The sequence below is a fragment of the Mchenga conophoros genome, linkage group LG1, assembly GCF_057382185.1.
Source record: "Mchenga conophoros isolate Kocher_MC1m ecotype Shallow Benthic linkage group LG1, M_conophoros_male_GT1.1, whole genome shotgun sequence".
NCBI classification, from domain to species: Eukaryota; Metazoa; Chordata; class Actinopteri; order Cichliformes; family Cichlidae; genus Mchenga; species Mchenga conophoros.
The window spans coordinates 16,079,257-16,185,440 of record NC_140526.1 but is presented as its reverse complement, the minus strand read 5'-3'; the positions used below and the strand labels follow the sequence as shown (position 1 = coordinate 16,185,440).

At 39.6% G+C, this 106,184-nt stretch overlaps 8 protein-coding genes and 1 long non-coding RNA gene across 12 annotated transcripts; 3 read left to right on the top strand and 6 right to left on the bottom strand.

Moving 5' to 3' along the window:
- Window positions 1–25,538: 25,538 nt before the first annotated feature.
- Window positions 25,539–28,087, bottom strand: mis12 (MIS12 kinetochore complex component). The gene is made up of 2 exons (XM_085280442.1): window positions 27,574–28,087; window positions 25,539–26,814 (listed from the first exon to the last, which is right to left on the bottom strand). Exons 1-2 carry the CDS (start codon window positions 27,991–27,993, stop codon window positions 26,539–26,541), a joined length of 696 nt encoding a protein of 231 aa, XP_085136568.1. The 5' UTR covers window positions 27,994–28,087; the 3' UTR covers window positions 25,539–26,538.
- Window positions 28,088–28,936: 849 nt separating this feature from the next.
- On the top strand, window positions 28,937–39,303 carry ppm1g (protein phosphatase, Mg2+/Mn2+ dependent, 1G). The gene is made up of 14 exons (XM_085267809.1): window positions 28,937–29,107; window positions 29,363–29,499; window positions 30,402–30,471; window positions 30,568–30,653; window positions 30,831–30,960; window positions 32,501–32,612; window positions 32,887–33,086; window positions 33,844–34,019; window positions 34,106–34,237; window positions 34,720–34,822; window positions 35,183–35,314; window positions 35,472–35,601; window positions 35,786–35,885; window positions 37,556–39,303. Exons 2-14 carry the CDS (start codon window positions 29,389–29,391, stop codon window positions 37,751–37,753), a joined length of 1,680 nt encoding a protein of 559 aa, XP_085123935.1. The 5' UTR covers window positions 28,937–29,107; window positions 29,363–29,388; the 3' UTR covers window positions 37,754–39,303.
- LOC146583149 (uncharacterized) lies at window positions 39,295–56,057 on the bottom strand. 2 transcript variants are annotated; one of them, XR_014891331.1, is made up of 3 exons: window positions 55,961–56,057; window positions 47,477–47,586; window positions 39,295–39,706 (listed from the first exon to the last, which is right to left on the bottom strand). It is a non-coding gene; the product is annotated as an uncharacterized LOC146583149 (long non-coding RNA). The 2 variants fall into 2 exon arrangements; XR_014891332.1 differs by lacking the exon at window positions 55,961–56,057 and adding an exon at window positions 50,087–50,186.
- Window positions 56,058–59,724: 3,667 nt separating this feature from the next.
- rhoua (ras homolog family member Ua) lies at window positions 59,725–69,686 on the bottom strand. The gene is made up of 4 exons (XM_085267818.1): window positions 69,074–69,686; window positions 68,597–68,655; window positions 65,962–66,150; window positions 59,725–64,463 (listed from the first exon to the last, which is right to left on the bottom strand). The coding sequence occupies exons 1-4, from the start codon at window positions 69,363–69,365 to the stop codon at window positions 64,179–64,181; spliced, it is 825 nt and encodes a 274-aa protein (XP_085123944.1). The 5' UTR covers window positions 69,366–69,686; the 3' UTR covers window positions 59,725–64,178.
- A 2,411-nt stretch (window positions 69,687–72,097) lies between these two features.
- pdcd2 (programmed cell death 2) lies at window positions 72,098–77,547 on the top strand. Of its 2 annotated transcripts, none has more exons than XM_085280431.1 (8): window positions 72,098–72,366; window positions 73,049–73,157; window positions 73,286–73,342; window positions 73,736–73,924; window positions 74,437–74,601; window positions 76,349–76,449; window positions 76,527–76,640; window positions 77,002–77,547. In XM_085280431.1, the coding sequence occupies exons 1-8, from the start codon at window positions 72,187–72,189 to the stop codon at window positions 77,179–77,181; spliced, it is 1,095 nt and encodes a 364-aa protein (XP_085136557.1). In that variant the 5' UTR covers window positions 72,098–72,186; the 3' UTR covers window positions 77,182–77,547. The 2 variants fall into 2 exon arrangements, with proteins under 2 accessions (XP_085136557.1, XP_085136547.1); XM_085280421.1 differs by having other exon boundaries at window positions 74,434–74,601; window positions 77,002–77,546.
- A 1,069-nt stretch (window positions 77,548–78,616) lies between these two features.
- tbp (TATA box binding protein) lies at window positions 78,617–86,105 on the bottom strand. The gene is made up of 9 exons (XM_085267802.1): window positions 85,978–86,105; window positions 85,352–85,562; window positions 83,227–83,404; window positions 82,923–83,091; window positions 82,664–82,751; window positions 81,361–81,452; window positions 81,069–81,236; window positions 80,854–80,948; window positions 78,617–80,127 (listed from the first exon to the last, which is right to left on the bottom strand). Exons 2-9 carry the CDS (start codon window positions 85,403–85,405, stop codon window positions 80,048–80,050), a joined length of 924 nt encoding a protein of 307 aa, XP_085123928.1. The 5' UTR covers window positions 85,406–85,562; window positions 85,978–86,105; the 3' UTR covers window positions 78,617–80,047.
- Window positions 86,098–87,784, top strand: psmc3 (proteasome 26S subunit, ATPase 3). The gene is made up of 2 exons (XM_085267795.1): window positions 86,098–87,076; window positions 87,327–87,784. Exons 1-2 carry the CDS (start codon window positions 86,132–86,134, stop codon window positions 87,663–87,665), a joined length of 1,284 nt encoding a protein of 427 aa, XP_085123921.1. The 5' UTR covers window positions 86,098–86,131; the 3' UTR covers window positions 87,666–87,784.
- A 1,457-nt stretch (window positions 87,785–89,241) lies between these two features.
- psmb1 (proteasome 20S subunit beta 1) lies at window positions 89,242–92,594 on the bottom strand. Its single transcript, XM_085267787.1, has 6 exons — window positions 92,407–92,594; window positions 91,942–92,049; window positions 91,673–91,754; window positions 91,410–91,539; window positions 90,278–90,384; window positions 89,242–89,794 (listed from the first exon to the last, which is right to left on the bottom strand). The coding sequence occupies exons 1-6, from the start codon at window positions 92,505–92,507 to the stop codon at window positions 89,609–89,611; spliced, it is 714 nt and encodes a 237-aa protein (XP_085123913.1). The 5' UTR covers window positions 92,508–92,594; the 3' UTR covers window positions 89,242–89,608.
- Window positions 92,595–93,883: 1,289 nt separating this feature from the next.
- phf10 (PHD finger protein 10) lies at window positions 93,884–105,248 on the bottom strand. 2 transcript variants are annotated; one of them, XM_085267778.1, is made up of 12 exons: window positions 105,228–105,248; window positions 103,371–103,480; window positions 102,949–103,079; window positions 102,762–102,845; window positions 102,546–102,670; window positions 102,270–102,419; window positions 101,637–101,746; window positions 101,388–101,535; window positions 100,616–100,768; window positions 96,163–96,271; window positions 95,452–95,640; window positions 93,884–95,257 (listed from the first exon to the last, which is right to left on the bottom strand). In XM_085267778.1, the coding sequence occupies exons 2-12, from the start codon at window positions 103,421–103,423 to the stop codon at window positions 95,160–95,162; spliced, it is 1,350 nt and encodes a 449-aa protein (XP_085123904.1). In that variant the 5' UTR covers window positions 103,424–103,480; window positions 105,228–105,248; the 3' UTR covers window positions 93,884–95,159. The 2 variants fall into 2 exon arrangements, with proteins under 2 accessions (XP_085123904.1, XP_085123898.1); XM_085267772.1 differs by lacking the exon at window positions 105,228–105,248 and adding an exon at window positions 104,793–104,931 and having other exon boundaries at window positions 93,887–95,257.
- Between the last annotated feature and the right edge of the window lie 936 nt (window positions 105,249–106,184).

The following is a 106,184-nucleotide window of genomic DNA, read 5'->3' as shown; positions in this document are numbered from 1 at the left end:
ACTTTGTCTTCATCTTTTATTAGTTTCACCTGTTTCTTGTTCCCCAGTTATTTCCACTCCCCTTGTTAACCCTCTGTGTGTTTCTGTGTGTATACACAGCCTTGTCTTCCAGTTAAACTTTGTGTCGTACTGTTTACGTGCCTGCCTTCTTCCCTGTGTATTTCTCTGTGCTGTCCAGGTTTTGTTACTTTGTATCCTGGAACATTTTTACTTTGAACTTTCATCAGACAAATAAATGTTTCACTTTTTGTTTTTGAACTTCTGTATTTGGGTCCTCACTTTTTGCACTCCATTACGTGACACATATCTGTATTTCCCTTTAATTACGGTCATTATTACCATATTTTACAAAAATCTGTGTGGTCTTTGACTTTGTGATGATGAAGTGAAAGTCATTTTTCCACATTGTAGCACAGGCAGCAAAAGATGTGGCACATAAACAGACTGGTTCTTATATAGCGCTTTTCTACTCTAGCTGAGCACTAAAAGCAGTTTATACAACTTGCCTCATTGACACAAGCACATTTTTTCTATGGAAGTACTTTCTATGTAACATTCACACACATTAATACTCCAATGGATGCATCAGAGAGCAACTTTGCCCAAGGATATTTGGCATAAAGACTGAGAGCAGCCAAGGATTGAACCACCAACCTTCCAATTAGCAGATGCCCTGCTCTACCTCCCGAGCTACTGATAATGATCAATAAAAACCAGGTTTTAGAACAGTCTATAATTAAAACAAACGAACTATTAGACATTAGAACCTGTCAAAATGTTGTCTTTGGTCCCCCTGAATATGTGCGACAGAGGGACAATGGATAAAAATGTTATGCTGTCCCACAGAGATGTCAAACTCTACATGAAAAATGTGTAAAATTTCAGAACATGTTCTGGTATTTCATTGCCAAGACTGTCCTTCAATCCTAAAGTATAAAGGTCTTGGTAATTCATAGAAAATGTCCTTTTTTTTCTGTGAACCATCTGTAAAAATGTAAATTCCTATAGTAGATGGTGAAAAAAACAGGAACTTTCGGCCATTACTTAATTACTTCGGTGTAGCATGAATGACAGTTGGTGGTGATGTTTTGGGGTCTTTATAAACAGGAAAAGCGGTAAAGCCTACGGAAATACAGTTTAAACTTCAAAATCTATGCACTCCTTTACATTTTCCAGAGCTGTCCAATGGGCTAGACTGGGGTCTTTGCTGGGCTGATTCTGGCCCACACACCTTATGTTTGACACCCCTAGTCTAGTACAGCGGTCCCCAACATTTTTTGCGCCACGGACCGGTTTATGCCCGACAATATTTTCACAGACATTTGTTGATAATAAGATAATAATTAAGTATAAAATACTAAAACACATATGAAGTAAATACAGTTTCAAAGTTTTGGGAATCCTGGGAGAACTAACTGACAGCCTGTTCCAGATGACCTAAGAGCTTTAGCAGGTTTATAATATGTCATATTATCATTATTATTATACTGAGACCAGACCCTCTAGAACCAATGACCATGCCATGTTCAAAGTCACTTAATCAGCCTTCTGATGCTTGGTTTGAACTTCAGCTACTGTGACGATGGCTTTTGTGTCCTCTTGGGACAAAACATTCAGATGTTTTTTTTCATATTGTGAAATGTGATTTAAAAAAATAAATTGAATGATAATGTGTGTTATTTAGTACAATTCAGAGCAGGCTGAACTGACCGTAGTTTCAGTATTGTGGGGAAGTTTGCAGTAATGCTGGAGTGGTGCAAAGCAGGCTGTGGTGTTCAGGGTCAATGCTAGGCTACATCAAAGACAGGAGACATCAATTTAAACTGAAGCTCATGATGCCAGTTAGACTATTGCTACATTTGATCCTGACTCTTACCTTATTGAATTCACTTAACTAATATAACAGAAAAAGTCAGCTCATCATGGCCTGTATACAAAGAAAAATGTAACAGCTAACAATGCAAATTATTATGTGACTTATTTTGAGCCTAAGTAAATATGAGGAAGAACTGGCCCAGGCAATAAGTCGTTTGGCTTGTTTGATTATTATTATTGTTATGTGTATATAATGAGAATGTAGACAGCCTGTATGTAGTTTAGGTCTATTTTTGAGTATATTTACCACTTTTAAATACCACCTGATCACTTGTTGCACTAATTTTACTGCACACAAAGTAAACACAGAGCCTTTTCTCTCAACATCTCCAGACTTTTTTGCTGATTCGCAGCCTCAGAGAGCAGCATCATAACAGTGTCCCGCTGATTTTACATCCCTCTCCACTCTGTCTGTTATTAGCATTTCAATTTGTCACAAATCCCCATGCTCACAGAGCATCTCTGACTAGAGATTTTTGGGGCTAAATCTTGTGGGAAAACAGAGATTTCTCTCTCAGTCATCCTCCATTGTTGAGTCTGAACAAACGAAGTGACCACAGCAGCCTGAGTCACACAATGACAGACAGCTTATTCAGCTACTTCATCTGTTGCAGCTCCCCAGGGACCAGGCTCTGATCTTTTCCCAGAGCTCTACCTCTCTCTTTCACTCAGTTCACCCCCTCTTTCCTCTTTTTTTCCTGATTATCAATCTCTAACTCTATTTGCACAACATGCCTTTAATATACTTTTGTTTCCCCTTTCATGTGTTGCCTTTTTAAATCATAATTTTAGGGTATAGTTGCAAGTCAACGCAATTAAAGCCAACCACATTTCTCGGTTCTCTTTGAGAGCACTGTTTTTGTTTGTATTTTGTTTATTGTCATCTCTCCCTGGGGGTTAAACCGGTTGTAAAGACAGAGTCATTCCTTCAGAGACACCAGCTCCCATCAGCACCTTCTGGTCATTACTGGTGCATCGTGGGAACAGCTTGGCGAGTACAATGATTGGCTAGAACAATGAAGTTGGGGGGCAACACAAAGGACACGCCCACCGCATGATGGGAAAGAGCAGCAGAGGAAGCAGATGTTGCCACAGAGGACCCACAGGAGGGGAGGGAGAGAGAGATAGAGATATGGCAGATGTCTCTCTATCTCTCTCTCTGAAGGCTTTGCTTTATTTTTTTGCATCAGGTGAGAAAAAACAGAAGTTTTACCTGCTTTTTTTGACAGAATAACGATTTTTAAAGCCCAGAACACGCAAGGGTGGTCAAAGTCTCCTCGGATTTCTTCCAAAATTGGCTTTGTTTGCCCTATAAGACATCTTGTGACTGCTCCTTACTTCAAAGGCAAACCCTAAAATGCATGGATGGAGAAACAAGAAGTGCAGATAGCGCAAAAGAAGGCACGCAAAATCACTAAACGGTGTGTAACAGTGTTTGAGAGTATAGAAATCATAAAAATCGCGCTCTGGGCACAATTACAACCATGACTGATGTGTTCCTACTCTTCGGCACAGTGATAAACACCGAATGAGGGCTATGTGAACTGGTTGGAAAGTGAAAGTTGAAAGTTGGCAGGTTTGCAAAATCTACTGGAAAAACCCCCCAGAATGTTGTAAAAGTATATTAAAAATCTAGCTTCGACCCTGCTAGAAGACGAGTCAGATAAAAAGAAGTGGACCAATGGCTTAATTTAACTCATGTCACATAGGTAACATGAGTTAAATAAAGTTTACTCAAGACACACTTTTCAAGTTTTCTTCAGTGAATCAGCAGAAAACATGAATGAAACATCCATGATGTTACTTCTTTCTGTTACTCTATGCCATATACCTTAAACTGGTATTTAAAATATGATGTAATCTGTGATGTTCATGCTCAAAGTTGCTTTTAGAGGAAAAATCAAAATGTTGGCTTTGGATTGTTATAAAGCCAAAATCTTGTTCCTGTAAACTTGATTTTACCATTTTGAGCAGATATTACATGTGTTTTTCAGTGCAGGGATGAAGACTGCAATATGTAATCCATGTGTAATTGTTATTAGAGAGTTGGTTGCAAATTGGATTTCTGAGCAGATTACTTGGAAAGAAGAAACACTAAGTGTAGGTTAAGCAAAAGTATTGAAAATTAGGATATAATAAAAATAATTAATATCAATAACTATTTGCTCGATACTTTGAGAAATGAAAGTCGTTTAAAGAAGGTATAAGCAGGCAGGAGTGGGGTGTTATTGGTGTCAGTTAGAAGACTGTTAACTTTGTGTTTTCATTATTTTCTTTTGCTACTTGCTGGTGCTTTGTGTACGTACAAAAACAGCCTGTTTAGGTTTAAGAAAAGATTGTGTTTTGGATTAAAATACAATGAACTGGAATAAGAGACGTGTCTCATTATTTCCACGACTCATGACTCACTCACTCATGTATATAAATGAGACGACTGCGACTTTGACACCCTATGAATGAGGACGAGTTCACTGAACAAATGTTAAATAGAATGTTAAATACAGATTTAATAAAGTGACTTTTATTCATTTTATTTTAATTACACAAAGTAGTTGCTTTCAGAAAGTTCAACATTACATACCTAAATAGCAGTCGTAACTAATTATGAAATGTTCTCAGTTAACACTTCAATCTCTAATTTCTCTTTTAATGTCCTATATTATTCCCATATTGATGCTGTAAATAATAACAATCACTATTTAGGTTCATCTACAAGAACCTAAATAGAGACTGTTTTTGTGTCTTTGTGCCTTTTCCTGATGCTCCCATGATCTCATTTCTAAGGATCTCTGTGCTTTCAAAACTTTTACAATTCTTGTTTTTTATGTCCTTGGACTAAATCTACATTTGGTCAGTTACATTCATGGTCCTGACACGTTTTTATATCCCAACATAGTCGACATTTACGTCAGCCATGGAGTTAGCCTTTACGCACCACTCAGACTTACATTGTCAGTTCATGGGAATACACTCTTCCTTTCAATGCGGCCATTCATGATGGCCAGACAAATTAGATAGCAAATTCACACAATAATACTTGCCAATTCATCCCTTCAAGACAAAAGGGAGAACAGCTGATGGGAACAAATCTTCTCGTGTTCGCTCACAGAGCCACGAGGGAGCAGTCATCACTTAAATATAAAGCAATTGAGACGTCACTATGTTGGCAGATTTGAGAGAAAAGAAAATTGGGTTGCCAGGTCTGATCCTCTGAGACATGAGGAGTGGTTGAAATCTAGTAAAGTGTGCTCTGGGATATTTCTGTGATTAGGCGCTGTGTCTGTATGGTCTTTGTTTTCATGTGTGTGGTGTGTATGTGTGGGAATGGACCCTGGCCTGACTTGTTGATTAATGGCCAATGTGTGTATGTGTGAAAAAGCTCCTGGTCCTGTTTCCATGCTAATGAGTAGCGGCAGATGGGAGAGAGGAGGCCGGACCAACAATGAACAAACGCACCAGCAGCCGTACAACTAAAAAAAGACCAAACAGACCCTCCTGTATGGTGTGTTTCCTCCCAGACGAACACTCTGATATTATGACCTTTCTTTTTGTTGGCTGGAGAATCTAAACACTGAATCCCGTCAACTCTGTCTTCATTTTAATCATCGCATGTTGGGATGCTAATATCAGCAAACAAGACACTACAGCTTATGGCTAAAACTGATGGATTCTTTGGAGTGTAACACAGGCACTAGAGTGATTGAAACATGTTTATTTTTCAATATTTACTGGAGCTACACACCATGTACTCCCTGTAAGAACATACTGTGAAAAAGTTTTTACCCCCTTAGGTTTTTTTGGGTATATGTCACATTTGTTCAGATCATCAACAAACTTTAATATTAGACAAATACAGCATGTAGTTTTCAAAAGAAATTTCACTACAGGGAGTGCAGAATTATTAGGCAAATGAGTATTTTGTCCACATCATCCTCTTCATGCATGTTGTCTTACTCCAAGCTGTATAGGCCCGAAAGCCTACTACCAATTAAGCATATTAGGTGATGTGCATCTCTGTAATGAGAAGGGGTGTGGTCTAATGACATCAACACCCTATATCAGGTGTGCATAATTATTAGGCAACGTCCTTTCCTTTGGCAAAATGGGTCAAAAGAAGGACTTGACAGGCTCAGAAAAGTCAAAAATAGTGAGATATCTTGCAGAGGGATGCAGCAGTCTCAAAATTGCAAAGCTTCTGAAGCGTGATCATCGAACAATCAAGCGTTTCATTCAAAATAGTCAACAGGGTCGCAAGAAGCGTGTGGAAAAACCAAGGCGCAAAATAACTACCCATGAACTGAGAAAAGTCAAGCGTGCAGCTGCCAAGATGCCACTTGCCACCAGTTTGGCCATATTTCAGAGCTGCAACATCACTGGAGTGCCCAAAAGCACAAGGTGTGCAATACTCAGAGACATGGCCAAGGTAAGAAAGGCTGAAAGACGAGCACCACTGCACAAGACACGCAAGCTGAAACGTCAAGACTGGGCCAAGAAATATCTCAAGACTGGTTTTTCTAAGGTTTTATGGACTGATGAAATGAGAGTGAGTCTTGATGGGCCAGATGGATGGGCCCGTGGCTGGATTGGTAAAGGGCAGAGAGCTCCAGTCCGACTCAGACGCCAGCAAGGTGGAGGTGGAGTACTGGTTTGGGTTGGTATCATCAAAGATGAGCTTGTGGGGCCTTTTCAGGTTGAGGATGGAGTCAAGCTCAACTCCCAGTCCTACTGCCAGTTTCTGGAAGACACCTTCTTCAAGCAGTGGTACAGGAAGAAGTCTGCATCCTTCAAGAAAAACATGATTTTCATGCAGGACAATGCTCCATCACACGTGTCCAAGTACTCCACAGCGTGGCTGGCAAGAAAGGGTATAAAAGAAGAAAAACTAATGACATGGCCACCTTGTTCACCTGATCTGAACCCCATTGAGAACCTGTGGTCCATCATCAAATGTGAGATTTACAAGGAGGGAAAACAGTACACCTCTCTGAACAGTGTCTGGGAGGCTGTGGTTGCTGCTGCACACAATGTTGATGGTGAACAGATCAAAACACTGACAGAATCCATGGATGGCAGGCTTTTGAGTGTCCTTGCAAAGAAAGGTGGCTATATTGGTCGCTGATTTGTTTTTGTTTTGTTTTTGAATGTCAGAAATGTATATTTGTGAATGTGGAGATGTTATATTGGTTTCACTGGTAAAAATAAATAATTGAAATGGGTATATATTTGTTTTTTGCTAAGTTGCCTAATAATTATGCACAGTAATAGTCACCTGCACACACAGATATCCCCCTAAAATAGCTAAAACTAAAAACAAACTACAAACTACTTCCAAAAACATTCAGCTTTGATATTAATGAGTTTTTTTGGGTTCATTGAGAACATGATTGTTGTTCAATAATAAAATTATTCCTCAAAAATACAACTTGCCTAATAATTCTGCACTCCCTGTATTAAGGGGAAAAAAGCAAACAAGCAACAACCAAGAGTGCAATGACGACCCATCCAGGAGGTCATAAAAGAACCCAGAACAACATCTAAAGAAATGCAGGTCAAAGTTGCCTCAGTCACTGCTGAACAAAAAGAACAAAAAGACTCATCTCATGTTTGCCAAAAGACATCTTGATGATCTCTCAAAAATATTCTGTGGACTGATGAGACAAAAACAGGGATTTTTTAGAAGGCTTGAGTCCTGTTAAATCATAAAGCTAACACACCGTTTAATAAAAAGAACATCAAACCAACAGTAACAGTATTAATATTAAAATTTGTTTGATGATCTGAAACATTTAAGTGTGATATATATGTAAAAAAAAAAATAGGAAAAGAACATCACTGTATTCATGATTTTGGGTTTACATTCTGTTTACATTGGTAAAAACTGTTTTATTTACATATGTGCATTTAAGCACTATGATTATCTCAGAAAACAGGGCTTCTATATTTCTGTACACATATTCTAGTGACTAATTATAACAAATTTGACCCGTACTGGTTAATGTTTTGACATATTTTTAAGTATGCTTATTTTTCCAGGGTAAAAAAGATATGCATGTACAGTATGTGTTTCCAGTCAGTTAAAAGTACATGCACAAGTCCAAAGGTTATTCAGGTATTTTTCTTTTACCCATTATTTTAAGGTTTTCCAGTTTCCTCTAAGTCAAATATAAAGCATTTAATACACTGACAGGATTCAGTGGTACTAATGGGGTTTCTCATAATTCAAAGACACACATCTCAGCTTAACTGATCATTCTAGGTTGTATGTAGGAGCAAATATGATTTAAAAAAAAGATAAATCTCTAGATAACAGTTATACAAATGCCAGTACATTCACAAGTCTATGAATTAATAAAAATATACATTTAAGATATACATTAATTTTGCTCCATTTCCAAAAGTCAATAAATACCCACAAGCCTCAATTTACTAAAGCAATGTTGCAAACAGGAGTCAGACAAAATTCCTCTTCAACAATGTGAGTTTGATAAAGTTATAAAGAAAATAATTATGTCACATTACTGCTGCTAAATGTGGTTCTACAAGCTTCTCGGTCATGGGGTGCACTTACTTTTCAACAGGACTTTGCAGAGTCCTGGGATTTTTCTTTTTCACATAGCTGTGTGCTTGTTGTGTCTTTGTGTGTGTGAACAGTTATGTACATGAGATACATAAACGTCTGCATAATATGAAATACTGAGGATTTGTGTATTTATGGTACATGTGCAAAGATATAGGTGTAAAGAGGCAAGTTGGTCCCACTAACAATACATCTGGCTACACATCTAATTTTATTATTGACACACATGGTGATCCTGTTATTTTCACCATTTTTAACTGAAACCAAATTCACGGCCACTCACGGAAAAAGCCACAACAAAAGGTTCAGGTGTTCTGGTCCAGTCTGAAATTTTAAATTTAACCTCCTAGGACCTGGCGTCCATATATGTGGACATCACATTTTGGGTTATTTAGACGAAAATACTCAATTTTGCTCTGCAAAGGCCTGATATCGACTTACAAGGACATTATACTACTACTGTTCTATCAAAACTTTAAACGAATATCCTCATATGTGGCTCTTATTTTTCTTAAAAATAAAATTAAGGTAAAAAAAAAAAATCTTTTAATTTTTTGCTTTTACATTCATCGGGCCCCAATATGCCCAAATATCAAAGAGAAATTAAAAATGCATGCCGTGGAAGATTCCGCCTGTGGCCCCAAACTTATAGAGCTGTGAAGTAAAATGATAAAAATGATTGAATGAGATAATTAATGACATTAGAACACTTCTATTAGAAGTATTAAAGCAGGGCTGCCCAATCCCAGTCCTCGAGAGCTACTATCCTGCAGCTTTTAGATGCATCCCTACTCCAACACAGCTGAATCAAATGAATGGCTTGTTATCAGGCCTTTGCCAAACACGATGGCATGCTGAAGAGGTAATCAAACCATTTGATTCAGCTGTGTTGGAGTAGGGATGCATCTAAAAGCTGCAGGACGGTAGCTCTCGAGGACCGGGATTGGGCACCCCTGTATTAAAGTAACCAGCATGTTTATGATAAACATTCAAACAATATAATGGTGGCATTAATATGAAACTACCCTAAAGTGATTTAAGTTTAATAAAGGTAAGCTCGCCCAAGGTCGTATATGTTAAAACATTTTGTTTGGCTGTAGTGACTTAACTTAAGACATGTTGCTGAACTCACACCTCGCTCCCAAACACAACAGAAAGTCGGAGCAATAAATCCTGCAGCAGTTTCCTGTGTTTCAGTAGCCTTTAGATTAAGACCATTACATCTAAAGAAAGTACTGAGAGAGGGAATAAAGACATTGGGACATGAGGGTAGCTGTGTGCACGCTCACCGTTTACGTGGTTAGACACAAAATACATTTACAGTATGTTCTGAGTGTTACAGTGTGTGACAGACTGTGGAGGAGGGCGTCTCTGCTGATCAGTTTTGCTTTTGTGTGTCATTTCCAGCTCTGAGTGGAGGTCCAACCTTTTACACAAATACAAACACTTCCTCCTTGTAAGTCTAGATAACGTTGCCACTGATTAGAGACAAAACTGTGCGTATTTGTGTTTGTGTATTAGAGAGCTCCACTGGGCATTAACACCCCAGGAAACTATGCCTGTTTCCTGCCACCTACCGCTTTTTAATTTTTCATTCTTACTTTCATTATTTTTACTGTTATGCTCCATTTAATGACACAAACATCATATTTACTTGCAGTTTTTTTTAGGTCGAATCCCTCTGATAGAACAAAGCAGGTGAAAATTTATCACTTTTGAGCAGTTCTCATTGTCACCTCAAACAGTAGAAGGAGGGGAAAACTTGCTAAGAATACCTGAGCTCTGAGGAAAAACATCTGACAACAGGAGAAGATTGCTGAGCAAACACACACTAATGTCTCCAATTCAAGAAAAACAAGGATACACACAAACACACAGGATGATCTTTAAATCAAACTAGTCTTAAGCACTTCTGGGGCATAAACAGTAGTAGATGTTTTCATTCTAAATATGCAGCACAATATATCAGTATCAATATTATCAGAACATACTGATCATTTCTGACATTTGCACAGTAAGAGCTATACTTATATTGTGTGTGTGTGTGTGTGTGTGTGTGTGTGTGTGTGTGTGTGTGTGTGTGTGCGCGCACGCGCACGCGCACGCGCAAGAGAGAGAGTGAGAGATTCCTGAGGAATGCTCTTAGTGCTGTTGTAGTATCTGCGGGCAGGAAATAGATTCCCAGAGACAGGAAGTAACTTCGTGGAGAGGGGAAGTGTTTGCCAGCATCCGCCCTCTGTCTGCTGGATGTGGAAGGAAGGAGGGAGAGGGGTAGTGAGGGCCAGAGGAAGAGGGAGAATGAAATAAAGTTGTTTTAGGAAGAAGAGAGGCAGAGCGGCAGCGCTGCTAGAGACTGTGAGGGAGATCCAGATGACGTCTGAGCTGCCCTGAAAAACAACTTTTAGCTGCTGTCTTCAGCAGAAGTCCTTCTTTCTGTGTCTCAGATGTTCCACATGCCAATGCAGTTAAAAAAACACAAACACACACACTTTTTTACAAGCTGGGGAATGTTATATGGCATCTGACTGCACCCTCTACAACTGATTCATTCCTGAGTCACCAGATGGGCTAACACTTAAGCAGTGCTGCACAGCAAATAAACCCATTAACAGTTAAAAGGAAAACCACAGTTAATTTTTTAAAACTGGGAAAATTGGGGATCCTTAATTGCTAAAAGTTTCTGAATGAGTGCCATGAGCACAGCATTGTAAGAGATCTGATAAATAACTTGGAGCAAGCACTTATACGTAAGGAACAGTATTTTAAAATGAATGCAGCACGTCACAGAAAGCCAGTATGAAGATTTAAGAAAGGATGTATTCAATCTAGCATTTTGAACCAACTGCAAATGTGATTTTAGTGTTTTCTTGTAACAAACTGTAATAATCTTATCTAGATGCAATGAAAGTATAAATGAACTGGAAGAAATTGTTTAAATTTAGTCAGGTTTTAATTGAAAAAAAGAAAAAGTTTACTGTCTGTAAGTCAAATTTAAGAAAATAGTCGAAGAGAACACCAAAATGTTTTACCCGAGGTTGAGGATAGGATACCAGTGACACAAGATATGATCGAGTATAAAAAGTGTAATTGCCTGCCATTGGGTGGGATGCATCACTAATATTTCTATCATATTTCAAAGATACAGGAACTTTTGTAAGAGCCATGTGTTATCATCAGCTAAACAGTAAGTTACGGAAATTGCAGAAGAGTTGGTGTCTGGGTTGAGCGGTAGGTATATCTGGGTATCGACGACATAGAAGTGGTTTGCAATATGATGTCCGTAAAACATAGACTCAAGTCTATATACAGCGCAAGGAGAATTGGACCAAGAACAAAATATTAGGTACACCACACATCACAGAGGCAGTGTTAGAAGACAGAAAATGACTTTTTAATGAGGTAAGACTTACATCAGTTCAGGTCAGTGTTACATTTCTCAAGGTGTGAAGCTCTTATGGTCCATATACTAGAAATACTCCATCTGGTTTAGATGAGGGAGCTGCCTGAAACATACAGGAGGCAGGGTGACCGCTCGATAACATTAAACTAAACTTACTATTACCTGTGCTACTCTCACATTGATTCAAATCAGCACGGTGTCAGACATTTCCATTCCTACATTCACCTTCAATGTGTAAGCCTATTGCCTAGAAAGGTTCAGGACTGCAACGCATGTGTGAAAGCTGCTTTAATGTTTCCCAAACTATAACTCTGATAACACCAGGAACCTTTGATAAAAGACAAAACATAAATACTCAAACCCACAAAATGGAGATCAAGCACGTTGTTAAGATGGAAATTGTGCTGTTGAGTTTTTAGTTATACAGCCCAACTTTGTCTGCATATTTGTTCTCTTAGTTATGTAAAACTGTGGTTTTAACATTTTGGCAACAACTTTGGGAGGACTCTTTGCTGTCAACTTAGGTAAACGTCAGTTATATAGCAGCTATACAATCTGTACAGCATATGTTATCATCTGTCCTTATACCCCTGAACCAGAGGCAACAAAAATTTTAAAATGTTATTGATCCTTTTACCCCCAGTCCTAAAGTGTATATTTGCTTTCTTACTCTTCTTATATTTATTGTTTGTTTTTTTGCACTGCTGTAACTGGAGCCTCGTCGTCACGTTTGTCTGTACTGTATATAGCGGTGATGAGAATGTAGTTTAGTTTGAATTTGAACAAAGGATTCCCACCCCCCCCTTTTTTTTTTTTAAAGAAAATGAATTAAAGAAAACTCAAGATAAACAACAAAGGAGAGGTCCACTTTCAAGGATGTAGCTGGTGCCACTGGTACAGATCCAACCAAAATACTGTCAGTAAGATTATAGTACAGAAAATGACATGATTGCAAACATAAATGATAATACACCCAAGAGTAAGGTCTTAATTAAGGTCTTAATTTTAAGACCTTAAAATTAAGACCTTACTCTAAGCGCCTTGAGGCGACTGTTGTTGGGATTTGGGGCTATATAAATAAAATTGAATTGAAAATTGAATAAAATGGCCTTACTATGGCGCAGAAGAACTTCACTAGTGCCTCAAAACAGCCGACACCAGTGCAGTCCGACCGTCTTTGCGTTTTGATTGGTGCAACCACAGGACCACAGTTTTCCACTTTTCCTCAATCTTACAAAAGTAGTACTCAAAGTAGACAGCAATTCTGGAACTATTTGACCATGCTCATTCCTTTGTCTGGTAGAGTTTTAATTTGCATTTGTAGATGTAGCATCAAACCATTTTTCTAACAAGAGTTCTGAGAAGTGTTCCTGAGCATATGCAGCGATTTCCATCTGTGTTCTGAATGCAGTGTTGCCTGAGGGCCTAAAGATCATACCCACTCAGCGCCGGGTATTGGCCTTGTGTTTTGCATATAGAGATTTCGCCATATATTGACATTATGCAAATGATCATGTGAGGGTGGATAGATAGAGTCTGGTGGAAGCAGCCATCAGAAGATGGGTACATTGTGGTCACTGTGGCCCGTACTTTCATGTAGTTTACGCCAAATTCTGACCCTAGCAGGCAATGTTGCAGCAGAAATTGAGACATACCAGGCAATGTTTTTCCAATCTTCTATTGTCCAATTTTGGTCCAATTGTGGTTTCCTGCTGCTATAGCCCATCTGCCTCAAGGTTCAACACATTGTTCCTTCAGAGATCTTCTGCATATTTTGGTTATAATGAGTGGTTATGTGAATTACTGTTGTCTTACTATCGGCTCAAAGTCTGACCATTCGCCTCTGACCTCTGGGATCAACAAGACATTTTCGACCAGAGACCTGTCGCTCACTGGATATTTTCCCTTGTTTGGATCATTTTCTGTTAACTCTAAGGATGAGTTCCAGTAGAAATTCCAGTAGATCAGTTTCTGAAATACAAACCTATCTGGCACCTACAACCACTCCATGTTCAAAGTCACTTAAACCACAGTTCGTCACCCTCCAGACACTTGATTTGAACTTGATCTTCACATAATCCTTAGGGATTATTAAATGTTTCTGACTCTGATCTTAATGCTGCCTAAATGCTTAAATGCACTGAGTTGCTGCAACGTAATTGAACAGGTTTTGTTTGTTTGGGGAGTTTTTTGTTTGTTTGTTCTTTACTGTGATTTACTTAAGGATTTACTTAAAGATATAGCCCCATTTATGTTTTTGCTTGTAGCACACATCATTGTCAACTACAAAACAGGTGAAGAGCTGTTCCTATCCTTGAAGCGCCCTCACACCGTCCCTGTGAACTCTGCCTTGAGACAGTAGCCGTTGCATGCATGAAGTTTTTAACATGTGTTCACCCAGCGTTCCTCACACTCTTAAAATCTCCCAAGGGAGAGATCATTTGAGGTGAAAGGTCAGGGGTCAGCACCATGTGTGTGTGTGTGTGTCTATGCCCACATACAAGTCTTTCTTGTAAATAGCTGAGATATTTGAGTTTTCAGTGTTCAGAGAGGCTTTACCACATGTGTGGATACGAAAGGTCCTGTTTTCACTACATTCCCTATTTTGTCATCATGACGCTTCTTTCTCCAAAAACTATACCTACCTACCTATACAAAACTATACAAGACTGGTATTCAAAACGTGCATTTTACTGTAAACATAGACTCAATCATCCAGAGGGCAGGAATTTCTACAAGTTCAATTTTTAAGCTATGATGAAATCCGTCAAGACAAGAAATGAAGAAAAAGCTTTGTTGTTTCAGGTTGTGTGGAGGAAAGTTTAATGCAGTGTGTGTGTGTGTGTGTGTGTGTGTGTGTGTGTGTGTGTGTGTGTGTGTGTGTAGAGATGGTACTCGATGGACAGATGGCCCTTTGTGACTCCTGACACCTGCCAGCTGCTGCTGTGCTCCTCCTCACCTCTTTTCTTTTCCACTCTCCTCTCACCTCACTTCTTCCCTTTTTTCTCCCTCTTTGTTACGTTCACTGCTCCTTTCTTTCTTCCTTTGTGTCCTCTAATTGTAGCCACTTTTCACTGCAAAGACATTTAGATGATCATATAAGAGCAGCAGGAGGAAGGAGGTGTGATCACTATTTCTTTGTTTCTCTGTCCTTTAAAGATCACATAAATAAGAAAGTGGAAGGAATCCAGGACATCTGGAGATCTGTGAGGGTATTTGGGTTTGACAGGCCAAATCTTGAAGTAGGTATTAGGTAATATCATTTGTTTTCATATTTAGCAAAGTTAATGATGTTTTTGCTATATTTTTAAACTGAATCGAGATTATCAGATAATTATTTCAAACAACATCGTCATGTCATTACTAGACATTGATAGCATATAGAAATAAGATTTCAGGTTCAGATTCCTCAAAAAAGATGCTTTTAAGGAAAGTTTTATAAAACTCGAAGGCCACTGTTACTTAAATGGAGTCACTGATCGAGTTTTAGTGCGATCGCACTTACAAACCACCCTCACCCTTCCAAACACATGGGGCTAAATCTGAAATGTTAAAAGCTGATCTTTTTATATGTTCATGTCCTCTTTAAGCCTCTGTTTTTAACCAGCAAGAACACATGTTTCGCCCTCTTCAGAGTGAATGAAATTGGAAACACCCATTCCATTTTGGAAAGGAAAGGTTTATACAAATGCCAAATGAGGTTTGAGGGTTGTGATCGCAGGTGTTTGAGGTGTTTTAAAGAATCTTGGCTCTCTGCTGCAGATATTTTTGTTTGGATTTGGAGCGCAAACAACAAATGCCATGAAAACAACAAAAATCAGCTTCTGCACAAAGCTGTTTTTGTTAAGGAAGCTCTTTCTCAACAATAAACTTTTTTAAAAAAGTTCAGAAAATAAAACCTATAACCTTATTTCCAACTCTGAAATTTTCCTTTTTTTTTCTGTTTTCTTTGCTATGCATAAGTCTTAACTGTTTAGTTTTTGAGACTAAAAAAACCCCCCAAACTTTAACTTAAAAAAAAACAAACTTCCAAAATTGATCCCTGATGAATTTACAAGTTTGTTCACTCCGGTTCACACAGATTAGTTGTTCCCATGTAGTACACAGATTACAATAAGTCAATCAATTTTCCATAGTGGTCCAGCGGGCAGATTGAAGTCTTTGCCAGGCCAATTTTGGCCCCTGTGCCTAATGTTTGACATGTCTGATCTAGAAGAAAATGCTATGGTCAGGTGAAATCAAAATTGAGCTCTTTTGCATCAACTCAAGCCACTGTGTAGGAAGAAGGAGGAAGAGAAATGCTGAGTATGACCCAAAGAACACCTCACAGTCAAGCGCGGGAGTGCAGACATTGTGCTTTGGGCTGTTCTTCTGCTAAGGATGCAGGACAACTTCACCTCATTGAGGTCCACTGTAACACAAAATCTTAGATGAGAGCTTCCTTCCCTTGGCAAGAACATTGAGGCTACGTCCACACTAATGTGTTTTAGTTTGAAAATGCACTGTTTTCTCTCCATTTTGGCCTCCTGTCCACACTGAGACTGCGTTTTCGCTGAAGGAAAATGCAGCGTTTTGAAAACGCTCTTGAAAACACATACATTTGAAAACGGTGCTTTTAGCATCGCAATGTGGACAGTGAAAACGGAGACTTTTTGAAAACGATGACACGCGTTAGTCAGATGCAGTCATGTGACCAATTAAACAAAGATAGCGGAGGGCATTATACAGCAGTTGTTTTGTTTGCTCTCAATTTTGACAGCCCTATTAGAGATTAATATCAATCTGTACATGCTCCAGATAGCGTTTCTTTAATTCTCACTCACTTTTGCAACTTTGTACTTTTGTGTTACTCGCAGCAACAACTCCACCTCATTGTTAGTCCATTTAAAAAACTCGGTGCTTTTCCTCGACATTTTGCCGCAACGTTTCAACGAGCCAGAAAATAAATAAACGGCAGACAGGAATGAGGCAGGCCGAATCTTCTTGCGTTTCACACACGCGCAGTACTAGAACGTAAGCGTTTTCAGCCATTTCAATGTGGACGCACAACTCTGTGCAAACAACTATAAATGCTAGTGTGGACGAAAACGCCGTTTTCAAATCTATCCGGGCTAGTGTGGATGTAGTGTGACCCAAAACATACCACCATGGCAACAAAGGACTGGTTGAAGAAGAAACACATTAAAGTCATGGAGTTGCCTAGCCAGTCTCCAAAGCTCAGTAATTTAGAAAAACTGTGTAGCTGAAGCTTCATATTGCCAGGTTGCAGAAATCTAAATGATTTAGAGAAGTGGACCCAAAGTCCTTCTGAGATATGTAGATATGAGATAACTGGTGAGCAACTACAAGAAACATTGTACCGCTACGCGTGCCAAAAATGTTTTCTCCACCAGGGATCAACTACTTATTATACTCTATGATATGCAAATAAAAATGTATATAGCTGTACACAGAGAAAACATAATCCCATTGTCATAGACCACAACCTCAAGTAACCGAAAAGGGCACCAGAATAACGACGAAAAGATCACAAAAGATCACAAAACAACGAAAAACTAAAGTTTGTTCAGTGTCCAGTAAGCCTCTCTGCCATCATTTCATCTGCATCTCATCCAGTTACAAATTACACTGTCACAGTTTTAAACATTCACACACTGGGCAACTGGCATTGCCGTGCAGTACAACAAGAAAGGAAATTAATAGTTTAACTTAATTTTCCAGTGTTCAACTATATTCATCTTTTCAATATAAGTAAAGTACTTTTTAACAAACAATTCAAGTTCTTAAATGAGGAAAAATAACATTTGACTCAAGTTTATGATACTTGGCAAGACCAAGCAACTGACTAATTGTTAAGTACATTAGTTTCCTTTAGGAAAGGAAGCACTAAAGCTGCACTTGGTCATGTGAAAACATCTCTTTCACATGACTGCAGTTGATAGTTTGCCAAAGAATGTAAAGTAGTTTCCCCACCAACGGTATTCCTTTATATCTATTAGAGATGGCACGATATCACTTTTTAATGTCCGATACCGATATCATAAATTTGGATATCTGCCGATACCGATATGAATCCGATACAGCGCAGTGATTTGTAATCAATAAAACTGTTTTTTATAAATATCTTGCTGCATTTTGTATAAGTTCATACTCAAGTTTTAAAAAACAAGAGACTGAAGCTATTCTGTTGTACCTGTATGCAAAAAATAAAACTCCACCCAAAACATTTTATAGTTCAGCAACACTGATCAATTTAATAAATTTAAACCTACACCATCCTCCCTATTCTGGTATTTTAAAGAGTACTTACCTACCTAACTAATAGGGTTGCCAACTCCCAGCAAAAATATTAGGGAACCACCCCCCACCCTTAATCGATGTAATCAACTTTAATTTAATGCATGTGTAAAACAAATGCACAGAAATTAATTATTTTTCTACAATATTTAAATAGATTCAACATCTTTCTTCAACAGAATTGCAGACTGCACAGATGGTACCTTCCCAAAGGAAAACGTACTACAGCTTACAAGGGTGTATATTAGACTTATTAGTTACTATATACAATAATGGATTTCTATACATTTAATCAGATGACCACTTTTGTTGTAAGATTCAGATAATTATTTATTCAAAGTTTTTAAATGACATAACAAAGAAAAATATTTCTTTGTGCCCCCCTTTCCCTGTTAATGTCCTACCTGGCCCCCGACAAAACTTTGCTAAACCCGCCCCTGCACAGTTACCAGCCGTCAGCAACCTAGAAAAGGATCCTGGTGTTATTTGTCTCTCAGAAACAGTTCATAACTTCCCTTCAACTCATTCATGTTAACTAAAAGGTAAACCTGTTTCTCCATCACCTGTTCAGCTCTGATGATTCAGTAAGGACATCTCCTGGTTTCATCTTCATGTTTCCCTCTCACCACATATCCAAACGGATATAATGACCAGCAGCTTTTACAGGCGTGGCTTCAGCAAACCTCAGCTGATACTAGAAAGTAATATTAAATACATTCTAACAACAGCTTATCAAGCTTAAACGTGCTGCTGTTGTTTATCCGCTGGTCTCCTCTTTCTAGCGTAAAGTGGGCGATAAACAAACAAAAAAGACGGACTTGCGGCAGAAAAGCCGATCAGCTGATCATTGATCAGTTTCATGTTTGAAGTAATAACAGGAGAGGAAGGGGGAGTGAATGAGAGAAGTAGATGCAACTGCGCAGCAAAGACAGAATAGCTCCAGCTTTGTGTCTATTTTTTAATTCTAGCTGAAGTACGGGACAAATCGCTTCCTTTTCACCTCAATATGGATCTCTGATGGCCAGTCCAGCTGTGGCTCAATATATCAGTTGTTAAGCTTAATGTGGAAATACTATGCAAACATTCGGGGATGAACTTACACACTTGCTTTACTTCTCTGGGATAGTTTTCGCCGAGATGAAATACCCAGTTAGGAAGCATGTAGGGAGGCTCCAACAGCTGCTCTATCACGTGACACATACTGCTCCGATGCGCCGAGCTGGGTTATGCCAATTAGCGCGTTTTGTGAGGTGATTTTGTGATACTTCGGATCGATTACATTTTTTATTTCTCTCCGATATCCGATCCAGTCAAGTCAGTATCGGACCGATAACGATACGTAATATCGGATCGGTCCGTCTCTAATATCTATTATATATTAAATATATATAAACTACTGGCAGTCAACACAAAAAGGGGGGAAAAAAAGTGTCACCTTCAAAATTTCACCAAGGTTAATGGGAAGACTTTTGGTTCACCTTAGGCAAATGGCAGCTAGTACATGTGATCGTTTACAGCTGTTTAAGGATATTTACTTTTCTCCAAACTGGTGACATCACAGAGTCCTACAGTTGTGTATAATAGGAAAAGAGGCTCCGCTGATGTATTGGTCTCCCTGCTGTGTGACACGTGGGTTTAAAAAAAATCACAGTCACTCTCTCACAGCCTGAAAAAACAATGGAGTCTGTGGGCCCGACTGTCACTCTCACCTCCTCTCTCCTCCTGCCTCTGTGTGGGACTCCAAAAGTCAATGAGGACAGCTGGCTGGCTGGATGACAGTGGATGTATATCTGCATACGTGTGTGAAGGTATCTGAGTTTGTGTGTGTGTGTCTTTCTTTGTGTGTGATCCTAAAAGGTCAGAGTTCAAGCTGTGGTTCACAGAGAGCCACGTTGTTCCCCTCCCAACAGGAAGGAGGGCACTGTCCATATGCTGTCTTCACTCACACAAACACATGCAGATTCACACACTTGGAAAAAAAAAAAAACAGAGCAGAGATCGGTACAGTCACACGTTCCAGCAGGTACATACATGAGCTCCTGCAAGTATGCAGACACATGCATGAAAAACAGCAGGACTCACATTATACAACGAATGTTCAGATCACCCAGTGTAAACAATTGGTGCACAGTTTTTCCAGCACAAACACACACTTCATGCTTGTCTTTGTGAGGAGATAATAGGGCCAGAATTGGTGTGTATTTTATGTTATTAACATCTAATAACATAAAATGAAACCCTCAGAGCTATGCCAACGGTCAAAATGAAAATATTAACATTAAAAAAAATACCTAAGACCAAGTCCAGTTAGCAGGTCATCTACTAATAGAAAGGTTAGTAGTTTGATTCCTGGCCACCCCAGTCTGCTAGAAAAAGTGCTTGTATGACTGAGTGAATGAGGCATGATATATAAAGCGCTTTGAGTGCTCCGAGGGAGAAGAATCACTCGAGATTATTCAACTTAATGACGATTTCTGAAGATTTGGTTGTTTTCCTCTTTAGGACATTACCGACCAGACTAAGATGGTTGACAGGACCCAGTTCATTTTAAGTTGACCAAAGAACTATACATCATTTCACTGAGAAACACAGTCAGAAGAATCTAAAAGCCCCCAAAAAGGTTAAAAGGTGGACCTTGAGTTAAGATTTCTTTTTCCAGATGAAAGCCTGCTGTGACCTAATGAATTGAACCCTTTTCACGCATTGTGGACACTACAGTGGACAGCTATTCAAAGGCTGTTATCTTGTATTTGTGTCAGTGTTGATGGTATACTTGCGCATAAACCACCACATTGGACACTGATGTGTAACTCCATACCCTGCCACCCACTCCAAAAAGGATGTTGTCCACCTAAGTGTACATGCAAAAAACTATTTGAAAAATACATGTCTAAAAGTTCAAAAATCTTTTTTTCATGCCTACAGATGAATAAAAATACTTAAGAAAAAAATCCTGATTGAGGTTGTCGTAATTCATGCATGAAAGGGTTAAATGCACAAAATCAATGACAACTGATTACTGTTGTGATAAGTCAAAGTTTGTAAATAAATGAATAAATGAGTAGCACTTCAGTATACAACCAGCGGCCCTAATGGTAATGTGTAATAACAATGTAAGAAAGAGAAATATTATTTGCAATCTCCTGTGAAATACCCTGGAGTTCATTATTACATAGATATTACATTAAAAATACCTTAGACTGTAGTTTAAATAAACTTTCTTTCATTAGATAAAAAAAATTCTTGTCATTTAAAAGTCTCTCTCTGAAAGTTCATTGTTATTCCGTAAGTATTTCATAGTAAATGACAACTAGAACACCCTAAATTTAGAAGAACTACATATTGTGATATTTTACCCAAAGTTCAGTTCAATTCACTGTTATTTGTATAGCTCCAAATCACAACTGTTTCCTCAAGCTGCTTTATATTGTAGGATAAAGATAAAACACAGAGAAAACCCCAACAATCAAACAAACCACTGTGAGCAAACACTTGGCAACAGTGGGACAAAAGAACATCCTCTAAACAGGAAGAAAAGGGGATTTAATGGGGATGAGGGGAGGGATACAGGATGAAAGACAGACTGGTCAATTATTAAGATTAATAACTAATGGTTAAATGCAGAGTGGCAGCCAGGTCCCCTGATTTAACCCTAACTGTATGCTTTTATCTAAAATGTAATGTTTTTAGCACAATCTCAAAAGGAAAAGTTGATTGTCTCCCGAATCCAAACTGGGAGCTGGTTCCACAGAAAGCTGAAGGCTCTGCCTCCTGATTTTTTTTATGAAATGTGAAGCGAGAGCAGAAGTCGAACCGCTACATGTTATGCGCCGTTTTCAGATAAAGAGAGGGCGGTATGTTTCTTTTTGCAGATGGACAGAAGCAGCATGTTGATTTATGACATCTTCAGACAGCTGCTACATAGATGCAGTGTGAGTGATAAAACAGTTTAGGACATCAGTGTGAAATCTTGAGACTCTGCTGGACACTTTCCTCCTCGACCTCCTGTCTCTATTTTGTCCCCTCACCCTTCAAATACAAACACATTCACTTTTTAAAACATACTCTCTCAAACTTGTCTGACTCCATGTTGATTAGATTAGAATCTTGCTGTATTGCTTTATTCTCTCTCTGCCTTCAGACAGTGAACATAATTCAGACCCTTGAGACATAAACTCTGTGTGCTGCCAGTTGCATGCAGCTGTGTCCGTATACTGTTTAAAATATAATTTGCAAGATGCAAAAGATGGCCTAGAGGTAATGCTCACCTATAGACACTCCCTCTTCCCTGCACTCTTTCAGTGACTCTCTGGGCAGCTCTGTTACTGCATGCATGTCTTGTTTCTTCATATATACACATGAGCTGCTCATGTTGTCTCTCACCCTCTTTGAGCCTGGCTGTGTCAACACATACACAGTAGAAGGGCAGGGTTTGACTTTTAATATACTGCCACAAACTTTGTTCCCATATGAACCTGTGAGGAAGTCCTGAACAAGAACAAGAACAAGAAGATGCAAAAATGAAGCTAAGTGTTAATCTCCACCCTGTCACTGTTACCTGCTGCAGGGACAGTTCTTCTCTGGTGCCTTTCATAGTATCAGCCGGCATTTGAACAGGTATGAAAACTGATTATATTTGGAGTCATTTCTATGGTAAGGAAATCATTGTGAGGTGAGCTGCATCTGCCGACCACTGATGAATTTCTTACAAAAGCCACTGACATTGGTGCCTCCAACTTTAGACCCAGCAGATTTGTAATGCAGGTGCTGGTGCTGGAATTTTTAGCACCAACTGAGAAGGGTAGTGTAATTTCCTTCTTTTCTGTCCACATCAGATCAGTTCAAAGGTCATCTGCAAGATATCTCAGATTCATGAAATCAATAGTAAACACTATAAACCTACAGCTTTTAATACAGTGGTATTAGACGCTGTAGGTTTGGCCTACAGGCCTGAAAATGTGCAATAAAAGCCTCCATTACAACTAACCAGCAAGTCAGCAATGATGTCCACGATGGAGGCAAAATTTTAATGACTGAGAGAAAAGTTCATGACCCCAAATTAGAGGAACTACCACGAGATGGAAACCAGCTGGTAAGTCTCAAAAAGAAAAACAAGCCAGGAGTTCAAAAACATGTGTAGCAGTGGGTTTTGGAATAATAGCTCAATAAACTGATGAAGAACAGCTTAAGAACCGGCACATCCTCATACAACGTCAAACACAGACATGTATGAATGGAACTGGTGTAAATGTTCAGGGTTAAGGGTGAAGAGGTGAAATACCTTTAGCAGGCCACACCAATGGCCTGAACTTAATCTGAATTCCACCTGCTGAAGAGCAGCCTAAAGGCAGAGACCCCACAGCAAGCAGGAGCTGTGTGTGGCTGTGGTTAAGCCTGTGAGATCATCAGTGGGGACAATACAGAGACGGTGAGGTTTGTGTTTCGAAGAGTTCAAGCAGTGCACGCCTGCAAAGGATGATTTTTGTTATTTTTTTTTACTTTTAATGTTTTTTTTCCACTGTACTGATACAAACATACTCATTAAAACTGAAACTTGGCCCATTCTAAATCTGAATTTCCTTAAAAGTCTTAATAGCAAGAAGAAAAGTCTGTATAGTCTGGGCTGTATGTAAGAGCAGCTCTTGTAGAAATTACTGGAAATATGACTGCCTTTACCCCACCGCTGTTATAATAAATGCATGTAAAGATAAAAAGTAAAGATTAATGGATATTTTTTAAACAAAGTCTTTGAAGTCTGATTCCTACACGAATGTCTTCTGCTTGGTAAAAATCAAGTTACAACGTGTTGGGTTTTCATCATTCCCGCTGCTGGTCTCATTAGCAAAGTAAAACAGAGCAGTTCTCACACCTCTCCATTTGGACCGATCATTTCTCAAGGAGACAGACACACACATTCAAAGAATGCGCAAAACAAATGTTGACTGTTTACACTCAACCTGTTGTTGTTTATGCACTTTCTTTCAGGTCCGCTTGTTATTTTTAGGGCTGTAAATCAGACAACGGCAACACCAATCACAGCTTCTGCCTGCAGCAACACTGCTAATTCTATTAACCATTAGAATATAAGCTTCCACTGACCACATTCATCTGCAGTTACCTTTGATTATAATCACAATAATTATTGATAGTCACCAAATTAAATTGTGTTGTATCTTACTATAATGACAAATATCAAACATCAAACACATGTGTTCAACCTGTTGCAGTGTGGATATTTAAAAAAAAAAAAAAAAAAAAAGTGTTGTGATTCAGGAATAAACTAATTTTTTGTTAATGGACTTGTCTCAGGGCTCTGGCCTTCTAAAAGTTCCTAGAGCCAGAAAAAAGACAATTGGAGAGCGTGCTTTTTCTTTTCGTGCCCCATTTCTGTGGAACAACCTCCCTCAAGATATTCGGCAGGCATGCTCTGTGGAGGTTTTTAAAACTAAGTTGAAGACACATTTGTTCACCCTATCCTACATGTCTTAATTCTATGGCTTTTAATTTTTTAATTTTTATTGTTTTTAACTTGTATTATGTCTTTTACCTGTATTGCTATGTATCGCTTTTATTTTATTTATCTCTTTAGTTGTACAGCACTTTGTTTGAAAGCGCTTTATAAATAAAGTTATTATTATTAATGTGAAAACTGTCAGAAAAACTTGTAGTCATTAAACACAAGTAACCCCACTTTTGCATTAAATCACAGAGAGGTACTGCCCCCTACTGATTAGAAAGTATTAAGTTCTTTTTTTGCAGGGGGTGGGGAGGCTGGTTAGCAGAAAAAAATATTATGAGAAACTTCTGAATTACAATGCTATTGACAATAACCAAGGTGGCCCTTGGGGGGGGTAGGGCGTATTCAAATTACAACACAGTTATGGGGGAAAACAATCATCAATAAAAACTGCTCAAAGACCTTCTCACAGCATAACCCACTCCTCTGTTTCAGTAAACATATTATTTAAAGTGTCCCACTGAATCGTGATTGAGTGACAGAGTCTTTGAAGAGAAAGCCCTTGAATGCAGGAGTTCAGCCATCAGTATACACCAGTTTTACTGCAGGTTTTATCACTGCTGGTGGACGGTCTGCAGAACATTCAATTCAATTTAGTTTTATTTATATAAGGCCAAATCACAACAACAGGTAAAGACACCACAATAAACCAAAACAGAGATAACATATATGTTTATCTCAAGAAATTTTTTTAGAAATGTTGAGATCAATAAATTATTGTGCATATCTTAAATGTGTTAGCATTAATGACACAAACAATTTTGTGTTTCTTTCTGTTGGTAATTTGCTCTGAAAAACTGTCTTAATGTATTTCTTAATCATGCAGTAAAGAGTTATTATGTGAAGAAAAAAAAAAAAACCCAAGAAGCAGCTTTTACTCTGTAAACAAACATTTATTCTTTACAACACAAGGCCAGTAATTTTTATCCTGTGCTTCCCAACACTGAATGAGCGGTTAACAAATGTTTTCATTGCTGGTGAGTAAATTTACTCTAAGTTTCTTTCTCAAAACAGTTTTTAATCTAAAATATCTGAACAATGTGACAATGTCTTATGCAAGACAAAAAGTTATTCAGTTTGCCGTCATACTGTACAGAGAAATACATCAAATAATGACACGTAAGAAGCTCAGACCAGCGTATTTGTTATTTCTGCTTAAGTGAATAGTGATTCCCTGACATTAACATGCAGACAGCGCCATCTGCTGGACAGCGTTAATCTTAATCAACTGGTTAACCTGATAAAAGAGCTAAAGACACATATGATGAAAGAAAAACAAAGCAGTACATCATTAAGGCTGCAGTCTTCATGTTGAGGATGTAGGTATGATTATTGGACAAGCAGGGGGAAAAAAATATGGATTTTTCAATAATATTCGCCTGACAGGCAAAAATGACAATGATATTTGACTCTCCTTCTGGGAGAAAAGAAAAGATATTTGGGTTGTGTCATGAAGGAAATCCAATTTAGAAATCTACAATTTGTGGAAAAAGGAAGCAACTGAATGTAGCTTTACAATTTATTTTTTCTTTTCTGAACTTTTTTTTAGCTTCTGCAGGAGAGCCTGGCAGTAAAACTTTGAGAACTGCTCCCATACAATACAACCCCTTTGAATATTAACTAAAAGGTTATTAAACAGACTCAACTGCATATATGGGCTTTATTATTTACATTACACTTTTATGGGGAAAAGGTGATAAAGCTGTCTGCGCCTTCTCAGAGTTGCAGTGTCTTTTTAAGGATAACAAGTGGGGTTTTATTTGTGTTTTCACAATATTTCCATTTATTTATGACCAGTGGTGACCAAAATGAATTGGCAAACAATTGAAGAACTTATTAATTTGGGCGACAGACTTTAAATATGAGTTCGGTTCATTGAGGAGCTGTGCTGCAGACCAGCACCGCCCTTATGGCCTCCTGCAGTTTCTTTACAGACTCCATCACCAGTCGAAAACTTTCATGGAAGTTGCCGTTACCTTCCCTCACCCAGGCTTCCTGGAGCTCACTGACCCATGTCAGGATCTCGTCCAGCTGTTTCTGCACCTCCCTCTGCTCTTCTAGCTCAGCTAGCAGGGCCTGTCTGGCACAGACTTCTGCTTCATAGGCTCTCTGGAGGTCCACCAGGGAGGACTCCAGCTTCAGTACCTCCTGGACCATGCAAGATCCCATTCAAAGCAAGGGGGAGAAATATCAGTTTTAATCATGCTTTGAACAATCATGATGAATTCAATGTTAAAATGAAGTTAGAACAGGTTTAATGCCATTAAAAAGTTGCTCGTATTCTTGAAATTTCACAGATATTCATAACTCGGTGTCCACTTAGTAAACCTTCCTGATTTTCCTTCCTCTTTTTTCCCCACAAAAGTCTGGGTTTTAGTTTTACTGCATTTAAGTTGATTTTTAACACTTACTGCAATTAAACACAGTTAGGTCCATAGGTTTTTGATCTACACACTTGTATAATTTTGTGCTTGTACATTTCCACTATCAAATGCAGAACTGCAAAACTGATAGGACAGAACTTCAGAGTTTCTTAATTCTTCAGTGGCCAGGTCAATCACCTGATCTCAACCCAAGAGAGCATACTTTTCAATAATTGAAATTATTGGGAAATTAAAGAGAATACGGCATTTAGAAGTTATGCTGTCAATTGCTGAAACCAACTACCCAGATCTTCTCCGATTTTAGCTATTGGTTTTAGCTAGTGTTTGAAACCTGCTATATAAATAAACGTGCTATATAAACAAACATGCGTTGCCTAGGTCAACACCCAGATGTTTAACTTGAGGTTTTCCGACTTAAATAGAGATTAATGGAACGAAAATGTGCCAGGGTTAGGGTTTTAACATTATCTTAGACATACAGAGCCCTAAAAAAATAATCAACTCCATTGGCCTCCCCACCCACCTGGATGTCTTGGGGGTTGTTTTTGTGCGACTGATCCTCGGGTAGCAGGACGTTTGGCGGCACGGAGAAACAGTGGCTAACCAGCAGCCCATCCATCCGCTTTGACAGCTGTTTGAACCGCTCTTCGAGGAACTGCTGCAGCTTTCGGCTGCACTCTCTAGCCCGGGACCGGAGCAGTTCCTCAGTCCCGTCCGGTTCCCCTTTACTCAACTGCCGCACGCAAACCTTCTCCACAACGGGCAAAATTTCGTACAAACAATCCAGAAAAGCACTGTGAACACGGATCATGCAGGTCTGCGGGGTGAAGCCGAAAAACTGCGTCTCATACAGTTTTAGCTGAGCCGGAGAGAGACTGTCCGCCTCTGAGACGTCCTCTCCGTTGACATCCATTACCTCTGCTTCCCGGGTTTCCCGCGCCATGTTCAATCGCTAATTGTCCTTCTTTCTTTCTTACAGTTATATTGGCGGTTGGCAAACAAGTGAAAGGTGCATTACCGCCACCAACTGGTATGGAGTATGGTCTGGAACGAATTGTCCTTCTTCTTCCTGGTCATAGTTGAGATGTTTTCGGGCAGCAAATGTAGAAATGGATCTTTACCGCCACCAACCGATAGAAGTTGTTAATGACAAATAGGAAATTCTTAATTTTAATCTAGGGGTCTTTTTTATTTATAAAAATTTCACACTTTTGGAAATACCACATAAAATACAAACACTTCACTCACAGCCAAAGTATATGTTTTTATTGTAGTAGCAATAAACGTAGGCATTAATCCCTCCTTATGCTAGCTGTGTGGAAAAAGTTTCGGTTGGGGTGAGGGGTATACATCTGCAGATGATGTGATGTTAAAACTGGTCCTTTCTAGAGCCTGTAGACCACATGTGTCGAACTCCAGGCCTGGAGGGCCGGTGTCCTGCAGGTTTTAGATGTTTCCTTGATCCAACACAGCTGGTTCAAATTGCTAAACTACCTCCTCAACATGTCTTGTAGTTCTCCAGAAACCTGCTAATAAACTAATCATGTGATTTGGGTGTGTTGACCCAGGGTGATATCTAAAACCTGCAGGACACTGCCCCTCGAGGCCTGGAGTTCGACACCCCTGCTGTTGACAGTTTCATTTTTGTATTGTTTTTTTATCATCTTAAAAAAATAGAGTATAACGTCTAAAAAAATAAATAATAAATAAAATAATTTCTTTTTAATTTAAATTTATTAAATTTATTTTCAACTTTAGTTTTAGTTAATAACTCCGCTTATTCAAATTTAAAAAACAAACAAACAAACAAAAAGTTGAAAAGATTTTCTGTTGATTAAACAATGCGCATGACCAAAGCGTGTGACGTGGCCCTCTGACACGCCCACCTTGTTCGAGCGAAAGGGGCATGCGCGCGCATTCACTTCCTTCGCGGCTCGTGCTTCTCTCTTCTCTGTGTGTGTTGATAGCGGCTTTTGCTTCCACACGTGCAATCATTCCTATGTGAATCTCTTTCTGTTTGGAGCCGCTTTTAAACTTTTCCTGCGCCGTCACAACAGGTAAATCAGCCGTCGGTGTTAGGCGTTTTATTTTCCCCGCAGCTGCGCAGCCGCTCGCGCGGGGGCAGAGGTTACCGCTGGAAGTTTAGCCGGGTTTAGCATGGTGGTATTAGCTAGCCGCTGCGCCTACTTTTTGTTGTGGTGTTGCTAACGTTAGCCAGCTAGCACCCGCAGCTAGTAGGGACAGGGTAATGTAAAATGTAACGTGAACATAAAAAAATGTGACGCTTCTTTCTCCTGTTGTCTTCCCTCCAGGTGTAAAGCCATAGAAACGGACCACCATGGGGGCATATCTGTCTCAGCCTAGCACCACCAAGACCTCTTCAGATGGCGGCAACAGCAACATGAGCTACGGTTTCTCTGCCATGCAGGGCTGGCGGGTCTCCATGGAGGTGAGGCGGAAAATGAATAAACGCATCAGAGACAGTGGTGTTGCTGCTGTGTTTGCCAAATGAAACGAAGCGAAAAACATTTTACTGGGTTATAAATGAGAACTGCAAGACATTTCTGTTTTGTTTGTTTGCTTGCGCGGAGCTCAAAACCTCTAACCTTCTTGCTGGGTCATCCAAATTAAGCTTATACATATTTTAGCTCCACTCTCCACTTTGATTGCCCAAGAGTCCCATCTCTGCTTTTTGTGGATGATGTGGTTCTGTTAGCTTCATCAGGTGGTCATCTCTAGGAATGGGAAATAGCGCCATTGAGTCTGAGGCCATGGTTCATAGGCAGAAATGTGTGGAGAGTCGGGGACAATTTGCTGCCCCAGGTGGAGGAGTTTAAGTATCTCAGGATTTTGTTCACAAGTTAGAGGACAGGGGACCAGATCATCAACAGATGGATTGGGACAGAGGCTGCAGTGATGAAACCTGAGTTTAAAAGTTAAACTCTTGATTTACTGTTTAATCGGTGTCCCCTCATGACCATTCCCTGGATAGATTGATAGATATTATCTTATCTACCTTTTAATTATTTCATTCTAGTTGGGACTTCCTATGGCGCTGTTAACATATTTGCTTTGCAACAACTCTCAGTTACTTTACTTTCTGTAACCGCTCCACCTCATTATCAGCACGTGCAAATAAATCTGTAATTGCTTCATGGAATTTGCAGATGAAAATGCTCCCTGGACTGAGGTTGTTCTTATTTTAAGTGGGTTTTTTGTTTTGTTTTGGGGGTTTGTTTTTTTTTAAAGAAAAGAAACTTTGTTGCTTAACAAATATAAAATACATTGGTCTCACCTAAATTTCATGTTCACTGTGATTTTGATTTTTATCCCCATCTTTCTTTGTCACAGGATGCTCACAACAGTATCCCAGACTTCGATGAGGATACTGCCATGTTTGCCGTGTATGATGGACACGGAGGTAACGCACTGATTTGAAGTTTGTTTGTTTGTTTGCACATCAGAGTACTATGTGCACACACTTCAGTTCATTTATATTACTTATTTTCCATTTTAGGTGAAGAGGTAGCGCTGTACTGTTCAAAGTACCTTCCTGACATCATCAAGGAGCAGAAAGCCTACAAAGATGGCAAACTTCAAAAGGTGAGCTGCATCAAGAAATGTTTGCAGGACTTAAATGAGTTTGAAGAAAAATGCCCATGACCACATGCTGCTTGGCTGTGGTATACTTAAAGCCATATTAGAAACGGTGTATTATGAGGGCATGGTTGCCTCTTCTCTGCTCTTACAGTATCAACATGTTTGAATTTCGTTTTCCAGGCACTGGAGGATGCCTTCTTGGCCATCGACGGCAGGATAACCACAGAGGAAGTCATTAAAGAGCTTGTCCAGATCGCTGGACGGCCCACCGAGGAGCCACCCACTGAAAAGGTGGCAGAGGAGGACGATTGTGAGTACACCACTGCTTGTGACATTTCATGTGGATTCTAGTGTCAGTGAACACATAATAAATGCTTATCCTTTTTGAATGATAATGCAGAATTGTTAGTATATGACATAAATTACAATATAATAAACCAGGAACAATGTTATTCTTACCATAGATAAAATCTGTCCGAGCCTGAAGTTACACAACAGAAAAATTGATGTCTACACTCACATTTCGCGGTGTGCTCCTGCTAAGTGTATAAGGGCTTACAGCTGTCCCACAGTCACAGTTTCATACTGTAATATTTTATCTTTGACATTTGTTTTGCGCTTCTCCCGTTCCCGGTGAATTCCACTATCACTCACTTCTCTATTCCAGCCCACTTGTGCAATCAATATTCAGCAATCACATACATTATAGGCTTAGTCGGGGTCTTGGAGTACTGCACGGGAGCGCATCTTGAGTGGGTGAAAACCCCTCTCCTCCTTTGCAGGGCTGAAACTTTTAATTAATGGTATGTTCACAACAAACGCAAAGTGAAGTTTTAACTCTCACTACTTAAAACGTGTGCCTCCAGCAGCCAATGTAGTGGGAGGACTGCAGCTGATAGCTAGTTACACTTTAGACTTTGTTTATAATCACACTGAGCAAAAATGTTACATTTGATGTGAACGCATCATAACATATCTATCACATCTTCATAAGTAGTACGTTGCTTTGCTTCAAGTGCTCACTTGCAAGTTGAGACTTGTGTTTCGTGTCATCAGCAGTAACTTTCCACGTCAAGGCCTTAAATCGCTTAATGTCATTATCTCTGGTCACTACTGTTCACATCCTGTTTGGATCCCTCTTTAGACAAAAGCACTTGAAAAAGGAGAAGCAGCAATCTGGAAATTTAGGGAAAAAAGGTTAAATAAAATCAAAGGAATGCAACGTGTGCTTTGCTGCAAGCCAAGATTATTCTGTGTTTTAAAAATAGGTTAATTATTTTTTGGACAGTGATTTATGGTCCCCTCTAAAAAGCACAAGTTTGAAAGACATTTGGTGCTTTAAGTTCCCCGAGTGCAAAGAAAGTTGTTTTTTCTTTGCTTATTTTGTCATTTGTCACAAAATGCTCTCCGGTTTCTGCCATGTTGTGCTTTTTTGAATTCTCACTCATGCCTACAGCTGTGCAGACAGATGACATCATTTAGTGCTTATAGACCTTGAGGTGGTCATTACGATTGGGCCCATATGAAAGATGAAGGTCATGTGCAAGTGTACTTGTGCCTGGATTTGTGTTTATGCGATTATAATTTTATTGTCACTTCAACAACTTAATGTTTTAACCGTAAACTTTTGGCACAACAGCATTCATCTTGTTTTGTTTGCCCTTCTGTATTTATTCAAAGTGCATTGACTGTAACTACTCAAATGATCACCAGCAATAAAAATCAAACCAAAAAATTTGTGGGAATACAGCAAGTAAATTATATGCTTAGAGTGCGTGCACTATTTGTAGCTTGAATCTCTGACGTCAAATGATAATACAAGTAATTCTGTTTTCTTTTCCTTTTCTCAGTGGACACAGAGGAGGCAGCTTTGCTCCACGAGGAGGCCACGATGACTATAGAGGAGCTGCTGGTACGATACGGCCAAAACCGCAATGCTATCAAACATGCGGCCGCCATGAGGTACATCATTAAAGTTGTTATGATTTATGTGTGAAGTTTTCACCTGAAGAAAGTAGAAATTAAAAAAAAATAGAAATGTTACTGCAAGAGGTCATGTCATGCAAGTTAATCGATACTGGTGTCAGATATCTCACAATTGTTCTCCTCTTGCCACCTTTTCAGCGGGTCAGAAATTCATGATATCCAACAGTCTGGATGGTTCAGCTACTTGTTTCATGTTGGTCGGCACAATTAGAAGCTGCAAGAATGAATTTTGTTTTGTTTTAAATCTTAGTGTTTCAGCTAAGAAGGGCTCCAGTTCGCAGCCTGAGTCCTCAGGAGATAAGGGGGACGGTTTGGAGGAGCAGAAGAAAGAGGGGCTAAATGGAGAAGTGGAGGAAAGCAATGAGGAAACAAAGGAAGGCGAAGGAGCAGCGTGCGGGTCTAAGCTACGAGCCTGTCGGCGAAGAGGAGGTGGCGAAGGCAGTGGCTCAGGTACAGAGATGTTCAGTCGGTCTATTGCAGAAATTCTAGAACTGCAGATCCAATTTTAACATGTTAAATGCATATGAGTGTCTGTGTTTTCACTCAGTGTTAAGCACACATGGATTTTGCAGTTGTATCAGCCATATAAGTATATTGGACAACTTAATTGTGTTGGGGTTTTTTTTTAATTGTTTTTTTTTTTTTTCTTTTTTGTTAGCCCTTCTAGCCTTATGACCATTGAGCTTATGTCATAGCAACATGTCCATCCTTTCGTCTACAAATCACAAATATCACTAATTTGAGCAACTTTTTCAGAGTGTTTCTTCTTGCTGCTTTTAGCCTTTTCTGATCTCTTCTTTCACACCCTGAGTCTGACACAGAGCCACAGTGTACCGTCACCTCAGTATCCTCCATTTTTGTTTGTGTTGCATACAAATTACATCACAGGACTTTCGGGCCACCTTGCTGGAACCATCCCACACACATTTAGGTGGTGCTCTTTGTATTCCAAAATGACCGAAACAGAGTAAAGTAGAATATCAAGCTGAGTAGATGCTGGTGGAAAACAGGCATTGGACTGTAGCTGGTGGTGGGCCTCCTTCACCAGAAATCTGCTGAGGTCATTGTAATCAGAACGTGCCGCGTGAACAAAGATGTCGGTTCCCAGCTGCAGTCTAGTCTGCTCAAAAGTAGATGTATCAGTCAGTGCTCTCTCAGTGTATTTATTTTCACTCTCTTATACATTTTTCTTTTCTCGTTCCTACAGCTGACAGTGGAGCTGATTCAGGAAGCTCCAATGGTGAGGAAAAGGCCAGTAAAGCAGAAGGAGATGCAGGCCCTTCCTGCTCCTCTTCATCCTCAAAGGCTTCAGGAGATTCGAAGTCCAGGTTTTTTGATGATAGCGAGTCTGAAGGAGAGGAGGAGGAGGCTAGTGAGGAAGAGGTGAGACTAAGGGAGTAGAATATTGGAATTTTTTGGGCTGTGAAACTTTACTCTGAAACGCCAGTGTAATCACTGTTTTAACTCAGGATGTCAGTGAAGATGAAGATGGTGACAGCAGTGAGCTGGAAGAAGAGGAGGATACAGAAGAGGGAGAAGAAGACTCTGAGGATGAAGAGGAGGAGGAAATGTGTCTACCTGGAATGGATGGCAAAGAAGAGGTGTGTTGTAAAGACTTAAGTTTTATTTTTGCTGTTTGATGTATTTTTTTTATTGGTTTTATTAAACCAAAAATGAGGTTTGTTTTCAACAAATGGTCATTTGTACATCTTGTTAAGTGGAAGAAATTTTGATGACTGCCTCAAGCCTTGGTTATACTCTGTTGCAGACACGGACAGCTAGAGACCCGGCAGCTTATCAGTCATTCTTGTTATACTTGTTTGAAGTCTGCCGCCTGGGGCACGTGGATAGTTGGTGCATTGTAATGTTAATTCTCTTGGTCACAGAAAACAGACCGAAAGCTGGACATCCATGTCTGATGGCAAAAATTACGTATCACATGCCTGAGTGGACATGACACAGACCATTTGATTTGAATCAAATCAAATAGTCTCATTCATATGAAAGACGGTGGTTCGGTTACATCGTTATAAGCCCTCGTAGTTTTGGCAGCGTGTTACAGCTCACGTGTTTGTGTTTACAGCCTGGCTCAGACAGCGGAACCACGGCCGTCGTGGCTCTGATCCGAGGGAAACAGCTGATTGTGGCCAATGCTGGAGACTCTCGCTGCGTGGTGTCTGAACGCGGTAGGTCCAAACTATCTGATTCAAGCACTGAGTTATAAAACAGTTGTCAAAGCTGAGGGTTTCTGGCATAGTAGTGACTCTCCCCACTGCTAATGTGCAGCATACAGTATGTTTATATTGTGTGTTACGTAAGAAATAGGACCCAGGATTTCTCCAGTGCCACGATAAACATTGAAAACCTCTTAGCTGAATCAGTTGTTGTGGTACCTCCTCCAGCAGCAGGAACCTTGACCTTGCTTCTCTTATTTATTCTCTGATGTTTTACTGAACAGTTTGTTGAAGGATCAGACTTGGAGTAAAGGTGGATTTCTGCACAGTCTTTATCTAATTTGTGAGCACTCTGTTTCTGTGTGACTGCAGGCAAAGCTGTTGACATGTCCTACGACCACAAGCCAGAGGACGAGGTGGAGTTAGCTCGCATCAAAAACGCTGGAGGGAAGGTGACGATGGATGGGCGTGTCAATGGTGGACTGAACCTTTCCAGAGCCATTGGTAGGTGACTCTGAAACCTTCAGATTATTAATATTCGGGTTCTTGGAATCACTCCTATTCATTTTCTTTTGAATATAGTAGCAGTTCTTCATTGATGTCCAGTGTTTGCATGTTCTCAACTGCAGTGACCAAACTTAGTCTGAACTCTGACTCTCAGGTGACCACTTCTATAAGAGGAACAAGTCTCTGCCACCAGAGGAGCAGATGATTTCTGCAATGCCCGATGTTAAAGTTCTGACACTTAACGAGGACCACGACTTTATGGTTATTGCGTGCGACGGCATCTGGTGAGTGTAAATGGTTATTTGCCCCATTACCGGTAACTAATTTCAGGCGTGTTAGTAAAATGATGTCCAAAACTGGAGCTAGTCAAATAATTTTGTAATTTGAGACAAAAAAAAAACGGACACCAAAGTTACCATGTTTTGATTCAGCTGTTTAAATCCCGTTTGTGCTTCTGTGTGTTTGCAGGAATGTGTTGAGCAGTCAGGAGGTGGTGGACTTCATCAGCGAGAAGATCAAACCAGACCAGAATGGCAAAACCAGAGCACTTTCCTCGATTGTGGAAGAGGTGAGCATGAAGGAAAAACTCAGATTTTATATTGAAGTACAGTGTAGTCATCAGGGATTAAACAATGCTCTACTCAGCAGCAGGGCAAAAACTAAATGGATAAGCGATAGATATACAGTTTTTGTAAACAATTAGATCTAAGAGTAGAGCATTAGAACTAATCACATAGCATTTGCTCTTAGAACTATTAGTTCTTCTGCCACACAGAGATAAGATTGTGGAAATTTAATCCATGCAGTAGCTTAAAAAACACTTGTGCAGTTCTCAGAAGGCAACATTGTGTACAGTCATGTGAAACAGTTTTCACGGGACTCGGTTCTTCACAGTTCCACAAAGTACATCCCATGATTCAGGAACTGTTACAAACACCTTCAGCAGCAGGAACTTGGAAGTAATTATTTTCTGAACGATTCGTCTCTCACATCATTTTAGAGCAATTTATGCTCGCTCCTCTTTAAAATGCTGCTTCAGTTCATAGAGATTTGTTCATGCACAGCTCTTTTAAGATCCTGCCACAACATTTTAAACAGATTGGGCTCCTTTTTCGATTTGCTGCTGTGATTGGGTTCATTGTCCTGGCCTCACATCTGGCTCTAGAATACTTTGGTATGCAGAAAAGTTCATGGTTGTCTCAGTGACTAGAAGGTGTTCAGGTCCTGTGGCTCCAAAACAGCCCAAATCCTCACCCCTCCACCACCGTGCTTAATAGTTAATGTGAGGTGTTTGTGCTGATATTTTCACCGAATGTGGTGCTGCGCATCCCCTCCAAACATCTCCACTTATCTTGTCTGTCCAATTGATATTGTTCCAGAAATCTTGAGGTTTGTTCAGACGCACCTTTCCAAACCTAAGCCATGCTACCATAGAGAGAAGACGCTTTGTCCTGGCAGCCCAACCAAACCTGTTCCAATTCCAATTGTGCTGTCATGAACTTTAATATTTAACATGCTAAGTGAGGCCTGTAGTGTCTGAGATGTAGCTATTGGGGTTTTTATCCCTCAGCTGTAAAAGGCTGATGGGGTATTGCTGTCACCCCAGTTTGTGAATGAGTTCGAATCTCAGTGACCTTGACCTCAAGGTCAGAGGCCAAGTTTTCTGAAAATCTTGTGAATGCAATAACTTGAGAACAAGGTTATGTATTTTCATATCAGTACCATAGATGTGTCTACTGGGAGGCTGAGGGGTAGCATTGGCCATCGCCAGTATTTCAGGCTCTGTCATCATGTGACAAAGTACTGCGTATCGCCTGCCTGCTACCAACACACCATCATGCCAGCTTAATAAATTTTTTCACATCCATCCATGTTGCGTCAGGGTTCTGTCTCGTCAGTGACAGGGAGTTGGAAATAAGTATGGCCTACGATATTCCTGTGAAAGAGCGCACCTTTCAGGAACAAACCTATAACCGCTCACCCTTGTCATTATCATCCTCATGCATGCAGGGGTTAAACTGATCTATAATGTGGCATTTGTACAATGTTCGATCTCTTCCTTTTAATTGATAATTTATTCTTAGACTAGTCTTTTTCTTCACATTTAAGTGACAAGTAAATTAGTTACCAGGAAAATCACAAGTAATCACTGTTGTCTGTCTTACTGCCTTAATTGCCTAAAAAATATTGTCCAAGGTCTCAGTCTTCAATTTCAAGTTTCACATGTCCTCCTGACAGCTGTTGGACCACTGTTTGGCCCCCGACACATCTGGAGATGGGACAGGATGTGATAACATGACTTGCGTCATAGTCACCTTCCAGGCACACCCGTCTTCCACAGATTCGGACGACACAAAGAAGAGGAAGCATGCAGAGGGAGAAGGGACTGAGCAGGAGGAGAATGGAAATGACAGCAAAAAGGCAAAAAGTGACTAAAGAGGAGACGAGAGAAACTGTCCCAGACGGAGCAGCTGGTCCCACGCTACCCCAGACACAACACAGAGACACATTCTGTTCAAAATTAAATCCTGACCTCACAAACGTCATTTCACCCTGAAGCAGACATTAGAAAAGCTCTGCCGAACTGAGACCATGAGAAGTTCGTTTTTTTTCCTGTGCTCTGTTCTTGGTGGATTTTCAATTAAGACACACCCTGCAGTAGTTTCTTTTGATTGATTCAGCTGGAAAGAGATTCTTAAATTCACAAAAGGCACACACGAAATACCACATCATTTTCCAACCAGTAGGATGCTGCAGGGGGGGAACCAGTCTAAAGAGTCAGATGTGTAGATCCCTGCAGACACTGTTGTTTTTTTGTTTTGTTTTTTAAATCACTTTTCACGTAGCAGGTTGTTTTGGTAAAATTTTGATCAGTTTGTGAAGTTATGAGTCTAATTCATGTTCACGTGTGTGACACATGCACTTCCATTGTGGCTTTGCAGTGTAAATTTTGCCAACCATGAATTCTTGTTTCACATCCTCTTCAGACACACTGAACCCAGAGTGCTGGAATGGATGCTGGTTGCTACGCTGTAACTGTATAAGAATGAATTGAACGAGAGGACTCCCAAAGTGAAGCTTCAGGATGCAGTGAGAATGGATGTGCTGGTTTAGCTCTGTCAGTTTGTGTAGCACTGCCCATCAGGATGAGGACCACACAGACTCTTGTCCAGTTGCTCTAATTTGCCATTTATATTTTTCTCCCTTTAGCACTCTTTCACAAGTAAGGATAAAGATATATATATTTTTTAATTTCAGTCTTGCTGCTGATGCAACAGCCCAACACCTCACCTTATCTTGCCTTTCTTCATTCCTGGTTTTGTGTTTTGGTTCATTTCAATTCTGTTTCCAGCCAGGGTTTTTGAGCTTGTGTGCTTTCCATCAGTAAGATTTGATAGCAGGGGAACCGAGGCCTTTAATGTCCATCCAGAGAGAAGTGGCGATTAGAGCCCGGGACCTATCTTCACCTCAGCTACTCGCACGCCGCCTGTCTCATTCCCACTATAACTAATTTTTAAGGATATCTTTAGGATGCGTTTTAAGTAAAAAGTATTTCCACTCAGCTGTTTGTTTTTCATTTATGATAATCAGTCCTCTGGCAGTTTTTCTAACAATTAAAAAAATTAAAGTCTTTTTGTGAGCACACTCTGAAATCTCCTTGACGCTGGACTGGGGGAAGGATGCACAAGGTTTTTTTTCCTGAGTGGAAATACAAATTGAGGTTAAGAAAACGGTGTAGACTTTTTTTTTTTTTTTTCCCCAGTCTCATTTAAGACATCGTGTGACTGTAAAGTTGTTTCCAGTGTCCTATCTCGTCACCATGCCCTTTTTTTCTGTACATAGTTTTTTTTTTCAATACTTGTAATTGAAGAAATGGAAAATGCTTTTTCTTTGTAATTGTGAGTCGGTGTGACATTTTGGTGCATACTCTTTTGACACCAGTATGTAAGTACATACAAATACATTTTTTTAAATAATCAACCGTATTTGTGTGTGTGCGCCTGTTATTTATTGTTAAAACCAGATTCATGTTTGTTTGGGTTTTTGTTTTTTTGGGGTTTTTTCCAAACATTTAAGGTGGTCAAGCTGAGGTCACTGGAAATATTTGTGGGTTTTTGGTTTTCATTAATTTCAGGTAGTCCTTTTTAATTCAATTCAATTTTATTTATATAGCGCCAAATCACAACAAAAGTCGCCTCAAGGCGCTTCATAGATACAGAGAAAAACCCAACAATCATATGACCCCCTATGACCAAGCACTTTGGCGACAGTGGGAAGGAAAAATTCCCTTTTAACAGGAAGAAACCTCCAGCAGAACCAGGCTCAGGGAGGGGCGGCCATCTGCTGCAACCGGTTGGGGTGAGAGAAGGAAGACAGGATAAAGACATGCTGTGGAAGAGAAACAGAGGTTAATAACAGATATGATTCAATGCAGAGAGGTCTGTTAATACATAGTGAGTGAGAAAGGTGACTGGAAAGGAAAAACTCAATGCATCATGGGAATCCCCGGCAGCCTACGTCTATTGCAGCATAACTAAGGGAGGATTCAGGGTCACCTGGTCCAGCCCTAACTATATGCTTTAGCAAAAAGGAAAGTTTTAAGCCTAATCTTAAAAGTAGAGATAGTGTCTGTCTCCTGAATCCAAACTGGAAGCTGGTTCCACAGAAGAGGGGCCTGAAAACTGAAGGCTCTCCCTCCCATTCTACTTTTAAATACTCTAGGAACAACAAGTAGGCCTGCAGAGCGAGAGCGAAGTGCTCTAATAGGGTGATATGGTACTACAAGGTCCTTAAGATAAGATGGGGCCTGATTATTTAAGACCTTGTATGTGAGGAGCAGGATTTTGAATTCAATTCTGGATTTAACAGGAAGCCAATGAAGGGAAGCCAAAACAGGAGAAATATGCTCTCTCTTTCTAGTCCCTGTCAGGACTCTTGCTGCAGCATTTTGGATTAATTGAAGGCCTTCGGGGAATTTTTAGGACATCCTGATAATAATGAATTACAGTAGTCCAGCCTGGAAGTAATAAATGCATGAACTAGTTTTTCAGCGTCACTCTGAGACAGGATATTTCTAATTTTAGAGATGTTGCGCAAATGGAAGAACGCTGTTCTAATCACTCTAATAGGATATTATGGTCAACAGTATCGAATGCTGCACTAAGGTCTAGCAGGACAAGCACAGAGATGAGTCCACTGTCAGAGGCCATAAGAAGATCATTTGTAACCTTCACTAAAGCTGTTTCTGTGCTTTAATGAACTCTGAAACCAGACTGAAACTCTTCAAATAAGCCATTCCTCTGCAGATGATCTGTTAGCTGTTTGACAACTTCAAGGATTTTTGATATGAAAGGAAGGTTGGAGATTGGCCTATAATTAGCTAAGACTGCTGGGTCTAGAGATGGCTTTTTGAGTAAAGGTTTAACTACAGCCAGCTTGAAGGCCTGTGGTACATAGCCGATCATTAGAGATAGGTTGATCATATTTAAGATCGAAGAATTAATTAATGGCAGGACTTCTTTGAGCAGTTTTGTAGGAATGGGGTCTAAAAGACACGTTGATGGTTTGGAGGAAGTAATTATTGAAGTTAACTCAGAAAGATCAATTGGAGAAAAAGAGTCTAACTTAACATCAACGGTACTAAGAGTAGCTGTAGATAATATTACATCTGTGGGATGATTATTGGTAATTTTTTTTTTGTCTAATGATTAAAATTTTATTTGTGAAGAAGTTCATGAAGTCATTACTAGTTAACGTTAAAGGGATTGTTGGCTCAACAGAGCTCTGACCTTTTGTCAGCCTGGCTACAGTGCTGAAGAGAAACCTGGGGTTGTTCTTATTTTCTTCAATCAGTGATGAATAGTAAGATGTTCTGGCTTTGCGGAGGGCTTTCTTATAAAGCAGCAAACTATTTCTCCAGGCTAAATGATGATCCTCTAAATTTGTGACACGCCATTTCCTCTCCAGATTACGAGTCATCTGCTTTAGGGTACGTGTTTGAGAATTATACCACGGAGTCAGGTACTTCTGATTAGAGACCTTAGTTTTCACAGGACCTACAGTATCCAGAGTCGGTAAAATTATTAACAAGATTTTTAGATTATGAACCCATAGTGCCATGCAGCCATCCTGCACTAAAGTATTTACTGCATACAATGTAAAAATAATTGGACCCATTGCTTCAGCCCCTGCAATCAGCGTTTTAGTAAGTTCTTAAATTCACAAAAGGCACACACTAAATACCCAAATGCTTTAATTCTTAAATTATCCATATAGAAGCTGAACAGAGAAAAATCTTTTTTTGCTACCAGTTAGAAATATCCAGTTGTGGAGGTACCAGTCTTAAAGGTAATTCTCAGAAAGTCCTGCAGATGGCAGCAGACAATAGACTTGATTTGATACAGAGGTACCAGGACACTAATAGGAACACCTTTTTATTATTGGGTTGGCCACTCTTTTGCCTTTAATTCTTTATCACACAGAACTAACAAGGTGCTAGAAACATTCCTCAGATCTATATTGTCCTTATGGTCCATATTGATTTGACAGCATCATACGCGTATCACCTGTCCGTCGTGTGAATTTCCTGTTCCACCACATCCTAGAGGTGCTCTATTGTGATGTTTAAGAAACCAGTTTGAGATGACTGGCACTTTGTGACATCAGTAGTCATCAGAAGATGTTAAAATGATGCTCAGTTGGTATTAAGGAGCTCAAAGTATGCCAAGAAAATATCCCACACGCTGTTAGACCACCAGCAGCCTGAACTGTTGATTAAGGCAGGATGCACGTTGTTTACACCAAATCCTGACCCTCCATGTGAATGTCACAGCAGAAATTGAGACTCATCAGACCAGGCAACATTTTTTTCAACCTTATTGTCCAGTTTTGGTGAAGCTGTGTGAATTGTAGCCTCAGTTGTCAGGAATAGCACCTAGTGTGGGTTATTGTAGACCATCTACTTCAAGGGTCGACGTGTTGTTACAAGTGGTTATTTGAGTTACTGTTGCCTTCCTATCAGCTCGAAGTGGTCTGACCATTCTCTGACCTCTGACATCAACAATACTTTTTCACCCAGAGAACTGCTGCTCACTGGACTTTTCTTCTCTTTTCTTCTAGACCATTCTCTGTAAACCGTAGAGATAGTTGAGTGGAAAAATCCCTGTTAAAAGTCCCTCAGTTTCTCTTTCTTCCCCATTCGGATGTTCGATTTGAACTTTAGCAGGTCGTTTACCACATCTGCACTGTGTTTCTGCCATGTGATAAAGTTAAAAGACAATGTAGTGTATATAAATCTATGTTCCATGAAGGGCAAAGAGGCAGGGGGTTTCATGCCCTGCTGATGTTCGTGGACTTTAACCAGGTGGAACAACTAATCATGTAGATCACATTCTCTGTATTGAATGAAAAACCCTTCATACAGTTTGTCCTTCGTCCATAGTACACAGTTCCAGGCCTTCTATGGAAGACAAAATGTGTTATACTTTAAACCCCCACAGGAACAGCAAAGCAAAGGAGGACAGACTTGACTCCTCGCTAGCCTCGGGGCTTCTCTGTTCCTGCCTCGTCATTGGTCGAAGCCCTTCAGTTCTGGTGGCTGTGCAGCTCCCCGAGGATCATAGTTGCTGCAGGAACAATAGAAAGCAAGAGAGGAAACACACACTGTCCTTGGAATCTAAAAATGTTTTTGCAGACACAAATACACGCGATTTCTCCGGGTCTTTACCAGGCAGGATGTTTTTTGTTCTGGTAGTCCAGATTAGCACTGTGCTGTGTGTACAGAGAGTGCGTGCAAAGTTTATTAGTTTGTGTGTGTGTGTGGGGGGGGGGGGGGGGGGGGGTATCATTATTGGACTAAAGGACAGAAATACAGACCGAAACACACAAGATTTTGTGTCTCTATCAGTGTGAATGTGACTTTTGTTGTTGCTTCTGAAAACCAGTCCCATAATTTCCAGGATTTTCTGCACAAGATTTTATGTTTTGGCAGTTTCTCAAATACTCAGGCCACTGTCCAAAGCTGCTGCTAGTTTTTTCTTCCCTGCTTTAGATGTAAAAAAGTTTCTTTAAAGGCTACGGCCATGGAGCTCAATGGTGGCCTTGTCCAGCTGTGTGCGTGCTGGGGGAGCTGTTTCTGTCTGTAGACTCTTAAACTTGACTGATGACTGTGGAAGAGAACCACAGGAGACCTGCAATTGTACATATAGAACCGTGCGTTCGTGTGTGTGTCTGTGTGTGTGTAGTCTAGCCAACAGGTCCTATATAGAAAGCTAGACCACAATAGCAGGTTGTAGCCAGACACTGTAGGCATTCATCTAGACTTACACAGTCTTTTTCGATCTCATGCTCTAAAACTGCATTGGCCTTGTTGCCCTCACGCTGTAGAGTTTAGCTGTTTCCCAGCAAACACACACACACAGACACACACATTCCAGTGGTCACAGTAGTGCAATTAAAATATGGGCAGCGACCAAAAACGGTTAACTGCAAGGTCTTTTTAAAGGCAGACACTTCTAATCTGCATTCGTGTCCCTGTGCATTGATGCTACACATGATAGAGGATGATTAAAACTACATAATAACAGCCCCATAAGGACCCTTTTTGATGGGTGTTTTAGCAGAGCCTGTGTAGCTCAGATCTTGATTGTCCATTTGTCATTTCACCCTGGTATGTCTACCAGAAGATTGTGGCATGTGTACAGTGTGGGTGCATTGGTGTCTGCGCTTGTAAACTTTCATTCCAGTTTCACCACTGGCTAGCTGTGAACAGGAAGCCAAGTGCATATGTCTTCCATGCCACTTATAGCCTCTCATCCTGTAAAACCCATGTGGCCCAGATACGGGATCCTCCACAAGCTGGTAGATGGTAAATTTCAATTTAATTTATATATCACCAAATCACAACAACTGTCACCTAAAAGCACTTTATACTGCAAGGTAAAGACCCCACAATAATGCAGAGACAACCCCACCAAGCGACAGTGAGGGGAAAAACTCATTTTTAACAGGAAGAAAACTCCTGCAGAACCAAGCTCAGTGAGGGGCGGTCATCTGCTGAGACCGGTTAGGGGTAAGGAGTTCAATCTGTGAACTCTTCAATTTTTAGTTTGACGTCACTCTTTTGTCAGCACCTCTTTTCTGTGAAAAGGTTATTTGAAAAACCTGAACCAACAAAGCCAAAAATTTCCCCAGGAAGACTAAAACCAGAGCTAAACGAGAGGGTGTTACATTCATGTGCATTTTTTTGTTTGTGTAAATTATGTAATAAATAAAGGGCACACAAAAAGTCCACAAATTGACCTCTGAAGACGTATGTCCACCACAAATCACAGGACTGTCCTATCAGCATGAGCGTAGCTGATAACGCAGACACACACATATGTCACAGTCAGCTGTTCTTTTGCAGGAAGTACCAGCGTGTCAGTTCCAGATACATCCTCTGTGAGTGTTTGTGTGTTTTCAGCCTAAGCACATTGAACAAACTGATAGTAAAAAGAACTCCTCACATCCTTTTTTTCCTTTTCTTTTCCTCTTGTCCCTTTCACCTCCCTTTTTTCCATTTTCTCCTCCACCCACTCCTACTTCCTGTCACCTCTTCACTCCACTTCCTCTTTTTTCCCTTCCTCCCTGTCTTCTGATCTTTCCTCTTCACTGTGATAACTTTGTCTCATGTCCCGTTCGCTCCCTTCCTGTTCTCGTGTTCAGTTTTCACAGATTTCAACAGATTTGTAGACTTGTAGCACAGCACGGGTTAATTTGTAGGTTTCATTAACCTCTAACTTATATTCCATATTCTGTATTCCCAAGGCCTTACCACAGTGGACAGCATCAGATGCCCTTACTGAAACAACCCTAGTGTAAAGCTAATTTAAATATACGAAAGATAAGAAAGATGTTTGTACTGCAACCCTCAAATAAAATCACCAAATCACCAACACAATGATTTCACTCTCAGTAATTTCCTTTAAGATACTTTATGTTAGATATTAAATGTTTTAAACTGTTTATCTGTAGATGATTTAAATATTAAAAAATTAGAAGCAAAACATGATCAAGTGACACTCAAATGAAATAAAGTGATTAGAAAGGTCAGTGAGTTTAATTTCACTAGCCACACCAAGGCTAGAAGAAGAAATCACTTAAACAGAACCAGTGTGACAAAAAGAAGCAGGCTAAAAGATCTCAACACGTAACACATCATGTCACGATCTAAAGAAACTCGAAGGACAGATGAGAAACAAAATCAATTATATCTACTAGTCTTACAAAGCCATTTCTGAGGCTTTGGGGCTCCACAGTGAAAGCCATTGTCCAAAAAAAGAAAAAACTTGGAATGAGGGTGAAAATTCCCAGGATTCCCCAACCCACCAAAATTAATCCAAGAATGGATCATCATCTAAAGACCTGTAGGCCTCACTTGCCTCATTTAAGGTCAGAGTTCATGATTCAACAATAAGAAAGAGACTGGGCAAAAATGGCATCCATGAGAGAGCTCAAAGGAGAAAAACACGCTGACCACAAAGAAAAATATGACTTGTCTCACATTTGCCTGAAGACATTTTGATGATCAAAAAAATTTGAAAATAATTCTGTGGCTCTTTTTGAAAGGTTTGAATCCTCTTACATCTGACATATAACTAACACAGCATTTCCTAAAAAGAGAACATCATACCAACAGTTAAAGAATGGTCACGGTAGTGTGATGGTCTGCGGTGTAAATGGTGGAACCATAAATTTTGCTCTCTACCAGAAAATCCTGAAGGAGAATGTCCGGCCATCAGTAGCACAATGATCCAAAACACAGTCCATCGCTGAATGGCTTTAAAAAACAACAACAATAACACAAAGGTTTTGGAGTGGCCTAGTCAAAGTCTGGACTTAAACCAGATTGAGATGCTTTGGCATGACCTCAAACAGGTTGTTATAAGAAAAACCTCCAATGTGGCTGATTTAAAACAATTCTGAAAAGAACATTGGGCCGGTATTTCTCCACAGCGATGTGAAAACCTCACTGCCATCACAAACACTTGACTGCAGTTCTTGCTACCAAAGGTGGCACAGCCAGTTTAAGAGATAATTACTTTTTCACACAGGGTCAGGTAGGTTTCGCTCAATTTTTTTAACCTAAATAAATGAACTCGTTTCAAAATAGTGCATTTTGTATTTACGCAGGTTAGTTTTTGTCTAATCTGATGATCTAAAAGGTGTATGTGCAAAAAAAAAACCTTTTCACAGCACTGTGCATACATGCTAGCAAATGAGTGTACACAGTAAGATACAAGACATGCTAAATATAAATAGAAAGCCCACTATATCAGGGTAGCACATACCACACAGATGATTGTTTGCCTACACAGACACACAAAGAAAAGTGTGCATGCAGGAACTACTACACATATATCAGGACATCAGTATGTACAGTAGGCAAACACTCACACACCAGAGCGGTGAGGTCAGAGATAAGAGGATGAGGAAACAAGCTGCTGTCTGATCAGCGGACATACTGCTGCCCTTACATCACCACGCATTTCTTCACCGTCTCATTTATTCACTCTTTCCCAGCCACAGATTCTCCTCCTTTAACTCCATTTTTAAAAATCAGCATACCCGCCTGTTTTCCTCAAAGATATTTTTCCTTCTCTGGTTTCTTTCCTCCCTTATCTCCCATTTCTTACTCAAACTGTTTATCATCAAACAGAAAAGTAAAACTGAGCATTCCTGTAAATAGATAACTGTAAGGATTATCTCACAGTAGTCAAAGTAAATCAGATATAATAGAAGCAGAACATTTTGTTCTTCTAACCTTGTCATGAGCTTGTCATTTTAATGGCTCTTTAAGCAGGCATGAAGGGCAAAGCTGTGATGAATAAGCAGCCTTTGGCTTTACAGATATTCATTTGGTGTCAATGTCAAGTTTGACTTTTATCTAAATCTTCTGAGCACTGCCAGCCCCCCAACCTCATCATGGTTAAAAATTTGGTAGCACAACTATGAATCTCACAAAAACAGCATTACTGTATTAGCACGGCAAGGTTACAGGAAAAAGAAGACAATGCAAAGGGATCAGCAAAATGCAGCTGAGACACTTCTGAATTTAAAGGTTTAATCCAAAGATGCAAAAGCAGTGAAGTGATAACCTCTAAGCCTCAAATCTCTAACCTTTCTGTGTGGAGGTCTTCTCCGGGTACTCCGGCTTCTTCCCACCTTCCAGAAACTTGTGTGTCTTTCACCCTAGGACAGCTGGGATAGGCTCCAGCCCCACCTTGATCCTGAATTGGATACATGGTTAAGAAAAAGGATGGATGGATTTAGTAACGGGGTGCTGATGGGGAAAAAAAGAGAAAAACATACAAAGATGAAAAAGTCAAAGCTGCACCTTCAGTAAATAATAATTGAATAACTGGTAGTTTAGTGATAACTCAAAGACAGCCAAGGCCACCGTATGTGTGTACATGTTTGTATATGTGATATCACACGTGTGCAAGTCAAACGTTTAGTTTAACCAGACCTAATTCCTTCTATCAATCTGAAGCCCCCATGAGCGAGCGTCCGCAGTGAGGACATTTAATGCCATTACGGAGAGTGTTTAATGGCCAAGAGGTCTCATTATAGTGTGGAGCAGACAACACTTCCTGTCATCTGCGTGTTTACCAGTGAAAGAGAATTTGTTCAGCTGTCATAGACATTACAGCAAAGAAAGGCCGTTCTTCAAGTAAAACATGTTTGTGACACCGATTAAAAATAAACGCTGACATCTTAAAGGAAGAATAGATACATCTGAAGGTGGTTTGAAGATCTCGTGACTGGAGCAATCTTGATTTTCCCCACAGCTGTTTTATCTTGTGACTGGGTTGATAGCCATCTCATTGCTGCATCAGAGGCTCTGCAGTCTATATGCAGCACAACTGGATCATATGAACAATTGTCTGAGCTCATGACTGCTGAGCTGATGAATGCTATGCAGTTCTAGCTCAGAGAGGGGCTTTTTTATGTTATGAGGCTATAACTTTCTAAAATAAAAGGGAGGTTGGTTATTGATCTGTGTCTAAAACACTAGGCTCATGTGCAAGTTTTTAGCACAAGGTTTACAACCTTAAAGCCTCTGCTGCTAACTAAACATCCCCGAGAAATCTAATTCGTAAAGGGTGTTAAAGACACGTCGATGAGTTTCTGAAACAAACAACAAACAAACCGCAAGAGGGTCTGGGCTCTAGTCCTCCACCTTCCTCCCACAGTCCAAAGACATGCATCTGACTTTAACTGGTGATTATACATTGAACATATATGTAAATGTGAGCATTAATGGTTATCTGTATCTGTGTTATCCCTATGATAGACTGGCAAACCATCGAGGGTGTACCCTGGCTCTCGGCCCCTAACAGCTGGGATCAGCTCCAGCACTGTGGCAACCCTGAATTAGGTAGGTATAAGAAGATCGATGGAAGGATACTTCATTTAAGCTCTGTTGTTAAAGGTTGTGTTTAAAGTTTTGGCTGCCGTGATGCAAACATTTCCCAACTCTTGGGATAAATAAAGTATATCTTAGCTTATCTTCAACTATCAGGCTCCTCAGTGTGAAAACAGCTCCCAGTTTTGGGTTGATCCATTCCTTAAATGTGCTGCTGCAGGCCCACGGTGCAGAGGGAGTTCCCATGAAGCACTGAGCACCTCTCCTCCACTTCAGTCTCACGTATTTACTTGCTACTATTGCTTATTTTTTAAAACTGTATCTTCTCTCCCCTGTAGTTTATCCCTTTTCTTCTGATTCTCTCTGTCTCTTTACATCTTTGCTCTGATGCTGGTGGAGCTGACCGTCTCAAATCTACATTTGCTGATCAGAGCAACAGGCTCAGTGTTTACAGTCTGTTGCCTCTCCACGCTCTGCTTTTTCTTTTCTGCTTATCTGCCCTCAACAAACCCTGTCCACTCTGAATCCGGCATTTCTTCCTAATGAAAGGGAGGTTTTTCTCTCCACTGTCACCAAGGGCTTACTCAAGGAATTGTTGAAAGGTTGTATGATTCATGATTCGCTTGGGGATTCACCCAAAACCTTAAGAAATAGTCCCGTTTTGTGTGTGTGTGTGTGTGTGGGGGGGGGGGGGGGGGGGGGGGAGAGAGCATGGGACATTTTTTTCCTTGATAAACTACATACTTGTTATTACAGGACATTAATAAGCTAGTCTTCTGTTGCTTTATGTATACTATTATATTGACAGGTAGGTTTTCAAAGTGGCAACCTGCTATCAATAAATCAGAACAGTGTGTTCCATATACGTTAAGTCCCAAAGGTCTTCAATTATTGACAGAAGAGCTTAAAATAGGTATCATATTCAGGGTTTTCTATTAAAGCTATCTAAATTTAAATAAATAAAAGGTTTGCTATTTATAGAGGTGAGGCTTCTGTGATAATCTAGATTCAGCATAATTTGTCCAGAAAAACACAAACTGTGCAAAATCATCCTCCCTTTGCTTTAAGGATCAGTCTCTCATGACTCATTGTATTGGATTAATCCTACTCCCTTCAGTTACTGCCTCAACACTACACACCCAGTCTCTCCCCTGCTGCCTGTTCTGGGTTAAACAAACAGACATGCAAGTCCTGCAAGGTGCACTTCACACATGCACTTGTGCTTCTTTCCAAAAAAACACACACTTATCCAAGCTCATGTGCAACTTTCACTTGCCCGTGATTTTAATGTGAAGATAAAGATTAAAGCGTTTAATTAAAGCGGCAGCACGGAAAGGTAATAAAGTCCAAGTGTTCCAGACCTTTGAAGAACATTTGTCCTCGATCACAAAGATTCATTTGAAGCAGCGTCTCTGAACTCTGCACAGCTGAAACTAGGCCTCCCTCTCTCCTCATTGTGTGTCAGCTCACACAGTTGAGAAAAGGACAAAAGTTCTGGCCATGAGCCTGTTGGTCACAGTGTGTGTGTGTGTGTGTGTGTGTGTGTGTGTGTGTGTGTGTGTCCCAGCTGGTTACATCTGGTTTCAGAGGCTACACAGGGAGGCTGATTACTCCCACCTCTCAGTATCAGTAACTAATCCCCATTTCCCAGAACAGTGTTTATGTGTGTCTGTATGTGAAAGAGAGAGACTCACAAAATGTGTTCATTTTAAAATGTTAAGATACTGTAAATCCTGAGAACTGTGACAGAGCATGAAATCCAATTACAAACTGTCAAGGTGGCAGACGCTATATTCACCTGTCTCATTCACCTGTCGGTTTCATCAGTGTGATCAATCATTACCTCCCACTGACCGACTCAGAATCATATTTAACAAAGCTCTGTAAATAGTTATTCATACTATGAATATTTTTCAAGTTACAACCACACAAAGTACATAAGGGTGGGTTGAAATCTTGCATTTAAGCCTTTTATTCTTTAGCTTAAAGCCACAATCGGCATATTTTTTTAGTATAACTTGAGCACCAATATCATAGCATATGTTTGCCACAGTTCACTGTGTTTACTGTACAGTTATAATCCAAGCACAATTAATGACAAAAGGCACGCTTTTATTGAGGCTAATGAGAAACTTGAAAATGAACAAAGTCCCAAGAAGTTTAAAGTGACTGCAGGAACACAAAGAGCTAGCATACAAACTAGCACAGACGAAGGAAACACAGAGCTATGTGTGCGTATGTACAGTATAATATCTCTGTGTTAGTGTTGTTCCTACATCTTCATAATAATGTTGGTCCACGATCAACATTGCAGTTAACCAATGACATTTTCTGAGCATTCAGTCAGCATTAGCCAAAAAAGTAGCTAATGCTTTTAGCAAGCTAACATGAGCAACCTAAATTTGGCTAACAGCAAATTTTACTTAAAAATACATTTATTATATTGTATAAATTAATAAAGACAACACTTAAAATGCTAACCATTTGTTCCAGAAGAGACTCTTAAGTAAACAAAGAAAATTTTCCTGCCAAGCTATGAGCATGAGGTCTCAAAAGCTGGAAAAGACAGGAAGTAAAAGTAGAATTTGGAAAACGTATAAACAAAGTTCAAAATAAAACTGGAAAATTTTTAAAATATTCTTCCTGCTAAAAGGGAGCACTGTAATGTTTTTATTCTGCTTGTTTATTTTATTTTGTTATTCATATTATCATCTGTGTGGATATTCTGCTGCAGCAGACAGGAGGTGAAGGCCAGGTTAGTGAAAATAGGCGAAGCGGAAGAATAGAAAAAGAAAAGGAACAGAAAGAAAGAAAAGAAGAGGATGAAGCAAACAGACATGCTGAGTCTCCAACTGCTGCATCTGCAACAAAGCACGACTCTGTTACAAACTGTCAACGTGTAAAGGACTACAGAGTCTTGAATCCTGACCTTAGTCACTGTGTTGTAATTTACTAAAGTGCGTGTGAAAATTCACATGCTTCAGCTCTTAGCACTGACCTTCACCTTTAAAAGTGAGTGGTCAATGCACCTTTTTCACTTATTGCCAAATTATAGCTGGAAAGCCATTCATGTAATTAATAGTTTTAATGATGCTTCCACTTCATTCCTGCTTCCTGCTATTGCAGACTTTCTGTCATGGCTCATTGGGACACTTAATTGAGAAGTGAAGTCGTTAATATTATTAGTCACACCTGGATTTTTCCAACCATAAAAAACATGTGTAGGTGTAGCTGTGTATCACGGTTTCTTGCACTTCTTTTCTTCCACTACAGCTGAAGCCCAACAAACACAAAGCTGTCTTCTAATGTTTCTCAAACTGGGATCCTACACGTTCCTGTACTAAGAAACTGCATCAAACCAGTCAACTTAACAATGTTAAAGAGTGTCACATTAAAAAACACCCATGAGCATTAAATCTCAGTCTTATAATACAGCTCTGCAACAAAGCCTAGTACATCTAATTACATCTAACAGGCTCGGGATCAACTGACATTTGGTTATTCGCTCCACGATAATCCAGAAATTATGAGCCATTTTCCGCTTTGTTCTTGAAGGTCTTATCTACGCCATGAAATGAGCAGTTGGAAAAACCTGTCAGTATGTCCCGTTTACTGATAACATGGAAACACACGACCGATGGAAAGCATCAGCAGACTTTGCCCAGATGTTAGGCATTCTTATAATTATTAGGAATTTCTGACTCTTGCTGAGGCACTGATTTGTGAGCAATTTAAGACTGATCTGCTCTCCTCTAAATGAGATTTGTCAAAGCTCCTACTTCCAGACTTCTCACAGCTCCAGTTTCACTCAATTAATGAATGAAGTGAAACAGAATAGCATCCCTGTATAAACTGTTGCATTTTGCAAATAAACTTCAGCTGAGCGAATCAAACACACGACAGGTTTTCAGAGGTGTGACAGAAAAAAGGTCATTAAATAAGGCTTTGCTCATGAGTCTATGTAAGAAAAAGAGATTATTTTCTACTTAGTTTTATTGCATTTTTAGCTCAAAATTCAAGTCTATTAACTCAACATTATAGCTCGACATCTGCTTTCAGATCAGCATGTCTCCCTCTGGACTGTGTGGATATACTGTATTTAATTGATATCATCTGTGGCATGACAAATGAAAAATTACACCTTTATTGTTCTTAGTGGTGCATGAAGTCCACTGACCCCTGTGGAGCTTCTCAGGTGAAGTAAATTCAGCAAAAACATCATGTACAGTTTGCTATTATATGCTTAAAGTTAATGTGTATCACATGCAAAATACTGAGGCTAGTATTTTTACTTTCATTGACGTAGTGAACCCTGACATTGTTAGAAAAAGTATGTTCTTTAAAACTGAAAAACAAGTGTAATGCTGGGCTGATTCACGCTGTTTGAGTGTCCGATTCAGAGTTTAAAGCTTCCTTGTGAATCAGCTGTGGTGTCAGCTGCAGCTGCTGCAGACTGAAACGCACCCTGCAGACTTCATTACCGAGAGCTTTTATCTTTTCCAGTAAACACACTCGAGCAGCGACTAATTAGATGAGATATATTAAGTCAGAACAAGCAATGATATGAAACCACATGCCTTTGATAACAAGAGGTTTATCTTGACAAACGAGAAGTATGCAAATACCACGTTTTATGCATACGCCAAAAAGAGACTTGGGTAATACTTGTAAGGTCCTTGTAATAGGTGTTACTTAATTGGTGGTAAAAATTGTAAAAGTCCTTATAACATGCTTATTAATAATTAGTATGTGCCAGTATAATGATTATTAATAAAACATTTATAGTTTTATTACAAGGCATTTACATTCATATAACAGATTACTAAAGGACTTTGGATTATAAGGACTTTGAGTATTTTTGTATTTTATTATGGTTTATTGAGTATTAAAACACCAATTGTACCATTTAGTTAAATCTTTCATAAAGAGGACCTGTTGGGCTGCCAGTATAGCTTACTTAGTTGAGCATGTGACCCATATACTGAAAGATTTTTCCAGGCACCCACATTTGAGTCCACCCCTGCCATTTCCTGTGTGTCTATCTGCTCTCATATCCTGTCAAAAATCAAGGCTAAACTGCTGCAAAAAGTTTTTTTGTTTGTTTGTTTGTTTTTTAATTTAAAGAGAACCTGCTGTGCTCATTTCTTTCTTCACAGTTTTATTCTATACTTACACGACTCAAATTTAAAAATAATACTCGTCAATCCTGTATGGAGCATTAATATAGCCCCTCAAAGTCATCGACTCCCTGAAACGAGCTGTTTTATGTCTCAAACAGAAAGTTTGATGGTCAGACAGGTGGAGCTGCTATGAGATGATCATATTAGAGATATCCTGTCCCTGATTAACTGATCATCTAGAAGCAAGAGTTAAAAAACACAAAACAAACATTTTAAAGCTTAAGTCATAGTTATTAACAGCACATACCTCAGTCTTTGAAACTTTGTAATATGAGCATTCATTATTGTTGCAGTCTATATACAGAAAATAAGGAAAATCCTAATCAGTCCCCCTGCAGTACTTTTTGGTTGCGGCTGTTTATGGGAAAATGTAAAACATGAAAATAATAATTTGTTTTCAAAATAGCTGAGTGTCAATTGTGTACAGTCCTGTGAAAAATTAAATACAGCATTAATCTGTCCATGTCCTTAAACGTTTATCCAGTTTAGGTCTACTGTGTCTAATCAAATGTATCTGATTAACTGATCATCAGAGCCTCTATAAAAGCTGAACAAACCACAAGACTTTCAGTAGCAATGTATTTTAGACCAATAAGTGGAGATGTTTGGTCATAATGCATAGAACCCCGCTTGGTTAAAACCAAATACCTGACACCAACTGTGAAATAGAGTGGTGGAGGGAGGGGTGATAATTCGGATGTGTTTCACAGACACAGGATCTGGGAACCTTGAAATCATTGGGTCCTCCATGAACTCCTTTGTATGCCAGAGTATTCATTGTGAGGTCATCTGTCTGACAACTAAAGCCTAGCTGAAACTGGAATAGGACAATGAGTCCAAGTATGCCAACAAATCTAAAACAAAACGGCTAAATTAAAAAAAGACTCAAGGTGTTGCAATGACAGTTCAGACTTCAAGCCGATTAAAATGCGGTGGTGGGACTGAGAGCTATGCATAAACAAATCCCAACAAACCTCAATGACCTACAGCCGTGTTGTAAAGAAGAGCAGGCCAGAGTTCCCCAGCAAGGATGTGAGGGACTGATGAAGTCATGCAGAAAACAATTACTTCAAGCTAAAAGTGTTTCTTCAAGTTTTCACAGTGCTGGTGACCCCTAAGCCTTTATATCATGGAGGCCATGATATAAAGGCTTAGTGGCATTTGAAATAACACATTTATTAAATACACAGCATTTCCAGGGCGGTTACAGGGATTTTATGGCGGTTACAGTCGTCAGCTGTTGTTAGCAGTTCACAGATGAGCTGTATTAATGTGAAGAGTTGGAAAGTGGGAGGAAGGTGTATAAACTGAATGTGTGTCACACTGTTTCTCAACTCAAATGCTATATGGCACCTTCTCCCTCATGGGGTATCCTCATAAACTATGTGAGCAAGAGGGCAGAGAGAGACCAAGAGAGGAGAGAGTGTATTTGACTGGAAAGTGATACGGAAAGGGAGAAAAAAAAAGGAAAGAGCATATTTGTTTGAGAGCAGGTGAATGGCCAGAGATAAAGTCCATTCAGGCAGCAGTTTCACTCGTTCAGTAAAGATTCCAGGAGCGTGTGTCAGCGTGTTTGAACAGTGGGTCTGTGCGGATCATTGTGAGGGGAAAATCCACTCATTGTCACAATGTGTAGATTAAGTTGTTGCTGTGTATTTTGTGATCTCCTCTGGCCTTTTTGTATGACATTTGCATGTTCCCTCTGTGCCTGCAAAGGTTTTCTACCACCGTCCATTGTCAATTGGTGCTGGAGACACCTAAATGATGGATGTGTAAATGGGTGAACAGTATCACAAATAGTGCAGAAGACCAACCTTACTATGGTTATGCTTAGTTTTTCACAGTTTCACAGTAGTGCATGGAGCTCTATGAAAATTTTCATTTTTACATTTCTGTACGTAGATGTCTTACTAATGTCTGACTAACAGCTGCTGGGTATAAGCCATAGTCATAATCTATTTTTTAGTTCCAGTAATCAGTGTAGATGGATACAACATCTGGTTCTTTTTGAGCTGTTTTCCTGTCTGATGCAGATAACAGAAGAGCTTTACTTACAGAAGATATTTTGACTCGCCATGGCAGGAAAAACACAGGTGTAACTAACAATGTCATGAGTCATGGTCATGGTCAGCAGGCCAGCATCCACCCTACCAAGAACCTGAAACAAAAACAGCAACGCTAAATATAAATCAGCCATTCAGCCTCACTCTTGTGCTTTTCTGATTGTGACTGCACTCTGTGGAAAAAGGTCAAAACCCTTCAGTAAAAATGATAGCCTCTCATGATTGTAAACTATTGAGTCAGCTAGTTGCAAGATGTTTTCTTATGGATAACACCTGGATTCAGTATAAAAAATAAGTAACACTAATAATGTTGTCAGCAAGGCAACACTATTAGTGTTACTTAACAAAGACAAGCTGAGCACTCAAAACGAAAGCAGCTGGTTGTTATCAACTTTGCTAGAAATTACATTAAAATAAAAATCATTTACCGCAGCAAGTAAGTTTTAAAGGATTGCTTAATGCAGTCCAGATTATGTCCTGTTTCTTTATTCAGTACAAAAAATGTTATCTTTGAAGATTGCCCTGTCATTACTATTGTCTCCATAATACACAATCCCACTGGATGCTGTGTGAAATGCAACTAAAAACAGAATTCAGTGATTTGCAAATCTCATATACCTATATTGTTTCACAAAAGAATATAGAAAACAAAAACGTTTAAACTGTGACATTTATCATTTCATGTAAATTCTTTTGAATTTGATGACATAAACACTTAAAACAAAGAAAGCTCAGACAGGGCAATTAAAGGGTTGTAAAAGTAAGTGGTACTAAAAAAAGAGACAAGCCGTAGGAACATTTTGCAACTAATGTTATGCTAACTGGCAGTTGATTGGGTTTATATGATTGGGTCTAAAAAGAGCATGTTGGAGAGGACGAGTATCTCAGAGAAAAAGTGTTCAGTAATCAGAAATCATGGACGCCGTGTCCTCCAGACTAAAGAGAAGAGGGACAGTCCAGCTTGTTATCAAGCCTGGATCTCTGGAGATAGTTCAGTGAGTCTGATTAATGTGGCAGGAGGCATCTCTTATTTCTTAATTTTACATAAAGTTTTCTAATGTATTAAAACTGGATTTTAAAGATCTCTAATTCTCACTCTGTCACTAACTGATCAAGTATTTATTTGTGTTTTTCTATCTACTCCTGCCCATCTGTTTTTCCCCTGAACTTCCTGTTCTGTACTTTCTCTTAACACTCTTTAGCACATGCGCGTGCCCACACACACACACACATACATACAGCAGCTGTCAGAACACACATTGATTGGGTTTATAGCTTGTTAGGAAAGTGGAGATCATATTTCAGCTCTGCTCATTAAGAGTCAGCACTGATGTCACTTTGGCTCCTTTTTTGGTTACATAACACACACACGCGCGCGCATGCACGCACGCACGCACACAGAGAGGGCTATAAAATTATAAAATGAATTGGAGCCAACACTTAAACCATTGACTATACTGGCAGCTTTGTGAACATGTGACTGTAACATTTATTAGCATAAATGCACTCTCATGTGTATTACCGATTTCCATTCTTATTGCTTCTTGTGTGAATATCATCATATTGATAAAACATCTGCCTAATACAGTAACATTAATGCAACTGCAGCATGATCTTATTTTGCACCTTATTAAGTTAACCAGCAGTTTTATACTAATTTCACAGTGTACAATTTTAATCATTTTAAGTCTTAAAAACACCAGCTGGACACAGGATGTGGCTATGAATGGTAAACCAAACAAATCTGAAACTTGAGCAATTCGATAAGACTAATGCAACAAAAACACGGAAAGCTTCGGGAACCTCTGAGAACTGGCATCACCAACACTTTTAAGACCTCATCATGAGGTCAGTGGCTTTATAAAACTAGTGATGTGTCAGCCTTCGTGACATGTGTTTTTAGTCAGTTTTATCATAAGCATAGTTAATGGGGGTATTGTATTACATTTTGACTACGATTGCAGAATTACATAATCATTTGTTACTGCTCCTACGAGGTTCGGTTGGCACATAAAAACCATCAAAACAGAACTGACATGAAATAAGGGAATAACATTATTGCATTTTGGAAAACAGGCTGTAATTTGTGTCAGGAGCTGATCATCCAACAGGACCTGGCACTGCTCGAGTCACAGAGCAGCTGACCTAAGGAGAACAAAGTCGGCCGCCTCTTTATTCACTAACTGTGTTGTCATGTGGAGCAAAGCAGTTTGTATCTCAGTAAGATTTACAATCACTTTCTCCTATACACACACACACAGAGTCTCCAAGAGCTGAGACAGACCACTAACCAAATGTCACATGACAGCCTTCAAAATAAAGCTCTTGCATAACCGTAAGGGCCTGGAAGCAGAGAGTCTGTTTACAATGATCCAGTCTGAATTTGGATGACTTTCTGTAGGCTTTCTTTGTGTGTGTGTGTATTTGTCTGTATCTGTGTTTGGTCTCTATGCCCTCAGACGTTGCTCACATCTTTCATCTCACTGTCCTGATGTTCATCAGCTGAGCGTAACATCACAAAGCAAGCTGGAACACGACATCAGCAAAAACAACATGAACAAACATGTTAGTAGGCGCTCGTACTTTCTAACAAAGTAGTTGAGGGTCTGCTTATTTAAAAGTTAACTTAGAAAGTTAACTATAAACCTCCTTTTTGACAAAACACACAAATATAAACCACATGTTGTAAACGAACTATTTCATACTTCAGGGGTGTTAAACTCCCTTCAGTTAATGGGCCATATGAAGCTCAGTTTGATTCCATTAAAAAATTCCATAGCTTAGATTTCCTTTAATGTTAAGAAAGCTTGATATAAAGTTAAAGACACAAAAGATTGACTACACAAGATGCCACCCATCCAGGCAATCAACTCTAGAAATGCTTTTAACTTTCCATGCATTTTCTCACCCATACAAGTGCCCACTAGGAGTAGCAGTGGATTTTATTGAAAAACCCCAAAATATTAATGACTAATGATTAATCAGTGGCAAAGCTATCCAGTGGGCTTGAGTGAATGCACGCTTGACACCACTGGCCTGTTTTCTTGACTGCTTATTTAACTCAGGGTCATAGAGAGGCTGGGATCTAACCCAGCTGGCACAAGGCGAGGGCAGGAGGGTGCCAGTCCATCATTGGGCTAACACAAAGAGACTGACCATCACACACTCTCACCTCCACACACATGTAGACAGTTTGGAATCACCATTTAACCTCAAAAGCATGTATTGGGACTCTGAGAGGAAGCCAAAGAAAGCAATAATAAGTCATGTGCTGTTTTACTTTATGATTCTTAGTCTGTTTACACTGTTGTCAGTTTTATTTCCTGGCCTTGTTAGTTTGCATGTTCCATCCCGCCAAATATCTCAGCCGTGTGGTCCTTCACACATGTTTACAGATAGCCATCAGTCTCCTCAGCATATATACCTGAATTTGTTCTTCTTACCTGCCAGAGTGTGTTGTCTCCTTCAAGCTTTCCAGTATTCCTAAGGTTTTTCATGCCTTTTTGGTGCTCGTAGTTATTTTCTGGACTTCAGGTACTTTCTGTGGAGTTTGGACTTTTGTCAAACTCAAAACCGTTCTGCATTCAAGCAATGGTGCTAAAATGCTGCATGCCCTACTGCCCTCATTTCAAACATGCATGCACCTTAAAATGAAACCTCAGTCTTGTTTACAGCCTGTGGGAGTAGAGTTTATATACACACACATTCTCAGTCTGCCACTAAGCACTCAAACACAACATATTTTTATACCAAATATTCTTTATTTCTCAGGGTATAAAACATCTGTACAAATATATCAAACACAAACCAAAGCCCTCGGTTAAACAGAGAATTGTAGCAGTGTTTTTATATGCAGAGAAAATGAAAACACTGGCGCTTCACACAGGCTCAGTGGACTAGTTTCCTAAGAGAAGCTTTCAGCTGGTGTCTCATGTGAGTGAGCTCAGGTGTCCTCTAGGGGGTATCAACCTCAGTAAAACAATTGAACCTCAAAAATGAGACCTTCTGTTTGGCAATGCTTCTGTTTACACTCACATAACCACGTGGTGCAGTCTTGTGCAATCAGAAATTAGGTCAACATGGGCATTTAGTGCCCAGTTAGGTCTAAATGTGCATGAAGTTGCACATTTAGACCTAAAGTAAACAGAGGATCAGTTCTTGTTGTAGTCTGACTCAAACATTTTCCTATTGGATGACTTTAACTTGCTATCCAATAGCACTACACAAGTTACTTATTGATAAGTGTCCTCAGCAGGGATAATTAGGTCACTCTGGAATCCAGTTCCAGCACCAAATCTACTGCAATAGCTAAACTCAACCACATCTCTGAAAACTCATAGCTCAATAACACCTATAAAACTCCTGACTTTGGACCTGCTCCAAACACAGAACATTTCTGTCTTAGCTTTAGAAGAATACCAGCACACCACATGTCTTCTCTGACTGTCTTTAAACACTGCTCACTTCCCGAGACCGATCTGTTCTACATTGCAATTCCTTACATCCATCATACAGTGCAGGGTGCATGCTGCTGTTGAACACTTGGGGGAAAAGGGGGGAGGGGGCAGCTAAAAGAAGTAAAACTTAATCTATGCTGTTTTCTGGTAGCACAGTCAGTCTTACACATTAAAAGTTGTATCACATGACAGCAGTTTGAATTGTAATATCCTATTAATCAGTCAGTCATGAACAGAGTGGCATAATTTGCATGCTTTATGGAATCAAATTTTAATGTATAAGGAGGAGAAAAAATCATCAAGGAGGATTTATCCTCAAATCCAACTCAGACCTATGTAAGAATATGTTGATTTAATGTATTTCAGTAGGTATACATTTTTTAAAAAAAAAGTATATTTACTGAAAGACTGCAGTGAGCAAACATCCTACTTTCCAGAAAATTTAAACTAGGTAAAAGCTGATAAAGGGAAACACAAGCTATGATAAAGACTCTGCATGACCTTTAGCCTACTTTACTGCACCATCAGCCAAGACTGCACACAAACAGCAAGACAAGTAACCTATTATGCCTTTTCCCCTGCAAGAAACAATGCGTTTGCTATCAAGCCTAAAACACCGTGAAACAGTGAAACCATTCAGTCTCCACTGTAACATCTTCAATAGAAAGCTACCAAGCAGCTCTAGTAAAACCCATTCTAAAGCTGATCTGTTTTGCTTTTTCTTATTTTCTGTTATACATCAACTGTTACACTCATGGATGGTCGTATTAAACACAGGCAAATTTTCAAATAATGACATCAGATATCCCTGTGAGCCCAAAGGCTGAGGCTGTTTTTTTACTCTTGGATCTTTATGATGTCACTGAGAGGTGATGACTTTAATATGGTAATTTCTGAGCACAGAAGCTCCACCCACCTGCCAAACTTTTCAGACCTTCTGTTTACAAGAGGAATCCAAAAAAGGTTGAAAGGGCCTAAAAACAGTTTGTTTCAGACAGAAGATGACAGAAGGCCCAGTGCAAGAAACATAAGGATTATTTTGAACTGTGACTCATGCAAACCTACTCTAGAGTCCAAGAATAAATATGAAGCTGAAAATGAGCACAAGAGTGTAATTTACTAATTGGCTGAAAATATGCAACTCTGACAGAAAACACTACGTGGATTCCAAACTGTGGATATTTTAATCTAAATAAAAGTCTCATTATTAAAATGAATTGAACTTCCCAGGCACAACATGGCTTACTCTGCTTCACACCAGTAAAGAACCCAATGGCCACAGATGTGATGCGGGGTAGTTCTTTGGGGGAAAATGCTTATTTTTGAGAACTGTACAAGGTTTTCACACCACGCTTAAAAGCCAAAATACCTGTCAGTTACATCTTACATGGGCCTGATATCATTGTAACTTCACACATCCACAGCCTCAGTTATTTTTATGTCACTAACAATACAAGAAGGAAAATATGTCATTAAATCAAATCTTTTAAACAATTTTAAGACCCTGAGCTTTAAACCATTTGCCCAGGCCATCCTTTTTGGTGCCTCATTGGTGGATATGTATGCTGGCTCTTGTATATATTTTTACTGTACTCTTTACTCTGTGCTGTTTAGAATCTGGTCTGTGATATGTTTTATGAAGGCCGCAAGCTGAAATGCGTCAGTCAAATAATAAATCTGTTTTTCATAATATAATTATCTTTTTTTTTTCTAATAAATTCTGACATTTAACTGGGAAGTTAGATAAAACTTCCAAATTTTGAAATGCAGCTATGACAGTGTTCATGTCTGATCTCTATGAATAATTGTGTTTTATGCTACAAAATGGCATAACAAACATTGTGCTCTTTCCTGTCTGCTGCAGTGACTTTAATACAACGGGCCTTTTTAGACGGAGACACTGAAGAAAAATAAAACAGACCCTGCTGGTCTGTGCTCTCGGTTTAGTAACTATGGTGTACGAAGGAAGGTGTGGCAGCTGAGTGTGTGACAGCCACATGTTTTCCATCTTCACTTTTGTTTTTATTGCTGCTTTACAACACATAAAGCTACATCTATTTGAGAGAGGACAGCCTGCAAGCACTATCACAGAAAACAGTAAACACAGGGTTGGCTATAACAGTGAGGGCAGAAAAACGGATGGTTAACATTGCTAGTAGAAAATTCAAACTTCACAGTCTTAATTGCATTTAAAAAAAAAAAGGTGAAGTCACTTTCTTTTTTTTCTTTTTTTTTGCAAACTTACAGAAACAAGCACATGCAAAGAGCACTGCGTGGGTTTAATTACATTACGTGCTCATAGTTAAGGTTGTTTAAGTGTCTGCAAAGATAAATCAAACCCACATCAAGCAGAACAAATATCTAACATCAATTGGCTTTTATTTGCCTGCCTTGCAGCTTGTGCCTGTAGATGATTTAGATTCGAATGTCTCAGTTTTAAACTGAATTCTTCATTTCCATGTGAAAAGAGCCACTTGAGTACTGCACTGAGCAACGTTCTCGTTTGTGGAACAATGCGATCATGAATTACAAAATGTCCTCCTGCCCGATTAAGGTCAAGCACCAGTCACCAGCACAGTGCAGAGATTTATATTTAACCACGCCACACTGGTACCACTCTATTTTAACAGATTGTTCAGTCTTTCAGTGATAATGGGGGCTAGATGAAGATGATAAAATACCACAGCTACCAGTGGAAACCCAAAGTGGGTCACTGAGTCCTGGATCCAGGTTGTATCTTCTTGACTAAAGATACAACTTGCTATTAGAGAGCAGTGGATATTCAGACATGCTTTTTAACATATTATGATTTTTTCTTCATTATCTGGCTCCTTATTCTTTGAAATCTCACTTTTGATCAAAGCACAAGAAGAAAGACATGATTGGCACCTATCCAAAGCCTAAGCCTCACCGAACCTTTTTCTGTCAGGACACGCTGAAAACTATGCTTAATTTCATGCCAGATCTAACAGCATAATTGTCCAGATCAGCACTATAATAAAAGGGGAAAACCTGATCCAGGTTATAGACTAAACATGTGTGTCACCAGGAAATACTTAACAGTTTAATAAAGTTTTTTTTTTCATTATGAATAACAATGGCCCCAGTTATAAAAAGCAGCTCTAAAATTAACTGAGGGTTGGACTTGTTCTGACTATAATTATAGCCACTGATCATTGTCTGGGTCAGAAACTCCAAAATGACAACCTTTGGTCTGGTCCGGTCTATTTCAGTTAGCAGTTCTTTCTAATCATGGGCATCTGAAACCAGACTAAATTTAGAAGCAATTTAAAAAAAGGACCAGGAATTGGACGCACAGTTTTTAAGCCACCAATAATAACAATTATATTCTGAAGACAGTCCAGTTCCCCTCCAGGGTTCGTAACCAGGCTGCATAAATCCATTATAGGTTGGATCTAACTCCAGAGAAAACACAGTTCCAAGTTCCTGTTCAAATCTGTACCAGTCTAATCCTGAACAATATTATCACATCTTCTGCTAGTCCCACAATAGAACTGGTTCATGCCAGTTTAATTCCAGGAGACACAGCACCACCTTCTCCTGCAGGGAGGCTCAGTAGTAAATCTCATCCAGAATCCAGAATGGGGGCTAAAAACAAAATATTTTACATCTGTGACACTTCCCAGCCGCAGTCCAGGAGAGGTCCTGTATCCGTCTCCTTTTAAAGAGAAAACCACCTTTCTGTGCTTGTCAACTAAAACCCAGCTGAATCAGACAAGAATAAAGTCTCCTCTAAGCCACACAACAGTACCTTCTCCACCACGACTTTGACAGACTTTTCATCTTGTCCGGTGTCTGTCTTTGCTTTTTTCTGCGTTTCTTTTTCCCCCTTTGGTGCTTATGGGAGCTGTAGTTCTGCAGGCTGGCCAATATGGCTGTGTCAAACACTTCCTTGAGATTTTTTTGGGTCAGCGAAGAGCACTCTAAGTAGGCCACTGCTCCAATCTCCATCGCACAGTCCTGGGCATCCACTGGGTCCACGGGTCTTTCACGGTACTTCGCCAGATCAATGAGGACCTAAAGAAAATTACAAAAATATGAAATAAATATACTTACTAGTTTAAGCAAATAGCATCACATCACCCCAATACTATTTGTCTTAGAATTGCTTTTTACATTTTAATTGAGCCTTTTAAGGTATATCTGGATCTGACTTTAAGTTATATCTCTTTCCCCCTTGGATGCCTATTAGAGTCAAATCTCATCTTTATGGGGGAAAGACATACAGCATAAAAGTAGATCCAGGTGTGGCCCTTGTGGCTGTTTTAAAGTCAAGAGGGTGACTGCATGTTTACATGAGCACCGGCCTGAGGAGATCCTTCTCACAGAGTTAGTTATTGTTTTCCCTTTTCGGTCCTCTTAATCTGTATTGCCTGCTTTTAGTCTTCCTTTTTATAATTTTTTACATTTTTTGCCTGTTTTGTATGTTTTTCGTCTAAGCTCTTGTTTGTCTCTTTTTCTTAAATGAATTAGTCTTGTGTTTTTTCCAATTGCTACTTGCTGGAAATGGACTGACATTTGTACTGATCATTCAAAGTGCTTTAGACTACAACAGATATATATATATACCCAGCATCATCGAAAAACGTGTAAGCAAAAACGTGAAATCTATGACGGTCAAAACATGAAGTGGACATGAAAATGGACACGGTGGACCAGCGTGTTTATTACACGCTTTGATATCAGATTGCATCTTCATACTTTCATTAAGGGTAAATTGCATCCATGGTCAATTTTAGAATTGCCAGTTAAACTCACATATCTTTTTACTGTGGGACGAAGCCAGAAAGATTAGAATCTGACAACACTGATGTATAGCAGGAACACATTTGCAGGAACCTGCTTGCTGTAAAGTGACAGTACTGACCTCAGCACACAATCAGTTGAGGAGACAGGAAAGATGCATCTGTACAGGCTTTAGCGTTTTTATGCACTGGGTAAGTTGCACAAAAAGGTTTTATAATCCAAACAGCTACAGCCCCTGAGTATACATGCATGTGCTTTTTCCTACAAACACATTATGCAATGCCAAAATTGCATTTGGTCATAATGTCGAAAGTTGCAACATTACCAACTTGTGACATTGCGACAACTCTTCTCTGTGGTCACAAAAAAACATCCAGACAGCACGGAGACTTGGACATTTACGAGGCTCCAGTTTGTGGTGCTGCTGAACGATGCTGTGTTTCTAATATTTACTCTACCCTGACTGATTTAAATGGAGCAGACAAAATGTATAAACCTCGACAGTGGTATAACTAAGGCTGCCAAAATGACCATAAAGGTGAATAAATATTTCTCTACAAGAGAATCAACACCAGCTGAACGTCATAACCTTCAAAATGTTACAGTTTAATTCTAGATTCACAACCAAGCTGTGCAATAACTATAATAACGCTTCCATTTAGTTTGTGCATGGTGTCATTGGTTTACACAATGATAAGAATGATAAGAGAGAGAAACAGGCAATAGAATTACATAAATTGTGATTTATGTACAGAATAAAAATCAACACCTTGACATCCTCTCTGAGATCACACTGCGTCCCGACAAGAACCAGCGGCGCAAAGGGGGCGTGTTTCCGAATCTCTGGTACCCACTTCTCAGGAACGTTCTGAAATGAGGCAGGGCTGACGACGCTGAAGCACAGCAGGAACACATCTGCACTGGTGTAACACAGAGGGCGCAGCTTGTCGAACTCATCCTGGAAAGGTTGTGAGAGACCGAGAGTGTTCACACAGAGATACTGTGATTCATCACTGCCTACCTCTGCTTCAAGGCAGTGGTTCTTAAACTAAAGGACGGGCCCCACTGCAGGTGGGATGATGAGGACTAGGAGTAACACAATGTTCAATTAATGTGATTTTGGTTTTAATATATAGCATACTTAAGCTATCATGCTAACCTTTAGTTTATTAAAGTTCACCTCAGATCCCATTTTACTGTTCATGATAGATAATAATTGGTAGAAGAGTGTGAACTTTATTTCTGCTTCTGGTATCAGAAAAAGGCCTATCAGAAAAAGTTTGAGAAGCACATTTTATCAAAACCTAAAAATTGTCTTTCTGTTTTTCCTTGATCTCCAACTTTATCTTTCCTCTCTCATTCAATGTCCCACTGTTTTTGAGGGCAGCTGATCATTGTAGTGATAATCTACCATATTATCCCAGCAGTGCACTTTTCTCTGGAAGTGCAGGTTTAACTTTTGTTTCTTGCCATTTGCTATAGAACCAGGGTGATTGTACAACTGATGATGCTACATGTCATTAATGTTTGTCTTCTCTCTCCCAGAGTTTGTATTTTCTGCTGTTTTTTGTTTGTCTGTTCCTCCTTTCTCCTTACTCTTCTCTTTCCCCTCATTCTTTATCTGGTTGTACCAGAAGGCTACCACTTTCACTGGCTACTAATCAGATCTAGGTTGCATTTTAAAATTTTTGTTTTAACCTTTAGAGCACTACATGGACAGGCCCCTCCCTATATTGCTGATTTGATTCACATATACACCTCTCTCGTAACCTCCGGGGGACCACGGTGTTCCCCCACACTCATTTCAGAGCTTGAGGGGACTGACCTTTCCTTGCATCCAGACTGTGGAATGCACTTCCTATATTTCTACAGCGTTCAGACTCTGTGGAGACCTTCAAAAAGCAGCTAAGGACATTTTTATTTCAAAAAGCTTTTAATTAGACCAGGGCTTTTATGATGTATTTGTGATTGTATTGAGTTTTTGTTACCTCTCTTGTGAAACACTTTGTGACATATGTCTGTGAAAAGTGCTATATAAATAAACTTTTACTTACTGATTTACTTTACTGTTTCTCTTCCTGCTAAAAATAAGTTCTTTCTCCCCATTGTCACCAAATCCTTTCTCATAGGGCATCAGCTGATGGTTGCAGTTTCCAGATACTACAAACTGTCTTACATATAAATACAGCTGAAGTGAGCTGAAAAATGGTGATTATAATGTTTTTTACATGTTACATGTCAAGGTTATTACAGCTAACTAAAATGAAACTTAAAAACTAAAACTAGATGTGAAACTAAAATAAAAATAAAAACTAGAACCAAATGAAATGATTTTGTAAACTTAAACTAACAAAAATAAAATAAAAACATAGAGGAAATGTCCATTTTTAGTTTTAATGTTTGAGTATTTGTTACTTTGGATCAAATAAATGTATTACAACTTGCCTGATGAGTCACTGATAGACTTGTTTTTTTGAGACTCTATTTACAAGACTGTGAGCTGACTGTGAGTTAAAATGTTTTGGGGTTTTTTGTTATACCTATAGTAATTTTCCTAAATCTTGCCTCTGATTATTATTATTATGCCCTCAAAAATAATGCTTAAAAAACTAACACTGAAACTAATAAAACATAAATTAAAACTAAACATTTTTGAACAATAAAAACTAAACTGAAATAAGAAAATCCACTCTGGAAACTTACTGAAACTAAACTGAATTAAAAACAAAAAGTCAAAATGAAGTAAAAATAAAAACTCATTAGAAAAAAAAAGACTATAATAACTCTGGTGCATGATTATGTGATTATACTGCATGTGTGGTGATTTTGTTTTACCATATTTGTTTTATCTCTATCAGCATATACCCTCTGTTTGATGTTTAACCAGTTGTAGCTTATCACAGTGTTCTACATCTTCCACTATCTTCAAACAAACATCTACTCCTTCGCAAATGTAGACAGAATTACATCACTTCCTGTGTGCCAGAGAGTTATTCCAAGGAAAGACCTAGAGATACACAAAACACTGATTTATCTTTAGTCTGTGAGTAATCCTAATCTATGTTCCTGTCATCTATGAAACATCCCTGCAATGTAGAACCTAATGAACTTCATGTTTTAACCTGTTTACATGTTATCCCACTGACTAGGGCTAGGACGTGCATTGTCCTGTTTCAATGCAGCCTCTTTAGCACGTCTTACCCCTCTTCCCTCCCATTTCCTTTGTAGCTCAGGCAAAAAAAAAAAAGGCATTTGTCTTACTGGATGCTACTCAGACAGGCAAGAAAGTAAGAAAGAATGATTTCCTTGGGAGAGGCATTGTGTCCAACATGAATTTAAAAAAAGAACAACAGGAAACACTGCCCTCTGAGTGTCTAGTGTTAGTTTGTACAGAGGTCACTGACCTGTCCAGCTGTGTCACAGAGTTGTAGTTTAACTGGCTGCCCGTCCACTGATACCACCGCTACATGCACACATGCACACACACACACACACACACACACACACACACACACACACACACACACACACACACACACACACACACACACATCATCTTGAGGTTAGTATCACCAATGTAAAGTTTACTGTTGTAATAAAATGACAAACTTTGACTTTGATGACAACACAAACTGGCAAAAAAGTCAGTATGATAAAAAAAAATTAAAAGAATATGAATTAAAATATTTAATATATTAAATAAGTCAAGTAAACACATAAATCAATCCCTTGAGACAGCATCTAGTAGGCAAAACTGTGGCTGTGTGAAATAGGATCATTAAAGCCAAAGATATCATTTCTAACACTTGATGAACTGAAACTTAGATCATTGGATTTATTGGATCCTATGAACCATGTCATGAGTTTCTCCTATTTTTTACCTGAGAAGTTGTCAAACGCAGTCGGGACGTACTCGGTTGGATAGCCGTTGGTGGTGTAGCTGACCACCAGGCTGGTTTTCCCCACAGCCCCGTCCCCGACCAGGACGCACTTCACCCGCTTCTCCGCTGCTCCGGCTCCCGCTGACCCTGCCGCGGATCGCCGCGTCCTGCCCGAGCCTCTGTCCCGGCTCCGGACCCTCCGCGGGGGCACAGGCGGAGCAGGGGACACCGGTGCCGGCTTGTAGCAGCCATCGCCCCGCTGGGGCATCTGGCACGGAGAGGAGGGTGACATGGAGCCCGAGGAGACCCGGGCGGGAGGTTCAGTCCTGTTGAGGGCCAGTTTTCACTCCGTCCATTCTTCCGTTAACGTCCGCCACAGTTTGTCAACTGACTTTATGTGGTAGCCGAAGCCCTCTTCCTTTTAGTTACCATGGTTAAATCACCAAGGTTGGACCCGAGGCTCACCCAACACAGCCCCTTTAAGCGTCATGATTTATTAAATTATTAATGAGAGTCCGATTCTAAGAGCGGAGGATGAATTAACGTTGGCCGCTGGTCTGAGTCTATGTCCGTCCAGACGTCCAACGGACAGACCCGCCGCTAACTCCCCTTCAGTGACATCACGGTGCCTCTGTGTGTGTGTGTGTGTGTGTGTGTGTGTGTGTGTGTGTGTGCTTGGATTACAGGTGTTGTGGGGACACATAGCGGTTGCACGCACTCACACTGTATGGACTTGCAACTCTTCGGAGGACAAACTCTTCGGATGTCTTACAAATCCATTAAGGTTTAGATTGATGTTGGTGTTAACTAAGTAAAAAAAGTAGTAGACGATGGTTTCATAGACTGAAATTTGATCTATTTTTTCCCTCTTTTTTTCCTGTTGCTTTTGTTTTCTTTCTTTTGAAAATGCTCTGCTGCTTTCATCAAGCATTATAGTGGCGTTTTCCTTGTATGAAATATCAGCATTATAGTCTAACATCTTTATTTTCATTTTTTGAAATGAAAACCATGGTATGTGGTTTTCTCTTCTTTTTGTCTATTCTGGAGTACTTACTGCAAATCGCATACCACATCTTATCACACCACAGCAAAGCTGGTTTACTGGTAGCCTATTATGTACTTTACTACTGGAACTTAAAAACAAACTGAAGTCAAACATAGAGGAACAAAAGATCCCCAGTTCACAGAGACACAAATGCCTTGTGGTTTGCATATATATATATATATATATATACACACACATGGATACACAGTATATGAGGGGGGAAAAGTTTTGTCCAATTGTAATGAGTTGAAAGTCAATATTTGGTGTGACCACCTCTATTCTTCAACACAGTCTGAACTCTCATAGCCAGCTTTCTTGTGATTTCTTTAAGTGGTCTTCAAGAATAGTTCTATAGGCTTCTTGTAGGACATTCAAAGTTCTTTTTTGGACATTGGCTGCCTTTTGTTCCATTTTCTGTCAAGACGATCAAGTGATGCTGAACCCTCCCTTATTTACACCAAGTCTAAGCTGATGGGGGCTTCCCACGATGTACTGAGCATTTCTTTTTCACTCATCTCTTTTCACTTTCTGTGTATTGATACACCACTTTGCATTTAATCATTACTTATAATTAATATCTGGCTCATTTCCACAGTGTGTCTTTTGTCCTGTCCCCTTCCTCTCACCCCCAAACGGTTGCCCCTCCCTGAGCCTGGTTTTGCTGGATGTTTCTTTGTCTTAAAAGGGAGTTTTTCCTTCCCACTGTCACCAAGTTCTTGTTTATAGAGGGTCATCTGATTTTTGTTGTTTCCTTCTGTATTATTGTAAGGTCTTCACCTTAAAATAGTTATAAAGCACCATGGGATGACTGTTGCAATTTGGCACTATATAAAATTTAACTGAACTGAATGATCCCACACTTCTTCAGTAATGTTAGGGTCCAGGTTCTGGGGAGACTATTGTGTGTTTTTCTATCCAGGTATGCATATGCTGCATTTTTAGTGGGATCATTACTATGCTAAAAAAAAGAAAAGAACTGTAGCTGCTACCAATCAGATGCTTTTCAAAACTGATGGTGCTTTTCTGCGTTCATAATTTCATCAATTTTGACAAGATCCCAACACCAAGGCTGAAATGCAGCTGTAAAACATAACAGTGCCTCCACTGTGTTTTACAGTTGGCTGTAGACATTCAACTCTCTTGAACTCCTCCATTGATGATGATTCATCACTCCATCAGATCCGCTGCTACTGATTTTGAGTCCAGTTCTTGTGTAATTATTAATACCTCTGCCTTAACCCCCCCCCCTTATTTCCCCTTCTTAAGAATGAGATTGAATGAATGAGGCATTAGTGAACAGTGCGTGGATGAAGGGCCAGACACAACATTGATTCATCCCTTGTATTCTGTTGTTTTTATGCTTGCCTGACTCATAGGGAAGTGTTAAGTAGCTTAACAAAAACTTTGAAAGACCCCCAGAAAACCCAGAGAACTGTGTCTTAAGAACATGGATGGGATTTTTTTTTTCTTTCCCCCCCCCCCTCTGCCTCTTGCTTTATTAGCCTTACTTATTAGCCTTGCTATTCCAGCCTTATGACAGCTGAAATAGCCTCCTAGCATAGTCCCTCCAATTCCAATTTAAAGCAAAATATAAATATTGAGGGGAGCCTCGGGAAAGAAAAATAGAGCTATATCACGTTATAACGTGAAAAGTACAATATAAATATTATAATGTACGAACGTTATAATTATGTATATTGTAATAACGTGAAATTATATTATTCAAACGTGACTTTTTGTAAAACTTTTTAGACTACAGGTGTGACATTTGCGCCATCTGGTGGACACAACAAAATACAACTAAAGTTAAACTTATTAAAACATATTAAAACTCTACTTGTAGAATAGCAGTCAAACGTGTTAATTCAAGCCACCAAGCACTATCATATATTTATGAGTATTTACCAACAGAGTGACAGTTTCGAGGCCCACGGAACAAAAGTCTGGGCTGTGTTTCCTCACGGACGAGTTTCAGAACTGTAGCAGCATGTGTTTTGGTTGTGAGATGTAGAAGACGCTCCGTTAGTAAGGGTTAGAGTCTGTTCGTTAAATATTCTGTAATACCAGTATGTCCTCGGCGGAGGTAGTTCTGGGTTTCCTGGAGGATGCGGAGCCGTGGCGGCTTCGGTCTCCTCAGTTCCCGAGTAAAGTCGGAGGGAAGCCGGCGTGGCTCAGCCAGAGAGGCCTGCCCTCTCTGCCCGGACTGGAGTGTGAGATATGCCGTCTGCCTATGGTTTTCCTGCTGCAGGTGAATCTCCAGGAGCCATGTTATCCTACTTCATAAAAATATTTACTTCACTGTACTGTGGTATAGAGAGATGTGCTGACAGTATAATATAAAGACTGAAATAACTTTTAGACTACAGTTTTGGTGTCCTGTATAAAGAGTTAAACAGTAAACTTAAAGAAGTCCAGACGCTTTTCTTTGCAAGCTCCTTTGACTACGATGACCTGGATGACTGAGAACCTTCACAGACAAACAGTAAACATATTAACACAACATTTTTAGCAGCATAAACACAAAGAAAGGAAAGTGGCACACATATCAAACATTTGTATTTTATAAGCCTCCTAAAAAGGTACATACTGAAATATATCCTTAATAAATTAGAATCCCCCAAAATATATTTAATTGCATGGTTTAGGTACTAGACCTTCATTAGCCGGCTGGTTATTGATATATATTCTGATATAAGAATCTGAACATATTACCCAGGTGGTGTACAATGTGTGAGTATTTTTCAACTTTAATTAAGTACTTTTTACAAGCCTGATCTCTCTCTCTCTCTCACACACACACACACCCACCCACCCTATACCTAAGTGCACACATACTCAAATCTGGGTCAACTCCAATTTAACTTCTGCATCCCACCTCAGCCTTATTCACTATAAATAAATAAATACTAGATTTACCTGACTTGTTGCAGGTGTATGCACCAATATCCGGTCAGGACAGAAGTTTTCACCGAACGCTCTTTCTCTTCTGCTGCAAAACTCCAGAGTGCTACACGCGAAATGACAGCCGCTGCATGAAAGGTAGTTCTTCACTGTTTGATGTCTGTCACTTCCCAGGGGTGATGTTGTGAGATGTTGTCTGATTCTAATAATTTTTCTCAATAGATTTTGCAGTATTTCTTAAAAAGCTGTGTTTTCCTTCATGCCAGTTTTCAGAAACCAGTTACAGAGGAGGAACGAGTTCTACCCCTATGACCCTCCAGCAGGTTTGTGAATTTTTGCTGCCTAACTCTTAATGAAGTATTCAAGATTCAATTTCTGAGTATTTGTAGAAGAATATGGTGGTGGTAGCATCATACTCTGGGACTGTTTTGTTGTTAGTAGTGCTGGTGGTTCCACAAAGTGGATGAAATAATGAAGGAATGGAATACCAGTTTAACCACTTTGTCACACTTGGATGTTCCTTCCAGCTACCAAAAGTTTCTGGTTGAGGTGCAATTTGCTAAAGAACATTTAACAAAATATACAGAGTGTGTATGTATATATTTGAACCTTATACTATACTTTTCACCCTGTGTGGAGTATAAAAATGTGTATGTATGTGAACCTTTGACCAAAACTGTATATCAACAAATATAAAATTATCATCTTCCCTTTAGAGGATGAACCACCCTGTGATGCTGAGGAGGGCCAGAGTGTGTTGCCCGTTTCGGGAGTTAAACTGTGTTGGGTGTGCGGATGCCCCGGTAACAAAGCCTGCTCTCGGTGCCACACTGTGACCTACTGTGGAAAACACCACCAGACCCTCCACTGGAAACAATCTCACAAAAAGGAGTGTTGCAGCCAAGGTGTGTGTGGGGGATATTTACTGGAGCTGCAAAAATCGTAATCACATTTTTTCAGTGTTGAGTTTAATGATTGTGTTCATTAAACCTTCCAAAGAAGAAATCTGGTTCTGAAATTTTAATAGATGAATACATAAAATGAATTTAGAGTAAAAAAAAAAAATGAAAGGAGTGAATTTGGATTTTTATAAAGAGGCAAAAGTAAAGAAAGGTGATGAGTTCAAAATCATAAAACAGCACAATAAACCTTTTATTAATTGATGGAAGCTAAGGTTGTAATTGAAAATAATATTTGAGTAATTTCACAGCCCTCGGTACATTTAGATTAATTGGTGATTGTAAAATGGGTGTTAGCCCTTTAGTGGGCAGCCGATCTGATCCAGAGTGTATCTATATTTAGAAAAGCGATGGATAAAAAGAGAAGTGGTCCATAATCCTTTTCCCTGAGTTAAGAGAATTATGACCGTCATTTCTCATCACTAGAAAGACTAAACTTGTCCGTCTCTGTCTAGAAGGGTCTCCTGTTACACCCTCCCCGCTCCTCTTTCCTGAGACTGAGCTGGTCACTGAGCCAGAGGAGGAGGAGAAAGATGTCAAAGAGGCTGAAGGAGAACAAGAAGAAGAGGACGGTGGAGGGATCATTACTCAGAGGAGTGTGGATTGTCCCGCCTTGGCAGAATGTAAGGTTAAAGGTTAAAGTTTTTCTCAGTTTTCAATTGAAAAGTGAACTTTTATGTAGAAAAGTCCAGTCTTAGTGATGTATACAGTGGGGCAAAAAAGTATTTAGTCAGCCACCGATTGTGCAAGTTCCCCCACCTAAAATGATGACAGAGGTCAGTAATTTGCACCAGAGGTACACTTCAACTGTGAGAGACAGAATGTGAAAAAAAAAAAAATCCATGAATCCACATGGTAGGATTTGTAAAGAATTTATTCGTAAATCAGGGTGGAAAATAAGTATTTGGTCAATAACAAAAATACAACTCAATACTTTGTAACATAACCTTTGTTGGCAATAACAGAGGTCAAACGTTTACTATAGGTCTTTACCAGGTTTGCACACACAGTAGCTGGTATTTTGGCCCATTCCTCCATGCAGATCTTCTCGAGAGCAGTGATGTTTTGGGGCTGTCGCCGAGCAACACGGACTTTCAACTCCCGCCACAGATTTTCTATGGGGTTGAGGTCTGGAGACTGGCTAGGCCACTCCAGGACTTTCAAATGCTTCTTACGGAGCCACTCCTTTGTTGCCCGGGCGGTGTGTTTTGGATCATTGTCATGTTGGAAGACCCAGCCTCGTTTCATCTTCAAAGTTCTCACTGATGGAAGGAGGTTTTGGCTCAAAATCTCACGATACATGGCCCCATTCATTCTGTCCTTAACACGGATCAGTCGTCCTGTCCCCTTGGCAGAAAAACAGCCCCATAGCATGATGTTTCCACCCCCATGCTTCACAGTAGGTATGGTGTTCTTGGGATGCAACTCAGTATTCTTCTTCCTCCAAACACGACGAGTTGAGTTTATACCAAAAAGTTCTACTTTGGTTTCATCTGACCACATGACATTCTCCCAATCCTCTGCTGTATCATCCATGTGCTCTCTGGCAAACTTCAGACGGGCCTGGACATGCACTGGCTTCAGCAGCGGAACACGTCTGGCACTGCGGGATTTGATTCCCTGCCGTTGTAGTGTGTTACTGATGGTGACCTTTGTTACTTTGGTCCCAGCTCTCTGCAGGTCATTCACCAGGTCCCCCCGTGTGGTTCTGGGATCTTTGCTCACCGTTCTCATTATCATTTTGACCCCACGGGATGAGATCTTGCGTGGAGCCCCAGATCGAGGGAGATTATCAGTGGTCTTGTATGTCTTCCATTTTCTGATGATTGCTCCCACAGTTGATTTTTTCACACCAAGCTGCTTGCCTATTGTAGATTCACTCTTCCCAGTCTGGTGCAGGTCTACAATACTTTTCCTGGTGTCCTTCCACAGCTCTTTGGTCTTGGCCATGGCGGAGTTTGGAGTCTGACTGTTTGAGGCTGTGGACAGGTGTCTTTTATACAGATGATGAGTTCAAACAGGTGCCATTCATACAGGTAACGAGTGGGGGACAGAAAAGCTTCTTACAGAAGACGTTACAGGTCTGTGAGAGCCAGAGATTTTCCTCGTTTGAGGTGACCAAATACTTATTTTCCACCCTGATTTACGAATAAATTCTTTACAAATCCTACCATGTGGATTCATGGATTTTTTTTTCACATTCTGTCTCTCACAGTTGAAGTGTACCTCTGGTGCAAATTACTGACCTCTGTCATCATTTTAAGTGGGGGAACTTGCACAATCGGTGGCTGACTAAATACTTTTTTGCCCCACTGTATATTTATTTCATTATAATTTATAACCAATCCTGACCCTTCTGTTCTCTATCAGCCCTGGCAGAGAGCGACCTGGACGAGATGGCAATGCACGAGACTGAAGACAGTAAAGTGTTCCAGAGGTTTAAGAAGAAGATCGCACCTGAACCTCACCAGGTAGAAAATAGAAGAGCTGAAAAGATCCAGACGGTTGTTTTCTTCTGTCCATATCTCACAGTGTTTGTCATTTCTAGGTGATACGTTACAGTCGAGGGGGCTCTCCCTTGTGGGTCTCCTCTCAGCACATCCCTTCAGATGAGGATATCCCACCATGCACCTGTGGTGCCAAGAGGACGTTTGAGTTCCAGGTAATCGACCTGCTGATCTGTTGAAGACCTGCTCGGGTCTTTAGGGGCAGGGATAGCTCAGTAGGTAAAGTGGTCGCCCCATGATCGGAAGGTCGGCGGTTCGAATCCACTTAACGGCTACCCTGAGGTACCCCTGAGCAAGGTACCGTCCCTACACACTGCTCCCCGGGCGCCTGCTTAGTGGGCTGCCCACTGCTTCACTGAGTGAATGGGTCAAATGCAGAGAAAAACAAGTAATTTCCCCATGGGGATCAATAAAGTATCCATTATTATTATTATTATTATTATTATTATTATTAATCTTTCGCTAATGGTTGATTTATTCACAAGTTTGTGCTGTTGCTATCCTGTGTGTGTGTAGGTGATGCCGCAGCTGTTAAACAGTCTAAGCGTGGACTCGACTGGAGCTAGCATTGACTGGGGGACTGCGGCTGTCTACACGTGCTCTGCCAGCTGTGAATGCAGCGACCAGTACTGCCCCGAGTTCATCTGGAAGCAGGACTTCAGCTCAGATCAACACACGCAGACTGAACGAAGATGATGGGCGTCCCTTGTTTCATGCATAGCAGGAAAAGCACAGGTGGTGCTGATTTCATTAATATGTTTAGGCGACTCCGCTTCAGTGTGTTCGTTCACCCACGTGGCTTGGTGGGACACCTGATGTTGACATATCCAAATGTTTCACCTGAACTTGTCATTCAGTCAAAAAGCTGCGTGGTGCTGCAGGTAAGAGCTGACTACTTATGCTGACTGAGCTAATCACATGGGAGTAATGCTGCCTCTCCCTATTAAATGGACTGGAGATTTAACTAATCATAAACTTTGTGCAAACATAAACATCAGTGTAAAATGCCATCTCCAAATGTATAAACGACGTGTGTTGCATCATTAAAAACAAATTTAGCAAAACAATGTTTAAAGAAACATCTGGATTTTTCCACTAATCACCTCACAGCGGCTCACCAGCGTCCACCCACACAGTTTAATAACCACAGCAATAAGTCACCAATTGAGACAAATTCTGACATTTACCAGCAAGACTCACCTCAAGTTACTGACTACGTCTTTCAAACTCTATTCATAGTTCAGGTTAAGTATCTTAGCCAGAACATTTAAGTAATTAAAATGTATTCAGATACAGAAAACCGAATGTTTTAATGAACAAGTCTGATAAAGGGCTGCACAGGAAAAACACATCAAATACTTGATACCAGCTACAGTATGCTATGATGCATGCTCCTTTACTGCTATATAATATGAAACAAGGATGAAGCCACTGCCAAACCTGTTTACAGCTGTGGATTTAACCTAAAATTAGTACCATATTATCCTAGTAAGAGCTCTTCCCTCTCAAACTGCTGGCTCATTTGTGGTTCCTAGAATTTCCAAAAGTAAAATGGGAGGCAAAGCCTTCAGTTATCAGACGCCTCTGTGGAACCAGCTCCCAGGTTGGGAATCAGGAAACCCTCTCTAGAATTAAAACTTTTAAAGTTTACAATTATGGCTGAATTGAGTGACCCTGAACAACACTACGCAGTTACGCTCATGCACATATCTTTCTACGTAGCACTTTTAATTCTTATCCCTACTTTTATTTTTTCATGTCTATTTAAGTGCTATTTATGACACTATGTTTGCACTGAAGCACCGCAGCAATTTCCTAATGTTGTAAACCTGCTCAACATTTGGCAATAAACCCCTTTCTGATTCTGCTATAGTCCGAGGCCCCTCCCTGAGCCTGGTTCTGCCAGAGGTTTCTTCCTGTTAAAAGGAAGTTTTCCTTTCCCACCATCACCAAGTGCTTCCTCATAGTAAGTCACGATTGTTGCTTTTGTATTTTTAATATTGTAGGGTGCTTAGCTTGCAATATTAAAGCACTTTGAGGTGACATAAATAACATTGAATTCAAAACACAGGGGGTTAACCAAACAAAAACGGTGCTTAATCCAACAGAAGACCCAGATCCAACAAAGGAGTCCGTATGTACAAGTTTATTAACGCACTGAGAAGTACATTAACAGTTTAAGAAGCATGTAGATGCGACAGGTTCCTGATTGATTTCCATACATACAGTTGATAAAAGTGGCTTAACTGAACATGTGAACCAAACGATCTGCCAATCAAATATTCTGAACCGGTTAAGAACTACATGTTAACACTGGTGTGAAGGATGTGCCCAGCTGAACCTGCATGAGATACACAAGCACATCAAAACGTGACCAGAATTAAAACACATTTAAACGGCTTTTTTCCCCAGCTGTGTGTCTGAGCACAGTTCACTAGTAACCAGGACAGAGTCATATTTTTCTGTTTGTAAAACGTACCTAAAAAAAACTTAAATATAGGTTTGATTAGCCGAAAAAAAATTATTAAAATTAAAAATATTAAAAATATGCAGCAACGTGATGCATATTTTACCTGCCATCAATCACTAGATGTAAATTCAGGATTAGGTTGGCAGCCGCTTCTTGTACTCAAAGCTAATAGCGTCTTTCTTGCAGGTCACATTTCAATCCTGGCTAAACTTAAATGCCAGTGATCTTACAAACACGCTGTCCTGTTAGTCAAAGAAACAAAAAGAATATCTGCAGAGCAGCATCTCCTTCAAGGTCGGAATCACTTATTTACAGTAGAAAAAATATTTCTATATGTACATACACATGAAAGTTTGAGCATTAAAACACTTCTTTCAAAAATTACAACATGTTATCTGCTCCAGAGAAAATTTTAGACCGACTCCAAACTATTAAAGAATTAAGCAGGATTGCAACAGGAAACCAAACTGATGAACTACTCAACTTCAGCTGTAGGATTTGGATCAGTTTAGTTCAACTTTAAGTGTTTCAAACTTTAAGAGAATTCACTGTCAATAACTGCTGAACTTACCGGCCTTAAATTTAGAAAGAAATCTACCTTTGCAAAGTAGGCGAGTTCGGTTTTGAAGTCTCTCTCTCTGATTTGGGGCTTACAGAGCTGATTATGTCAAAATAAAATATGAGCAATTAATAAAAACCAGAAGTAGAAAACTAACTGCAAAAAAACAAAAAATAAAATAAAACAGTCCAGGACTGCCCCTTTTCTAATTAGCAGTTTTTACACTTTCTTACAATCTTATGTACAATCGAAAGAGGACTTAAAATGTGTATGAAATAAACTGACTTTTAAATATAGAAACTTGTGAGATCATAACACAGAAAAGACAATCCTTAAAACCCTGCTTTTAAGATAACATGAAATACTGTAGGGACAAAAAGTAAAAGTGAGGGAATCACTTCATTGTAGCACATCTCTTACAGAGGTCCACATGAAGAGGTCAGCGTAAGGCTGATGCTTGATGTGAAGCTTAAAAAAGAAAAAACAATGTTTGAAACAGGGTTGTGGGGATGATAAAAGAAGAGATGCAGGGTCTATGTTGTCTTCCGAAAGCCTTTGAGGATGGGGTATATGTTTTCAAAAGCGTCGTAGATCTCTCCTCTCACTTTGGCACCTTAAACAAAAACAGGGAGTACAGTAAGTTACAAAAGTTAATTCACAACAATCATTAACAGAGTTTGAAAACTGAATTTAAAATGTTTGCACCCTCACAGAATAACGTCCTCACGATGCACTGTGGCACTTTAACTGTTGTTTGTTTATTATAGATTTATTGTATTATTTTTATCCCGATCCACTTTAAAACAATTTCCTGTTACGAAATCAAAAAAAAAAAAAAGCATCTATTGATCAACGTTTAGTACTATTATAGTTTTATATAGTTTTATTATAGATTCATTGGATCATGGGTTCAAGGAGGTTATTTGAAGATATTTTGTTCATTTGATTTTCGCCAACTACACAAATCAACTGACTGGAACTCCCTCAAACTTTATCATTTACGACTGGAGAAGCTATTAAATCAAATCCTTTCTGTCTCTCCGACAGTCAGTATATCATTCGACTGTGCAGAGATTCTGTGTGAAACATTTTCCCAACTACAAAATGTCCAGTTCAGTATCAACTTTAAATGTATCATCAACTCCATGTTTAATTCTTGGACTCGCGATTTCTTTTGTATGGCTCATACATCAAAATAATTTATCTTATTTACGATGAGTGGCAAGGACATGAGGACATTTAGAAAACAAGACTAACAAACTTTAACTTCTCCTCCTGTGTTTAATACACACAAAAGAGAAATGTTTTGTTTTTTTAAGCAGACAGGATGGGCTCTTACCTGTGAGTACAACTTTCCCAGACACAAAGATGAGCAGGACAATTCGGGGTTTGATCATTCTGTAAATGAGTCCTGGAAACAGCTCCGGCTCGTAGCTGCAAAACACAAGTCGGTTATTTTAGTTCTTAAAAAGCAAAGAGTACAAAATCATTAACAATCATTTTTAATTTTGCAATTCACATGCTTTCAGTCATTTTAAAACAAACAAAAACTACCTGCTAAACTGCTGATGTGTGAGGACCAATCCCTCCAGCCGAATGGGGAACTTCACATCACAGCTGCCCACCATGTTCTGAATCTTGAAGTCCAGGAACTTGGCGGGAAAACCGAGCTTCTGCACAACACGCGCATATTTTCTGGCTGCTAACCTCGACTGCTCCTCACTAGAAAGATAAATGTCATCGAGAGCCCAGGGGAGCAGTCAAATATTAGTAAAGTAAAGCAGAAAGACTTTTCCCCCCTTTTTTGTAAAAAAAATAAAATAAAAAAATTTAACTGTAATCTGACCTCTTGGCTCCTGTGCAGACCATCTTTCCAGAGCTGAAGATCAGAGCAGTGGTCCTGGGCTCTCGTATTCTCATGATGACAGCAGCAAAACGCTAATGAACGGAGACAGCGAGGCTGACCATTATTACACACGTTACTTTTAAAATACAATAATTTCTGCTTGAATTTGATCCAAGCTGGGATTTTAATTCTATATAGATATTTGAGTTCGGTAGAGGAGACATGTTTAAATATTTATTTTTTTAAAAGTGAGTTAAACAGGGGGCTGAAGAAGGAAAGATGTTGAGACTAGAGCTGTGTGCAACTAGTCGACTACAAGAATAAACAAGAACACAAGTCTGTTAACGTGTTTTTTCAGTTTCAAAAGCAGTTTAACTCTCCTCCCACCAGCCATCTCTTACAGCTCTTCTAGAGGTGGTGGCTGACTCAGAAGAAGGCATCCCTGCTTAGACTGCCGCCCCTGAGTCCCACACCCAGATCACAGGCAGAAAATGAACGCTATGGACAGCTGGATGGATTTACAACACCAGATAACCGTTAGTTGTAATATGTAATGACATCACTTTCTGCAATATCTCTATGTGATGAGAAGTTGTAAACAGGGTGGAAATTAGGTAGCTGACAGCTGTGTGTAGTAGTGCAAATCTACACGACCAATCATTGTGCAACAAAATGTACCTAACTGTTTCAGCTGGATCTTAAAAACCCACAGAATATATATATATAAAGACAGCACACCCTGTCTCTTTTGACCAATTTAGACTAATCAGCTGATGACAGTTTCTCTCTCTGGTTTATTATCTAGTACAGTGGATTCCAGAGTGTGCGTCGAAGTAATAACAGAAATTCAGTTTGTAATCACTCACAAGTATTTATAGTTACATATTTGTATTAATGAATTTAATTATATAAAAATGAATTAAAAACTGGAAATATGAGGTAGTTCATTTGTTATATTAATCATTACACTGACCTTAATTTACTCCTCTTGTACTGAAGTTTGTGTCACTTTGCATATGATTGGGTAGCATTAGCAATTTATAGCCAATGGCCTGTGTTGTTTAAGTTTTTGAATACAATTATCAAGGAAATACGCCACTCTGTCTTTTATTTTGATTAGAGTGGATATTTAAGATTTGGGCCCTGTCAGAATTCCTGGTTTTCAAGTGGGCCACAGCACTCTTGACTTTAGGCCTTTCTAGTAAATTAATTACCAGGAACATCCACAATTTGTAATTTGTAGCCTGCAGCCAGTAAAGTCACATCAGTAAGCTGTAGAGCAATAAAAAGCCAAGAGCCTCACCTTTGGGTTGTACTCTGCATTTCTGGCTCTCAGGGCAATGGTCTTCAAATCCAGTTTACAGCCTAAGTTTACAGTAGATACTATATTTCTAAAAGTGAAGGGGAGAAAAGAACAAGAGAAAACAACTGAGTGAAGGACATACAAACAATTAAAAATTTCATTCCCTACAATTTGGTTCAATATATGTGCAGGAATTTCTTTCCTTTTAAAGCAGTTATCACCAAAAATGGGGGTGGGTGGGATGAGATGTGAAACATACTGTAGCTGCGGTACTATGCCAGAGGTTTCTGAAGAAGGGGTGGCCGGCGTGATGGGGGTCATGGGGGTCAGCGGGGTGGTAAAGAGGGGGGTGTTTCCTGGCAGTGCAGTTGTGGTCGAGCCTCCCACTGCCTGGGAGTGGAAAAGTTGAGGGGTCTGCCCTGATGTCCCTGCGAAGGGGGAAAAAAAAAAAAAAAAGGTGGTTATTTATGTGTAACCGGAGATTAACTTCCACCACGGCTAAATAAAACCAAGATTTCTCATAATAAATGTGGAAGATAAAAAAATGACAGCTTGTGGAGTACCTGAGCTGGCCTGTTGTGCCTGTTGTTGTGCCTGTTGCTGCTGTTGCTGAGCCTGCTGTTGCCTCTGCTGTTCCTCCAGTATTGACAAACTGTTGGTGTTCTGCACTGGCTGGGGTGTCAGACCAGAGCCATATGGCATCATGGGGCTGAAGAGCGGCATGCCTGGAGTCATGGCTCCCTGCATGGGGATAAAGCAAAAAGAAGGGCGTAATGAAGCAGAAACTAACTAGAGATATAAGACAGTTCCCTCAGTGTTAGTATTCTTGTTTTTAGGTCTGATTCTTCTCTTTACACAAATAAAACGAAAAATCTAAATGACAGCAGTCTCTCCACGGACTTTAAACCCATGAAGAATATGTCGGTTCTGTTGGAAGTACAGCCATTTCAGACCAGTGAAAGAACAGAAAAGATCACAACTGTGACAGCTCAAGGTGTCTTTTTTTCATGAAATAAAGACGTAACTTTAGAAATAAATCATACTTAGTAAGGTTGGATGATATGTAAAATTTTCCAAACGACAATCGTCGGCCCGATAAATAACGATATACAATATATTCACGCAGGTGCAGGCTTTTTGATGTAATGTAATCTGATTTGCGCATTTAGAATTTATATGTTTTGTTTGGAGGGAATAGTTCACCTTCTTTTCTTGTTTGTTTCAGTATTATTACAGCTACTTTTTGGATTATTAGCCAGTATCTCCGTTTCCCTCCCCACCATTGTGTGTGGGTTTTTTTTTTAATTTTTTAAAAATATGATTGTTGTTTTTTTCTTCTGAACATAGGCTACTGCCTTTTTCTATTATGAGTTTGAGTTAAATTATTTTTTCCGTTGACTGCTTGTCTTAGCTTTAACCAACATCATTAGCAAACTTACTCATAGGCAAATAAATAAATCAATCATTCTTGTAAAAATGATCGGTGAAAGGCTCAGCCTATCGTCAATAGTCAATATATTGTCCAATCACCCAACCTTAATATTTAATAACACATAAGATGATTTAAGGGGTGTTGACACAGGGAGGAAATTACTCATCATCCATCACTTTGTCGCTAATCAGAATCAGAATCAGAATACTTTATTGATCCCTGGGGGAAATTATTTTTTTGTTACAGTGCTCCATTTTAAACCAACATTAAGACAAGACAGACAATACGCTAACTAAGAATAGTACAATATATACATATATATACATACATACATACATAAGTCACTTATAAATAAATATTTGGAAAAGAAACATGTGTAGTTGTAGCAGCAAACAGTGTGTTAAGTGGATGCGTTGTACAGGGAGATGGCCACAGGCAGGAATGATTTCCTGTGTCGTTCAGTGGTGCTTTTCGGTAATCTCAGTCTCTCACTGAACGTGCTCCTGTGACTGACCAGCATGTCATGGTCTAATGGTTCATCACTGGAAAGCAGGCTCCAGTTGCATAAGTAACATACATTCATCAGCAGTATCCCTCATTCTCATTGGGAGTCACTTCAATCAGTCACCTCAAATTTGAGAAACGTAAAACTTTGTGTCCACCCACTTTGCATCACCAACACCTATTTCACCCTGTATCGATTTAAGTCTTTGAATATCCCTGATTGTATATGGTCTTAGGTCATCACAGTAATTCACTTCCTGCAGGGAATGGCTCTAGACCTCTTCCCTTCACCACTGATTTTCAATCCAGTTCTTGTGTAATTTGTTGTAGCATTTCCCCCTCCAGTTTCCCTTTCTTAAGAAAGGCTTCTTGACCATAATTGTTCCACTAAGACCATTTCTGATGAGGCTTCAGTATACAGCAGATGTATGAATGAAGTGAAGCACAAGACACAACACTGGTACATGCCTTGAATTAGGTACCTTTTTAATGCTTTAATGACTCATACGTCATTTTAAGTGGTTTAACAAACAAAAAAGATTTCTATGAAAACAGGGACTGAACTGAAAATGTGGAGAAAAGCACCCATTTTAAGAACTTTAGAAAGCCTGAAGAACTATTGTTTAAGACCACTTCAAAAATAGAAGAAAACGTGGCTCCTTGGATGCATAAATATAAAGAAACAACGGATGGCTAAATCTGTGACTTAATTTTCAAAAAGTCTTAATGATGAAACACAAAGCCCATGTTACCTGAGGGGAAGCCACCAGCCCTTGGAAGGCTGGTATGCTGTTGTTCTGGTCCATCCCTTTAGATTCCCACGTTACTTCACTGCCACCCAGTAGAAGGCAGTAAAAGCGTGATAACTAACCCAGCAGGGCTCTTTAAACCTCCAGCCTACAATGTCAAACACCAGACGCAAACACTGCACTCTTCTTTTTACCCCTGGCAGTAGTGTCTTGGCTGAAAAGATGACAAGAAGCACACTTTACTCAGATAAAACTCAAACAAAGTGGCGTAAACAACATGCAAATGAATGAAACCAAAATCGTGCAGCAGCAAGCGGTGGCGCGAACTCATTTAAATAACTTTAACCTTTTCTAACATTACTTTAACTCTCTCGTTCATATCTTGCCCAGTACATGAGGTGTCCTTTAACCAGTTAAGCGTGCAAAATGCCGCTAATAAAGTTACCAAACATTCCTCGCACAAAATGAAACGTGTAAGCACACGGGCTAGCTGAAGTTAGCATTAGCAAATTTAGCAATCATGAATCTGCAAGCTAAACGTTAAAAAATTTCGGATTTATGCGGTAAAAACAACTGCAAATAACTCGAAAATCTGTCCGCATGAACCAGAAAATCATTCTTTAGCTTACAATCAAGATGTCGCTGTTAAAATCAACACACGAACAGCATAAATTCAGCTCTAGCTCCGTAACTACCCCGGACTTGTTCTTGGGCGCTCACGACCTACTTCCGGAAGCTTCTTCTTCTTCCGTCGTGTCACAGTTCACCGCAGACACAGCAAAGATGGCGTCGCTGAGTGACAAATCAGTTTGGGATGAAGTGGAGGATGGGATCGGCGAAGAAGTGTTAAAAATGTCCACAGAGGAGATAGTTCAGCGCACTCGTCTCCTCGACAGCGAGATAAAGATAATGAAGAGCGAAGTGCTGAGAGTAACCCACGAGCTTCAGGCTATGAAGGATAAAATTAAAGAAAACACGGAGAAGATAAAGGTGAACAAAACGCTGCCCTACCTGGTGTCTAACGTGATCGAGCTGCTGGATGTGGACCCCAACGACCAGGAGGAGGACGGGGCTAACGTGGACCTGGACTCCCAGAGAAAAGGAAAGTGCGCAGTTATCAAAACTTCAACCCGGCAGACCTACTTCCTGCCGGTGATCGGGCTGGTGGACGCCGAGAAGCTAAAACCGGGAGACCTCGTAGGTGTTAACAAAGACTCCTACCTGATCCTGGAGACCTTACCAACCGAGTATGACTCCAGAGTCAAGGCCATGGAGGTGGATGAGCGCCCCACAGAGCAGTACAGCGACATTGGAGGTCTGGATAAGCAGATCCAGGAGCTGGTGGAGGCGATAGTGCTGCCGATGAACCACAAGGAGAAGTTTGAAAACCTGGGCATCCAGCCCCCAAAGGGAGTCCTCATGTATGGACCCCCTGGCACCGGGAAGACCCTACTGGCCAGGGCATGTGCCGCTCAAACCAAAGCCACATTCCTGAAGCTTGCAGGTCCACAGCTGGTGCAGATGTTCATTGGAGACGGTGCCAAGCTGGTGAGAGATGCCTTCGCCCTGGCTAAAGAGAAGGCCCCATCCATCATCTTCATAGATGAGTTGGACGCCATTGGAACCAAGAGGTTTGACAGCGAGAAGGCTGGAGACAGGGAGGTGCAGAGGACCATGCTGGAGCTGCTCAACCAGCTGGATGGATTTCAGCCAAACATGCTGGTCAAGGTAAATTTGCCTTTTTACTCTTGAATACAGCAAAAGTGCACCTCAATTCTGCTACCACTTCACTGTTATTTAATGTTCAATACTGATAAAACATTTTAAACTACATCTGAGTAGATCTGAGGCACTTAAAGTGAATTTGTACAACAATTCATTAAGAAAAACGTTAAAATTTCATCAATATCCAAACCCCCACATTAATACTTTTATGATGACTGGAGTTTATTGCAATGATACTGTCTTTATTATTTAGGTGATTGCTGCCACCAACAGAGTGGACATCCTGGATCCTGCCCTGCTCCGTTCAGGTCGTCTGGACAGGAAGATCGAGTTCCCCATGCCAAACGAAGAGGCCAGGGCTCGCATCATGCAAATTCACTCTCGTAAGATGAATGTCAGCCCCGACGTCAACTATGAGGAGCTGGCCCGCTGCACCGATGACTTCAACGGCGCTCAGTGCAAAGCTGTGTGCGTGGAGGCCGGTATGATCGCGCTGCGCCGCGGAGCCACAGAGCTGAACCATGAGGATTACATGGAGGGAATCCTGGAGGTCCAAGCTAAGAAGAAGGCTAACCTTCAGTACTATGCCTGAGGACACTACCTGTGTCTGTGTATTTGTGTGTGAGAGTCTTTGATTACTATTAAAAGCTGTTGAGAAAACACATGTTATGATTTCTCATTATCTTGAGTCAATAAAATAAATAAAATGCCTCGAGTATCTTTTGTTATTTCCGCTAACAATTTTAAAAAAAATAATGTAAGGGTACCTGGTGCTATTTAGAAGCTGCACATCTGGAATTGCATAGTAGTCATGAATTTATTCTTAACTTAAAGCAGTTAAAGTTAAGAATAGATGGCAGGGTTCAACATACAGTTGTGGTCAAAACACACACACACACACACTATTTCGTTTAATGTTCTTTAGTAAAAATTCTGGGGAATGGTAGAGTTAATTTATATTGGTTGGTTTCCGGTCTTTTGACTTGGCTGTTAAGCATAGTCCAGAAATTTTCAAAAGGGTTGAGACTGGAGTTTTGGAAAGGCCATTTCAGAAGCTCAGCATCAGCCTGGTTTATCCTTTCCTTAATCAGTTTTAACACGTTTGGGATCATTGTCCAACTGTCTCCAAGTTTCAACTATTTTGCTGTTAATCTAAAGTGAAGTGGAAGAATTTGGAGGTAGTCCTTCATTATTCCAACAATTCTGTACAGTCAACCCCCGTATTAGGGACCACAACTCCCTATGAATATCTGAAATCCACAAATACTCAGTACCCCCTCTAAAAATGCTTATAACTACCTATTTCAATCTTTTCGGAATCTTTGTGTTTGGAATTTGCGCATCTTTTGTTAAGAAAAAAAAAAACAATTTGAATGATATTTTGCTGTGTTTACATTAATATTCAAATTTGAAAAGTACATTTTTTATCATAAAAAATGTATTTAGTCAGAAAAATTACATTAAAAATCCATGAAATAATCTGCAAATATTTTGGAGTTGCTTTCCACAGAAAAATCCATGAATACCGAACCCTGGATCGACTGTATACCAAGTGGAAGAAAATGGATGGATCAATGAATACATGCTGGCTGTTCACATTTTAGATTTTCTTTTCCTATACACACACTTGTTCTGATCACGACATGAGTCATGCTTTTAATTTGACAACCATATAGACACACACTGAGCGCTCCAACTGTTCTACAGCCACACAACCCTTTTATACATCAGCCTACGATGATGATGTCATACATTTCTTTGAAATACTTTTACAAGTACTTAATGTGACAAGCTCAGTTTTTACAATTTGGCCCTTGTCAAAGTTGACCTAACTAATTTTATTGGTTTCAAGCACATCAGTTTCAATAGCTGACTGTTCACTGGGTGCTTCATTTATTTTATTATACAGTCACATGAGATCACTTGGGTTGTACATAGCCAACAAACTAAAATGATTTTAATCCACTGATGATGTGTATGAATTATTTATGCCTACTATGCTAACCGATGGTTCTAAATGGAAAAAGCAAAACAAAACAAAACCAAAAAAACAAACCAATTTTATTATTTAACAAGATATTGTATTAAGATACTGTTTCCATTTGTATTCTTTTGGTCATAAAAGACAGGTCTATCTGAGGTGGAATGTGCAATGAACAAGCAGAGCAGACTTTTAAATTCTTTACATTTATTAAGAATGTAAAAAGAATAGCAGAGAGGATCTCCTTTGAAAACATAATGAAAAATCATAACAGAGGCAGGGTCTAGGTATGGGCGAGTGAAGAACTTACTTCTCAGAATAGGAGTGCTGATCCAGGATCAGCCTGCCAGACCACATAAAAGAGCATGTGAACAGGAGAACTGGAGTATCTGGGAAACAGGGGGAAGGAAACTAGCTCCCCAGTTAGCCACTAAGGTGGCTACTTGAATCAACACTCCTGTTTTGAGAAACCTGACGTAAAGGTGCCAAAGCCATAAAATGAATGTGCACCAAACAGAAAAACTAGAGGCAGATGGAAACAATACGTTTCCTCCTCAGTCTTTCCTCAGAGGTATAGTCTCCTCATTAATGCCCTCCTTAGTGATGACACAGACCCGAAGGGCATCTCCGGTGTAGACATCTCTCTCTGCGGCTGAGATGAAGACGTCTTTGACCAGCTGAACTGCCTTATCCTTAGTCAGAGGAACATGCTCAACACCCTCCATGTTCTTGAAACCAATCTGTGGAGAGAGAGAGAAGACAGAGTCCTGTATTTGTCTGTATTCTCAGAAAAATATGTTTAGTTGATTTTTTGTTTAGAAAGGACCCAAGTACAAAAAAAATCTTGAGTGAGCGAGCGAGAGAAAAAAGGGTCCAGAGACCAGATTAGGCTCCCTTCCACCTGCAGTCTCTGAGCAGGTCCACCCTTACCATCCACCAGGTCACCAGCACCCTGTTTAGAGCTAAGTTCAGGTTTGCCTTTTCTCCTTTATACAGAATGGTTTTTTTTTTCCATATGGCATACCTCAATGCAGGTCTTATAACAGAATAACTGGAAGGTCGAGATTCTGAAACCTAAAATGTGGCTATGAAGTGGTTTATCATGACTTGGTGGATACTGGGAGGCTAAATAAGCTTAAAAATACACACCCAAGATACAAGCACATGAATATAGTAATGTTAATATGGAAACATCAGGTTAGTACACGCGCGTTTTAAAAAACCTGGTTATCTAGTAGTGGCTGTAGCATGGCGCTGGCTGATCCTCCGGCCTTGTAGGTGTCTCTCTGGTAGGAACCCACTGGGTCAAAGCTGTACACTGCTCCCTTACCTGTATTACAATTACACAATATTACAAACAGAAACAGGATTTTACATACAGTAACACAGTAAAATCTTAATAGTTTTAAACATAACACAAACTAACAGTATGACATAAGAGTAACATTAAAAATAACACCTCACCCAGCACTACACTACACATGAATTATTTTTTGTAGACTGTCACCTCTTTGGGATCATTGTCGTTTTTCGGGGGGGATGCCCGTTTGTTCTTATTATTTTGTGCATGTTGTCATTAGATTATAGTGGTGGATTAGAGAGAATAATAATAAAGTTCTTAAATATGAACACTAAAGTAAGTAAACCTTGAAGTTTTGGTTAAAAAAGTGTGATCAGATCAAAACCTCCCTCCTTCTTTGTCTATCCTGCAAGACATTTTCATTTATCAGTTTAACTGAGAGAGTAAAAACGTATTTAACTGTATCCTGTACCTTTTACCGAGTTCATTAGCACAAATTCAGAGTTCAAGACATGCTGTTAAAATCCAGTTAGCCTGCCAAACAGTGGACTGCTCCAAAAATGCCTTTAGAATAAAAGTATGTTGTTTTCTCTGTGATCTTTCCTGACATTTTTACCGGACTAAAAATTCTGAGTGTTAGACTATGTGCCAGGTAAGTTCACACACTAGTGGATGAAGGCTCCCAAGTTCTTGTTACCTATCTTTCATGGCTATGTATGCTAAGAGAGGTCTGATATCCAACTGACTTGATATCTACAATAATTGCTTTTTTAATATATAGACACATTACAGTGGAAATGCTCATCATAGCTTGTCCACTCAAGCTTTAGCTCAATTATTTTACCATGTTAATAAAAGTTGTTTAATGAAGTCTCTTGGCAACTTTTAGTTTGTTTCCCAAAGTTGTTATACAAACTAATGTAGTCTCACAAACTTTATTCACTTAAATGTGTCTTCTGCACAAAAAATAATCTATAACCATAGCAAGAAAAAAAGATCTGCAGCCCAAACACAGTTTAAAAAAAAAATGTAGTCATCATAATATCAGCACCCACCCTCTTCATCCAATCCTCCAATGATGTTGTAGACGTAGTAAGGAAAGAATCTTCTGCTGTACAGGATGGTGGACAACATGGCTGCAATGGCTCCGCTGGTCATCGTCTTGTTGTTCGAGTGTTTGTACATCTGAAAGGAGAGAAAGCATTAGAACAGCTGTGTTTTAGCAAGACGATGCTGACTGAGAGTCCTGAAGTGGGTGTGGATGATAGCCTGTTATATTATCCATCATGCAATGTGAAGTCTTTCTGTACCACTTCACCTTTAGTCTGGCATCAATTATTTTTGTCAGAGTCAGGCAGTCGCCATGGAAACCACTGCAGCCAATTACAGTTGTGTCAGTCCTGCAAGAGGAGAACATTCTGATCAATATATTATTTATCTGGTAGCTTTATCCCCAGAAAACAACAGCTCATTTTTGGCACAAAAAAGAAAAAATGTACACACTATTAAAGGTCTCACGGGGCTCTACCCATAATTCATAACCTGTTGTTTCCCAGTGGCTTCACAGAGAGATGACAGTGCACTTACAGCTTATAGCATTTTGGGGAGTCCCGGCTGTGGATTGAGTAGCCTTCACTCAGCCTGGTGTCTGAGGCTACAATGGCAAAGTCTTCTCCGGCAACAGCCAGTACAGTTCTGAGGAAATACACCACAGAGGTCAGCCTGTTCACCTCACAAGAGCGGAAAAAAGTCTGCTGCACCAGGAAACTGCAAATGGCAGCTACAGGCTACTGATCCGAAACTGAAACTGTAGGTTTAACTAATTTCTAACAAAAATCTCTCGCTCACAATATAACTTTTTTCCACTAAGGTTAGATAAATATATAGGTATACAGTTATATCGCAGACAGGATCAGAAACCTTTCATTAACTCAACAACTGCTTTGTTGACAATTCATTTTCGGAGCGGGTTAGCTTGAGTCCAATGTAATAGGATGTAAACGTTAGCAAAGAAGCAAGCTAACTACACAGGAATTGAAAATAAGCCCTCACCCTCCGTTGAAGGCGTATGGAGAGAACTTGTGCTCTACTGGACCAGTATAATGATAATCTTTCATCTTCCCAGGATCCCCGAAATGCTGAGAAGAAAGCATAATTGAAGGAAAAGGCCGACGGTGCTGAAGCTTCTTTCAGATAAACTCGCTGTATCACTGCAATATGGCAGCCTCTTCTTTTACGGTCGTCACAACCGAGTCCTCAAAGCGCCTCCGCGTGACAGCGCCTCCACAGGCCGCTCGAAGTAATGCACACCACACGTTTAATGCTTTCACTAGCCAAAAAAATATCTCTGAAATTGAAGAAAGAAAGACAAATTGTAATCGAAAGATCAAATTTGCTCCGTTTTTTTTTTGAAATAAGATACTTCAGAATCTTAAGAGTCTGAATTGACTTGAAGCGCATTTCTTTTTGAGCAATTACAGTTTTAGTTTATTTTAGGCTTGAAATACTGGGGATACTGGCTTCTTGGAACCTTTGTGTATCACTTGCATATTAATGTAAAGAAACAGGAAGAAATTAATAAGAATCTAAAATCAGTTGGAGATTTGACCCATATTAATATACATGGTAATGCCATTAGACAGCTTATAATGTACAAATACTTAGGGGTGCAAATTCATAATGCACTTACCTGGAACATACATGTGAAAAGTATATGTGTCAGAGTTCATCAGCAGCTTCATTTTCACTGGAGACTGAGTTTTTGGGGTCTGCTGCAACACTGTGTCAATTTTTTATAGAACTACTACAAAGTTTGTCTTAAATTTATGGCATCAGCAACTGGTTTGGAAATTTACCACTCAAGATCAAATTTTAATTTGATTAAAACGGCAGGAGAAAAAAAAATCACAGCAACAACACTCCTCAGTCACCAAGATATTTTTGCCTGCTTTTGAGCAGGCTACCAGGATTTTATCCGACCCCTCACACGTCCTGTTCTCAGAGTTTATGAACTCTGGCAGAAGGAACCAAGTCCCCAGTGTAAGTATAACTGTTGTAAACATTATTTGTTCCACTGTCAATTAAACTGATAAATGAGCAGGTCATGAGTGAATGACAGAGAAGTGTCGAGGTTTTTTAAAGTTAGTTGTTTTTTAATTATCACCTATTCTTAAGTCTGTGTGTGACATTTTAGTGCAGCAGTTGCCTGATCCAGGATGATTTTCTCTGGGAGAGTTAAAAAAAAAAAAAAAAGTTATCCTGTATGGTGCTGTGGCAGGCCACTTTCTCCAACATGGCTCAGTGGCTGAATCAGATTACTTCAGCCTCATCACACTGCTGAACTGCTGTGAGCATGCATCTCAAATTTATAGTTTCTGCACAAAATACCTAAATTAAAATCACACTTAGCGATAAAAGCACACCTGTTAGTACATACTGAAAATTTTATCAGTAATATATGAACTATGGATGTACTTCTCTATAAATAATGCAATGTACACAATATAACCTTACAGTATTAACTAAATTGCCATCTGTCTATGCGGTGGTAAAGCTGTTTGGCTCTGATATTTAAGAGATAAAATAATGCAATGCTGAACTGAGACAGTTTTTTCTGCTCAGCCTGTGAAAAAAATAAATGGAAAGGTAAAGCAGGAGGACACATGACTGACAGGGGCTCCTTTTAACATCATAAAATACTGATAGAAAAAAAGATAAACTGTTCTTTTTTTTTTTAAAAAAAAAAGCTTTATTTAAAAAAAACAACAAAAAACACATTTAACTTCAATAACCAAAGCATTATATTCAACAACAAATATCCCGTTAACAACCTGCTTATTGCAGGACAGCAGGAAACTTTTCAAGTTAATTGCAGAAACATCAATTAACCATCGAGGTGATGGACGCTAAATTCAATGTAATCACAATTCAATGTAATTACGAGTGGTTCCATTTTTCTGAGACTTTGTTTCGTTAATAAAGACTCACTCCCAAAACTTGAAAACTCCTGCAGCTATGAGGTCTGACAGCCAGTGTCTTTTACATAAGCACCATGTCATTATTCACTTGAATAAGATTTTACTGGCCCGCCTCTGTGAATCACACATTATCAACATACAAACTGTAATTCAAAAGATATAAAAAAAATAAAAACACACCAAAAAAACAAAGACAAAGACAGAATTTTGAGAGAAAAAAAGATCAGCTGTTTCAGTAGTAAAACGATCAAAAGCACCATTTTCCCAGCAAACAAGTTATCACTGCAGCAACATAACGAGGCACAAACTGCACGATTTAACAATGAACAGGCGACACTGTTAGTGGTTTGGTCAAAGGATTCAGTGCAGCAAATCTGGATGGATCCAAGTTCCAGTTTAGCTTCTACATTATTTATGTATGTGGAGGTCATTCTCCCGAGCTGCTCTGTTGAAGGTAATCCCTAATGTGGACACATACATAAGTTAATAAAACCGTAATGCACTGATCGTGTTTATTGGTGGGAATTAATTATGTTTTAAATTATAGGCCTGTAGCAGAAAAGTCTTAGTCTGTATATTAAAGACACACCAAACAGCAACAGCAGGTTAAACATTCAGTTTGGATTTTTTAATATTAGGAAGGAAGCTTCACTACTGTGTTTGCTTTTTTTTTCTTTTTAAATGGATCACAAACTGTGCATTTATCTTTTTCCGTCAAAGCTGTTTGGCCAAACACTTATCTGTCATTTTCCAGTTCCACAGCTTCTAATAGCAGTGCATTTGTCTAGAATGTGATAACAGGATTGTTATGATTAATGGAACCGCTGATCATTTCTGAGCTGACTTGTTCTTTTTGGGTGTTTTAGCTCCTCCTTTCTTCTTGGGCGTGGTGAAATTTTTGTCGCAAACTTCACATATCCAAAGACCTGAGGAGACAGAGAGAATTAATCAAAAACATGAAAAAAACTACACTCAGCTCAAGAAGTGAACTTCCTTTGCAAACCTAAAAATCTGGGATTAAACCTGAAGGTTACTTGGCTAAGCCCCAAATCGTGTTTCGCAGTACAAGCCTCAGGTATTTGTTGGTCTAAAAATCGCCTTTGTAGGTCCATCTACTCACCTGTAGGTATGGAATCCATGCCCACGCAGAAGGTGTGATATCCTCGATCGCACATGTCGCAGAACATCATCTCGTCCTCGTGGTGGGGCTGCTGGCACACGGTGCAGGTCTTACACTCCATGCACTGCCAGCGGTACGTCTGGATCATGCTCACCAGCTCCTCGCTCATATCCAAGCAGGATGGGTGGCCTGAAGTTCACGGACATGTGCAAAGAAGCAGAAGAGCCGGAGAGACACACACGAACCCAGATAAATACATGACACATGGAAAAGACAGGCAAAATACCGCCCTGATATTTTACTGACCCCAGTAAGGCATTTATCCACCGGCATACTAAAGCCCATCATCTAAAACAGTAATATTTGTGACATTAGAACATTTTCAGGTATAATAAATAAGATGCTGAATTTTTCTACCAATTAAACAGCCTTCATCCAAATACCTGCTAATTCAATTGACAGATGACTTTGAACCACACAAGCTAAACTCTCTTACATACAGTATCATAAACAGTACAAATACTTTAAATCATGCTTACACACAGGTATATAAGGTTAGCCAGCTGTTTAACACTTAACTAAAAGTTTCCTTTGACTAAATATGGAGGTGACTTAATACATGTTAACTGCTGATGACTAACTAGACAATTTGTAGCAAAATACAAACAGATGTGATTAAACTGCCCTCTGGAGTTGAGTGTGTGAACTTACCGCTGTTTTCACACTCGGAGCAGTGAATGAGAGCCTCTGGCTTGCCTTTCTTGTTGGCCTCTTTACCCTTCTGGCAAATGCCACATATATCACTGGGAATGACCTTAGGCTGCAAGGGCAGAATAATGCTATAAAAATCACACACGAGCATCCTGCAGTCATGGGTGTAATTAGAAACAAAACTTTCAATATTTGGTGTCAAAGCTGCATTTAAGGTTTTGGTGAACATAGATTTTATTATGTTTCTTATTTAACTATAAATGTGATCTTTAAATAAAAGTGACCCCAGGATGGCCCTAAAATATCATCTGATCAATCAGCTGCAGCACCACACAAAGTTACCCTTTATGATGTTAAAATGTTCAATAAATTTGAAAAACATTTATACACTCTGACTAATGAATGCTTTGACCCTAACATAACTTCTGTCCTCCCCACGAGTGTGCAAACTCTCTCATGATGACTTATGAATGTGGAAATATGAAGTACCTGACTCATTCCATAGAAAATCAGTGAGTTACCCCCACCTGACCCCCTGAGAATCACCTGATTTTTAATGTAGGAACTTCTAGTAACTTTAGCATATCTAATGACACCATGCAAACTATAAAAATACTGGTGGCTGGCAGTGCTACCCATCAGCCTCCTAGAAGATTTGAGAATCCTATCCTATATAACTCCCCGAACTACAGGCTTTGGACATACACAGGAGTGGGTTAAAAGGATTTTAGCCAGTTGTCAAAATGTAAGAAAATATGGGACCTTTCATATGTTGTAACTTGTTTCGATAAAGTTGACCCCAAAATGCACTTTTTAAAGTTTTTCTCCAGTGTACTATTAGACATCAAATCAAGCATCCAGGGTACCAATGCTTGTTTCTGTTACTTTTTACTCTACATCACAGACAGGGTGAAACTGACATCCCATTATATTATAAGCTTTAGATTTTGACCCCGGTAGTGTTATATTGATTGGGTTGCAGTTCTGAAAGGATCTTAAAGGTCGTTTTAACTCATGTGGATATCTCCTTTACTGAGGAAGCTAAAAGGACTCAAAATAGACGACAAATGGCGGCAAATTGCAACCCATAACAATGTACTTTCTAAGGGCATGTAACTGACAGTTTTCACAGTATGAGGATAAAGTTCACCTGACCTTATTAGATATGCTTAAGTTATTGTATAAATACAAACAAACAAACATCAAACCAGCCAATTCTGGGGAGTCAGGTCTTTTCCTGAACTGACTGATTTTACATGGAACGACCACCCTGTGAATTCACCGTCTAGTTCAAAAGATGGCAGAGAGTAAAGAAACAGAAAGAGCAGAAAAAAAGTGGCTCGGGGACATTTAAGTCCAGACATCACACAAATGGACAACCATTTAAAACTTATGAATCTTGATGTAACTGTACAGGAAGCTGAAGAAATAAACATCTGAGGGTAGAGCCACAGCTCTAAAAACAAAAAGTTGAGTAAAAGTCAACTCAGCAAGTATCTAAAGAGGATGAAATTCTTATAAAGATGAACTGAGCTAATGGAAACATCCCATTAATCACATGTAGCCCTTTATTACTGTTATTATATTTATTTATCCTTATAAACTCATAGCATTATGTCCAATTACTTCAAATGCCTGAAGATACAGCGTGACATCCATCATTAAAAATATCCCCTGACAGATGAGATTAGACTATACAAAAGGCGTGGCTTACTAATGGTGGCAATCAAAAACTAGAAACAGAGCAGAGAAGAAAACTAAGAGTGAAACAGCAGCAGGAGAAGGAAACGAGAAAAAACTAAGAGTAGTCTCTTGAACTGAGCCCCGCTGATTATGTGTTTGGTCTGGCTGGATTACTGATGTCACCAGTAACATCTATACTGCCATTTAAAACGGACTCTTTAAACGTATTTGTTGGTTGTAGATAAGTCATGCCTGCATTTTGCTTAGGCGGGAAATCTGGGTGGAAACTTACGACACAAAAGGAAACCTTTCTTACCCCTACGCCGTAACTTTAATATTAAGTCATCTGCCTGACAGGTAGTTACATTTCCCAGGAGGTCGGGTTACGTCAGGTTACGTAGAAGATTACAGCGTGGAGTTAAGAGGGGTTTCCGGTTACGTCATATGTTACGGTGAAGCATAATTTTTTAACTTTCACACAGCAAAAATGAATAAGAGCAATCATGACACTTAATCTACTTTCGTTTTTTTATTGCATTATAACTGCTGGATTTACTGTTAATACAATCTACTGATTGATTGTTATGTTAATGCAATTAATGCCAATACAAGTGAACCAGCAGGGCGGTGCCTTGATGTGCAGGCACATTTTTAATCCCAATCTCAAAAAAATATATATATTTTTAGCTCAAGAGTTAATTTTTTTCCTGGTTAAATAACGGTTAATAATAATAATTTACTATCATCCTTATTAACCTGTTGACTCTTGACTGATTGGCTTGCGTCACCTGCATGCATAAGAAGCCAGAGAAGGGAAGGCATGGGGTTCGACTCGCACTATTAATTATTAGTTTGGTTTGGATTTATAAGCAGTCTTGTTTTTAATGTTAGTTTTATTATTTTTGTTTATTAAATGAGGAGAAATGCTGAATCTAACTATTGTGGGGTTGGTTTGCATTGTTACTCTTTCGTTTGCTTTTGCCGGGGCTCCAGTCTCACTTATTTGTGTTTGTTTGCATCTTTAAAATGCTTAAAATGCAGCAGTGTAGTGCGTCACATATTTTAGGTTCCTCTGAGCCACGTATTTAAGGACTGAAACAACGTGTAAGCTACCGAAAGGCTCTAGAGCCAAAGCTTCAGTAGGATTTTTCTCTTTTACTCACTACACTTACTTTGTTTATATTACGCTAAATATTAAACGTGCAAAACCTGAACAAAAGTCTGCTGTAGAGCCAGGTATTCAACAATCTAATTCCATCTTTGGTGTTCATAATTAGCTTTTATTTGTGAGTTGCTTATAAAACAGCTTTCAAGTGAGGTCACCATTAAGCACTGCATGTCCAGTAGATGGTAGCCAAACCAGAGCGAAGTAACGTTAATCAGCTAGCAGCCTTTCACATGTGGTGACATTTGAAAAACAGTAACAGTCATTTAAAAAAAATCACTCAAACTTTTCATCCACTGGGGAAAAAAATAAATTCTTCATCACTTAACAGGAAGCAGGCATATTTTTACTTAACAAAATGATAGGTCATACTATATCATATACTTTTATTAGCTGACTACCTCTAGTTGATTCTGGCTACCAACATGCCATGCCACATTTGGACGCTCTTATGCAGAAAGTTGTGATGATAAAAATGTCAATTAAAGCAAACTTTAAAAAAAACAAAACAAACACTGAAAGTCTTAACAGGTCTTACACTATCAAAAGGACCATGCCCACACCACAAAGCTGAGCTGAACTCAACTGGACATACCCAGGTCCATTTTAACATCTGAATAGTCCTATAAAGTTGGATTGGAAAACTACAGACAAATGGAAAGTGCACAATGAGCTGTGGGGAAGCAAAGTGGTGCATTTGCATCAAGTTCAAAGACTTTTAGTTTAAAATGAGGATATTCCACGACTGTGTGTCAGTCTACTTCTAGCTCAGCTCAGCGACAGTGTGAATAAGGTCAGCAAGGCCTCGTCACGCCATGATGACATCACAGGGGCAGGTAATGCCCTTGTCAAAACAGCTGTCTGATACTTATTAACAGTACATCACAGAGTGTATAAACAAAGTATGTTACTTTACCGATACACACTTAAAACAGTAGGGTTAAGTGCCTTCTAGACTTAAGGAGATAAATGTTAAAATTCTTTAGTGTTAACATTAACTACTTTTTAAAAGCAACTACAAACTATATGTGGTTTATATTTTCTATATTAGATTAACAAAATCATTTTATCATTTTTGACCAAAAAGGAAGAAACTAGCAGCCAAAAACATCCACTTACTTGTCTTGGAAGTATTTTTTCTGACAAGTGAGGACAGACAAGAGGTATACTGAAGACGATCAAAAAGCAAAACTTTGTCTTCACCAAAAAAACATAAAATCATCAAAAAAGTGAAAGTGCGGTGAAAGAAACGTGAACTGTTCCTTTAAAAGTTCTTATTGCTCACAGTCTTGTACAAAGAGGAACAAAAAAACGGGGGGGGGGGGGGGGAAGCCACGTGGCAATCCTAAAAACAACAACAACAAAAAACCTGAAGATGGGACTCCCAGTGTGTGTTTGTGTGTGTGTTTGTGTGTTTGTGTGGACCAGGCTGTCCCAGCTGAAAAACTGACAAACTGTAGAAGCTGGAGAAAAAAAGTGAAGAAAGCTAGGGAGGGGTGGCGGGATGGATGGAGTAAGGGAGTGGTAGTAGTAGAAAGAGGAGGAGGGGGTAGAAAAGTGCTGCTGCTGTTGTTGGAGAAGAGTTCAGGTGGTTTTGTCCTCTACCTTGTACCCTGCGGTGGCTTTCTGGGATGCAGAGTGGCGCTGGCTGCCGTCTTTTCCCGTTGTTGATGTCCTGTCTTTGGCCTTGGACTTGTGGCTCTGTCTCCCCACACCCTCCTGGCTCTCCACATCAGATGTGTTGCCGGAAGAACTGTCCTATATATTAAAAGAATTAAACAGGTGGAGGATCAGTGAAGGACAAATGATATAGCACTGCTGTGCGAGAGAGCATATCCATGACGAGGTAACTGTGATGGAGGTTAGTGACTTTGACATGAGACCTAGGATCAGTCTCACAGTTGGGCATTTCAGACTTCAGTGTGTTACCAAACTGTAATGTGGATCCATTGCTTCACTTTCCTTGCACTGTTTGTGTTAAAAAGCTTAGAAAGGTTTAACTTCTCCCTTCCCAGCCAATCAAATCACTCTGTGAAAATACCCAACAGGGCGATGTAAAATGAAGAGTGAGTAATCACATACAAACATGAGTAAGAGGCAACTAGATTGGCTCATTTATGACTAATGAAAGCTTGGGTAGTTTGCCTTGTGATTAATCAAAATATTCATGGACAGCAGTGACACCTACAATAGAAGTCACTCTTTGTTTTAGTTAACTTTTTGGTTAAAGTAGCATCCAGTTACTCTATACTTCTGATTTTCTTTTTGTGAATATCTGGTTAAATAGAAAATCTATACAATAAACTAAACCTCTTTCATCGGATTAATATTACTCCCATAACAAATTCATATAGCTGTGCACAAAATACTGTCTTACAGATGAGTTCTTGATCTTCTTGTCATCCTTGCCATCCTCAGCGTCGTCTGAGTCAGGCTCTGAGTCCGGTGCAGGAAGCTCTGGATCCAGTGGAGGTTCGAACAGAGCTGTGTTCAGCGGCAAGTACCGCAGCTCATTGGGAGAGTATCTGTCATACATCAAAATAACAGAGGATCAGGGCGAAACCTTTGATACATTGCACCGAACAGTAATTAGAAGTGAAAGTACTTATTTTAGTGGGTGCCGTACTTTTTGTAATAGTCTTGGAACTGTCCTGGTATAAGAGCCACAGGGTAGGGCCCTGTCCTGGTTAGCTCTGGAGCCAGCACCTTAAACCTGCCCTGGGGCACCTGGATGATCTGGGACAACAAAACACAACACATATAAGAAAATTAAAAAAAAAACAAAAACCTCAACAACAAAAAAGACAGTTTGTTGTGGCATTCATAAGCCTCTAATCAGCTATAACCACATATACAATTATGTCATTCAATTTTACTTTTTTGACACCTGTGCACCATCTAACAAATTTTGATCTAACCAATGTGAATATATCAGTGTATCACGAGTCATTTTAAACTACATAGTGCCATACACGGATTTTCTCTTTATAGAGAAACATCACAGAGAAAGAAGTAATGATGTTTTAAGAGAAAAACCTGCACCGCTAGGGCATAAAACTGGAGAATTTCCAGTTGAAGTAAGTGAAACAATAGCCTCCAAAGAGGAAGCCAAAAAAAGCTTTGCAAGCTGTTTTTGGTTTTGGGAGACAGACATCCGCTCTGCTTTCTTTTTTTGATAAATGCCTGAAATTTAAATTAAGTCATCTATTGGGCTATTACTAAAACCCTGAAAAAAACAACAACTTTAGTTTGGATTTACATGTGTCTGGAGGTCAAAGTAAGCTCTCCTCTCTTCCATGCGCTCCCTGTTGAAGTTACTGTTGAACTCGGCAGCTTTTTTTGCTGCCTTCTTTATGTACTCGGGGACTTTGCTGGCCTCCACCTTCTGAGGGTTCTGCTGTTGCATTTGCTATGAAAGAATAAAGAATGTTAGAAATATATTTGGAGATGTATGCAGAAGATTTTCATTACACTTTAGATGAAAATAATGTGGCTCTACTTCTACAGGATCTTTTTTTGTTGCTTGTGAACTTACGGAGTACTCTTTTGCTATTCTCTGTCGCTCCCTCTCCTGCAGTATGACAGAATACTCTGAATGTTTAGTGGGATATTCCTTTATCATCAGATCGATCACCTCATCACTCCTCAGAGCTGTCAAACCTGAAGAACAGGAAAGAAACGGAAAGATGTTACCTTCTAATATCACAACTGGAACAGCGGTCGAGTCTGAGTTTGAAGGACTGGTTTCTACCCAGAGTGCATTGTGTCTCAGTGATGACATTCTGTTCACGAAGGTAGAGCTTCTCTTTGTGGGACAAGTCTCTCCTCTCCATATCTAAAAAGAAACAGAAAAGCACAAACCAACACCACCAGTTAATATCTTAGAGTAACTCTTTACAACAAAAAACAGGTAAACACAAAAAAATCTCACTTCTTACCAGGATACTTCCTCTTGAACGATGTGACTCCCAGATACTCGCTGACCTGCTCCTGCAGCATATAGTACTCTCCTGTATCGTCTGGTGGCCATTTGTATTCCGTCAGGTTTTCTGCTGGGAAATACGTCGGACTGGAAAGGAAGGTTGGAGGGACAACAGAGTTTGATGATTGGACAAGATTTTGTAAGATTAATCTTTGCTGATATAGACAAAAAAATCGCCATTGGAAGAACTAAATAGACATCAATACTGACAGTTACAGCTTTTAGGGTTTATCATATACAAGTATATTTTGGGGATATATATTAAAATAAAAAGAATGTGACATATGGTAACAACAAATTTTCTGTCCTACTTGGTTGTCAAGAATGCTTGAAAATTATGCCAGTGGATGTTTCTTGCCGAATGCCAAACCAGCTTACCCAAGATCTTGACTTGAGGTATCACAGCTTCGAGAGCTGTCCCCTGAACCCATTCTCCTTCTCTTGGGAGGTTGGCTGCCATCATTGGACACTTCTTCTATGACATCCTCCTTCAGAGGAAAAGAAAAATCAGAATTAATTTTTAACATTACATAATGTGATGTTTGAAAACTCCAGAGCATGAAGTATATCCACAAAGCTTTTAGGAGCTTTCTGATTTTGTATTCGACACTTTTATGACACAGAAATGAATAGAGCCCAAATTCATTTTTGCTTGGTAAACCTGAACCCTAGGACTCATAATTGCAGGATTCATCTTCCTGTTGCTACAACAAATTTTAACATGTGATTCTCCAAGTGGGGGGCCCATCTGACCCACTTGGTTCCTGAAAGAGTTTCCATTCTATCATCGCTTAAGACCAATTTGCCTTGAGAGACCCCACTAGAGGCTCCCAGGATCACTTGGTTGACACCATGTTAATGTGACAATTCATGGAGGGACTACGACACCTCCTAGATGAGTTGTTTCATATTCTAAGATAAGACCCAGGATGTGCTGGAAAGATTACTTCTCTCAGCTGGCCTGGTAACAGCTTAGTATCCCACCAAGAAAAGATAGAAGAGGGGGCCAGGGAGAGAGAGGTCTGGGCATCTCTGCTCAGCCTGCTGTATCCACAAATCAGGCCCACTTAATGGCTGAGCAGTGCATACTTTTACTATTAATGAATCACAGTGTATTTAAACCGAGTGTGATTTTCTGTATATGCTCCACAGGCATGAGATAAAAATCACACACAGTGCACACTACTGCTATTTTAGACATGATAGTATTTCCCGGCCTGATGAAAACTTTTTAAACAACTGCAAAAGTTAACATTCAGAGATTTAGCCAGTTTAATACAGAGGGTTCATTTTGAAACACACTAAAAAATGATTTCAGATAAGGATATTTTCCCTCTTACATCAACACGAAGCTTTATTCAATATTATTGACGGTTAGATTATAGAGTTAGATTATAATTACTTTTTATGCTAAATACAGACCAAAACATGTATGAGTTTACACGCCAGAACTGACTGACAGAAGGAGCACAAATTGTCAAATCACTTATAATATTACGACATTAAACGTCGCGTTTTTACTTAGATCATTCAAAACGTACACAGACCAGATCACTGCAGATACATAAAACGAGGAAATTCAAACCGAACGAGCTAACTAACCAATTACTACACAGCTGAAAACAAAGGAGGGACGCTAATGTGGCTACTGATCATCAATCATGGACTAAAGTGTCCCATAAATGGCCAGTTAGCTATTAGCTCAGGCTATAGCCGTACAGAGCCGAGGGAACTGAGCAAACAGTGACTCGTGTTTTTATTATTAGTATTATTAATATTGTTATGGCGTACAAATGTCACCTTTATGGATTGTGCTCCGGGGGTAGCGGGGTTGCTATCGCAGGGCGGCCTGACGGGGAGCACAGCAGCCATATTTTTTGCTAAATGATTTCTGCAGCTAGGCTAGCATACTAGCTCGTTACTCCTTCGTTGGTGAAGTTTCGCGGCTGTTGGCGAGCGTTGAAACATGGCCGACACCTGCTGGACTGGACGCGTGACTTCAGGACAGGACTGGGACTGTGTGGTATAATCTCGATTTATCTTAATTATTATAGACAGTTAAAGTGAATTCATGGTCGTTACAGTCTGCATAAATTAAAAACTACGTTTGATGAGAAGTTTGAACAAGTTTGAGTTATATTAACCCTTACATGCTGTTCACGTGTCATTTCTTTGACAACGTGGTTTAGGCCAGTTTTGACATAGGCCAAGAATTCCCTCATAAAAAGTACCTACAACGAATTTTGATCCACACAGTAGCGGGGTTTGATATAGGCGACATGGGCGGTTGCCCAGGGCAACATCGTGATGGGGGCGTGATAATACATACTTATAATTTTCACCGATGTTTTTTCGAAATTCTATGCGCGAAAAGTGGACAAACATTTCTTATCTATGATTTAATTCGTTATTATTAAATCCAAGGGCGTAGATTTGACATGAACGGAAGGGACATGTCCCCACCAATATTCAGCGATTATTAAATTGTCCCCACCAATAATTTGATCTATTCCAGTAAAGAAAATCAAACCCGATAGAAAGAAAAAAAACGATCTGTCAACGTCTCATTCACCCAGCGGTGCAGAAAGAGTTAAATTACGTCCTCTACTGGAGTCCTACCTCATGTGACAAATATGGCCAATGTGATTGGCTGTGCCTTTCAGGGAGCTCTGTTTAGTTTTAGCAGCGGCAAGAGGATGATGGCAGCAAAAAGGAAGAATCCAAATGAACTCATAAAATGTGTCCGTCATAATAACACTGCGGTAAAGCCAGCCGCCTCCTATCCGCCGCATGAATTTCCTTGCGCTTTTACACCAGTCTTTACGGTAGCGCCTTTTCGCTTTATATCCTGATTGAAAGCCTAGACTCGCGCACACACGCACGCGCGTAAACAGTCACACGCACGCGCGCACACAAATTACAATGGAACAGCCCAATACAGCCATCGTGACAGTCTGGTTGCATATTCAAAAATTCATTAAAAATCATTCTTAAAAGTTGATGCCAAGCTTTCAACACAATCCTCTTCTCGGACACCTACTTTACCTCTGGGCCAGATTTACTGTAATATTACTCAGAAATCACAGTAAACTCATATTCAGTGCAATACAGTCAATGCACTACAATTATGTTTATTTCAAAAATTCATTAAAAGTCATCCTGAATAGTTGAGGTCCAACTTTCAACAGATTC

Coding starts and splice junctions, on each gene's coding strand:
- phf10 (XM_085267772.1), bottom strand. CDS start 104,864: ATGGCTGCTGTGCTCCCCGTCAGGCCGCCCTGCGATAGCAACCCCGCT. Junction 100,769..101,387: donor AGAAGATCAAGAACTCATCT/GTAAGACAGTAT, acceptor TTTAATATATAG/GACAGTTCTTCCGGCAACAC. Junction 95,258..95,451: donor CATGGATTCCATACCTACAG/GTGAGTAGATGG, acceptor CTGTCTCCTCAG/GTCTTTGGATATGTGAAGTT.
- psmc3 (XM_085267795.1), top strand. CDS start 86,132: ATGGCGTCGCTGAGTGACAAATCAGTTTGGGATGAAGTGGAGGATGGG. Junction 87,077..87,326: donor AGCCAAACATGCTGGTCAAG/GTAAATTTGCCT, acceptor TTTATTATTTAG/GTGATTGCTGCCACCAACAG.
- psmb1 (XM_085267787.1), bottom strand. CDS start 92,507: ATGCTTTCTTCTCAGCATTTCGGGGATCCTGGGAAGATGAAAGATTAT. Junction 91,755..91,941: donor TCCCCAAAATGCTATAAGCT/GTAAGTGCACTG, acceptor CTCCTCTTGCAG/GACTGACACAACTGTAATTG. Junction 91,540..91,672: donor TAATTGATGCCAGACTAAAG/GTGAAGTGGTAC, acceptor CTCTCCTTTCAG/ATGTACAAACACTCGAACAA.
- rhoua (XM_085267818.1), bottom strand. CDS start 69,365: ATGTCACCCTCCTCTCCGTGCCAGATGCCCCAGCGGGGCGATGGCTGC. Junction 66,151..68,596: donor TCTGTGACACAGCTGGACAG/GTCAGTGACCTC, acceptor CAACCTTTCCAG/GATGAGTTCGACAAGCTGCG. Junction 64,464..65,961: donor ATCTCAGAGAGGATGTCAAG/GTGTTGATTTTT, acceptor AATTTTCTTTAG/GTCCTCATTGATCTGGCGAA.
- pdcd2 (XM_085280421.1), top strand. CDS start 72,187: ATGTCCTCGGCGGAGGTAGTTCTGGGTTTCCTGGAGGATGCGGAGCCG. Junction 73,343..73,735: donor CCCCTATGACCCTCCAGCAG/GTTTGTGAATTT, acceptor TCTTCCCTTTAG/AGGATGAACCACCCTGTGAT. Junction 76,450..76,526: donor TCGCACCTGAACCTCACCAG/GTAGAAAATAGA, acceptor TGTCATTTCTAG/GTGATACGTTACAGTCGAGG.
- ppm1g (XM_085267809.1), top strand. CDS start 29,389: ATGGGGGCATATCTGTCTCAGCCTAGCACCACCAAGACCTCTTCAGAT. Junction 35,315..35,471: donor GAACCTTTCCAGAGCCATTG/GTAGGTGACTCT, acceptor TCTGACTCTCAG/GTGACCACTTCTATAAGAGG. Junction 35,602..35,785: donor ATTGCGTGCGACGGCATCTG/GTGAGTGTAAAT, acceptor GTGTGTTTGCAG/GAATGTGTTGAGCAGTCAGG.
- tbp (XM_085267802.1), bottom strand. CDS start 85,405: ATGGACCAGAACAACAGCATACCAGCCTTCCAAGGGCTGGTGGCTTCC. Junction 83,092..83,226: donor GGCACAACAGGCCAGCTCAG/GTACTCCACAAG, acceptor CCCCCTTCGCAG/GGACATCAGGGCAGACCCCT. Junction 81,453..82,663: donor ATGCAGAGTACAACCCAAAG/GTGAGGCTCTTG, acceptor TCCGTTCATTAG/CGTTTTGCTGCTGTCATCAT.
- mis12 (XM_085280442.1), bottom strand. CDS start 27,993: ATGGCGCGGGAAACCCGGGAAGCAGAGGTAATGGATGTCAACGGAGAG. Junction 26,815..27,573: donor ACAACCCCCAAGACATCCAG/GTGGGTGGGGAG, acceptor TGCATGGTCCAG/GAGGTACTGAAGCTGGAGTC.